This window comes from Artibeus jamaicensis, unplaced genomic scaffold (genome assembly GCF_021234435.1).
Source record: "Artibeus jamaicensis isolate MK-2021 breed Jamaican fruit bat unplaced genomic scaffold, CSHL_Jam_final scaffold_847, whole genome shotgun sequence".
Classification (NCBI taxonomy): Eukaryota; Metazoa; Chordata; class Mammalia; order Chiroptera; family Phyllostomidae; genus Artibeus; species Artibeus jamaicensis.
In genome coordinates, this window is record NW_026522057.1 from 30,921,945 (window position 1) to 31,026,284 (window position 104,340).

General features: G+C 65.2%; 3 protein-coding genes across 6 annotated transcripts; 1 reads left to right on the forward strand and 2 right to left on the reverse strand.

The window, feature by feature from the left end:
* Positions 1-12,390: 12,390 nt before the first annotated feature.
* FAAP20 (FA core complex associated protein 20) lies at positions 12,391-16,999 on the forward strand. Its single transcript, XM_037147006.2, has 4 exons — positions 12,391-12,488; positions 12,716-12,854; positions 12,950-13,236; positions 16,297-16,999. Exons 1-4 carry the CDS (start codon positions 12,427-12,429, stop codon positions 16,367-16,369), a joined length of 561 nt encoding a protein of 186 aa, XP_037002901.2. The 5' UTR covers positions 12,391-12,426; the 3' UTR covers positions 16,370-16,999.
* Positions 17,000-18,484: 1,485 nt separating this feature from the next.
* Positions 18,485-79,116, reverse strand: PRKCZ (protein kinase C zeta). 4 transcript variants are annotated; one of them, XM_053660493.1, is made up of 18 exons: positions 78,458-79,116; positions 74,155-74,276; positions 73,391-73,480; positions 72,112-72,162; positions 39,690-39,775; positions 37,757-37,888; positions 37,044-37,125; positions 36,133-36,185; positions 33,329-33,517; positions 31,298-31,395; positions 22,919-23,005; positions 21,555-21,690; positions 21,314-21,401; positions 20,345-20,464; positions 19,772-19,851; positions 19,571-19,660; positions 18,984-19,099; positions 18,485-18,881 (listed from the first exon to the last, which is right to left on the reverse strand). In XM_053660493.1, the coding sequence occupies exons 1-18, from the start codon at positions 78,577-78,579 to the stop codon at positions 18,794-18,796; spliced, it is 1,830 nt and encodes a 609-aa protein (XP_053516468.1). In that variant the 5' UTR covers positions 78,580-79,116; the 3' UTR covers positions 18,485-18,793. The 4 variants fall into 4 exon arrangements, with proteins under 4 accessions (XP_053516468.1, XP_037002828.1, XP_037002830.1 ...); XM_037146933.2 differs by lacking the exon at positions 78,458-79,116 and adding an exon at positions 77,999-78,167; XM_037146935.2 differs by lacking the exons at positions 39,690-39,775; positions 78,458-79,116 and having other exon boundaries at positions 74,155-74,243.
* Positions 79,117-88,994: 9,878 nt separating this feature from the next.
* On the reverse strand, positions 88,995-98,782 carry GABRD (gamma-aminobutyric acid type A receptor subunit delta). The gene is made up of 9 exons (XM_037146992.2): positions 98,650-98,782; positions 93,551-93,663; positions 93,281-93,348; positions 92,977-93,197; positions 91,495-91,577; positions 90,957-91,094; positions 90,195-90,350; positions 89,844-90,055; positions 88,995-89,562 (listed from the first exon to the last, which is right to left on the reverse strand). Exons 1-9 carry the CDS (start codon positions 98,715-98,717, stop codon positions 89,263-89,265), a joined length of 1,359 nt encoding a protein of 452 aa, XP_037002887.1. The 5' UTR covers positions 98,718-98,782; the 3' UTR covers positions 88,995-89,262.
* Between the last annotated feature and the right edge of the window lie 5,558 nt (positions 98,783-104,340).

Below are 104,340 nucleotides of genomic sequence, written 5' to 3' on the forward strand. Positions count from 1 at the left end.
GGACTGGTGCCCTTGGGAGGATCAGCAACCAGACCCCACTTTGGCCCGAGCAGAGGCCCCAGGGGGGGAGCCACCTTGGGGAGAGGACAGGGCTGCTTCTGGGGGTGGGCATCCCGTTCCGAGCAGCCGGGTGACCCTAGAGGACACTGTCAACATCCAGAAGGCACCATTGAAGGGACAGGCCAGTCTCGTGTGTCGGGCCTCTCAAGGGGCGGGTGGGCAGCAGGACGGCCACCTCCTCGGCTGGAAGGAAGATCCCCAGGGGGTGGCTTTTCTCGGGAGTTGTGGGCAGGGCGGAGTCCCTCCCCAGCTGGGCTGGAGGTGGACGGCCCCACGGCCCGCTTCCTCTTTCTGCAGGAGAAGGCGAGGGGGGCTGTGGGGGAGCCTCCAGTGCCTCCTGCGCTGACCTCCCCCGGCCCAGCCCAGAGGAAGCCCCAGGGCTCCGGACTTCCAGACCTTCCCAGCCCGGAGCCCAGCACACTAGCCACACCCTGCTTGGGGACAAAGCTCCCAGGCAGCAGGGACAGGGAAACCTCGAGGCAGCGTGCAGCGGCAGAGCCTGAAACCCCGAGGCCCCTCCCGCGGACCGCCGCGCTGAGGCCGGGCCCCGCCAGGAACAAGCCCGAGCCTCCCTTTCTTTACAGAGACTCCGTTCTTGGAACTTACACCCTCTTGGGTTTGCTATTTTTACCCACCCTGAGCCTTCCGGTCTCCATGGCGACGCCTCCAAACAGCAGATTCCAGGCAGCGATGACGTCACCTTTCCTTTTCCTGCCGCCCAGGCCTGGAGGCACAGGCCCGCTGCCGGGGCCACCGCGGGCTCCCGCTCGCGCCCCCTCCCCGCCCTGCCGTCCGGCGCCGGGCCTCCGCGCAGCGCCCCCTTCCTGCACCCCCAGTGCGGCTGTGCGGCCGCGCGGAGCGGAGGGCCCAGGCCCAGGGGCTGCGGCGCAGCCGCCGCTGCCCCTGCTGCCTGGTGGGAGCTCCGCAGGCCTCGGCGGTGGGAGACCGAGCCGGAGGTGCTGCTGGGGCCGCTGGCCTGCTGGCTGGGAAGCCCTAGGCAGCGGTGCCCAGGCCACTGCCCTCGGCCCGAATGGGCCCAGGGTGGCTGTGAACGCCGCCCCACACGAAACTGTAAATTTACTTACAACCTTTTTTTTGCCCATCAGTATTCGTTAGTGTTTGTGTATTTAATGTGTGGCCCAAGACAACTCTTCTTCTCCCAGGGTGGCCCAGAGACGCCACAAGGTCGGACACTCCTGCCAACATCTGCGTCAAAGTGGTGACGGTGGCCGGGGCTCAGAGAGGTGGCAGTTGCCGGCAGGGCCTGGGGCCCGCCCCGACTCCCGTGGCGTCTGAGCCCTTGGTGGAGGCTGTGGGCCGGGCACGCCAGGGCTGCTGCCTTCCCGCTCTGCGTGGCCACGTCCAGGCGGCTGCAGCACGCCCGCCCTGCCTCCTTCCCACCGGGCCGCTGGACCGGGGGCCCTCCTCCAGGCCCGGGTCTCTCGAAGTTGGTCACCAGGCTGCGTCTCTGGCTGGGCCACGCTTTACTGTTCCGGCTTTCAGCCTAAGCCAAGGATGGGTCACTCAGGGCCGGAGGGCCACGGCCGACCGGGATACCATGGGAGGGCGGGCTGCCTGCACCCTGGGCCCCACCTCCTGGAGAAGCGCCCCACCCCTGGGTGCCTGCTCTGTGTGGACTCGGACCGGAGGCACAATGACTGAGGAGGCTTTGCGGAGCCTTGCAGGAGGGCGGCTGCCGCTTGGGGAGCTGGGACCTGCCCAGTCATGAGAGTCTGTGGAGGCCACCCTGCCTGTAGGTGCTGGGGTCCCCAAGGAGGGCCTGCCCCTCCCATCACCCCACGTGACCCCATAAACTGCTGCCCCACTCCCGCCGCCCTGGTCCGGAAACACAAATGGTCTCGGGTCGAAGGCCAGAGGGCAGGCAAGGTTGTGGAGCTCTGGGGGTGGGGGCCGGAGCCCCGCCGCGCAGGCCAGGCCCGGGGTTGGGGCCACAGGCCATCCTGCCGCAACCGGGAAGGGCAAAGCAGACGCCGAGCAGATGCCTCTCCTGCCGCGGTCTCTGCTCCCAGAAGGGGGTTGGGAGGCTCACATTCCTGCAGGGTTTCGGCGTGAAGTCCCAACTCGCCTCGCTCCGACACGGGCGGGCACACGCGCAGGCCTGGGCACGAGGCGGCAGGGGGGCGGCCCCCTCCCGAGCCCCACACGCAGGCCGGCGCTCACGGGAGGCTTGCCGGAGCCTGACGGCCTTCCCGCCCTCCCTGCTCCAGGAGCCTTGCTGTCTGGGCGCCAGGAGGGGCCCTGCCCCAGAGTGCAGGTGGCTCTAGCAGAGAGGTGGCCATGGCTCGTCACATACAACACCGACTTTGACAAAGTTCCAGCGGAAAGCAGGAAGAAGGCAGGAGGGGCACACGAGGCCTGGAACCTCACTGCCCCCCCCAGGCCGCCTCGTCCGCCTGCCCTTCTCCTGGGGTGTCCGTGCGGGGCCCAGGCCCAGGCCCCTGCCCCTTCCTCCTTGCCCTCCGGGTCTCAGCTCAGGGTTCCCGTGTGCCCTGCCCCAGCAGGGCTCCAGCCCGAGGGGCAGTGCCAAAGGTGGGACCCCGCCAGGTGAATGGAGTGGATCCCGCCCAGTCGCCCAGAGGCCGCCTGCGCTCAGGTGCTTGCAGATCCCAAACGCCAGCTGAGGCAGGGACGTGTCAGGAGAACAACTCCCTCCCCAGAGGGAGGCGGCAGGGAGCAGATGTCCAAGGGGCTCCCCACGAGGAGAAGGGCAAAAGGTGGGTGTCTTGGGCGGCAGGGTCCACGCAGACGGGTCATGCGAGGAAGCAAGGGGGCAGTGGCAGGAGCCTGTTTTTCACCCCTGGGGGCCTGGGGGAGACCTGGGCTACGCTGCTCTGAGCCCCAGGGACCCCAGTGTCACAGCCACACTGGCAGGCTGGAGTGAGGCGCCGCCTACAGGGCGGGGAGGAAAGTGCGGTGAACGGCCCCTGTGACTCCACTTCCGTGCTGAGGAAACTGAGGCAGAGCGAGGAATTGATTCGAAACAGATGAGGCTATAGTTCTGAACGTTTTGTTCCCGGTCCCACCCCCAGCCTGGCAGAGGGCTGCAGTTGATACAGGGTGCAGCCAGGGGGGGCCCCCCAAAAAAAAGATTTGGAATGGTGCCCAGAATTCAAAGTGTATAGGAATAATGGAGAGACATGTAAGATGTCCTCACTCCCCCCCCCCACAGGTGTGAGTTGGGGGGAAGGGACAGTTTTGTACAGCCACAGCCTTGCAGCTAATCCATGGCATTGTCTTTTAACATATCTATAGCCTTTGGCGGTCACTTGGATGTGTTAAATGGCTGTGGCCAGGCTTGGAGCTAGGGGGGGGATGAAGTCACTTCCCCCAAGATGTAACTGGGGGCAGGTCCCCCAAGTTACAGCACCTGCGTAGGGGCTAGGAGAAGATTGGCTCAAGGACATGGGATGATTACTGCCCAGACTAACGATGGCAGCCCAGTAAACTTGTATTAATACAGAAATACTGGCAAGTGTAACTGATCTTGGGAGGAGTCGGAAATAGGGGTACAGAGGAAGATGGGTGCTAGGATTTAAAAGCCAGACACAGCAGCCATTGAGAGAGAGAGCCACGCAGTTTCAGCAGAGTGAGGACCCCCTCTTGGTGAGGTGAAAGAGGGAGCCACGTGGTTTTGGCAGGGTGTGGACCCCCTCTTTCCCAGGTGAAAGGGAAGAACGAACCACGCAGCTTTGCCAGAATGGAGATCCCTGCAGCCAGGTGAAGAAGAAAGCCACATGCTTTTGGTGGAGTGCGGACTCCTGCAGCTTTGGTAGAAGAGGCCCACGTGGCTTTGGGGTGCCCCCTTTGGCCGCGGGGCCTGAAAAGCAACAGAGACTTTGACTGGAACTGGGTACAAAGGACTCTTGCCAGTGGACCATGAGAGGGTACCACAGTACTTTGGATTAACTCGAGATCCTGCACAGTGACACAGCTGACAGTGCCAGCGGCCTGCAATACAGACGTGTGCCCTTTTCCTGATTTACGGTACCCGGAGTTGGGACAGTGGGAGAAGGGAGCGCTATGTGGGTGTAGGTGTATACATAAAGGACTTTGATATTTTAGTGGTGGCATTAGGCCTGAATAGCATTAAATAAACATTTTGTTTCCTTTTCACAAATCTCTGGCATTAAGAGATGTCTTTCCAATTGGCGGCGGACAGAAGGGCCCAGTAGATTCTAGTATTTTGTTTTCGGGAGGGGCCCCTGTTGTATAGCAGTTTTGGGCATCCCTAGGTGAGCCAAATATTGTATTGCCCCTCCCTCGGACCTCTTGCTGTTCGGTAACACAGTGACAGCCAACGGCCCCTGGGCAGCCCCTCCCTGCCTGCCGGGGGACCTGCGGCCCCCTGTCCTGCCCACTCTGGCCGAAGTGCAGGGGTTAGGTAAACGGGAGACTTCCAAGGGCGAGGCCAGCGGCTGGCAGGGCCGGGCGGGCGAGAGGGCTGGCTTGTCACCCAGACCCACCCCAGCAGCCCACAGACACCACAGGGAGGGCTCCCTCGGCCCTGGCCTGGCGTGGCCTCCACGCCGCGCCCTCCACAGGCCGCCCGCCTCCGGGCCACGCGCTGCCCAGCGGGCTCCCGTCCCCGTGAGTAATATTTAACTTGGAAGGGCTGGCGGACAACTGCAGGGCCGGGCTGACAACAGGTTTGGATTGCGATCTGCTGGACAGGACAGGGGGGAGGGGACGGGATGGAGGGAGGGAGAGGGCAGAGTGGAGAGGAAGAAAGGAGGTGGGGGGCCCGGGGGGCAGCCACTCCAGGGGACTGCGGGGCCCGGACCCCGACAAGCCATGGGACCAGCCGCTCCCACGAGCTGGAGCTTTGAGGCTGGAGGGCTGGAGGTCTGACCTGGGAGTGAGGCCACGGGGCTGCAGCCTCGGTGTCCTCTGTGGGACCTCCCTGGTCAGGAGAGGTCTCGGGCTCCAGCTCAGCAGCAGGGACACAAGACACACACGCGTACACACCCGCACATGCCACGTGAATGTGCGCACACAAACACACCACATGGCACATCCGCATACATGCACAAACACACCAACACATCACATGAACGTGCCTTCGTGCACACACAAACATGAACATGTGGGCACGTGTGAATGCGTCTTCACACACATCACACCCCACATGCAACACGTGAGCGCATTGTGTGTGCACACGCTACATGCACAAGCACCCTCAGGCACCACATGAACACAACCCCACATACACACCACACACACATACCCCATGAAGGAACACACCACACACATCACAGAACGCCCCACACACATATCACACGCACGCGCACAAACACACGTCATGGGAATGCGCCCACACACGCGTGCACACATCCCACACCGTTGTGGACAGAATGGCCGCCTGTAGGTCAGAGGCTCCAACACGAGGACGGAACCACCCAGAAGCAGGAGCAGAGGCGAAGCCCTACTGTGGGGCCAGGGCAGGGCTGTCCCCAAACAAGGTTCCAGCCACCAGGCTGACCACCGGCGCCCGTTGGCCGGCCCCTGCCACGAGGGCGAGCTTACCAGGCGGCCTGGTCCTTGAGGGTCCTGAGAGTGCTGGGCGGCAGGGACCAGGGCGGAGGGGGTGCACCCTGGCGCCTGTGCCCACCACAGCCCGGGCGGCTCCTGGGGCCCCAGGCTCTGGTCCTCAGAGGAGGGAATTGTGACAAGCGTCTGGGGCCCTCTCTGTCCCCATGGCTGCGGGGCCAGCCTGAAGCCCAGGGCCAACTGAGGCCCCAGCAGCACCTGACTGTGTGGTGGATGGGCACTTGGCTCCCTGTGCCAGTCGCCCGATGCTCTCATCCCACGGGGAAGACAAGCGGCTGGTTGCAGAGCCCCAGCCGCCCCAGAGCTGGTCCCAGCAGGGGGGCAGCTCCCACAAAGGAGGTGCTGGCTGAGGAGATGCGGGAGCAGCCGATCAGGGCGGCTCCTGTCAGGGTCCCTGGAGCCAGGCACTGGCAGGACAAGCACCACCCAGGCCTGGGGACCCCGCAGGGAGACCAGTGGCACGCCTCCCTGCAGGGCTGGATGCAGGGCAACAGGCTGGAGCCCAGGACATCTGCCTGGCGGGCGAGCCCCGCGCAGGTGTGGGGGAAGGGAGCTGGGAGTCTAGGGGGGCTGCTTGGGCCTGAAGGGGTGGGCGGTCAGTGCCAGGCTGTGAGAGGGGGGGTGCAGGGTCCAACCCCGCCTGCTGTGGCCCCAGGACTGCCCGGCTCAGCTGTGTTGGGCCTTGGAGGTGCGGCCAGTGATGGGCCCGACTGGCGTTGTGCAATGGGAGTTCGGCCCGGGCCGCGGAGGAAGGAGGTGCTGGCGGGGAGACGCACCGTGGGGCTGTCCGGGGCTCCATGGTAGGGCCCCTGGTGGGCCCTCCCCAGCTCCACCTGGGGGCTCCATGCCGTCAGCAGGGTGGGGGACCTGGGAAGTGGCAGCCGGGGAGGTGCCCGTTGCCCGCGGAGGGCCGTGCTCTGGAGAATGGCCCCCGAGTCGCGTGTTTCTGTGGCCCAGTCCCCAAGGCCTCCACTGCCCCCGCCCAGCGCCCCTCCGCTCCCTCACCTCTGCGGTTTCTCCGACTTCCCGTGACTCCTCCTCCACAGCCCGTCTCCTCCGAGGGGCCAGATGGCTTGAAGGTGCCTGAGAGGAGAGGCCAGCTCTGTCCCCAGGCTGCTGACCCTGCCAGACCCACCCCCTCCCGCCAGCGGGGCAGCGAGACCTGCGAGAGGCCTGTCCATGCTGGAGGGGCCTCGGGTACCCGCCTGGGGCTGTTGCCAGCCCGGCACCCACCTTGGGGCCCCGGGCCGGGGCGATGGGAGCAGGCGGGGCCTGGTGGCCAGTGCGAGGCTCCTGCCTCCTGAGTGGTCCTGGGTGCGAGGCCAAGGGGGTGCCCAGGCAGAGAGCAGCCCCTGGATCGGATGGCAGTCTTACAGAGACCCTCTCCCGGGGGTGTCCCTCGCGAGTCCCAGGCTGATGTCCCTGGGTCCTCGGGGGCCCAGGGAGATTCAGAGGCAGATCCTAAGGGTTCTCATCCTCAGGGGACACCTGTTTAAAAATCCTGGCTCAAAGATACATTTATCGATTTAGGGAGAGAGGAAGGCCAGGCGGTGAGAGAGAAACATCAATGTGGGGAGCAGAGTAACCCAGGCCTGGACCAGCGCTGGAACCTGTGACCTTGCGGTTTGCGGGACGAGGCTCCAGCCAGCGGAGCCCACCGGCCAGGGCAGGAGGAAGCTTTTTCCTTCTCATGGTCTCACTGCGAGGAGACAGCACTAAAACCTCCAGCAGGGGCGCCGATCTCTGGGCGTCTCTGCGCCGCCCCGGGGACGAGGAGGTGCCTTGGGGCGCAGGTCAGACACCTGTGGGACAGGTGATCACGGAGCAGAACCATGGTGTTCTGAGTGGTTTTCGGTTCCGTGTTGGGCTGTGTTCCTGGCCATCCTGGGCCACGTGCGTGGGTTGGACACCCTGCTGTGTGGCTTGAGCACACACTTTAGACAACAATGGATGTCAGCCGTTACCCCATGAAACCCGGCAGAAATCCCGCAGAGCAGAGGCAGGGGACCCGACCCCGGGAGCCTGGCCCCTGGGACAGGGTGGGAGGCAGCGGCCCCTCCCCCACTGGTCCCCTCCCCCCTGCCCCACAGGCCTTCCCTCCCACTGCCAGGGAGGGCGAATAACGTCAGCTGACCCCTGACCCGGGCTCTGTGTCAGGCTGGGCGCTGGGCGGGGCTGTGGCTGCTGTGCCCTTGTGAGGAGGGGGGGAGGGGACCAGGGGAGAGGGGCGGGGGAGGAGGCCCTGAGGGTCAGCCACCACTGAGGTCCAGGGGCTCCTCTGGAGGACCCCCTGCCCTGTGGGCTACTCCGGGTGCACACCAGCTCTCCCAGGACAAGGACAGCCCCACACGCACACTGAGGAGGCCCCCAGGGCAGGACACAAGAGTTTTCCCCACCAGACCCCCCTCACCTAGAACTGGGGGCGACCCCAAGGACTCAAGGTGGGGCGACAGAAGGTGTCCAGAAGGTGCAGGAACAGGGGCATCTCAGGAGACCCTGCCCCCAGAGTTGGTGGCACAGTTGCTCCCCTGGGGCTGAGACTTGGAGGGGCCCCCAGCCTGCAGATGTGTGGGTGTGAGGCTGAGCTTGCCCTCCGGGGCCCACTTTTCAGCCACACCCCCCCTGCTGGGGAGATGGTCAGCCAGACACAGGCCGGAGACGCGGGTTCCACACTCCCAGGTGCCCCTGCCCTGGCCGCCCACGGTCTCCAAGCTGCACTTGGGGCGCCGGCTCGGAGAAGCCCGGGGCCCCCATGAAGTGTCCTGAGGCTGCGCACCGGAGGCCGCTGACGGGGCGGGGTCCAAACTCAAGGTGTCGGCAGGGCCGAGCTCCCTCCCGGAGGTCAGGGCAGGCTCCCTCCTGCCCCGTTCAGCGTCTGGTGGCCGCAGGCGCCCCTCGGCTTGTGGCCTCATCACCCCAATCTCTGCCCTTGTCCAGCAGCCCTCTTCAGACGAGGACCCCCACATACTGGAGTTAGGGCCCCCAACCCAGCTCGGCCTCAGCTTAAGTGATTCCACCTGCACAGACCCCGTTTCCAAATGAGGTTGTTCTCACAGGTTCCCAGGGAATGTGGGTTTCGGGGGACTCAACGTCCCTTCAGGACACTGCCGGAGCTGGTCTCCCTCTCGCTCAGGACTGGTTGACGGGACCCCTGGGCCACCCCCCCAACCCAGGGCTGGGGGTCATTGTGGAGGGCAGAGTGCAGGCTTGGCCTCCTGGGAACTCAGGCGGCCCCCAGCCCTGCAATCCCACTTGTGGGCAGGAAAACCCAGGGGGGGCGATGGGCGGAGGGAGGGGCTGGAGAGGTTTCTTGGCTTGGCAGGGGGTGGGGTGGATGGGGGGTGCCAGAGCAGAGCCCCAGGGTCTTCAGAAGCCTCCATTTGGGGGGAGGAGGCCAGCGAGGGCAGCACCTGAGCTGGGGACATGGGGACAGGACCGTGTGTCTGAGGGAGGGAGGGCAGCTGCCTCTCCCGCCAGCCCCCTCCCAGCTGCCCCTGCATTTCTGGGCTCCTGGGGCTGTGGCTGGAGGCTGTGCCGGCCCTTGGCTTTAACCTGCTGACCCTTGGCAGTCCCGGCCATCAAGGCCCCCCCATCTGCAGGGTGAGAAGGTGTCCCCCATTCCTGCACCGCTGGGTGGACGCCCCATGGGGCTCCACTGCCCTCCGACCTTCCTATGCTTCCCAGCACTGACTCAAGCCAGCCCGTCTGCTCAGCGCACTGGCGACCACAAGTGCAGCCGCCGGGCTCCGGGCAGGCTGGCCGGCTGGGCACACACAGTCCAACATGGAAGGCCGGGCTCCGGGAAGGAGGCGGCCCAGCCTCGGGGCCATCCCCGCTCGGCAGTCGGCAGGGCAGGGCGCCCTGCGTGGGGGCCTTGCCGCCTGCCACCTCTGAGCTGACAGCACGTGCCTGCTGGGGTTTCTGTTGAAAACTGGAAGGGGCTGGTCCTGCCGCCTGATGGTGGAACCGACCCCCCAAAATCAAAGAAGGGCGTGGGGCAGCAAAGTGGGGTCTAGATCACTCCTGCCAGCCCCGAGGGGGCCCTGCTGCATCAGAGGCAAAGCTGTGCCCCACCTGCACAGGAGCCAGGAGACCACTCCTGCCCCGGCCCTGAGGATGTCAGGAGCCCAGACACCAGCCCCTTTGCAGGGGCAGGTGCCTGGGAGGGGAGGGGCCCGACCGGCTGGCTGCCCCACCACCCCGACTCTGGGCCCGGAGCCTTGTGGGCGGGGAGCTGGCTCATCACCCCTGGATGGTGGACAAGGCCAGAGCACACAGTGAGGGCCTGGCGCTGGGCGGGCGGTTCCGAGGCCAGAGAGGGGGGCCCAACGCCCCTGACCCCACAAATGCTGCCGGGCAGGGTTGGGGGGCCTCCTGGGAAATGCTGACATGTTCTGGGTAAACACGGAGTTTGTCTTGTAAGAACTTGATTCTGCAGCGCCGATCTCAGCCCCAGTCCGAGATTATTTTCCAGCAAAGCTCTGTTGCCCGTCACTGCAGCCCATGGCTCAGCAAACTCGAGCCTCTTGATCAAGTTCAATGTCTGAAGTCCCTGCGGCCCCACCAGGGCCCCACATCTCACTGAGGACAGAGGGAGGAGGCGGGGCACAGGGGCCCCCTCCAGAAGGTCCCCGGAGGCCTGGGGCGGGGTGGCAGCTGTCGGAAAGCATTGGCGGAGGGGATGGGGGGCTTCCTGACGTGCTCTGGCACCTGCTGCGCCTGGCTCAGGGGCCCAGCTCTGCTCTGCAAGGAAGAGTCCCAGACGGCAAGGCCCCAGGCCGGTGGGGGTGCGAGGCCTCAGTGGCCGGATGAAACCGGAGGAGAAGCCCCTGGATGACTCCCAGGTTGCTCTGGCCTGGCCTCCCCAGAGTGCCAGGCCTTCGGGGCTGCTGTTCCACCAGCTGGTACAGGCCTGGCCTGGGGGCCCCTCCCTTGATAGCCAAGGAAAATGAGGCCCTTTGGGGTGGCCAAGGCCAAAGGAGATGGGGTGCCCCCTCCTGTGCCAAAGGCTTCAGTCAGGTGCACCCTGGGGCACTTGCCCTCCCACCAGGCCAGCGTCCTGGGTCCATCTGGGGCCTCTCACTCCTTCGGGGAACGGGCCATGGGCGTCTGCAGAGGAAGGGCCATGGAGGGTGGGAGTGGCCCCGAGAGGCTGGGGTGCTGAGGCCCCCAGTGTCTGCGCCTGGCCCTGCTCAGGAGCAGCAGCTCCTCACCCAGCTGTCCCCACAGCTCCCCAGCGTGGCTCAAGAGCTGGGCACGCACTGGCCATCGGAGGCCTGGTAGGGCCTTGCTCGGCTTTGGGCTGGCCTGGCGCCACTCCTCCTGGAAGTCCCATGCCTGGCTTGCAGACCAGTGGTGACACTTCCAGGAAAGGCTCTGAAGCTGGGGCCAGCCAGGACCTGGTCAGGGAACCCCAGACACAGCTGTTTGGGAGTCCTCTGTCAGCTGGTGCCTGCCGAGTGCCAGAGCTGGGAGCCCCCACACCCGGGGGCTGGCCAGGCACAGGCCACCTCGTCTAGCACCCGAGAGCTCCTGCCACAGCAGCCCTGCTGGTCCGTGCCCGGCAGGGGTGGAGGGGTGGGCTCCGTGGGCGAGGGCCCTGTGCCATTTCCCTGGGGTCTGCAGCACCTAGGTCATCCCTGGCACAGGCAGGCGGTGAGCGCCCTGCCCCACCCTGCAGTCTGCACGGGCTGCCGGCTAGAGGCCGGCCTGTGACCTGGGAGCATGACTGCTAGCTTGGGGGGCTTGCACTCAGGGCTGGGGGCCCTGGGCTGAGGGTGCTGAAACTTGGGACGTGGGGGAGGCGGGACTGGACGGGGTTGAGGGCGCTGGGCAGCCCAGGGGTAGGCCCTGCACAAGTGGGGTCCAGAGCAGAGCCCAAAGCTGGGAACAGCAGAAACGGAGCGTCCCAGCGCCCCCAGTGACATCTGTTTGTGTCCACGTAGAGAGGCTGCCCGCCACCAGCCCCCTGCACCACCTGGCCCCATGGAGCCACCTCAGGGCCACCCCAAGGCCCAACGGGCAGGGGCTCTCCCAGTCCAGAGCCGCAGAGGCTGCCTAGGCCTCTGCTGCCACCCAGTGGCCGCTGCGAGTCACCCAGATAGGGATCGAGGAGAAGACCCTCGCAGGACCTGCACCCCCGGCACCGCCCGGCCCGGGACCTAGGCTGGCCCCCTGGACTTCGTCGCCTCCCTTCTCTTTCCCTTCATTAAGGAAACCGAGTTCCGCCCTGTTGAAGAGACACGGTGACGGTCCTGAGAAGGACCGCCAGAGTCTGCCGAGTGGGAATGAGGCTTGGGCCGTGCCAGCCAGACAGTTGGGGGTGGCGGGGCCGGAGGTGATGGGCTCTAACTGGGGTGACCGGGTGGGAGGCCTTCCTCCGGGGCCTCTGCAGACCCCGGGCCTGCGGTAACCGCGGCGGGAGGGGCCCCCCACCCCCTCCGCTGGAAAATGTCTTCTCCGTGGTGGAGGAAAGAATGTTGGCCTCAGTCTCCCCAGAGGTTGGAGTCAGGACACCATCTGCTCTGATGACGTCACGACAGTCGGAGGCCTCTTCGAGGCCTGAGGAACAGCCTTGGGGACCCCGGAGACGGGTTCCCACGCGCAAAGCGGTAAGGTCGGATCGGGTTGGGGTCCGGGTTCTGGTAGTCTCGCCAGTTCGCCGGATCGGGGCGGGGCCAGCTTCGGGGGCCGGACCAGCGTCTGGGTGGGGCGGGGCCGGTGTCCGTCGGGGGCGGAGCCAGTGTCGGGGGTCGGAACTGGGCGCTCACTTCCGCCGGACGCGCGGGCTCCAGGCAGATGCAGGGGGCGCGGGGTTCTCGTCTTCGTCTGAGTCGCCGGCAGCCGTCCGCTAAGAGCGGGTGAGGCTGGGGTCTGGGAGGTGGCCGGGGTGGGTGGCCCAGTGTCCCACGGGCGAGCTGTGGCCGGCGTCCCTCCCCACGCGCTTCCCGCTGGACCCCTCCAGGCTGCGTTCTTAACACGCCCCCTCCGGTCCTGCCCTCCTCGGCCGGTGTCCCCATCCCCCCATCTCCCTCGACTGCTCCCCCGCGGATCTTCCCCCGGCTGATATCTACCCTCGCTGCCCCAGGCCTCCGAGCCCCCGCCCGGGGTCCCTGCAGGACGGCGACAGTGAGCGCGCGCAGTTGTGGGCCGGGCTGCTGCGCGCTGTGAGCGTGGACTTGGACGAGGACGCGGTGTTGCCGTCGCTGCCCGCTTTCCCAGGCCAGGTGGGTGGCCAGGCGTGCGTCGGGACGGCTGGCGGGGGGACGGGGAGCCTCCGGGCCAGGGCGCCGCTGACGCCACCCGACCGCCCATTTCGCAGGAGCCCAGCCGCTGTCCCGAGCGCACCGCGTCTCCTGAGGTCTTCACCGTGGGATCCAAAACCTTTTCGTGGACGCCCTTCCCGCCTGCCCCGAGGGGAGAGGGCCCAGGCCGCTCCTACCGGGTGCTGCGCGGGACCGGCGGGTGCCCAGAATCCCCTGCCCCGTCCCCGAAAGCATGCGCTGCGCCGGAGCCCGGCGGAGTCCTAGGCTCCGGGGAGCAGCCGGCGGTGGACGCGGCGCGGGCCCTGCAGAGCTGCCCCATGTGCCAGATCGACTTCGCTCCCGGGTGAGTGCCTCTGCCCTGGGCCGCTCCCTTCTGTTCCCGGTGGGGGACCCCGGCCAGTTTCGGAAGGCTGAGAGGTGCCTAAGCTCGCCTTTGGCCTTTCAAACTGCACGCGTCCAGAGTTGGCAAAGCCGCTGACTAGGAGGTTAGTCCGAGGGCACGGTCTGTGGGTTTGGGGGTCCACCTGCTGGCTGGTGGGCCGGCCCAGAGCCCTGACAGGCTGCTTCCTGACCAAGGCCCGCACACTGTGCAGCTGGAGGTCGGAGAGCCTCCTCCCTCCCTCCGAGCCCAGTTGCCCTGCCCTGGGTCTTGGGGGGCTGAGGCCTCCTCCAGGGCAGGACCAAACCTCCGGTCACTGGGAAGGCTCCCTGGGGCTTAGCTCCACCAGCAGGTTCCCAGGGTGGGCTGGAAGTTTTAAAACTGAAGGCTTTTGTGAATACAGGTGTTTTCTATCTTTAAAACTCCAGTGTATATTTGTACCTCTTAAGTAGGGGATGGAATCCAGCTGCACTGAGAAGTTACACTCTCAGCTTGTGGGCTGTGTGTCACCCAGCAGGCACACAGCCCTGGGGCTCACAGGGCCAGCGTGGTGGGGGGCACCTGGTTCAGGTTCGGTAAATGGACAGCAGGACTTGGAACTGGGCCTGCTCCGATTTCCTGTGATCTGGACACCTGTGCTTATGAGCCCCGTCCCTGGACTTCCCAGAAGCAAACACACCCCTGGAGGGTGCAGGGAGGGGGCTCCGGCATCAGCAGCCGGTGACAATGCCTTCGAGCCAGCGACCCACACATTCGGAACGCAACCTGTGCAGGACTGTGCCCAGACACCGCGTCTCGTTCGGAACCCAGTTGGAGTCAGGATGGGGATCCCTCCTGTGTTGCGTCCGAGGACGCCCCCAGCACCTGCTCCTGCCACCCAGGCTGGTGTGGGCAAGGTGGCGGCTGTCCTTGGTGGGGGGCCTGCTCCTGGGGAACCCCCTGCTGGCCTGGCTCCGCAGGAGGAGCCCTGGGAGGGCCCTGGGGGAGTCTGCAAGGCGCGTCCAGACCTGGCCTCTCTCCTCTGGCCTCCAGTCCAGGCAGGTTTGGGGTCGTCGTTAGCGGCACCTGGTGCTGACCCCAGTGCCCACCGAAGGGAAGGGAGTGAAGTTGTCAGGGCTCACACTGGTCAGTAGAGGCCCTGGGGCAGCGTGGCGGCCCAGACTCAGGGGAGGGGTGGCCCCCCCACCCCAGCCTTTGTCTTCGCATCGCTTAAGGAAGGCTCCTGAAGATGGGGACAGGAGGGACAGAGGCCCGGGTCTGGTGGGAGGGGCTTCAGTGGACTTGGCAGAGTGCCAGCACTGTTCCACTGTGTGTGTCAGCGTCCTCGGATCCGGGTCCCCTGCGTCTCAGTCTCCGAGAGTCCGGAGTGCTTCTAGCTTGTTCTTCCATCTGATTGTGAAGGAGACAGCGAGCTTGGGCCAGAACACACCCCTGGGGAGACGACAGGAGCCCCCGCCTGGGAAACAAGCCCCTCCCCACCACACATCAGTGCCCTGGGGCAAGGAGACAGGCCGCTGCAGCAGAGTGTGCAGGCGGCACTGGGACACGGGAACTGCGCTGCTGGGGCCGGCCTAGGACCAGTGCCAGGAGTGTCTCTGGGAGCTGTGGCCTCCCTTCTGGCCGAGGGAGGGACCGGGTACAGTAGGACCGGCTTGTCCCGTCTCCACCCAGCCTCTGTGTTTCCCGGGCCCCTCAGAAAGCCTTTCTCCTGTGGTGTGATGGACTTAGCCGTGAGTGAAGTGCTGTCCCCGTAGGGTCCCCCTGCTGCTAAATTCAGGTATTTCGTGGGTGTTCTGATGCCTGTGTCACGCAGGGGGTCAGGCAGGTCAGCCCCACAGGCCAGTTGACGGAAGAGCCCCAGTTGTGGGTCCCCCAACATGTGGGACTGTAGCTGCTCAAGGCCCCTCAGGCTGTGGGGCGCGCGCTGCTCTTCCCGTTCTCGCTCAGGAGCCACTGGAGGTGCTGCTTGAGTCCCCTTGTCCCCCAAGGACATTCACGCCCGGGCACCAGGTGTCACAGGTGGCTGCGAGGCAGGGGTGTCGTGTTTCCTGCTGAAGAAGGATCGGCGAAGACAGTTCTGTTCCTGGGGCAGGGGCAGGGTGGGGGGTCTGCGGGCTGCACCCAAGGGCGGCCTGCAGACAGGGTGACCTCAATCCAGGCCTGAGGCTCTCTGGTGGCCTTGGAGGCAGCACGTGGCAGGGGCTGGTTCTAAGGATAGGCTGAGTGGCTCTGGGGACTTCAGGACCCATGGGCTGGGGTCTGTTGGTACTGAGAAGGCCACCAGACGTGGCGTGGGCCCCAGCGAGCAGCAGGGCGCTTGGTGCAGAGCCAGGCATGGCCAGGGTCCACTGCCGTCCGTCCTGGTGGTGCTGGGCCCGCGCATGGCCGTCAGGGGAGGTTGCTGTAGGTTTGGCACTGACACCTGGTGGCTCTAGGGACAGGTCTCTTTGCTCTGGCCAGTGAACTCGGCTGGTCATGGCTCTGGAGGTGCCTTAGTTAGGGGTCCCCTGTTGGCAAGACCATCCGGGCTGACCAGCAAACTAAGTCCTTGGCCATGGCTGTGGGTGTCCCCGGGGCTCTTCAGGGCTCCTGGAGCCTCGCCAGCCCCAGGACGGACCCCAGGTGGCCTCTGTGTCCTGCCGTGGGGAGGGCCCCGGGGGCCTGTGGGGACAGTCGCCAGCAGACCAGCTCTCCGGCTTGGCTTTGAGCAGTTTCCCCAGGAGCCGTGTCAGGTCAAGCCGAGTGGTTGCCGGGCCCTGGGGCTCATTCAGACCAGGCCACCCCCGGCCTCAGACACAGAAGCCCGAGTACACGTGTCCTACTCAGCCTCCCCGTGTCCTGTGTCCGGGGCCCCCATGCAGAGCCTCTGACCGAGAGCAGGACCTGGGAGGGTCTTTCCTGGTGGGTGCGGCTGCTCCCCCCAGACCTCCGCTCCAGTGGACCAGCCCTGGAGGTCATCGGCAGGGCCAGGTGCCCTTCCGTGTGGCGGCACTGCCCTCCCCGACTGACTGTCTCTCCTCACAGGCTGGCCCAGCTGGACATCGACGGCCACCTCGCACAGTGCTTGGCGGGCAGCACGGAGGACGAGATGTGGTGAGCTGCCCACGGTGTCCCTGCCAGGACCACTGCCCAGCACCCGACAGACGAGGGAGCCAAAGTGGTGTGCTGAGCTCTGGCACTGGCCTGTGGGGGCCACGGCCTTGGCTCCCTTTCTCCCTTGGCCTCTGCTCAGCAGGGACCTGCTGGCGTCAGAACAGTGGTCAGCAGACGCACTTGGGCCGGTGTGCGGTCGGCTTCACCAGCTGAGCTGGGTCTCGGAACCCAGGCGCCCGTGTTCAGGGGTCAGGCTGACTCCATCCAGCACACAGTGCATGTCAGTCCTCTGGGGCACTGGTTGTATTTGCAGCCACTGTCACCTGCAGGGGACCGGGAGGGGACAGGTGGAGCAGACGCTGAGGCAGGGAGGCTCCTTTGCATCCCTTGTCACGGATGTGTGTCGTCAGATGCCTCGTCCAGGCCCCTGGGACAGGCACCGCCAGGATGTAAGTGGGGACCCTGGGTGACACTGATGTGCCCGTTGTGCCACATGCTCCCTCTGTGGGGGCACTGGCAGTGGGGGCAGCTGTGCCTGGTGGTGAGCGGACAGAAATCCCTGTACCTGCCCCTCAGTTTGCTGTGAACCTAAGACTCAATAAAACCTGTTACTTAAAAATGGCTTCAAAAAGGAAGCACCCACTTTTAAAGTAACCGTAAGCGTGTTCACAAAGGTCTTTAACTGCTGTGCTGGCACAGAGCGGCCGTGGCCGTGGGAGCATCGTCCACAGGGGGCCGGGGCCACGGCCACGGCTCTGCCAATGGGGTGAAGCCTCAGAATCTCCAGTTGCACACTCAGGTGCACATGTCCTCCACCTTCTTCACTTGGACAAACAGGTGTGTATGTAGAGCTCCCGTCACCATTAGCAGTGTCATGCACACCTGCTGTGCACAAGCGGCCAGACCACCAACACCTGGTGTGGCAACCAGGTCTCAGCCTGGACGCACCTGGGCCTGAGCTGCAGACCACGGAGCTGATGACCCACCAGGGCCAAGGGCGTACCCAGCGGCTCCCAGCACGTGGGGTTGCTCCCTGGGTGACACTGGTGTGTCCTGGCTCTTTGCTGAGCAGTCATGGGGATGGCCCGGGGCCACAGACCAGGCTCTGCTGCCGGACCCCCTCAGCCGTGGGGTGCTAGGTGGCTCTCAGACCCCAAATTCCTGGTCTGGGTCTTTGGAGGTGGGTCCTTCTGGTGGCACGTGGGTCTGGCCGTCTGAAGCCTCTTGTGGTCCATAAAAGCTGCTCTGTCACCCCAGGGTGGGGGGCGGGGCAGGGACCCCAGGGATGGTGTCGGAGAGCCTGGCGCACCTGTCCCAGCACCTGGGGCCCTGAGGAGCCCGAGCCTGTGCTGGGCGTGGGTTGCGCCGAGGCCCTCAGAGCTGGACACTGCGGCAGCAGCTCCTTTGCTTCCGCTGTTCTCACCGTGACCTCTTGCCCCAAATTGCCAGCTGCGCAGGAGGGAATAGCCCCGCCCACCACTGACGCTGTGGGCGTGGCTGCGCTGGGGATGGACGGATGCTTGAATGCTTGGATGCTTGGATGCTCAGGGCCTTGGTGTCTGAGGAGCCCCAGCTCACGTGTTAGGGACTTAAAGACACAGGTGACTTGCCTCTTTCCAGAAGTCCTTCATTTCGGCTCTTCAGGCTGTCCCTCTACCGAGGGGGTGACCTGGCGGCATGTGCGCCCGCTCAGACGTCGCCAGTGAGCTGTCCGGGCAGCGGCGCACTACCTGGGCATCTTGGGTGCCATTTCACCACGAGGCTCAGCCCCCACACACGGGTCTGACGTCTTCTGATTCTGAGCTTCGCCCTGACCGACCCACACACCCCCAACCGGCGCCGCTCAGCGTTTTCAGGGACGCATTCTGAGTCCCTGAGTCGCAGTTTCCCATGTTTGGGTCTGCCGGTGCTCCGGGGACGCGGTGTGGGTGGACTCCCCGCTGCTTCCACGCTCAGTGTGAAAACCCCTGTTAAGCATCGACAAAGGAACTCCCCAGGACTTAGAGAATGTTCCGAATTTGTAAAAGCTCTTCGTCCCAGGCACTCAGACGCCCGTCCCCAGCCCACTCTGCCGCGACCCCAGCAGGCGCCCCGAGAAAAAAGGCAGCCAGGGCGCGTCTACACCATCGGTACGCTTTATTCCCCGGACATTACAGGTGAGTCCCCCGGTGCAGCGGGTCAGTTCCGCTTTATCTGTGGGAAGTGTGCACCTTCGGAACCGCGGGCCGTGTCTCCCTCGGACGCGGTCGCTGCGGGGCCTCCGCGACGCAGGCACAAAGAGCAAAGTCCTCCGGCTCGAAGCTGCTGTGCGGGCTGCTGGGAGACTTCTGCCCCGAGAGGCGCCCCGGCTACGCGGGCAGTCTCAGCGCAGCGCCCGCCCCGACGCGCGGGGTCGGGGGAGAGGACGGGTGGCCTCACGCGGGCCGCCTCACACGGCCTCCTCGGTGGACAGCAGCAGCGGGTTGATGTACTCGAACCCCGCGAACTCGGACTGGTCGATCCTCTTCAGGGCGTCCCTGTGGGCACAGGCAGAGAGCACGGTCCAGGTTCGCCCTCCGGCCGCCCCCACACCCGGCTCTGGTCCAGTGCCCCGCCGGCCCCGCCCCCGCGGAGCTCACTCGTCATCTGGCGTCAGCTGCACTGGCTCGCTGGTGAACTGCGTGTCGAAGTTGTCCAGGCCGTAGTCATCCGTGATCTGCGGCTGGAAGGGCGGCAGCGCCTGCTTCTTCTCCAGCTGGGGGCACGCGAGACGCCATGTAGGTGTCCAGCACCCCCTCAGCGGGCCCACGGAGGCCAAGGAGGCGCCGGGCCCAGACGCCAGCCCAAAACAGAGGCAGCCTAGCTGATGCCAAGACAACCCCAACTTGTGCCCCGTGTGTCCGTGGGGGCCCAGTGGCCAGGAGCAGCAACTGGATGGCAGGAAGGCCCCGGGAGCGGCTGGGGACTGTCAGGAGCGGGCACAGGCCCCCGCCCACGCGGCCCAGCCCGCGCCAGGTGTGGGAGCCCGCAGAAGGAGCCACCCTTCCCGGGACGGCCCCACTTGTGAGTTCGCGCAGAACCGTGGTGGGGCGGGTTCCCCACGGGACACAGCGACCTCAGGGTCACCAAGCAGCACTGTCCCCAGGGAATGAGCTGGTCCTGCCTCCCCATCCTGCCCCATATGACCTTCAAATCCGCCCACAAGGGCGGCCCGCGGGGGCGTTACCAGGTCCCAGTCTATGCTGCGGAAGAACGCGTGAGACTTGATGTCGGAAAACCCAGTCTGCGGCCGGCAGCCGAGCCTCTCTTTGGGGTCCTAGGGGTCAGAGTTCAGATGAGCACGCGCCAGCCAGAGTGGAGAAGGCTCACCCGCCGCCGCGCTTGACCTGCGCTCGACCTGCGGGGAGGCTGGGGGCTGTGAGCGTACCTTGTTCAGAAATCCTTTCAAGACGTGGGAGGCTTTGACGGAGAGGAAGCGGGGGATGCGGATGGGCTTCTCCAGGATCACTGCAAAGGTGGGGTCCACGTGAGACACTGCATTCTCGCCGCGGCGCCGTGTCCACGGTGCTGCAGTGAGGGAGCCCTGGGGGCAGGGCTCAGACGGGTTTGCTGCCCAGGACCCCAGGTGGCCAGCCTGCGCCAACCACGCCCCCCGCCCCGCCCGGTGAACACGGCACCCCTGCACATGGCCGCCAGGGGGCGCCGTGGGGCCAGCCGCGTCCTGGAGGCAGGGCCAGTGCTCTGGGTGGCCGGGAACCCCAACAGGCTGAAGGGGCAACGCCCTGGCCAAGCCACCCCCGCCCCTGCCGTCCACCCCCGCCAGGCCTCCAGGATGCACCTGGCCCTGGGCGGGAGGGTTTGTGCTACATCAGGACAAGTTCTTCCCTGGTGACAGGAAAGACTGGTGCCCCCTGCCCTCGGCTGGCCTGACCCAGTCTGTGGGGGCACCGCCAGGTCCAGGGGCAGGGACTGGTGGGAGACCCTCCGGCCGCAGCGTCACCTTGGAACAGGTAGTCCTCAGTGTTCATGTCCGGGTTGTCGGTGATGATGTCGAAGGGGGAGCGCCCGGCCATCATCTCGAACATGAGCACGCCCAACGCCCACCAGTCCACACTGAAGCCTGGGGACGGGGGGGGGGGGGGCACACTTGTCACACCACCGGGCCAGGCGGCCTGTCCCTGCCTCCCTTGCACTGGCCGCTCTCTGTCCTCTGCCCTGGTGGGCTAAGGGCTCCTCTAACGACTCCAAAGCCGTTCTGCACTGCGGACATGGCCCCTGGACATGGCTCCGCGCCGGGACGTTCGATGCTGCGTGCGGCCCCAGCAACTGGGACCACGGCCCATCTGCAGGGTGGCCGCCAGCCCTCCTGGCTGGGGAACCCCTTCCTCTGAGACGCCCCACGTTCTCTCCTGTGCTTGTGGTCTGGGTTTCACGGTCAAATACGCTGGTATGTCAGGAACATGCCAGGGGAGCTTCGCCCACAGGCAGCCAGCTGTCCCCAAAGTCTCGTCCTCTCCTGTGGTCCAGCAACCTGTCCTCCTCTGGCCCCCGGTGCCCGAGCACCTGACAGGGCGGGTCCCGCCCAGCCCTCATTTTAACGGCCAGGGGACTGCTGAGAGGAGTCTGACGTCTCCTGGAGACATCGGCATGCCCACGCCCAGAGCACGCTGCTTCCCAGGCCGAGGAAGTGGGGGCAGAGTGCACAGCGGTGTCCGCCGGGTGGCTGGTCACGGAGCACGGCAGCACTGCCGACTCGGACCCTGGTCTGTCCTGTGTCCTCTACCAGGGACGCCCGGGACAACGGGGGGCCCGCACGGGCTGCACGAAGGGTGGGGGCACAGGTGTGTGCAGGGCCTGCGGCTCTGGCGTGACCGGTCAGCGAACCCCTCTCCTCGGCTGCCCCCACTCTGCCCTGTGACCTCCGCGGCCTCCTGGCCTGGCCCTGCCCCGCCCGGCGGCCCGTGCTCACCATACTCCTCCCCACGCAGGATTTCTGGGGCGATGTAATTCGGAGTTCCGCAGAAAGTGCTCGTGGTGTCCCCAGGGCCCAGGCCTTCCTGTGGGGACAGAGTCGGTTACCGGGAGGGAGGCCAACTCTGCTGGGACCGTGCCGGAGGGACCGTGTGCCTCGGGTCGGCGTCTCTGCCCTGAGCCACTGGGGGGGCGGGGCCAGCCGGGGCACGGGGACCAAGAGCCGGGGGGCTGCTCGCCTTGCACATGCCGTAGTCTGTGAGCTTGATGTGGCCGTCGGCGTCCAGGAGGACGTTGTCCAGCTTCAGGTCCCGGTAGATGATCCCCCGCTCGTGCAGGAAGTTGAGAGCGATGCAGATCTCGGCGGCATAGAACCTGAGGGCGCCCTGGTGTCAGTGGGCCCGGCCAGGGGCCTGCTCTCCCCTCGCAGGGCCCTGCGCCCCTGGCTGACCAGAGCTTGGGGCCCACGGATCCGGGGGAAGGGCTCAGCCTGCCAGCTGCCTGGAACACGCCGATCGAAGCCACAGGGAGACACGGGCCACGACCAAACGCACACGCACACACCACCAAACACATACAGACCCAAACCTGAACCCCAAGTGGGACGAGGACACAGAGACTGGGCCCTGTGCACCGTTGGCGGGAGTGTGAACGGGCGCAGCTGCCGTGGGGGACGACGCAGGGAGTCCTCTAAACAGAACTGCCCCACGCCCCAGCCGTCCCACTGCTGGACACGTCCCCTGAGCAGCTGAAAGCAGGGGTGAAGCGATGGGTATGCCCCCGCGCGCACGGCAGCACTGCTCACAATCGCCAAGAGCGTGACAACAGCCCAGTGTCCATGGAGGACGGACACACGTGAGGTGGTCCAGCCACACGGGAACATCGCTCAGCCTTAGAAGGAAGTAGCCGTGACACGTGTTACAACGTGGACGGACCGGGAGGACGTCACGCCGCGTGACACCTACCAGACACGGAAGGACAGAGACTACGTGACTCCACTCTCGGGACGTCCCTGGAGGACTCGGACCCACAGACACAGAGCGGACAGTGGGGCGGGGGCGGGGTGGAGAGCGTGTCGTGGGGCCAGGGGTGTGGTTCGGGGGGATGGAAGGTTCTGGAGGGGGTGGTGACGGCTGCATGACAGTGGCAGTGTCCCCCGTGCCCTTGAAAATGGCTAACGTGCCAAATGCCACGTGACGGGCGTTTCTCAACCAGAAACAGTGACTGATTTATCGACTGCCACTGCCAAGAGGATCCAGGGCGACTCAGAGCGGCCTGGGAGCCTTTCTAGCGGGAAGCGCGGGGGGAAAACAGTGGAAAACAGGAAGGCGGTTGGGGGGGCGGCGCGGCAGCGAACGCCCAAGGCCACAGGCAGCCACACAGCCACACACGGGCTTTCCTCCTCTCGTCCCCAGGGGGCCCTGCGTGAGAACCTGTCCCCGTTCTGGGAACAGAACAGGGGAGAGCACAGCAGGACCCACTCCCATGGAAAAGGTCCCCCGGCCACTCCTGGGACCCTCCCGAGTCGGTGACCGTGGGTGGCTCTGGACCACACCGCTCGCAGGGGACGGCAGGGCACCCCCTCCCCGGGGCCCACACCCACCTGGCGTGCTCCTCCGGCAGCTTCCGCTGCCTCTGCATATGGAACATGAGGTCCCCGCCGTTGACGTATTCTATGACCAGGAACAGCCTGGTGGGACAGAGTAGGGGTGTGGGTTGAGACCGTGGGCGTCGGCTGGACCCACCCACAGGCGGGAGCCCCTGACTGGGGACCCGCCCAGGGGTCACCCTCCCTGGTGACAGACTGTCCCGCCCCCAGCCTGTCCTCTCTCCCTGTCACGTCGACTCTCCTGAGTGGAGGAAGAAGGTGGAGGCCCGGGTCACCTGACCTGCGCCCGGGGGTCAGCAGAGGAAGCCGCCTAGAGCGAAGCGGACCGGGAGGAGGCAGGGCCATGCCCCAGCCATCGAGGTGTCACTCGAGACCACTGTCACCCAGTTCTGACCCTGACACCCTGGCACAACTCAGGAACCGCACCTTTCCGCCCCCGCCCCACCCGCCAGCTGTCTGCCTCAGGGCAGCAAAGGGGAAGGAGGGCAGGGCCCTGGCCAGAGGCCCCCGGTGGGTGGGCAGCAGGGGCCTCGCCAGGACCAGAGGTCTGGCCAGCAACGGGGACCAGCTGTGCACTTGAGAAAACACCAGGTGCGCGGGCCAGGTGACGGGTGAAAGGCCCGAGAACCACCGCTGTGGCTGCTGAGTCTGGGGGGACCCCAGGGAGGGGAGAGTGGGCGGGAGGAGGAGCAAAGGCAGGGTCCTAGTGCCAGAGGGCGGTGGCCAGGAGGGGCCAAGGGGGCCGGTGGGCGGGGCTGCCGCGGGCAGGCACAGCGCAGAGCCCCAGGGGTGGGGGTCGGGGGTCGGCGCCGACCAGCCCACGGGGAGTCGGGGCATCGGCGAGGCACCGCCACGTCTCCAGGCGGTTTAGCTCCTGGTCTCTTTCCAGACAAGCTCGTCCCCACATTTAACAAGGCTCCACTTTCAACATAAAACCCACACAGTTTCCCAGAAGCACCTGGGTGAGGGCGGCTCTCAGAGCCTTAGGTCACCAGATCTGTCAGGGGGGTTGGGTGGGAGGCGACCCCGTGTCTCAGCCCGCCGGGCCTGTCCGCACCCAGGGTCTGTCCCCACCTCCAGAGGACACGCTGGGAGCACCTCCGACCACCCTGGCCCGGCCACAGCCTGTCCCTGCACATCCCTGTGGCCTGGCTGCCTTCACGCTGCAGGTGAGAGGCCAAACCTGTGCCACCTGGCCCCGCACAGGCACGAGGACGGGGGGGGGGGGGGGGGGGGGGGTGGCAGTGTGGCCTCGGCATCAGGCGCTGTCCTAAGCACAACCTGTGTGTAAACCCGTTGACTGGGAAGGGACCCAAGACCTGAACGTTAGTCCCAGGATTTTTGTTTTTAAAGCATTTATTCAAATTCAAAACATGTGGCAGATGTTTCCCAGTCAGGAGTCCTGTGCCTGGGGAGCCTGCCCCCCGAGAGAGGCCTCACCCCAACATGGAGCACCCGCATGTCAGCGACCACGGCAACTCGGGCAACGCCACTTCCGGGGAAAATGAACAGATGGTGGAATCCGGGAAGGACACCGCCGCGCCAGCGAGACCCGCGCAAACGGTGACACAGGCAACACGGGACACTGAGGCCGGGAGCCCCCCAGGGACACACAGCGTCTTCTGGGAGGGGCCGGCGTCGACCCAGGGGCCCTGCGCTCGCATCCCCACCTCCGGGGCGGCCGCCCCCGGTGCTGCCCAAGGGCTTCCATCAACGTGGTGTAGAAAGCTCCAGAGAACAAAGGAAGGAAAGTTTAAAAAGCCAGCAAAGAGAGGACTTCCGCCAAGATGGAGGCGTAGGTGGGAACACTTTGCGTCCTCGCACAACCAAACCTAAAAACAACAAAGTTTCAACAGCAATAAACGCAACCAAACCACAGAAAATCGACTGTACAGAGTCCGAAATCAACGAACTGCTCAGCTAAACCGGTGAGAGGGGCGAAGCCAGCAGCGGAGCGGGTCGGGCAGGGAAGGTCCACGACCGGGCGGTGCAGGGGCAGCCGAGGGCGCGGATCCCAGGTGCGGGCTGGCTACGGGCGGACACAGGGAAGAGGCGCGGCTGGCTGTCTGCGGTTGGTCGAGCATTTGCGTGCAGATAAGCCAGTGAAGAAGCGAGCATTGAGACTGTGCAGTGCAGGGCGGCAGGCTCGCACATTTCCGCTCAGATAAACAGGCAGGGGCGAGCAGAGAGGACCGCCACCGTCCCTCTCTGATCCCGCCCTCACATACAGCGTCACAAACCAGTGACCTGGGTGGCCCCACCCTGGTAAACAACTAAGGCTCCGCTCCTCATACATAACAGGCACAAACAGATCAAAACATGGCTCAAGAACAACTCAGAGCCCCAGAGCCGATAAATCTAAGCGATGAAGAAATAGCCAACCTTTCAGATGCACAGTTGAAAACACTCGTGATCAGGATGCTCACAGAACTGGTTGATTTTAGTCACAAATTAGAGGACAAATGAAGGCTAAACTAATTGAAATGAAGGGAAATGCACAGGAAACCAATAGTAATGGAAAGGAAACTGGGACTCAAATCAAGGGAGTGGACCAGAAGGAAGGAAAAAATGACCAAACAAGAAACAAGAAACAAATGAAGAAACAAGAATTCAAAAAAATGAGGAGAGGCTTAGGAACCTCCAGGACATCTTTAAACACTCCAACATCCGAATTATAGGGGTACCAGAAGGGGGAAAGAAACAGCCACCAGTGGAAAACTTATTTGAACAAATAATAAGAGAATTTCCCCAATCTGGCAAAGGAAATAGACTTCCAGGAAATCCAGGAAGCTCAGAGAGTTCCAAGGAAGTTGGACCCAAGGAGGAACACACCAAGGCACATCATCATTACATTAGCCAAGATTAAGATGAAGGTGAGAATCCTGGAAGCAGCAAGAGATTAAGGGGACAGTCACCTACAAAGGACTTCCCATCAGACTGTCAGCAGATTTCTCAAAAGAGACCTTACAGGCAAGAAGGGGCTGGAAAGAGGTATTCCAAGTCATGAAATCCAAAGACCTACAACCAAGATTGCTCTATCCAGCAAAGCTTTCATTTAGAATGGAAGGGCAGATAAAGTGCTTCTCAGATAAGATCAAATTCAAGGAGTTCATCATCACCAAGCCCTTATTATATGAAATGTTAAAGGGACTTATCTAAGAAAAAGTTAAAAAAAACATGAACAGTGAAAGGACAACAAACTCACAGTTATTAACAACCACACCTAAAACAAAAGCAAACTAAGAGGACAGCTAGATCAGGAGCAGAGCCACAGAAATGGAGATCACATGGAGGGTTAGCAACAGGGGAGTGGGAGGAGGAGAAGGGGGGAGAAGGTACAGAAAATAAGTAGCATAGACAGTAGATAGAAAATAGATAGGGGGGGCAAGAATAGTAGAGGAAATATAGAATCTAAAGAACTTGAGACACGTGTTCATGAACTAAAAGGGGGATTGGTGGGGGAGGGGGGTGCAGGGTGGAGGGGAATGGAGGGGGGAAATAGAACAAATGTAATGGCATAATCAATAAAATAAAAATATATATTTAAAAAAAAACAGCAAAGACTGCTTAAGGCAGTAGAGGTGGGAGCGGGTATATGGGGGATAGTCATGGAAAAAATGACCAAAAAAAAACCCCTTAAAGAAAAAGTTGCACAAGAACGAACCACAGGCGGACCGAACGCCCTCAGTGAAAATCCCTGAGTACGACGCACCCACATGGGCAGAGCCGCGCACCCGGGGCCGGCTCAGCGTCCCCGCCAAGACGTGGGCTGTGGACAGCGCCGCGGGGGGGGGGGGGGGGGGGGTGCCTCCTGACCGGCACCTCCTCCACTGGGAGACCATTCAGAGCGCCTGACGCTCTTGCTGTGAGACAAGCGACCACTCTCAGCCGGTCACTGCCCACCCCCAGCCTGCCTGTTGCCCCCACCCGGCTGCGGGGCCTGCAGGCGGCATCCGCCGGGGGGACGCAGGAGGATGCAGGTGTGGGCACAAGCAGGGCCGGCGCCTCCCTGGCCTGCAGCCCCAGGAGACAGGCCCCTTTCCCTGGATGGAAGTGGTGCAGTGCTCACAGGTAGAGGCCCTGGTACCGGCGCCCCCCTCCCCCCTCAGCACCCCTCCAGCCCCTACGGTGGTGAAGGCCGGAGCTGTCCGTCCGTCTGCCTCTCGGCCTGTCGGAAACCGGAGGTGGTCTGGCTCTGCTGTCCTGACGCCCAGGTGCACAGCGGCCAGCGCGATGCTCACTGCGCACAGGCTGAAGGTCTGAGCAGGGAACAGGTTTATCCGCTGTGTCCGGCGTCATCCCAGGTGAGGCAGGGATGGCTGCGTCCCCGCACAGGGTCACATGTGGACAGGGGCACCCCTGGGAGGAGGGCGCGTACACAGAATGTCCTTCGTTCCTGCCGCAAACCAAAGGAACCTGCTGGAGAGTCACCGCAGAGAGGACGCCTGAGCCAGGGGGCCAGGTTCTGCGATGGGGACAAAGAGCTGGCTGACAGCAGAGCCGAGAGGGACATGCTCCGGACACGTGTCAAGGCCCTGGCAGGCGGGGGCCAGGGGCTGCCTGACATCACAGGCCTGTCCATGGTCTCGGCAGGAATCTAAACGGTTTGTCCCAACAAGAGCCCAGGTTCTTCTTCTCTCCGGAGTGAGGCAGTTTGAATCTGAACCCCCGAACGACAGAAAGCCGCGAGGCCCCGGCAGGACTGCGCACTCGACCCGGCACGTGGGCCCCGGCGACGTCCTGGGCCCTCCGCCCACTCCCACCGTGTTGGGTCTTACAGAGAAGCTCGTACTTGTGGGGCTTCTGATGGCGTTCACTCTGTGTTCTTGTTTCTTCCTGACGTCACTTAGCAGGTGGCCAAAGCACGGTTCCCGTCCGGTCCTGACAGAAGCAGCCCCGGGCTCCGGGTGGGCCCGACCGCCGACCCAGAGGGGCCCTGTGCCCGGCAGAGCGTCCCAGTGGCACAAGGTGGCGGCACCGTGGCCTCATCTCCACGCAGTTGTCCCAGGTCACCGTGCCCTCGAGCGGCTCCTCCGGCCCCAGTACCAGGTCCTGGCTGGTCCAGTCCTGCCGCAGCCGCCAGCTCCAGCGCAGGAAGCAGCAACGGGGGCTCAGGGTGTGGAGGCCGCGTCCCAAGGGTCCCTCACTGGCCAGGGCTTTGTCACTCCTAACAGCTGGCATCTACTGCCCTTGATGCGGAAAGAAAACCACTCCTGGCACCCTGGCAGAGCCACCATTACCCACATGGGACAGCCGAGTCTCTGTGACGCCCTCGTGGGCAGGCGGCGGCCCGAGGGGACCTGCCCCGGACCTGGGCAGCCAGGGCCGTGCTTTCCCCACTTCAGATGATCCAGATGGAAGGGGGCAAAATCAGGGCTTAGAGCCGCCACCGCACTGCCAGGTGCCACTGCACACCTGCTCTCCACACCGGCTCTCCCTGCTCACAGTCACGGTGGCCACAGCCGCCCTGCGTTCAGAAGGTGCGGTGACACATGCTCCCAAGGACGGCAGCACCTGCCGGCCAGGGTCCTGAGTGATGGCCACCGGGGTCCTGGCACCTTCACCTGGTCCCCGCCCCGCAGCCACAGTGGCCCCGTCAGCTCCTCCGTGGCCTCTGCAGACTGGCACACGGGCACATAGCCTCCCCGTGTCCGGCTGAGGCCGAGGGGCACAGAGAACGGCGACGGGCTGCGTGGCCATGGGCCGCAGAGCTCTGCCACAGACCACGGCCGCCAGGCGCCAAGCCAGAACACACGCTGCCTGCGGAGGGGAGGGGCTCGGCGCCGCCTCACCGTGTCTCAGAGGCGGTCTGTCACTGCCGATCCACAGTGACGCTGACGTGACTCACGTGGCCCCACAGTGCACTCGGTCAGACGTGGGGACTGGCAGGGGGCGGCTGTGTGGCTGTGATGTCGGTCTCCCGTCACGCGGGACCCAGTCTGTGCTGCAACACCGCCGGGCACCCCTGGACTGGGGGGCAGAGGTGCCCACTTCTCCCCTTTTGGAGCCCCTTGCGGTCGCCGGCGGGCGGGGGGCTTCGCTGCCTGTCACCAGGTCTCTACTAGGGGCTGCAGCCCCAGGGTAACAGGGCCCTGGTGTGTCACACACAGTGGCAGCTGCGTGGCCCCAGCAAACCCTCGGTGACTCTGGGGGCAAAGGAAAAGCCCTCCCGATGCCTGCAGGGACCCTCAGCCGCCCACCACAGCTCGGCACCACCCCTGCCCCCCCCCCTCACCCCCCCCACCATCTGCATGGGCGCCCGGGCAGCTGTGCCAGCTGACAGCCACCTGGCGTCGGCCCAAGGGAGCTGTTGGTGGCCGTCACATCGGGGCTTGGAGAGGGATTGTGAAGATGGGGGCCACCCGACGGGCCTCCCAGCAGCTGGTCACCCTGCTGTCACAGTCCCGGAGCAGGGAGCTGGGGTGACCAGGGCAAGGTGGCCCAGGCGGGAAGAGGAGGGGCTGCAAACAGAGCCCGTGTGGCCGGTCAGGAGGAGCTGCACACGGGCCGGGGCGGGGCCCGGCTCCCGCGTTGCCCCAGCGCACAGCCCCCCGCTGCACGCGGGTCTCGGCCCAGGTGCAAGCAGACTGTGACCTTGACTCTGAGCCAGTTGGTGCGTCTTCACCAACCCGTTCACAGGCGGGTCAGTGCGTCCTGACAGATGTCGCTTTACGTCTGTACAGAGCACACCAGGCGTCACCTCGAGAAACTGGCCGACCCCAGCCCCGCCCACACGCTGTCAGGAGCCGGCTGGCCCACGAGGGACCTGCACTCTCATGGCACACGGACCAGGGCAGCGAAGAGGGCAGCCTGGACAGCCCTGCCCGGCTCGCCCAGGGTCGGTGACCGCTCAGAGGTCGCCCACCGAGTGACTGCGGGCACACGTCAGTTCTCCTGGGCCGGGCCTCCCCACTGTGGCCGCTGAAGGCGAGTTTTCCAGGTGTCGGCCTGAAGCAGCAGCACGGAAGTGGGGCCCCACGGAGTCAGCTCACAGATGGAGGTTTCAATGACTGAGACGTGCCCAGGGCCAGGTGACTCAGCGGGGACCCGGGGCCAGAGAACAGGAAGCGCTGTCTGTGCTCGGGCGGGGGCCAGGGAGGTAGTCGTGCTGGGTGTCCCTTTTACCTCCCAAAACTCAGCACAAACCAGAAGGAATGCTTTGCACGGTCCCGTGAGGAGGGGTGGGCTCACGGTGGGCTGCCCTCCCCAGGCAGGTCGCCATCCCGGGCACTGTGGTCATGGCTCAACCAGGGCCCGAGACAGCGTGACGTGTGCAGCCAGGAAGCCTGTCGCCTACCCAGGGAGCCCCAGAGCAGAGCGGGGCGAGCGGAGGACAGGGCCGTCCGCCAGGTGGTACGGCCGCATCACATAAAGTGGGGAGCAGGGCAGAGCCGGCCACACTGCCCTGGCCCCGGACCCCAGAAGCACCTGGGGAGTAAGCGGAGGGGCTCCGGAACCGGAGACAGACACACGGATCTACACTCTCTACACAGGTCTTAGGGAGCACATGGGGGGACGGGCAGCCTGGGGACCAGGGACCAGGCGACACAGCAGGCTGGCGGGGGGTCTGAGACCCATTCAGGAGGCAGAATCATGAGACCCCGGGAGGGGCCCCCGCAGCCTGGCGGGGGAAGGCCGGTGCGTCCCAGGAGCTTTGGATACGCAGACGGCTGGCCAGCACCGGGGCGGAGGGGGCTGAAGGTCAGGTGAGCCGAGGGTGGGCGAGGCGGTGGGCACGCTGCTGGTGCGACCCCAGCTGAGCACCCAGCATCAGGGTGCAGGCCACGGGAGGCCCCCCCGAGTGGCCGGCCCGCAGCGGGGCCTTCGAGGGGCGAGCAGTTGGTCTCCTGCGTGGAGCCGAGAACCTCGTCCCTGAGCCCGGCGACCAGCTGCATCCTGTGTATCCTAGTAAAGCCTCCAGGACCCCAACCCGGGACACAGCCGACAGCTTTGCAACCAACGAGCTGGGTGAGTGCCAGTCGACTGGCCCGAGACTGAACGGCGTGTGTGTTCGGTGCCCCAGACCAGGCGTCTCCAGCACTTTCCAGAGCGGCGGGGCTCTCGGGCGGAGCCGGAAGCAGTCACTGGTCTGCTCCCCGAGTCAGCGGGGCCCAGCAGGACCCACCTCCCACTCATGGGGTCGTCCTGACCTGACCCAGCGCCGGACCCAGCGGGACGCTTTTGATGAAGATTTTGTGATTAAATCGTTTAGGTTCCCAAATGTGAAATTTACTTAACATGACCCCAGTCGACGACCAGGAAGCTAGTCGGACGAACCAAACCCCCACACTTGACACTGGGGGAGGCCTACAGTTCCCACCAGCCCAGCTCCCACGCAGTCCAGACCCCCGGACGCAGAGCCCGATGCCCTACCTGCTGGCCGTCTGGAAGCAGGAGTGCAGGCCGACCAGGAAGGGGCTGCTGGACGCCTGCTCGAACACGTGCTTCTCCGTCTGCACCCAGTCGATGTCCTGCAACAGAGGCTGGGAGGTCACCGGGGCCTCTCGCCCCCACTGGGGCGACAGCGCAGAGGCAACACCCACTCAGGGACACGTCTCCACCACCCGGCCCTCGCCGGCCGTCACCACCACTGTCACTGGTGGCCTGTGAGTGGCTGGCTTCGTGCCCACTGAAGACCCCCTGGGATCTGAGGGTGGAGTCCCACAGGCACCTTCCCAGTCCCGTTCCCTCCACAGGGCTGCCCCCGATCCATGCCAGAACCGGGGTGCGGCTCCTCCTGCCCCTCCGTCTGCCAGGAGACCCCAAGGGCGGAACGGCTTCCGTCCCATCTGTGCGTGCGGAGGACCCCGGGCCCTCCTGTCCCCCGCTCTAGCCACGCCCGTGCAATGGCTGCTGGGTAATTCTACTCAGTGCCTCCCCCGCCAGGCCGGCCTCCGACCGGCACTCCTGACACCTGCTCTGCGAGGGCAGCCAGGCACCCGGACCTCCAGGCGGAAGACCCTGCTGGGGGCTGGGATGCCTCCTCCCCTCCCAGGCAGGTCCCTCACTGACACGGCCGCCTCCCGCCCTCCAGGCTGAGACACAGCTCCCGTCTGCCTGAGGGCCGCCACCCAGCCACTGCTGCGGTGGCCCAGGCTCCGAGCCACAGGACACTGCTGTCTCTCTCACGTGCCCGGAGCCCACTCCCCAACTCGGGGGCCGTGCCCTTCTCTGGGGACCACCTGGAAGCCCACCTCCGCATCCTGCCCCCAGTGGACAGCATGAGGTCCCCGAGATGAACCGAAGCACTAACTGCCCTAATGCCTTTCCTCTCCGGGGCCCCTGCAGACCGGGCGCCACACACCGCACTTGCTGTGTGGCTGGCTGCTGTGCCGGGAAGGGGTCTGCGCCCACCAGCAGGGCCTCGGGCCAGCAGCGGGGCCAGGGCTCAAACACGGGCACCCCCACCGCATACATGCACTGGTGGGCAGGGCCCCACTCTGCCCCTGGGCCGCAGCGGCTGGACCACGCAGCACCGCGGCTCCCTGGGCACAGCCCTTTCTCCGCTCCTGAGAGACAGCACACGGACCCAGGGAGCCCCTGGCAAGGTGCTCAGCATCTCTAATCACTGTGGCGATGCAGCTGAAGCCACAGGGAGCAGCCACTTCACAGCCACCAGAGCGGCGCTAATCCAAGCCCAGAAAACGGCAGGCACTGGACAGGGCACCTGGGACCTGGGACCCAGGCGAGGACGCAGAGGGCGCAGCTGCTGCCGCCGAAGGAGGTCTGCGGCTCCTCGGAGAGCTGACAGCGGAGCTGCCTGACGGCCCAGTGATCCCACTCCTGCCGGGAGACCCCCCAGACTGGACACAGGGACGCGTTCAGACAGACAGACGCCTGCACACACGTGTCCACAGGCTCTCTGCTCCCAGCAAACAGCCCAACCCAAATGCCCGACCACGCTGCCCACCTTGCTCAGCCGCGAACTGGGGCGAGGCCCGACCCAGGCTACTCTGTGGGGGGCCCTCGAACACGACGCTCAGTGCACAGCCGGACCCTCAAGGCCGCACAGCGTGTGTGTGTGTGTGTGTGTGTGTGTGTGTGTGTGAGACTCTGTGTGTGAGACTCTGTGTGTGTGTGTGACTGTGTGTGTGAGAGACATCGGAACAGGCAAACCCTCCCAGACAGAAGGCAGAGCTGGGGTTGCCGGGGGCCCGGCCTGGGGGGCGCAGCTCCTTCTGGGGGTTGAGATCGTCCTGGCCCCAGAGAGAGGACGTACCAGCCAGACATGGGGACGTGCGGGACGCCACGGCTGTGTGGGCTTCAGCAAGGTCAGCACGGCGCCCTGTGCACCTCACGCCGACCGGAACTGAGCCCGTGAAGCCAGAGCCAAGACCCACGCGAGAACGGTGGCCCCCCCCCGTCCCCCCCGCCCCTCCCCCGGTGCCCCCCGCGGCCCCCCACCTCATCGTCATGCACCAGCTCCTTCTTCACCACCTTCATGGCGTAGATCTGGTCGTTCTTCTTCAGCCGCACCAGGAGGACCTTGGCGTAGCTCCCGCGCCCGATGACCCTGATGAGGTCGAAGTCCTGCAGCCCCAGCCCCTGAGAGATTGTGATCCCGTCCATCCCGTCGATGACTGGCTTGAGGTCCTGAGGGGGAGCGGAGAGGGGGCGGGGAGACGCCTGGACTGGGGCGATGCGGCACCCCGACCATCTCCAGGACGACTGCACAGCCCAGGCCTCAGGGCCACAATCCACTGGCAAGTCACAACTCTGTGACCTAAAGACCCCCCCACCACACCTGGGACGTAAAGCCAAGAAGGAAGGACCGTGCAGCTTTTAGGAAAAGGTTTTATTCATTTATATGTAGAGAGAGAAGATGGGGGGAAGAAAGAGAGGAAGAGAAACACTGATTGGCTGCACCTGGCACACCCCGGACCGGGGACCTGGCCCGGAACCTGGGTGCCCCCCAACTGGGAACCCAACTGGATAGCGCCTAACCCACCGAGCCACACAAGCCGGGGCTGCGCAGCTTTTGATGGAAGGAGCTTGAAATGAAAAACCAATTTATTTCTGCAGACCGTGGCCCGCTGTGAGTGACACAGGATGCTTGGGGACAGCGTCACTGGGACGGCTGAGGAGGTGACCACAGGCTCACACGCCCCAGGTCCTCCCAGGGCCGACACAGCAGACACTGAAGACGGACGGGATGAAGGAGAAAGGCAACCTGACTCAGAACGCAACCGGCTTCCTTCCTGCAGACTGTCACCTGGCAAGGACCCTGGTGGGGGACGTGGGCGGCACCTGAGTGGCCCTGACTCACTGCAGGCAGAGTCACCAGGGTGAAGATCGACACGTGACACCTGCGAGCACTTTGCAAAAGCTGTGGCAGGTGCAGCAGGAGCTGCCGCCTGAGCTCTTGGGGACGGAGGTGCAGAACGCCAGCTGTGCGGGAACACGCTTGCCCACGGGCACCGCGTGACTGTGCCTGTGCCCCCAGAGCCTCCGCAGACAGACCCCCTCTGAGGGAGCCGGGAAGGACAGGGAGGGGCTGCAAGGGCCCTCCAGTCAGAAGGACGACGGCCCCGGGCACTGATTATAAAGAGAGCTGTGCACTGGGTCTTCCAGTCTTGGCCCCGGAATTTCCTAAGAGCCGGGAGATGTCTTTTGTTATGCTAATAAGCTGACTTTAGAAAAGCCCCCAAATTACCTAAGATGGGGGCCGGTTGCCAGGGAAACACACCACGCACTGCACTCGGAGGGTTGGAAGTTCAGCCTCACCCCAGATCTCCAGGGGGGAGAGGGGCTGGGGACGAGCCCCAGCTGAGTCAGCCCTGCCTGCGTGAAGCGGCCCCCACAAAACCCCCAGAGCACAGGTCCCCGAGACCCCCCGGGGTGACAAACACCCGGATATTCGGGCAGGGCGTGGGGCCTCCTCTGCAGGCCTGGTCCTCTCACGACAAACCTGTCACCTCCCAAAGGAGCCACTCCCACCACTAATCAAGCCCAAAAGAGGAGGTCATGGCAACCCTCACCCTGGGGTCGGTTGCCCAGAAGCCCAGGTGACGAGCTGGACCCGTGGTGGCACTGGGAGGGGGCCGCCTCCCAGCATGGAGCCCTCGATGGGGCCGGTGCCGTCTGCAGGTGGACGGTCGGAACTGGGCTAGTGTGTGCGGAACCTGGCCCGGGTCTGCAGAGAACTGGGGGACTGCTTGGTGGTGTGGCGGACGCGCAGCGGAAACAATAAAGGATAAATAACCTGACGAGATAAACAACTCGACGAAAGTGACAGCTCCAACACCAGCCTGGACCTTCCGTCTGGGGGAAGAGGGTGCTGGGGAGGCCACACCCACAGGGGGAGGCACCACCCAGGCCGGGACCCAAAGGGCCACAGTGTCGGGAGCCTCTGGGGCCTCTGAAAGGACGCACCCCAAGCGAGACCTGGCTGTGGCGCCGCAAGAGCCGGTGAGGCTGGCGCCAGGCCCTGGTGCCCCCCCAGACCGACTCCCCCCCCCCCACACACATCCTCAGAGACTGAGGCTCTGGCCCTGAGGGAGAGACGCCGTGGACTCCGAGGCCCCGTGGCCCCACGAGGGAGCACCTGCCACCAGCTGCAAAGCAGTCCCGGGGCCGAGCGAACCAGCCGGCCAGGGAATCTGCTGAACATCTGGGCCCATCCCGTCCCCGGGCCCACAGACTGCACCTGCCACAGGCGTGCCTGAGGCCACCAGAAGGCCAGTGAGCCCCCACCCCGGTCCCCCCAACCTCAGGGGCCAGCCTTCCCCACTGCTCAAAGTGCCTGAGGCAGGGTCTTGGGTGGGGGTCACCTGTGCTGGCCACGCCCCCTGCCTCCGGTGAGCCCCCCACGGTGCCGTTTATCCCCGTGGAAGGGAGTGATCACACCCAAACCACACGGCAGAGAGCTGAGGCCAGAGAGGCGCCCGAACCAGGCCGGCTGCTGGGCCCCGGCAGCCTCGGCCCACAGGCCCTGCCCGCACGGCCACGGGAGTTACTCGCCGAGCACCACACCCTCACCCCGACTCGGCAGCGGCTCACGCTCTGCCGCATCCGCACACTGTGCCCCGAGCCATTGGGGACGGCCTCTGTTGCGGACTTCCACGCTGCCCGCCACTGCGCACCGCCTGGGCACCCTAGAGGCCGTGCCCCCGTCTCCCACGGGCGCCAGCCCGACAGTGCAGGCCGTACAACGACCCCGTCGCCCCAGATGCGAGCCCAGGAGCCCCCACGCCGTCCTGCACACTCACCTCAGAATCATCCTTAACGGTGCCATGTTTCCGGGAGGAAGGGATGTAGGGAACTGAGGAGGAGAAAGGGGAAGGGGGTCGGGAGCAGACCCCGACAGGGACGGGGGCAGCGCCTGCCCAGCCAGGCCCGAGGAAATGCAGCTTCCCGGGCCCCACCCGCCCTGCACTGGAGCCCGGGTCGCCCATGGACCCGTCGTCTGGAAGAAACTGCTCATGGGGGAGGTCAGCGTCTACCCACCCGAGCTCTGTTCTCAGAGCGAAGGGGTGGAGAGATGGACGGAGGGGCCGTGGTTGGAATGGGAGGTGAGAAGGTGAACGGGGAGCTGGTGGGTGTGAACGGTGGACGGGCGGGTGGGTGACTGCTGGGCGTCTCCTCTGTGAGGAGCTGTGGGGGCCCGGGTCTCAATCCCTCCTCCGAGGGCCCCCGGGAGGGACGCACGTTCACCAGGTCAGGGCCGGGCTCCTGCCACCGTCCAAAGGCCAGGACCTTCAGGGCTGGCCCTCGGTCACAAGGGTGTCAAAATCTCTCCCCGAGTGCTTCTTAGCATTAAAAAGAACCTATGCCCATCAGAAAAAATCCCACAAGACCCCAAGGGCCAGGCCCCGGCCTGCTGTTTGCACTGTGCCCACCTGCACCCCCTCCCTCCGGGGGCTGCAGCCTGTGGCCCATCTGGGGCGGGCCTGGCCTGGCTGCTGCACGGAGCACCTCCCGAGTGTGCCGTCCACCTGGAGGGGAGACCCAGCCCCCCTCCCACGGCAGCAGCCCCGGAGGAGGCCACTGCCCCGCCCGCCTCGGGTCAGGGCTGAGGGGAAGCCCTGCAGAGCTGTCCCCACGGCCACGCGTGCTGGCCCTGGGAGAGGAGGCCCGTCCAGGGCGGACTCGGGGCCCGCGGGAGGGAGGGGGCCCTCACCGCCATCGGTCTCCTCGGAAGGGAGGTCTGCGTCGTCGTCCTTGTCGTCAGCTGCGGGTTCTTGGGAAGGCATGACAGAATCCTGCAGAGACACGGCGCCGCCGAGTGACCGGCAGGGGCTGCGGCGCGGCCTCCGGAGACTCGGGAGCCTGAAAACCGCCCGCCCGGTCGCTCACGCCGTCACACGCACCCTAGTGCACATCACTCAGACTGTCACCTCGCTGCGCTGAGACCCCTGTGACCCCACAGGCAGGCGCCCACCTCTCCAGCAGGTGCTGCGAAAGGAGCCTGCTCACCCCACCCGGTCACTGCCCCAGCCCCACCCCGCCACACCAGCAGGCAGCAGCCAGGAGGGATTCTGAACCCGCCTCCCGGCTCTGGGGTCACTCTGCTGACGTCACAATGGAGGCAGCTCCCTCTCCCCAGCCACCTGGGCCCCAGCGTGGGTGTCCCTCAGCCTGACTAACTGGGCCCTGGGGCGTGTGCGCCTCTGTAGTCCTTGGCAGCCCCGAGCAAAAGGAGCCCCTGCACGGGGACCCTGCCCCCCACCCTGTACGTCCAGCAACATCAGGCGAGACCTGGACTGGGCGGCGCCCCCCGCACCCCCGCTGGAGGGCGGGACGCTGGGTGCCACGGTCACAGGCTGCGGGGGGTGACAGGCAGCGCGCCGGGCCGGCCCCCCACGGGGAGAGGGTCCTCGGGGCCCCACTCACCATGCGCCCCTCGCAGGTCCGTGGGACGAGGGCGTGGCAGCGCTTATGCACCAGCAGTCGGCAGTTGACGCACCTGTAGCCCTGCCTCGCGAGGCCCCATATCCTCTCGCTGCAGTGGCCGCAGTGCGCTCTCTGTGGGCGACAGGGCGGCGTTGGGGGCCCTCGAAGCGCTGCCGGGCCAGGTGCCCCGCCGCATCACTGGTCACACCCGGGCACCAGGCCCCCCCGGGCTCAGCAGCCCCTCCTCGGGTCCACCCTAAGCTGGGGGGACCTGCAGCCCCAAGGGGGGTGAGGGGCAAAGCGAAGGGCCATTGGGCGGGGGGGGGCACGAGGCCCCTCCAGCGGCAGCACCCCACCTGCAGGGAGGAGGGGTGGCCGTGCTCCCGCAGGGGCCTGCCTTGCGGGGGGGCCTGGCTGCGCAGGGCGCGGGGGACCCCCTGACCCTCCTGCTAACGTGCCGCGTACGCGTCGGAGGGGCAGTGGGCTCTGCCGGGCACTCCGACTGGTGGTGAACCACCACGGGGCAGCGTGCACCGCCTCGGCGTGCGCTCCGGCGCTCCTGGAGACCTAAGCCGTCTGTGTTCGTTCCTCACGGCCCCAAACCAGGGTGGGCCCGGCACCAGCCCAGGCGGTTCCACACCCCCGAGTGCGTGAGGACGGAGACCAGCCGATTCGTGGGTGCTGGGCACCCTCCCCCACCCAAGGCACCCGGGGGCCCGACCTGGGCTGCCCTCCGGCCGGGACTCGTTCGCAGGCCGTTTTCAACAAACGTCTCTCTTTGGAAAGAGACGTCTGCCTCCACCTGCTTCTGGAGAGGAATGAGGAGGGCGCACCTGGACCAGCAGGCGGACTGAGCTCAGGTACAAACGGGTCCAGCCTGACGCCTCGCGGTGCTAGGGCCCTCCCCGATCCACCCGCTCCCGGGACGAGGGACGGCACCGAGAGGCCCAAGCCTCCTCAGGACGAGGACGGGGACAGGGCCACAGTGGGCGCCCTGCCAAGACCTCACTTCTCCATGGAGAGAAGAACCCTTTGCCCACCGATGCCGGGGCAGGGCTGGTCGGGGGGATGCGCCCTGCAGTCAGACCGAGGGGTTTTTCCTCCTGAAACCTGCTGGTGGGAAAGGCTGGCCACCGCACCGCTGGCCCTGGCCCGCCTCGCTAGGTGAGCTGCCCTGGGACCCACGGTGCCTGCCGACGGCGTTTCCCCGAGAGCCAGCGGGGCCCGGCTCCAGGGGCCTCTCCCTGACACCCCGAGGGGGTGACGTGAGAGCGGAAACCAGACGGAAAGAAGAGTGAGCGTGAGCGGCAGGGTCACGGGCTGGGTGGGGGGCTGACGCGCGCCAAGGCCCCCAAATTCCCATCCACCCAGAGTCTCAAAACGCGGCTTTATTTGGGGAAGTGTATCTCTGTGGGCGCAGTTCGTTCGAACGTGGTCAGACTGGGCTGCAGGGCCCGAACCGTGTTGGTGGGTCCTGACGGGACCAGACACACAGAGAAGGGGGTGGGGGTGGGGGCCGGGGCTGCACGTCCAGCCTCCAGGCTCTCGAGAGTGAATTTCTGTTTTCACGCCCCTGGTGTGGGGGTGCTTTTCCCGCCGGCCCCAGGCACACACACACCGTGCACCCCCGTGTCCTCGGTGGAACCCAGCCCACCTCAGGGCGCGAGGTGCCGGAGACACAGGCCGTGTTCCTCACGCGGTGCCACCCGGAAGAGGCCCGACGGGGGTCGCGGGGTGACGGGGAGCAGGTGAGCCTCCCCCTGCCAGCTCGGCCTCTCCCATGGGGGCTGAGCAGAGGCCTGCCCCTCTCACTGTCCTTTCAAAGCAGCTCTCGGCACAGGGCACAGGGCACACACTCTGCACACGGCACACACTCAGCACACAGCATCCGGCAGCGACAGCCGTGAGCCGGCACCCCAGGGGCAGCGCTCACCCTGTTAAAGCGCTTGGCTTGGAAGAGATGGCCGTTGGCTCGGTACAGCTTCCTCCATCTTCTGGCGCCGCGGCGGTAGATGGATTCTGGAGCAGAGACGAGAAAGCCGTGAACAGCCAGCGCAGCCCGGCCCACCCTCGAGGTGCCTTCCGGGCAGGCGGCTGGGGCCTTGGGAGGCAGGTACTCCCGGCTGCCTCCCCCACGAGGTCCTCACGTCACAGCCCCAGTGGGGAGCCCAAAGGGGGAGCCCAGTTTGCAGCCAGGACGGCTGTGAGGACAGCGGCCCTGCCCACCGGGGCCCGCACGTCCTCCACCGAGCTGTGCACCCCGTCCCTCCGGGCACAGACACCAGGTGCCACTGCACCGGGGACACGGTGCACACGCGCCGTCACGCCTCACCGTTCCCCGAGGGGCGGCGGCTGCCGCGCGAGTCCAGCGCCAGGCTGACTGCAGCCCCCTGCCCGCCCGTCCCAGCCCCTCCCTGGCAGGAGGGCCCCGCCCAGCAGATCCTGGGGCAGGAGGAAAGCAAACAAAGGGAAGGCTTGTGTCGGGTCCCCGTCACCAAACGACGCCTTCCCGACACGCACACGGCTGTCCCTGCTAACGTCTGCAGGGGTGACCGTCCCCACAGAGCGATGGGGGACACGGAGCCGGTGACGAGAGGGGAGTGGAGCTGGCCTGATGGGACACCCCCTGGCACAAGACGTGTCGAAGCCTAGACAAACACCCACTGGACGTCCTTTGGATTCAATGGAAGCCACCGGGGGTGTGTGTGTGGGGGAGGCACCAGGGCGCCCACCTTGGGCTGCAGGACGGCGGGGAGCACAAGTGCCAGGCAACGGGCACAACAGCGACCCCCGGTGGCCACGACAGGACCTGGGGCCCTGCTGTGAGGGCTGAGTGTCTGCGCCCCCCACACCCACAACAGTGGAGCCGGGCCCACGTGGGGCTGCCTTTGGAGAGGGGCCCCCGAAGGAGTAATGAGGGTTCGGTGGGACAGCGAGGACCGGCCCTGATGGGACTGTGTCCTCCTCACAGCAGGAGACGTCACGCCCCCCACCGCCTAGGACACAGCAGGGGCGGTGCCTGCTCATCGGAAGAAACCGGACCCCTGGGCCGCAGGCTGCCCGCCTCCAGCATGAGAAGTGGGGGTCCTTCACTCCGCCAGAGTCCAGGACGCTGTGCCGGGCAGGCTGGCTGAGGCGCCCGTCTGTCCCCCCAGAAATGGGGACTTCGACACGAGAGGAGGAGCCACCACAAATGGAAGAAGGAAGCGCGGGCGCCAACAACACGAGGGGCAGGCGCTCGGTCAGAGCTGCCGCCGTTCCCTCCTGGAGGCTGGAGTCTCCGTGTCAGACTCGCGGCCACCGCGTCTCGGCCCCCGTGTCCGGCACCTGGGGTGTCCCTTAGTCATGGCCCCAAAGCGCAGGGTGGGGACACCGGCAGCTCGGATGTGCCCAAGAGCAGCCGTGAAGTGCTTCCTGTGGGTGGAAGGAGCAAGTTCTCGACCGAGTAAGGGGAGAAAGTCCTGTGTCGGGGCTGCTGAGACCCACGACAGGAGGGCGTCCGCTGCCCGTGCGCCGGTGGAGCAGGAAAGAGAAACCGGGCCCGTCTGCTGCCGCCCCTCGGGCTGCAGGAGCTCCGGCCACGGCGCGTGACGAGGGCCTCGTCAGGGCGGAAGAGGCGTTCGGTCTGTGGGTGGAAGACAGACGGAAAATGTGTTCCCCGGCAGGCACCGGGCTCCGCGAGGACCTCGGCGGGGACCCAGACCCAGGGACCCCAGTCACGCTGCGTGGCCACACGGGACTGCCGTGACCGCTCGCGCTCAGTGCTGGTTACTGTTCCGCTCCTCCCGGGCCTGCCGTGTGCGTGCCCTTCGCCTCGGGTGTGCAGGCGCTGGAGAGACCGTGTCTGCAGGGTCGGCGCCACCCAGGGCTCAGGCATCCACAGGGGTCCAGAAACATTACCCTGTGGGCCAGGGGGACGGTGACCCCGGGTCCCCATGGACCAGACCCCGGACGCTTGTCACAGCCCATGGAATGACGCTGACGTGATCACCGCCTCCGTCCCCCTCCAGTCCCATGCCCTCAACTCGTCCCCGCCACCCGGACCCCACACTGCTGGGCCACCACGGCCGCCCAGGCTGCTCTGGGCCGGGACAGCTTCTCGGAGGTCCCCAGCTTTGACAACCGGGGCAGTTTGCAGGGTGTGGGTCTGGGGTGCGCTGACTAGCCCCCTCTGGCCGTGCCTGCTGCTCCTCTAGGGTCGCACCCCCCCTTCGGAATCTGCTCAGTACCTTTCGGGCAAAACCCACATCCCCAAATGATGGCAGCTGCCCAAACCCCCAAACGGTGGGTCAGGTGCCAGTCGGACTCCTGGCTAGAAGAGCACCCCCCGCCCGGTGCAGGACCACCCTGGACACAGCCGACGGGCCCCTGCCTCCCGAACCCGAGCTCCAGGAGACCACAGACCCCCCCCACGGGCGGGGCCCCAGGCCTGCGAGCTGTCTGCCCAACAGCCGTCACTGGCCCAGCATCCAGGCTTCTGCTGGGAAAGCCCCAGCCACACGCCCCACCAGAAGTGACAGCCACGGCGAGGAGAGGAGGGACAGTGCGTGGAGCGCTTCCGAGGGGCGGACACCCTGGGGACGGCCCGGCCAGGCGGTGTCCACCCTTCTGCCGGACTGATGACCTCTGGGCAAGACCAGCGAATGAGGGAGCGGGAAGGTCCCAAGGACTGGGACAAGGGGCAGCTCAGCCCCAGCCCCGGGGGCTCGGCCATGCCCCGCACATGCCCTGCAGGGTCCTCCTTGGCCCTGAGTGTCACTGGGGAGCGGGGCTGCTCCAGGACCAGTGCCCACTGTCCCCAACCAGACTCTCCGTGTGGGGCTGACAGCGGCCTGGCGGCTGTGACAGCCGTGGGCGCCGGCTTCCCTCTCGGCCTCCGCTCCGCGGCCCACAAATGCGGCGCTCGGCTCGGCTGAAACTCTATAATTAGGACGCGGCAGGGAATTTTAACCAGCCGTTTCCATGGCGATCTGGCATCGTGATGGCTCTGACAAGGCGAAGAAAATACATTTAAAACGCTGAGCCGAGAGCAACAGGCTGCAAGCAGACCGCGCGTCTCCCAGATTCGGGGACACGTGGCTGTGTCGTTTCCTGGACGGCGGTCAAGGCCCCTCGTCCACCGGCAATGGGCCCCTGCCGGCGACCCGCCCAGCCCAGCCCTGCTGCACCTGGGGCCATGGCACACAGGGACAGTGCCACCCACGCAGGGCCACAGAGCCAGCGAGGAGCCCTCAGACCACGGCGGCAGGAGTGGCGCCGCAGCAGCACGGGGCCGGCACGTCCCCAGGCCAGCCTCCTGCCAGGGTACAACGTCCCCCGGATTCTGGGTCCGGGGAGGGCAGGGCCGCCCGTCTTTCCCACCAGGTGCCCGCAGGAAGCGGTGTGACGCCAGCTCGTTCCAGGCAAACGCAGCCAAAACCAGCAGTGACAAGGCCGCGTTTCTGGGGCCACAAGGTCCCAGCTGCCCCATCACGGAGGCTGCCTGCGGGGACCTGGGCGTGGGGCACAGAGGAGGGGGCCACCCCCGGGCTCCCCCAGCAGCCCCCTCACCCGCCGACACCATCGGGAAAATCGATCCTACCAGATGTTTTCAGAGGGAGGGGCTGCTGGTAACAGTTCGACTTCCTAATAATTCTCACCAGAGAAACTACCTTATCACAAGGTGAATTAGCTGACTGCCGTTCCACAAAGATTCCGTGGAGAAACGTATCCCGACTTCCTAGTACTTGGTTGTAGATCAGTCTGCACTGACCGCAGCCCCTCCCTGCGTGGAGGCTTCCGGTCACGGCCTCTCGGAGACACACACACACACACACACACACACACGGAAGTGCTCCGGCTACCCACACCCAGATGGGACCACGTGTCCCAGACCCCACGCTGGGGGACACGCCGTGGCACCAGGTGCACACGGCCAGGCTCCAGCGTCTGGGCATCACCGACCAGGCGCAGGAGTCGGGACCAGGGGAGAAGCCGGGGGAGGGACGTGTCCCGGGGCTGCCACAGGCCCTCAGTGTCCATAGAATCCTTAGACACCAAACAGAAAAAAAAGGTCTAGAAGCTGTAAGGACCCAAGGTGACCCAGACGAAGGACAGTCTCAACTCAGGCTGCCGCAACGGAACCCGGCACAAACAACAGGTCACCCACCCCATTCCCAGTGCTGTGGGCCAAGGCTGAGGTCGGGGTCGGGGGTCAGGGGCCAGGTCCTGGCAGCAGGCGGCACCTTCTTGCCGTCCTCATGGCAGAGAGCTGTCTGGGGTCTCGCTCCACAGAGACGCTCATCCCCTCCTGAGGCCTCCACCCTCTGCACCCCCAAAGGCCCCACCTCACAATACATCCCACTGGGGGTTACGGCGTCAATGTAGGATTTGGGGGGCACAAACATTTGGTCGACAACACTCCATTCAGCTCCGTCCCCCAGATCCGTGTCCAGCTCACATATAAAACACGGCCACGCACCCTGTCGGCCCCCGACACCCTGGCTCTGGATTGTCACCAAAAGAGCACCCAAACTGAGAGGGTGAGACGCGAGGTGTGTGCGCCCGGAGGCACGCCCCCAGCCTGGACTCGTGGACGTGGGTGAGGGACGCGGTGTGGGCACCGCCCCGTCCCGGAAGGGAGGGAAGCTCAGGTCCCCATGAGCCCACGGCCCGGCGAGGGGAGCCCGCCCCTCGTTCCCCAGGAGAGGGAACATGGGGGGTGGACCCGAAATCCAGGGCACTGCTGCGCCCTGGGCTGCACGAAGTGCTTAGGGCACGAGGCCAGGAGACCCAGGGGCAGCTGCTCGAGGCACAACGCAGAGACGGCCGGAGCAGCGCAGCGGGGCCCCTGCAGGGGACTGGGGTCCCGGGGAGCCCCGGGTGCTTCCGGCACAGGCGGCAGTGATAGGGGATGAGAAACAGACCGGCCTTCCTCGACCGAGGCGACGGACCACCTGCCACCTGCCAGAACCAAGTCAGGACTTTCCACCAGGAAAATCACAGCTCGGGTCCTGCAGTTTTCAAACACAGTATCTGACGTTCAGTCAAAAACTGCCCGGCGGCCGAGAAACAGGTGCACGTGGCCCATGGAGGGGCTCAGAGGTCCCGCGTGTTTTACAGGGCAGATCGGTGAGAGGACATCACCGGGGTGGGGGTGGGGGGGCTGGACGGACAAAAAGAACCGAAGTCTAAACCTCCCAGAGTCATGGAAATCCTAAGTGTGAAAAGTACGATGATTGAAATTAATGATTCAAGAGGCAGGTTTGAGTGCAGATGACAGCAGACAAGAGGCGGCGGTGGGAGGGGCCCAGAGGAGACAGAACAGCGGGAAGGGCTGAAGGGCTGCCGAGAGAGGCGGCCGTGGACCAGGGCGACGCAGCACGAACGAGGCGCTGCCGGAGAAGGCGCCCGCGGACCCCGTGCCGAGACACAGCCGTCGCACCCCAGAGCCAGGCAGCGCGGAGACCCCATCGGCTGTGAGATTCCACGGGTGTGCCCAGGCAGGAGGACACGGGGCGCCGACGGGGCTCCGGGGGCGCCCCCTGCATGGACGCCGCTCTGTGGTGCTGAGGGCGCCAGGAGTGGCATTCACACTCGTGGGGGGGCAGCAGGGAAACCGCTGGGGGGTCCACCGTCAGTGCTGGCAGGTTGTGGCCGTACCGGGAGTCAGCGAAGCGGTGATCGAAGGTGCATTCCAGAGTATGTCATAAAATTCCTCAGGAAGCCAGAACACTTTAAAATGTACATATTTTAAAGTGCCGCTTAACAAAGCTAACAAAAGGGGCACAGAATAGTCACACTTGACTAAAACCGCAGGACGGATGGAGGGGTCAGTTCTGGAACAAGGCGGCGGCACATCTCGGCTGCAGCACAGACACGTGAACAGACCACATGCTGCAGCCAAGAGACACAGTTGCCTGGCCGATGAGGTTGGAGTGGCGTCCCGTAACCGAAAGGTTACGGGTTCAAGCCCCAGTCTGGGTGCTTACAGGAGGCAACGGATGGATGCTTCTCTCTCTCCTCTTCCTCTCTAAGAGCAATGAAAAGATGTCCTGGGGCGAGGATTAAAAAAAGGGCTGTCATCCTGGATTAAAACAACTTCCGCTTACAAGAGCCATTTCCAAAACAAGACACCGAAAACCTGGAAGTGACAGGATGGGAAGAACACGCCCCCCAACACTAAGCACCCTCAAACTGGGCAGTTGTGTTCCCGTCAGACCGGGGGGTTAAATGCTGGCCACATTTTCCATCTCAAAGAGCAACATTTCGTGATGACGGGAGTGTCTGCTCGAAAGAAAGAGGGAGTGACTGTTCATTTGTATCACCCGATGTAAATTAATATAAAAGAAAACACATGAAGAAAAACTAACACAATCGAAAGATAAGTTATTAGCAGCAATATCTATAGATATTAAAAATGTTTACTTTTTAAAAAGATTTTATTATTTATTTACTTAGAGTGAGGGGAAGGGAGGTAAAAAAGAAAAGGGGAGAAACATCAGTGTGTAGTTGCTTCTCTCACGCCCCCCACTGGGGACCTGGCTCACAACCCGGGCCTGTGCCCTGACTGGGAATTGAACCAGCAACCCTTTGGTTTGAAGGCTGGTTTGCTGAACCCGCCCGTGCTCATGGCAACGGAGACCAACAGGACAGCAACGCCGAGCGCCACCTCCTGGGGGACAAGGGTGCCGTGGAGGTGCGTGGAAAACCACGGTGGTGGCCCCTGGCGCTGGCACGGGGACAGGGACCTTGGCCCTGCCTCACACCACACCCCGCTCACTCACAGCCAGGCTGTGAGTGCGCCCCGGGCGAGGGGGAAACTTCTTCGACAGGACAAAGCTCTGGCTGCGTGTCCCGCTCTGCCCATCAGGAGTGAAAAGGAAGTGGCCGGGGGAGGGAAGACGCGGGTGCCGCAGCCACGGCACCGTCCGGAGGGTGGGAAGAGCCGCCGGCCGGGAAGAAGGCGAACAGCCCAGCCACGCGGCTGTGACCGGCCTGACACCGGGCCCGAGGCCCGGCCGCACCTCTCGGAAGCAGCTCCTACGTGGCCGTGGGTCAGCACAGCCACTCCCACCCGCCTGGGCGCGGGAAGGGTGGAGGAGGGGACAGAGGGCTCACGGCTGGTGGGACGCTTCCTGTCAGTTATTAAAAAGGTGGGACAGAGGACTTGGGACAGAGGGACCCAGATCAGAGGGTCACCTGAACCAATGGAAGCCGTGGTGTCTAGACTGGGGCTTAACTTGCTCTTTTCTTTTTTTCTTAAATTTTACTTATTTTCTTAATTTTTAATTTTTTTCCCATCGCGTTTCTTCTTTGCTTGCTCCCCATGACGAGCCCCGGGGCCCACACTTGGTGCTGTGTGACCACCCTCTCGCGATGCTTTTAGAAACCACTTCTAAACCGAATGAGCGCCGCACCCTCACTGCCATTTGAGAAGTGAGGGGCTCCTTGTGCCGGCTGCACCCCAAGGGCGGCTGCACGGTGGGTGCCTTCCGCTGGTGGCTCCCGAGCCCTCGGGCGGGTGGCGGGTCACTCAACCACCTCCCTCTCCCCCCTTCAACACCCCTTGGGGCCCCTTCGCTCTGCTCCGCACCTGTGACCCTGACCTTCCTCTGCAGCCACACCGCAGACCTGCTGCCCCTCGGAACCACCCCCCACGGAAACTGGGCCCCAACCCGGCCCTCCGCCCCGGTGCCAGCCCCCTCCAGGGCAGTTGTGGGACCACTGACAGCCGGGAGCGCCCTTCCCTGACATGCCACCAAGGAGAAGCCCACACCTGCAGGACGCCTCGACCACAGTGACCACGGTGACCACAGTGACGCCAGGGCGCGAGGCTCGGCCGGCAGCGGGTGCGAGGGGGCTCCCGGCTGCTGGGACAGGAGGCCGCCCCGCCCGGTGCCCCACGCGGGGCTTTTCCACTTGGGTGGGATTTGGGAACCTCCAGAGGGACAGACGGCAGGACAGGAGGCTGGACACACACAGGTGCCAAATGTCTGAAAATCCTGAGAAACAAGGTTTGGGGAGGGGGGACTCAGAGGGGTCCGGCAAGTGTGGGCTCTGCCCCAGGCAGGGCTGGGGCCAGCGGTGTGTGGGGGGCTCGGGGCTGAAGGTGAGCGTCCCGGGGTGCAGGCCGGGGGGCAGCCTGGAGGGAGCAGACCCGAACCCGGCAACCAGGGCAGGGGGCCCGGCCGGGCGGTCCTGTCCTGCCCCGTCCTGCCCTGACTTGGGCTGTCCCGCCCTGTCCCCCCGTCCCCCCCCCAAGTTCTCCAGACCCCTGGTGGCACTGGCTGCCCCAGACGCCCACTCTGCCACCCTGGCTCCCACCCCCACCTCTACTCTGGGCTCCCCTGTGGACTGAGCCTGGCCCCCCGGGTGCTCCCCCCAGAGCCTTCTCAGTCCTTTTTCCCACGACACCCACTGTTATGGGCTGAACCTGTGGCCCCCTGAATTCAGGTTGAAGCCTTGTCCCCCGCACAGTGGTGTTAGGAAGTGTTTTTGGGTGATTCAGGTGCAGCGAGGTCTCAACGGCGCCCACCCCCACTGAAACCAGAGCCTTAGGAGAGAGAACAGGAACGTGGGGCTGCACCCCAGGAAGAGGACGCACCCTGATCTCGGCCCCCCGGACCCTGGGAGTCGCGGGAGCAACTCCCCGCCCTTGGCAGGGCTCTGCTGCGGGCAGAGCTGACGGGGGTGCCTCCTGGGCCACAATGATCTTGGAGGCCCCTGCCTGCACCCTGCACCCCACTCACACCTCCTGGTGGCTCTGCAGTCAATCAGCCATCTCTGCCCGACCGACTGCTCCGGGGCACTGAGGCCCACCTTTCAGTCTGACCCCACCGACCCCCTCCTCACAGCAGGTCACCGCAGGCTCCCAGCCCACTGCCCGCATCAGTGGTCTGTGCACAGCACGGCAAGGCGCTGACAGGCCCCCCCACCACCCAGGGCAGACCCGCTGGGACCTGCCCACAGCCCACACCTGGTGCCCTTGGGGAGTGCAGGGCAGGGGGCAGGTGGTCTCACGATGTGCTAGAGTGACAGGTGTGGCCCATTGAGGACAAGACCCAGGTGGCCGTGCCTGAGCTTCTGAGGCACCCCTCTGGGACCTGCCAGGTACTTCAAGTCCCCCACCTTCACCCCCTCCCTCGAGGCTCTGCCGGTGACCAAGGCCACTGAGGGGCTGGCGGGACCCCAGTGCTGGGCCAGAGACTCTGCGTGTTGCCACAGGTGTGTGACCCAGCAGCAGTGGGATCCCAAGGAGGCACCTGACTGAGGGTGGGGTGGAGCTCCCTCCCCCAAGGAAGCCAGCAGGGCAGGGCCGGCCAGGGATGGAGAACAGGTGGGCAGCCGGCAGGGGGCGGGGGAGGCGGGGGCAGGGCTGGGGGGACCAGAAGGGCAGCAGCGGGAGATCCTGTGTGCTGGAACATTCCACCCCTCGATCGGTCACACACGTGATAAAATGACAGGGAACTGTACACGCTTGGTGGCCACTTGCTGAGGTTGACACTGTGCCCGGTTATGCCACAGCACAGCCACTGGGGGCGGGGGGCGGGGGGCGCCCGGCTCTGCTATCCCGGCAACTGCCAGCAGCCGGTAAGGGTCTCACTCCCACCGACTCAAAATAACCCTTGTTTTAGTAGGATCGAGACGGTCAGGGAAACTGGAACAGTCACGACCTACGTGGCGACGTGGAAAACCACGGGTGCTTTCTGTGTGTTTGGCCGAGACGGGGCTGCTGCGGACACTGGCCTCCCGGAGCCCCTGTGGGGACACTGACGGCTGACGCGCTGCCTGGGACCTGGGGCCGGGGGCGCAGCTGGGGCCGGGGTGGCGGGGCCGCACCACCCAATTCCCGACCCGTGTCGATGCTCTGAATTCTCACAGTGAAAAATTTCTCTAAAAGAACCTGGTTTCCACTGTTCGGCTTTCACGCCCACCCGGCTCTCTGACCTCAGAACCGAGCCAAACGCAAGTGAGACAGAGGAACAGGACCAGGACCAACGCAGGGGCCTCTGCCCCTTAGACCACTGATGGCCTGGGCTGCGCTGGTGACCGCGGAGGGTCCCCAGCTCGGGACTCCTCCTGGTCTCCCCGGGGAAGCCAGGACCACCCTGGAGGAAGGAGTATCGTTCATGGCTGCTTAATGTCTCAAAGAAATCTCCCCGAGGCAACACCCGGACGAACCCAGGGGCCTGGCCGCCCTCAGCCACGTGACTGCCAACCCCAAACCCATCTGCTGGGACAGTCCGTCAAAAGGACCTGACTGGGCCCTGGCTGGCGGGGCTCAGTGGGCCGAGTGTCAGCCTGCGAACCAAAGGGTCGCCGGCTCGATTCCCATCAGGGCACAGGCCTGGGCTGCGGGCAGGTCCCCAGCAGAGGGTACGGGAGAGGCAACCACACACTGATGTTTCTTTCCCTTTCTTTCTCCTTCCCTTCCCCTCTTTCTAAAGATAAAAAAATCTTAAAAAAAAACAAAACCAGACCTAAGTGGGCCCCAGAGGCTCTGACGGCCACACTTATCCGCCCCCAGGGGCACCAGGGGGAGACCCCGCTGTGAGCGCTCCCCCCCCCCCCGGCCAGGTCTGCAAACCCCACTCACAGGGCGTCTGACCTGCAGCCCAGGGTGGCCGGGAGGGCGGCCCGACACCAAATCCTGACTCTACTTTAAACGTCATGAAACTCCCTTCGTTTTGCCGTCATTAGTGTATTTAATGCACAGCCCAAGAAAACTCTTCTTCCCATGCGGCCCAGAGACGCCACAGGGTGGACACCCACAGTCCTCATCCCCGGTCGGCGCTGGCCTGAAGTGCTGTCCACTCTCCCGGGCAGCCTGAGCGCCAGAGCCGGTCAGCAGGGCCGCCCGCCCCCACCTGGCCCAGCTCAGCGGCTCCTGGGCCCCTCGGTGAGGCAGGGAGGGAGCTGTATTTTTAGACTTCTTTCTGTAAAGTTGAAAAAATACATGACATTTCCAGGCATCTGTGGCTGCCTCGAACAAAACACAGCAAAAAAATCTGCCTTGCAGCAGGCCTCGAAAAGCCCGCACCAGACCCTGAGGAAAAGTGCAAATTAAAAGAGAAATCTGGGTCACGCAGAGGGACGGGCGCAGGGAAGGCCCGGCGCTGGATCCGTGGCGCGGACCGGCCGTCCCCCACCACAGAGGGGCTCTCCCGCGTCCGGGCGAGCGGGATCGAGGACCAGAGGGAGAGGACACGGGACCGTTTCCCGAAACCCCCACCCACGTCCCTCGTCACGAAGACCCTCAGTCGGCGACGTGGTCACCGGGACAGGTGATGCAGGCACTACGCACATTAGGTCGCGGCCAGTGTCCACTGTGCACCGTCAGTCTGCGGCTCTGCCACACGCCCAGTCCGTGTCTGCCACGCGTGGCTGCTCTGCGTGTTACCGTGTGCCTGCTCTGCACCCACTGTCTGTGTCGACGGCGTGTCCAGCCCACTCCTACGATGCACCTACTACGCACCTGCTGTGTTTCGGACGCCGCCCCAGACCGGCAGGCGCCGCGTCCCCTCCAGGGAGGCAGCACCCGCACCTGCTTCTCACGGGCAGGGCCGCCCGCTGGCGCGGCTGCGGCAACGTCGGGCGCCAGGCCGGTTCTGTATTCCCAAAGCCGGTCTGACCCTTAACTCCGAGCTCACCACGAGGGGGACGGTAGGAAACACACTCACACACGCGTGCGCGTCCCACGGGCCTGGCCGAGGCTCTCCCTTCCCTGGGCCCCAGTCTTCGGGGGCCGTCGTGCCCACCCCAGCCTGCAAGGGAGTCACCGCCACCACCCATTTCACAGGAAGGGGCACGGGGACGTGGGAAGCTGAAGCCTGTTGTCCTGGGCCCCACGGCCCAGGGGCGTGCAGAGGGAACCGAGGGACGAGTGACGCAACGAGTGTGCCAGTGACCGACACCAGGCAGAGTGAGAAAAAGCAAACCGGCACCAGAGCCTCCGGACAGGAGGTCGTCCAGCAGTTCTGGACCCGGCCCACAGGGGGCGGGGCGCTGCCAGTGTGTGCACAGGGACCCCCGGGGCCCACGGAAGGGGCGGGGGCGCTCACCAGCCTCCCCCACGAGAGGATTAGCCGGGTGCGTGGTCCTCAGATTTCATAGATCACACCTGAGATTCAAAACATCTTTAGTTAAGTAAGCACTGAAGACAGGTCCTGGTTCTCTCTTGAATGAAGCCTCCGGAAGGAATGTACGGGGGGCCCTCATCCTCATCCCTGAATCCAGACTCGGGGCTGACGTGGTGCTACGTGGCCGTCAGGTGGGACACACCGTGAGGCACCTGTGGGGGTCGGGGCCCCCCGGAGCACCACTTTAACGCCCTTTTCGAACTAAAGGGATAGATACGGCGGCATCATCCCACCGGTTTCAGGGCGTCAGACATCAGGGAGTGACAGGCACTTGCAGGAGCCCTCAGCCTCCAGGAAGTGAGATGGCACCTGGAGGGGCCCCTTGTGCCCCTGGGAAGTGAAAGGCCCCCTGGCCAGGGTGGAGAACACCCTGGCCACCCCGGGCCAGCTGCCCCCGGGGTCAGTGAACAGAGAGGCGCCGTCCCCCCTCCCTTCTGACGGCCTCCCTGGGAGGCCCCGCGTCCCCCCCAAGTGCTGTCCGAGCTCCTGAGCTGGGGGGAGGCCTGTGCGTCCCCCGGCCTCGCGCTCTCTGCCTGCTGCCCCGGGAGGGGGTCCGGCTCACAAACTGCTCACGAGCCCCCCGTCACCCACGGCCTTGTCCCTGGGGCGACACAAGAAGCCAGCATCGGGCGAGGCTGTCCTCGGAGAGGACGGGGTGGCACGTAGACCCGGAGGCACAGCCTGGCAGCGACACCCAGGCCTGAAGATCAGGGAGGCGGCCGGGAGGAGCGGGCAGCTGGTCAGGGCCGGGGGCGGGGACAGAGAGGCGGCTGGTGACACTCGGGCGAGCAGGGTGACAAAGCGACGCGACAGCACAGAAGCTGCTGCCTCAGTGGAGCCCTCGGCTTCGGCAGACGGTCGCTGGACGTGCAGCGGATTCTGGAACGATCTCAGCAAAGCTACCTCCGCAACTGCAAAGCAGTGCTAAGCCCAGCAGAACACAGCCGGGTGGGCTGGGAGCCGGGCACGCCGCGGGCGAGGGTTCCCCTCATCTGCCTTCGGGCCGAGTGTGAGTCCACTGGCCGCCGAAAGGTGTGTATGGTTCTTTCCACAAAACGGAAGACAGGTTTCTCATTTCCACCGATCACTTTACTGATGTGGACATTCTGTGTGCCTGGGCCCTCCCACGTGGGGTTAAGGTGGGTTGTTCTCAGCTGACGTCTCCATTGGGTCGCTGTCGAGTTCGGCTGGTCCGCCCGGCCGGGGGGCACCGCCCGGCGAGGAGTCTCCCGCGCGAGACCTCGCACCCACCTGACGCGTGCACTCAGGCGCCACGCCTTCCCCACGCGCGGCACGACCGTGTTCTGCGTCTCGGCTGTGTTTACTCTTCTTGGAATAAGAAAGGCTCATGTGCCAAGAACGTTGCATATTTTCTTCCATCTTCCACATTAGAAGAGCTACACAAAAATTCACTGATTTTGGTAATTTTTTAAATGCACGCTGATGTGACAGCTGTCAGGACACAGTCGAACAAAACTGCTTCAAATGAAGTTAAAGGCAAGTAAGCGCTGGCACAGCCTGGCACGGAAAAAAACAAACGCACTTTTCGGCCAACCCGACGTGAAGCACCAGGGAGACGCCAGGTGCTCCAGGGGAGACCCTCGGAGAAGAGGGGACACTTCACACAGGGGTCTGCACCCCGGCCGGTGGGCAGGCCCCGAGTCCAGCCTTTCCCACCACAAGGCGCCCTCAGCCCATTTCAGGGCTTTGAAAACGTATTTCGAGATACTTGTGCTCCTTGCGTGGAAACCAATTTAGCAGGGACACTCGACATTCAGCCTAATGGGACCAGGACACAGGCCGCACCCAGGTTTCAGGGTCGCTGAGTGAGGTCAAAGGCTCACTGAACGCACAGCTAACGGACAGCCGAGGCCCCGGGTGCCCCCCGCCCCTGGCAGCGCCTTCCACAGCCACCTCCTCGTGTCTGGGCCTCACCGCACAGGCCGCCCCTCCTGGGCCCTGGGACAGACACCCCTGCCCCGCCAGACTTTCCATCTCGGCTGCAACGTTAATGAGGACCTGGAACTTCGAAGGGCCTGCCTGTCTGTGGGCGTCTGCTCAGGGACCGGGGCCCCGCTCCGTCACGGCCCGACACCCAGCGGCCACCACTAGGGCACGCGGAATGTAGGAACGAACCGCAGGGCTCCAGGGAGGGGAACTTTCCAGAAAAACCTCAGAATGTGACACAGCAGCCCCTCTACAGCATCCTCGGGCTGCGACGTGGCATTAGTTTCCTAATTTACCGTCCCACGAACTGAGGGGCGGGGGGTGGGGGGCGGTCATGCCCGCCCTGTGACAGGGACAAGGCAGCTCACAGGTCACCCGGAGCCACGTGGGTGGCCTCTCCCGCAGCCCGTGGCACAGCGCAGGCGCAGGTGCCGTGTCATTTGGCTCCAGGCAGCAATCGCCTGTGGTTTGGTCAGTTGGTGAGCACAGTGGTCTGGATCAGGAGTCGCCCTGGAGGCCCGAGGACAGCTGTGGCTCCTGTCACCGGCCCGAGCGCCAGTGGTCTGGGGTCTGCTCAGACAGCTCGGAGTTGAAAAACCCAACTCAGCAGTGAACCGGCCAGGAGCAGGGGCCGGTTTCCCGCTGAGTCACCCGCCGACCACCTCTCCACCACAGCCCACCCGTCTTCTCAGAAACGTGCACTGAGGCAGGCTCCTGGTCATAGCCTCCAGGGGCTGGCACGCCCACCCCGCAGGGGACACCTGCCCCCTCGCACCGGGAGCCAGGCCGGGCTGCAGCCCACGCTGACGGCACCCGCACACTGGCGCTTTCCCAGGCGGGGTTCTCTTCATGTGCAGCTTCCCCCCAGTTTGGAGAACCGGCCTGAAGGCCCGCACACCCCAGCCCTGCGTCTCCCAGAGAGCCGCTCCCTGGACCCCCGACCCCTGGGGCAGGGGAGAGGCCTGAGCAGCCTGGCCTCTCACTGGGGACCCCGGCTCCTGGGGACAGAGCGGGCCACCTGCTACACCCCTGCCGCCTCCACCGGCCCAGGAAACCGAAGGACGGCCCGGCCTGACCAGCACCTGCGGTTTCACCCACAGGCTGTGGCTGGGTCCCACCCCTCCCAGAACGAGCGGGAGCCAGGCCCGTGGGGCACAGACTTTCTCAGACCACCATCTCCTGGGGGGACAGCCTGTGCTGTTGGCTCTGCCACCTGCCCACCCCCGGGCAGCAGCAGCCCCGGGCCCTGGACATCTCCCCCCTCCACACAATGGGTTGGGGTGGGCCCGGGACCCAGGAGCAGGCGTGGGCGTCACAGTGGAGAGCGGACCTTTGTTGAGATAGACAGGGGCAGCAACCACGGACATCAGGGGGCGGAGCCCTCGCCCCCGCCCCCCCCGCTGCGGGTCCCTGGGGGCCTCCCCAGCCACTAGGAGGGGCTTACTGACACCACACACAGCCAGGCCTGGGGTCCCCACCCCTCGCTGCACATGGTGTTCTGTCCCTCAGCCGGGACGCCACTGGGTGACGTCAAAGGACACGCTCGGTGACAAGCACTGTTGGCACCGCCTTTGTCGTGATGCCTCGCACACACCGTCCTGCTGGGATGGGGGCTGACCCGCCTTTCTGACCGCCCTCCCGGCTGAACGTGAGAGGGCTCCCCCAGCGAACAAGCCGCCCTGCGGGTCTCGGCTCCTGGGTCTGCGCCCTCCCAGGAGCACCACTGGGGGGACGCTCGGGCAGGGGGTTCAGCAGAGACTGAGGTCCCAGCGGCCTGTCCTGTGACGGCCCCCCACGCCACCCCTGCTGGAGGAAAACCTACAGCTTGACAACCAGGCCCTGCCCCCCAGACACTCCGCCCTTTAACGCTTGAAGATAATTAAACGTAAACGTTCCCTTTGAACAGAAACAGCCAGATCCATGAATAAATTATGCTCGTTTTGTTAGCTCGCATGAAGCTCACAGCTCCGCCCTCAATCACCCAAAGGCTCAAGTGCACCTGACCCCGGGTCACTTTAGCACCCAAAGCTCAGAAGTGAGGAGGTTCCACTTAGGCTTGGCTTTGGCTGGAGGGCCCGTGGGTGCCCCCCAGAAGGTAGGGGCGCTGAGCATCGGGCATGAGGTGCTCTGTCCCCAAGGGGGACTGGTGGCCTCCCCTCCGCACGCTGAACTGGGGCTTCTCTTGTGTCCCCATGAGGCTGGAGCCTGCAGGGGCCCTGTTCCTGTGGTTCTGACTCCTTCTGTCCTCATGGGGACGTGCCCCCCACAGGAAAACATGGGGGTGCTGCTAGAGCAACCAGGCAAACTGGGGGAGGCTGGACACAGGTGAGCGAGAAAGCGCTGGGCGCCTGCTGCTGGCTGACCGGCAGGTCAGGTGTCCGGGCAAGGACATGACCTTGTGACAGCCGCTGCTGGGCACAGAGGGACTGACCCCGCCTGCGTGACAGGGCGGCCCTCACAGGCCCCGAGTGCCCCCACCCGACACAACAGGGCCTCTTCCTGGTTGGTGAGATTTCATAAAAATCAGCCAATCGCAGCCTGGGCCAGCACCAAAGGAGGCAGTGGGCGCCCACACTCGTAGGGAGACGGTGACCCAGGGAGGTCGGGCCATCCGCACCTTGTGCGGTGTGTCATTCACACCAACCAGGACGACTGGACAACCAGAAAGCGGGGGACCGGCCCCGTGCCACAGACAACGCGCTCGTGGCCAAGGAGCCCACAGGAAGCTCAGCGTCGTGGATCGCCACGGAAACGCGCCCGAAACCACTGGGCGGCGCCACCTCGCACCCCCAGGACGGCAACGTGTTTGCTTTCATTTCTGTTTGGAAAACGCCAGTGCCGGCGCAGAGGGGGCGGGACCCTTAGCACCCTGTCGGAAACGTACACATGGAGCGAACAGCGCAACCCAGCAACCCTACTTCTGGGTGGGCCCCCAGAACGAAGCAGGGGCCCACGGAGAGGTGCGCCCTGAGTTCGGAGCAGTGTTACGCCAGCCAGAGGTGGCAAGCAGCCAGGCGTCCGTCAGCGGAGGACGGGGAGGTGCAGCCAGGCCACAGGCAGCGAGCGGGTGCCTCCCGGCCTGAGCGAGGAAGGAAGCTCCACCAGATGCTCCACCGAGGCTGCGCCGGGGCCGTGCTGCTGAGTGACAGGAGCGGCCAGACCCGGCGGGACGTGTGCTGTGCGACCTCTCAGGTGAGGTCCGGGAGGAGTCGGACCCACGGGGGCAGGAAGCAGACGGTGGACCCAGGGGCTGTGGGTGGGGGTGAGTGTTTCATGGCCACAGAGCTTCCCTTTGGGAAGATGGGAAGCACCAGACACTGGACACGGGGCCCCGGCACACGGTGCTCTGGCCGCGCCCCGGTGACGCGCGCACCGTCCAGCACGAACCCCGAATTGGAAGGTGGGTTCAGGGCTGTGTGGTGCCCGTGTCCGAGTAGACAAGTGCCCCGCACCCACTCCAGAACTTCTTAGGTGGCAACAATATATTTCTTACTTACTCCTATTCCTTGACACAGTCCCTGTCTTTCTGGGACTCTGCACGAGGGACACAGACAGAGTCCAGGACGTCCTCCCAGGACGGGCGTCTGTGGGCACTGGCGAGGGGCACGTTGGCGCTGGGGCGGGAGGACCCGCCACCCAGGACAGGACGCCGAGCCCTCAGCGCGGGACCCGGGGGCGGTGCTGGGCCTGAGACGGACGCCCCTTCACATTAGTCCGTGAGCACGAGGGGCCGCTCTGCACAAAGGGCAGCCCACACTCTTCCCACACGTTTCCTGCGAGTTCCGGTCGGCGGCACATGCGGCTTTCCCAGCCAGAAACGCCGCCTCAAATGCAGCGTGCGACGCCCTTCCTTTCTGCTGCTGCCTTCACCCGTCACTGGCTACTGTCCCCCTCCCCAGCCACCAATGACAAGTGACGCTGCAGCTGTGAGGCTTCTGGGCACCAAGCAGCATGCAGGGCCCCCGGGGGCTGCAGGCTGCCCCGCCCTGCCGAGCCCTGCCGAGCCCTGCCTGACCGTCTGGGCCCTGGGACCTCTGGAGGCACCTGGTGCAAGGTGCCGGGTGTCCACCCCTTGTCCCTGAAGGACGTCCAGTAAATGCCCAGTGAGGACACACTGAGATCAAAGCAGATACCCCCCCAGCAGAGACCAGACAGGGTAAGGGGGTCGCATGCCCATGAGCTGGGAGAGGGCGAGTGGGGGAGGGGCGGCGCCTTCGTGCAGACAGTCCAGGGGAGGAGGCGGGAGGGTGGGGGGAGGAGGGGTCCAGGCAGAGGCAGGGCTGGGCCCTGCAAGACAGAGAGACATGGGGGACCAGTGGGGGAGGGGCAGGCGTAGAGGAGGGGCCACGAGGAGGGGGCGTGTGGCCCAGAGTCAGCGGGTGAGGGAGGCGGAGCCTGGGTCCAGGAGGTGAGGGGCCCTTGCACTCCGCCCAGACGGGGGAGGGGCCAGCAGAGCCCGGCCACCCCGAGCCACCCCCACCATGGGCAGCACACAGGGCGGCTGGAAAAAGCCACCATTCAGACTCCAACTCCCGGGGACAAAGATGCCTTCACACCATGTGTCCAGCACGTGCCAGTCACCACACAGCCTGTCCCTCCGCCTGTCCCCCTGGAGGCCAGCCCTCCGGCCGCAGGCGCCTCGGCATGGGGCAGGCCGGGCTCCCCGAGTGATTCCAAGACACAGACCCGGGCCCTCAGCCAGCCGCTCCGGCCACACTCTCCCGCCACAGACAGAAGGTGGCAGGACCTCCCTGACCAGAGTGCTGGTGTCGGGACGGAGCCACCTGAGTCCCCCGTCGGTGCGTGTCCCAGTGAGTGTCGTCAGTGGGGCCGCGTGACACTCCTCTAGCGACACAATGCCGACCCTCTCCGGGGGGTGTGACGGGCCACAGTGGTTTCTGCAAACATAGGGCTTCCGGAGGGTCCCCCTGAGCAGAGGTGTCACCTGGGTGGCCCAGGAGCCGCGGGAGCCACCTGGCATCGCAGGGCACCGTCTGTCCCAGAGCCTGGCCCTCACAGCGACCGCTCAGCCACCGCCACCCAGGGCCCTCCTGAGTGCGCCCGCCGGTGCCTGGCGCCTCACCTCGCCAGTGGGCCCGCTCCCGGCAGACCACACGCTCACACCCATCGTCCCCAGTGTCCTGTGTTTAGACGCACAAGTGCAAGTGCCACCGTCACCCACGGGACTCAGGGCTGGGACAGGCCGTGCGGCATGGTGGCCCGGGAGCCGTGGGCTGCACCACAGAGCCCAGGTGGGCGAGCTGCAGGCCGTGCCATTGGGGTGACGCCTGTGCCCCTGTGGTGTCTGCACAGGGACAAAGTCACCTGATGACAAACCTCTCAGAATGTGCCGTGTGAGGAGGCGTCTTACCGATCTGCTGAGACACTCTGTGTGACAGTCACCAGTCGCCCGCCTCCCAGGCATGGGGCAGAGCAGTTTTTCTGAATAAAATCACGGCTAATAAAGGAGAACCGTGTGACCTAAACGTGTAAGAGGGCGTCCGCGGGCACAGGTCCGCGGCGGGGCTCCTGGCAGCTGGTGCTTCTGGGTGACGAGCTGTGTTTTACTCGTTCCCATGACAACAAGGCGTCGTGTGCGTCTCAGGCATCATCTCTGAAACCCACCGCGTGAGGGGAGCCCACTGACGCCGGTGCCCGCGGCGCAGCCCGGGCAGCGAGCGGGAGGTCCGGGCGCGGCGGCCGGTTCCCAGCACACGTCAGGTCGGTTGCCGCACAAGGGCGCTTAGGGTGTTCTCAGGACCGAGCTGAAAGAAACCGGGACTCCTCCCAAATCTCAAAAACAACCCTAAAAATGTACGTGTTCTCACAACATTACTTCGTGAGGCTGAAAAACTTCGTCCGAACGGCCAAAACAGCAAGTTCGGACGACTCTACCACAGGGAAGACTCAGGAAGTCACCTCCGAGCTTTCTCTACACCAGGTGTCGCGTGACACTGTCACGGGAGCCGGCCAGGTGTTCGCAGCTACAAAACACTCAGGACGGAGCATCACGGGGTCAGCTGCAATGTCGTTCCCCCGGGTTTTGAGATGCCCTAGGTCTTCGAAAACTTATCATTTATTCTAGTTTGTATTCTCATTGTTCGTACCCACATCGACGCTTTCGAAAACTAGAAGAGTGTGAGAAAGTAGCAAAGCGCAGCTCCAGGCGCCCCTGGCACAACTGGAAGGCAGGCACGCCCACAAGCAGGACGTGACATGCGGCCGTGGGGGGCGGGGGGACCCGGGAGCGAGCGGACCGGGTGCCCGAGGGGCAGAGGCTGCACGAACGGGCGTGTTTCTGTGTCTCCGATTTTGAGTTACGTAAATACCTTACGCAACCCACAGCGAAGTAAAATTCAAAAGGACGAGGAAACTTCCCTGAAACTGAACGCAAGCTAAGTCGCCCAGGGGCTGCCGAGCTGTCCGGTGGCCTCCTCACGGACAGCACCCCCGTCGGCTCCTGGACCCCCCTCCCCCGCCCACCGCACCTGCACAGGCCGCGGCCTGAGGACAGCGGAGCCTGGGGGGACCCCCGTCCCTGCGCGGCGGCTCTGACCCTGCTCCGTCCACATGGCAGTGACGGCCCTTGAGCACAGAGACAGGCCGGGCACCCAGATGGGGAGGAAGATGACGAAGGTGGGGGGACTGGGGGGCACCCAGGGCCCCGGTTCCGAGTTCTTTCTCCCCCAAAAGGAAGTGACTCCTGGGACAGACACCTGTTCCAGGGCATCCGGGGTGCACACGTGGTCCAGGGGGCCCCTGTGCCACAAAGTGGGGGACACTCGGGAGGACGGGAGATGCCTAGAGCGTGTGGGGCACGACACAGACGGTGTGTCACAGGACTGACGCCGGAACCTAAGTGACTGAAGGCGCACAGGGCGGTGGGGGCGGGTTGCGGAGGCTCCGCCTGCCGAGGAGGGGGCAGCCCGAGCCTCAGCGTCAGCGAGGACGGAGACAGGTTTTAGCAAACTGGGTCTCAGAGCCTCAGCCCTGCCGGGGTTCCATGTTTCGGACGCAGGGGGAAAGGGCCCACTGGCCTGGGAAAGGGGGTGACGCAAACGGCCACGGCCGCCTTGGCACAGCCGTGACCGGGCACAGCCCTCTGGGGCTGCAGGGCCACCGGGCAGGGGCGCCAGGCAGCAGCGGCCTGGGCCCTCGCGGGACTGCGGCCAGAGCGAGGTCTGCGCTGGCACCGGCTGCAAGAGCCTCCGCATAACAAAGCGCTTTGAAAAAACACAATGAACAAAGTGCTCTGGGCGAAGGGCAGGCGGAAGGCTGGGCCTTTGGCCCCGTCGCCAGTCGGCGTGGGGACGAGGTGGGACCCAGGACCGTCTCTGGGACCCGAGTAAGGGAGCCGACGCTCCTCGAAGCCCCGCCCGGTGCCAGCACAGACGCTCCTGGGGTCCCACCACTTGGGATTTCTGTGCGAGGGTCACCCACTTCGGCCGGGCATGGGCGCACCCCGCCCGCAGGCCGGCACCCACCGTGCTCCCTGCTCCCTTCACAGGAGGGCACGGGGCGCCCAGGGTGCCCTTGGCAGGGGGCGTGCGGCCATCGTTTCAGAGTCACTGCTCTGCTGAGACACTCTGGGTGACAGTCACCCGTCACCCACCTCCCGGCACTAAGCAGAGGGTTAAATGCTCCGGGACTATTTTTTGTCAGAACAAAACGCCATGTGACGAAGCACAGTTTAGTGACTCAAAACCTCAGGGTGCGCCTGACACGGTGGCCGACCTGTGAGCCGTTCCTGCCCCTGTGGCCACACTGAGCACCGCCCCCCCCCCCGCCCCCGTGCCAGGGCCGGCCCTGAGCTGGCTCAGACAGCCCGGGAAGGGCCTCGGGCATCGCCCCACAGCCTCACCCCCCGGCAGAGGACATGCGGGGGGGCGGGCAGACTCACGTCGTCAGGTCGGGGTGCAGGGAGCCCACCTGCATCCTAACTCCGGGCCGGGTCATCCCGGTCTCCACGTGGTGACAGCAACCACGACCCGCTCGTCCACACCCACGTCCCCGGCTCAGACAGCAGGCAGGTGGGCTGCACCCTGTGAGGTCTAGAGACCCCAGGGTCCCAGAGACCCCTGCAGGGGAGCCAGGGGCCAGCCACTCCACGTGGCGGGCGGCAGGGCCTCCTGACTCACCGTGCTCAGTGAGCCAAGGTGGTAAAGCTGGAGCCCAGAAACGTCTGATGTGGTTTCCGGTGCCACAGGTCGTGACGGGAGCACCATCAGCCGTGGCCGTGGCTGAGCACATGGGGACCCTGTCCTGTGCACCAGAAGGTCGCGGGTTTGATACCCGGTCAGGGCACACGCCTGGGCTGTGGGTTCAGCCCCTGGTCGCAGCATGTGTGAGGGGCAATCAGTGGATGTTTCTCTCTCTCCCTTCCTTCCTTCCTTCCTCTCTCTGAGCATGTCAGTGAGCACGTCCTACGGTGAGGGTTTAGAAAAATAAAGAGGACTGCTTGGCGGGTTTTAGAGAAACCCCAAAGAGGAGCGCTCGCATTTACCTGTAAGGGCGGCGAAAATGCTCCGAGCTCTTCCAGGTGCTGGACAGCCCGTGGCCACGGGGGCCAAACCGGCACCGTTGACAACGGCAACGGGCCGGGAGGGACCGGGCTGCCGGCCGCTGACGGGCACTGCAGAGGCGCCACCACCCCTCACTCAGCGCCGCCGTGTTTCAAACCGGGGACGGACCCCGCACCCTCCTGGTGTGCAGACCAGGGAGCCGCTCGGCCAGAGCGACGGGTTCAAACTTTAAATGAACCAATGAGCGAATAAATATTTCTCATTCCCGACTTGAAACACAGACAACGCTGGCAGGTAAAGCCCACCACGGCGCTTCGACATCGCTGTCACGGGCTGACAACGGCTCACGGCCGCCGTGGGCGAGGGCTGGCCCGGCCGCGGGAGGGGCGCCCCTGGTCCCCGCCACCACGTGGGACCTGCCCACGCCGCCCCCCCCACGTCTCTGTCCCCCAGGGAGCCGGACCCCTGTGCTGCCAGGCTCACCTGGGGAGGAGTGGTTAACGCCGGTCCCCACGGTGTGACAACAAGGATGGACCTTTGAGTCCAACCCACCAAGACACAGAGAGGGGACGGGAGCCTGGGACAGCGCCATCCGGGGAGCGGACAGCACCCCTTCACACGTGTCTCCTCAGTCTGCTGCCCGAAAGCTGCCTGCCGCCCGGCTCAGGTGCTTGGTGCCGAGTGTCCCAGTGTCCCCTCAGAACCAGGGGCCTGCCCCCCGGGGAAGGGCGTCATCTCCTGAGCAGCGGTGACAGGCTGAGCGGAACCTGGTGTCCGTGTCACCTTGTTCTCCAACAGAGGAGCCGTCTCCAGGGACAGTGGAGGGGCAGGTGCCAGCTCTGAGCTCCCCCGAGCGTCTGTGCCCAGTGCCACCTCCGGGGACATCAAGGCCCAGGGTCTCGTTTCTTCCCCTAGAGAGCCGGGCGGGGGACGCTCCCAGCACCGCCGCCCACATCACGGCACCCGCCCCCGGATGGACGGTCAGCGAGTCCCCCGAGCGCCCACCCACCTCCCTCGCCAGGTGGACACGGCTCCACCACGCTTCCTCCCTCCCGTCTGAGGCAGCCGCCCGGGTGCACACTCTGCCCAGCCCACCCGGCCCGCCGCTCGGCAGCCCCAAGTCCCCGTGTGACTGGGCCTTGGACACCACGCCACCCAGGTCCCTCTGCTGCACAGTGGGGAGAGGCGCCAGCCGCCCACCGGGTCTTGGGCTGCCTGCCTGGACGTCACGGCCCACAGAACACGGATGCACTCGGTGGGGGAAGGCCCCGCTGCCCGTCGCCCCCTCCCACTGACAAGGCAGCTCGGTGGGCCCCAGACAGCGCCGTGGCCAAGGTCAGAGGGGATGCCTCGTCTGGTATGAGAGTGGACAGGTCTGTGCCCGCAGAGCCACACGGCCAGTGGCCCCCCAACACCGCCTGGGTGGGGGGTGAGGAGGGCAGCAGGGGCAACCGAGGAGACCGGAGAGAGGGCGGCCCTGAGCTGACCACAGGGTCGGCGTCCGGGGTCGTCGACAACGGGCCCCACACTGCCACCGGGCGCCGATCGCCGGGGGCTCCTGAGCTCTGCCGCCCCTTCAACTTCCTGTAAAATGTGAGCTTTAAACCGCTCCCCCACACACACACACACACACGCACCTCCGGGCCCCCAGCCCCGCCCACGTGAGGGCGGGGAGCCGACGGCAGACCAGCCTCTGGCCTCCTGCCTGGACGCGGGGCCACCACCACCGGGGCAGGCTGGCCGGGCCCTGCATGACGGAGCCTCAGCAGGCAGAGCAGGGACACGGCCACACCGGGTCCTGGTCCTCCCCCGGCCAGAGGGGGGACAGCGAACACGACAGGGCGGGCAGCACTGTGTCGGGCGTCGGACGTCGGGCGGGGGTGACCAGCCACCGGGAGACGGAGCAGGGCCAGACCCCGAAGGCTCCGGGGACCAGGAGTTGGGTGCCCACAGCACAGGCTGTGCCCCTGAGGAGGAGACCCCGTCCTCACCCCGGCAGCCGGTGGAGTGGACACTCAGCCGGGGGGACCCCCGGCCAGGACCCACACGGTGCCCGGCAGACTCCCAGTGCCCCCCTGTCCGTGTGGACAGATGTCCCACGGTCACTGCGGCTGAGGGAAGCCTCGCGGCCAAAACCAACGGAGAGGAGGGACCTTGCTGGGGACAGCGGCGTGAGGACCCGGGAAGACACCGGAGGGCAAGCGCACGCCCCACGGGCCCCTCGTCACACGTCTGCGCCTCGCTGAGTCCCGGCTGCAGGGTGGGCGGCACCACCTGTCACCTGCTTGGTCCTCCTCCGTGGCGCTCACTCCACCCACACGGCTGGGAACCACAGGGTGGCGTGTGCCGGGACCAGGTCACGGGCTGGCAACCCCGGCTGCGGGGGGGGGGGGGGTCAGGGGCCCATCGTGCGCCGGAGCGGAGCCAGCGGCTCACACCCCGTGGGCTCGGTGAGGGGCGCACACGGGTGTGCTCGGCAGCGCACAGAGTTGCCTTCCCCGCAGGGCCTCTCGGCACGACTCAGCCTCCACCACGAGGTGTGACCGACCGTAGCCGTGGAAGCAGGAGCAAGGCCCCACTGTCAAAGGGACCGTGGGGACTCTGGGAAGTTAAAGACAAGAGACAGACAGCAAACTTAACAGGTGGTACGGACGGAGAACAAAGTGGGCAGAGACGGGACACAGACACGAAGCCCAGAGACCGGCCGGCCGGACGCCGCAGAGAATCACGGAGAATCACGCCGAGGAAGCCACGGAGCGGACGTCCCCACCCCGGAGGGAGCCGGACAGGAGGCCGAGCGCTGGGCGCTGTCAGGAGGAGAAAGGCGTGGAACTCGAAACGCCTTCCGAGTGCCCTGCCCGCAGCCCCGTCCCACTACACGGTCGCCCAGCCTGTGGCCAGGCCACGGTGTGTCCAGGCCGGGTCTCGGAACACTCACTCCCGTGCGCCTCTCCTGGATGTCCTGGCAAAAGTCTCAGCTGGAGATCAAACCGACAGAGGGACGGATGGACGCAGGAACCAGGAACGGAGGGAGCAGGCTGAGGAGAGGTCCAGGGGACCCCAGGGGCCAGCACAGGGAGGGGCCGGGTCACGGGGACGGATGTGTGGCTGGCGTGGGGGGGCCGCCCACCTGGGGGTAAGGTTACAGGCAAATCTAAGACAGGACTTCCAGGAAGCCCTGAGAGAGAAAACCAGGGTACCACGGTACTGCAAACGCTCAGCAGACACCAGTGAACGGTGACCCGGCCCGGTCAGGGGACACAGGGAGGGCTGGCCGAGCAACATGTTCCGGATTCCAGAGGCGAGGGGACCAAGGAACACCCCAAATGGAAATATCTAGAAACAGCAGCACAAACGTGTTACTCGGAAATCTGGAAATAAACACCAAGAACCTGCTGTCACAAGGAGCAAGCCCCTGGGGGGCGGGTAGTAGGGACACCTGTTCTCCTTTACAACCACAAGGGACGCAACACCTCACGAGACAGACACGCCAAACTCCACGTTGTGTTCAGAACACAGAACTGACACGCAACTGGAACCGCACACACGAGGGCCTGCGGGGGCACAGCACAGCGGCGAGCAGGGGTGGGCACTGAGCGCCCACTCCCCGGCGAGGCCCTCGCCACGCGCCCACGGCCGGCTCCGTCCTGCTGCAGGCCGAGCCTTTGAAACCTCCCACGGCGGCAACGTTGTGAAGAGAAAACTTGAAGACGACCCCAGACCCGTCGTCCCACCCGCCAGACAAGACAGCAGAACAGACGAGCCGGCTGCCTCCGCTCCCCGGCACCGAGGTCACAGGCCACGGGGCAGCGCCCGCGACCCAAGCGCCCACCACGGACTTGCCGCCCTGGCCGGAGAGAGCATCGTCCTGATGCGCCAAGGCTGCGAGTTCAATCCTCGGTCAGTGTGGGCACCGGTGCATGGAAGGACAAACCGACGTTTCTGTCTCTCCCTACGAACCAGTTTTTAAGGATTAAAGCACAGCCGTAGAGTGAGGCAAACGCGCCGTGAGTCATTTCTGCGTGGCACAAAACACGAAAACAGAAGAGAGGACTCGCCATGAGCCCGCATCTCGCCTCTCCCGACTCCGAGCCTCCTGCGGGGACCGCAGGCCCGGGGGGTCGGAACTGGCGGCCTCGGAGACACGGGAGGGAGGAGGAGCCACCAGTGAGGTGCCCTGACCCAGTGTTCAGGGTGGTGCCGTGACGTCATCACCCAGAGCGATGTCGGGGTAACTGGCGCAGGGGGGGCGGACTTGGACGAAGCTTCCCCTCCCTCCACTAAAGCAGCCAAAGTCTCAGGAGGCCTGCTCTGCCCGAGCCCTGGGGTGGAGGTGGGGGTGGGGGGCGGCACACGCAAAGACCCTGCGGCAGTGGCGGCGGCGAAGCAGACCTGCTGGCCGGGCCTCCGACACGTCTCGCCCACAAAGCCCCCAGCGGAGGTTTTCTCTGTCCCCCGGGGGTGGACATGGGGACGCCAGACCCGGAACGAAGGCTCCCCCAGGCCGTCCGGGGGTGTCCCTCCATCCAGGGCTGCCCTGCTCGGCATGTCCACACTCTCGGTCACTGAAGGAGACACCCGCTGCCCACGTCTGTGGATCCTCAGCAGAGGTCGGGCCTGAGCCGAGGCACCGCTGACCTGAGACCCGAGCATGGGCCACAGACCACGGTGATGGGGTCCTCAGATCAACCCTGGGTGACGGAGGCCGACGGTGGGATCCGCTGGCGGGCCCTAGCGGGGCTGACCGGGTCTCTCTGGGGCCCCACGGGGGCCGCCCGGCAGCCCAGTGGGGGAACCGGGACGGGCAGTGCAGGCTCACAGCCGGGCAAACCGCACACACGACCCCTCGCGTTACTGCCGGCGGCTCAGAACTTTGTGAAGGCGCCTGGCTGCTGGCGGACAGCTGGGACAGGACCACAGCACGTCCACACGCATCAAACCAGACCTGGGGACAGGTGACAGGCAGCCACAGTCCTGTCTGCCAGCATCAACACAGACAGGGGGCGCTTCTTTCAGGGAGGTGCCGCTCCAGCCTGTCCCCCGTTCACAGCTCTGAGTCCCCCCGTCCTGGCTCCGGACCGGGCAGCAGGTCCGTGCTCTGGGGGTCGGCAGCAGCCCTGCACGGCCAGTGTGTGGCGGCCCGCGAGGAGAGAGGCCGAGCTGTCCCGAGGAAACCATGACACAGCTAATCTCTGCCCACCCGCCGCACGCGTGTGGGCTGCCACTGTGCCCCCCCCCCCAGCCCCGACTCGCCCGCGTTTCATAACTCAAGGGTCCACAACAAGCCAGCATCCCTGCGACCGGCAGGCCCTTCTGCAGCCGGGGGAGGGCGCGCCCGGTCCCCGCACCCCCTGGCCTCCCCAGCACCCGCCCTGTGCACAAGCTCGGCCCCATCACCCCAGCCCCCACGCCCCCGGCCCCCGTGAGCCTGTGGGGGCTCCCGGCTGCTGCTGCTGTTTCCACAGGAGCACCTTGCAAAACGGATGTCGGAAACGCACCCCCGCCCCCCCCCGCCCCAATGCGGCCCCCGCAGCTCATCTACCTCCGACCATCTCAGCAGCGCGGGCGCCCCCACGCACATCGCCTGCGAGGACCCTGCAGCCAGCGCACGTCAACACTGCCCGCGCCGTGCCGTGTCGTCAGCGCAGACTGGAGCCAGGACCGGCCGGGGCGGCGGGAGCCGGAGCCAGGGGAGGGCCGGGCCGGGGGAGCAGGTGCCGCCTCCCCGGGCTCCGCGCCGCACGCTGCGGCCGGGACCTGCCGCCTGCAGAGCCAGGCGCCCACATGCCCCGGCCCACGGCGGACGCAGGGCCGCCCCAGGCCCCGAGGGGCTCAGATGAGGGTGCGGTTATTCCCTGACCCGCGGCCGCACGGAGGGCCCTGGGCCAGACCCCGTCTGGGGGCACACGCTGCCTTCACAGCCCCTGCATCAGTGGCTGCTCTGTGTGCCATCCGTCAGCCTCGGGAACCAGGCCCCCACGTTCTCCCCCCCACCCGCACGCCCGCATCGCGTCTGCTGGAGCATCCGTGCGGCGGCCTCGAGGCCGGGCCGCAGCTCGGCCGAGAGCGCACGGCCTGCCCTGGCGGCCGAGCAGCACTCACCCTTCCTCCTCCGCCGCGGCCGCCGCACGGGCGCCTTTATGCTCTATGGGGCAGTGGGCGTGAAGGCAGGCATCTTCCTGCCCTTTCAAGCCCCGGGCCGCCCTCCGTCCCCTCGACCCCGCAGCAGGCGGGTGGGCTCCCAGGCCCCGCGGCTACTGAAAGGCGGGCTGGTCCCCCACCTCTCGAGTCCTGCCTCCTCAGGTCTCCAGGCCCGGTGGTACCGGCTCCCCCGGGGAGCTGGAGCCGGCAGCTGAGGCACCAACGAAAACACGGCCTGGATGCGGAGGAGCTGACGTCACGTGAAAACAAGCCTCTCTGCCCGAGCCGGTCCCGGGAGCCGGGGCGGCCGGGAGCGCAGCATGCCCTCCAAGGGCGACGCGCCCAGCTGGCCCGCACCCTCCTGCCGGGTGCAGGGACCCAGTGGCCACCCAGGTGCAAGTGACCTCTGACCCCCATCCACAAAGGGACTGAGCCGGGTGACCGGGCGGTGGGAGCAGGGGGTGGGGAGCAGGGGGAGGGGGGAGGCCGGGGGTCCGGTCAAAGGCTGGATGACCATGGGGCGGGTGCCTCCTGAGGTTGTCACTGCTCTGGGGGGCACCAGGAAGGGCAGCTGGGGGGCCCGCCACACACAAGGCGGAAGAGCAGGGTAGCTGAGGGACTGAGTACAACTGCACACCCAGCGGCCCCAGGTGGGGGGGCCCCCGGGGGCCTCAGCAGCGTGTTTCCCCGGGGGGCTGGGCCCCCCCACAAAGGGCCTCACGCGCTGCCTGTTTTGGCAGCCAGAGCAGACCCTCAGCCAGGACAGCCAGCCTGACCCTCCTCCTCCCTGGCTGGGTCCCCCAAACCCACCCTCAGTCCTCCCACGGCACCGGAGGACTGAGGTGCCCAGGCCCGTCTTCCTTAGATCCAAAATGCAGGGAAGTCCGGGGACCTCCAGCCGAGCAGAGCCGAGCAGCAGGCTTCGGCCTGGGGGCGCAGCCTCGAGGGGACACTGTCACCCCTCACGGCCCTGACGACACCTGCTGCCACTGCGGGGCGGTCTGCAGGCAAGCTCCCCGCTGGAACCCTCCAGAACCTCCTCCACCCTGCGCCCTGCAGGGGCCCAGGCACCAGGCTCTCAGGTCTGCAACCCCGCCCTCAGCACAGACTCCGGCCACGGCCTGGGTTCGAAGCCTGGCTCCTCTGACACCTGCCATGTGCCCCGAAGTCACCGTGGAGCTCGCTCGTGAGCGGCTGGCCCCGCGACCGCGGTCCACAATCACCCGAGTGTAAAGGCAACCCCTGGGGTCAGGTGCCCACGCGTCCTTTACTGGAAACGCACGCTGATGGGCCTCCCTGCCCACGGGCAGCCGCCCCCGTGGGTTTGATCAGCTGAATAAAATCAAAACAGTGGCACTTCAAGACACTCGAAAATGACGTGACCTGCTGACCCGCCGTCCACACTCCGTGGTGGCCACTCCTGTGCCGCAGGGATGCCAAATGGCCGCGACAGACCACTGTCCACAGAGCCCCGTGCGCACGGCCCCGGCTGTCCCAGGAGACCAGCGACGACCCCGACCGGGTCTGCAGAGCCCGGACGAGCTGAGGTTCCCCGAGCACACGAGGCATCCGGGAAAGACGGACGCAGTGGCTGCCGTGTGAGTGGCCGCATGGGATGGGCATGTCACCCCCAATCCGCCCAAAGCATGCAGTTTGCAGGACCCAAGAAAACCCGGGCTGACCCGGGGGGCTGCTGACTTTATTGGAAGCCGACTATCGGTGGAAAACTACCTTTTCCGGTTAGTTGCAAATGATTTGAGACAAAGCTGAACGGAGCCAGGTGTTTAATGGACCTATAGACAACCCCGTGGTGCCGGGAGCTGCAGGTGCGGGTTGTTCCAGAAGCGCCTGGGGCAGCTCCTGGCGGCCCCACCCCCGAGGACAAGCCGCTGTCCAGGGGCCGAAGGGCGCTGGGCAGGGAGCGACAGTGGTGTCTCCCCCGGAGAGGGGGCCTGACTGGGGCGCCCCACGTACAGAGGATCTAGGGTGGGGTCGAGGCATCGGCAACACGCAGCTGTGGGGCCCACCCGCAGGGGGGCCGCAGACGCGCCACCAGACCCACAATCCACCCCACAGTCTGGCCCGGAGCGCGCTCCTGCCCACAGCACCCACTGCGCAGCCCCAGTCCCCAGTGGTCCCACGTCCAAATGTCAAACGGGGGCCCGCACCCCCAAGTCAGGCCTCACATGAACACACCCTCACTGTGTAACCCAGGACAACACCCCGCTCATGGCCGCCTCCCCACGTTGCTGGAAGGCTCTCCCATGACAGCCGGTGCCCTCGAAGCCACCGAGGGCCTCCCAAGGGCCCGCCTCTGTGCCCAAGGAGGGACGCTGGCAAGGCTCTGCCTTCTTTCTCCCCATCCCCCCACGGGGACAGGGCCACGGGGGAGTCACCCCACTTCCACCTCCCGCAGAGACCCGAGCCCTCAGCATCCTGGGGCCCCCACCCCCAGCAGAGCAGAGGCTGAGCCGACCCCAACGACCCTCCCCCTCATGAGACCAGCGTGCAGGTGACCCAGGACCGGGTGGCGACCCCACAGGGAAGAGCCAGGCGGGCGCCGGGGTGGCCGCGGAAGGGCAGACCCCAGACACCAGGGCCAGGGCGGAGCTGACTCCTCAGACGCTGGGCAGTGTGGTGGCCCAGGCCATGCAGGCTGCTGGCCACCTCTGTGGACAGGTCAGGAGAGACCGCCTGTCTCCACCATCGAGAGACACCTAGGTGTCAACTACCAGGACGCCCCCTTGAGAACCCAGCGGAGGAGACCTCGCCTCCCAGCAGGAACACCCACCACGTTTTATTTGTTCGTACACCACAAACCGCTGAGGCGGACGGCACCTTTCAGGACACACGTCCCTTTCTGTGGGACGTGCGTAGCCCCAGGTGGGTGGGGGAGGACAAGGACCCTGAAACCCCCGTGCAAGCCGCCCACCCCGCCAGGCCCGCTCTGGCTGCCTGGGGCTCCAGCAGGAAGGACCCTGGGTCACAGCGCCCCCCCAGCCTCGCCCCCCGCTGCACGCCCACCTCAGACCCCTGCCATGGCCTGAATCCCTGCAGCTCCCAAGTCCCACTCACAGAAACACGACACATCATACTCGTCTCCTGCGGTTCCTGGGCGGGTGTGCCCGGGACGGCCGCCCTGGCTGGGGTGCTTCCCGGAAGCCCTCCCCATCCCTGGCTTCCCAGCCTCCAGATCTCAAACTGCCCCCCCCCCCACTGCCTCACCCTCGCCCTCTGACCCTTGTGCACCTTGCTGGTCATTTGCCCCCACCCGCACAGTCGGTGGGGCTCCTGCGGGCCCCTCCCAGCCAGCACGTGACTCACCCTGTGCTCCCCAACAGGGTCCTGCCCTCCTGGGGAAGATGAAGGCCTTTTGGGGGCTTCCTGGCACCGGCCCTCCCCAGTGGCCCGGCTCGTGCACCAGGACAGACACACAAAACGAGGCCGGGACACACCCCAGTGAAAACCCCAGAGGAGGCCCCCCATCCAGTCACTCCCCTTAGTCCTCCTGGGATAAGCAGTCCCACACCACAGACCACCAAAACTGCCACCCTCTCCTGGCCGGCAAGCGCGCCAGGGTCCACGCCGCAGCGAGGGCAGGAAGCAGAGGGAGGCGGGTACTCACTGTCTTCTCCGGGGCAGGGCATGCCGGGCTGCTCGGGGCTGCTGGGGAACACTGTGTGGGGAGAGAGAGCCTGCGTCAGCCCCACGGCGCCGTTCTCTGGAGGTGGCGGGCCAGGCATGAGAGCAGAGCCCGCGCGGACCACGGCCACCTGCTTGGGAGACGCTCAGGAAGGCCGAGAGTTCGGAGCCTCGGCACGTGGGCATCCGCCCGAGTCCCTCCTACAGGACACAAAGGCTCAGCGAGGCCAGGAGCGTCGTAGGAGGGACGCGGGTGGCCGAGCGCCGGCGTCCTGAATCTCTGCAACACGGAGCGGGAGGCCCTCTGTCACTCCGGACCCGGTGGTGCAAGCTCGCCTCCGTGTCTCTGCTCCCAGGGGCTCACGGGCAAGCACTGTCAGTTGCGCCCAGGGCTCCCGTGTGAGTTATGGAAACAGGAGCTCAGGTAGCGCCCAAACAACAGTAAAAGTCTTTTCCCTCTTCTGGAACACAGTGGGTTTAAAGCTCCACGGCTGAGAATGTTGAAGGCGCCGCGAGTGTGCTCGCCCCACAGGGACACGGTGGAGGACTCGAGCTTTCAGACCTAAGCCAGGCCTCTGTGTGGAGCTTCAGAACCAGGAGGTTTCAACCAGCCACTAGCCCAGCGCTGGAGTAGGTGACTGACTGGCACAGAGCGGCGGCCAGTCTTGCACTCTGGCCCACCACGTGGCTGCTCAGCCACAGCTGCCAGAGCCACACCTTGGGGCCTGGACACCCTGCAGGACCCTGAGAGAGTGGGGGCACGATGTGAACCCCCAACTTAAAGACCACACTGGGACGACAGCGACATTTCAACTCTCACCCCAGCTCTGGGCCCAACAGGCTGAGGAGGACTGTGAGCCCGGGACGCTGCAGGGAGGAGCATCTGGTCTGTCCCCGAACAGTTCAGGGGGACCTCCCTGCTCTGCCCGCTCTCGTGCACCCAGACCCTTGTCGCTCCGGGAGAGCTGGAGGCAGCTGAGCCAGCCCAATGCACCCAGGACATGGACCCCAGGACACACTGCCAGGGCCCAGAGGCCGAGCAGGCGCCTCCCGGATTCTGCCAGGAAGAGCAGTTTCTACCTGGGCTAATAACGTGTAAGAAAAAGCCCAAAGCACATTACACTCAGCATCCTTAACTCTCTGCTGCCCTAAGACCCTGAACTGTGGTTGTCTGTGTGGCTCCCAGTCCCCCAGCCAGTCCAGCAAACAGAGGGCAGCTGTGGGGAGCCCTGCCGCCCCCCCCCCCCCACTGCGGCACTGACCGTGAAAGACGAGCCCATCGTCCCTGTGCTGACAGGACAGGCGGAAGGCCTCCTCCAACTCCATCTGGGAGGACACAGTGCAGGGGTCACCTAGGGGGCGAGACCCATCGCTGAGGCCACCGCAGGCCTAAGGCAGAGGGGCCCACATGACACGCTGCCACCCCAGGGCCCCACATCGGAAGCAGTCCACCCCAAAAGGGAGGCTGAGTTCACCCACAGCCTGAGACAGCTGAGCCCAGAGCTTCGGTCTGCGAGCTCCTGGGCTTGGGCGAGATCCAGAATGTTCTTAGGCCAGTCCGAGCCCAAAGGGAAAGGCTCCTGGCATCCACTGCTAGACAGGGGGGCACAGACATGCACAGAGCCTGCGGCCGAGTGGCCCTGTCCCAGCAGGGAGGAGCTCCCTGCACCCTCGGCTGACGGCTGCAGCCACAGTCATGGGAAAAGGGGTCCCTCCTGGGATGTGTATCTGACTGAGGCAGACAGAGTGACAGAGAGGGGGATGGGACGGAAGTCACCTGCCCGCTTTCCTCGAGAAAATGCAGAGAGCTCATCCCCCCAAACCACCCACAGGTGAAGCCCCTGGTCTGGGGAAGGACGGACAGTCCTCCTGCCCACGCCCACCCAGCCCCGCCCCCAAGGGCGGCCTGCCTCTTCCCAGCACAGACGCCCGCCCCACTGGGAAGCTGCGCTGCCCCGCAGAGGGCGGGGCCTGCCTCCAACGCACAGAGGGAGGCGCGCCCCCTGCTGGCCGCGACCCAGGCTACCTTCGCTGTCCACCCACTTGAGGGTGAGCGGCTGCCCCCGGTGCAGGCTGCACATCTCCCTCACTTCCGCGCAGAGCTCCTCGAAGGTGGTCGCCGCGTCCAGGCTGGTGATCAGCATGTCCCTGGGCAAAGAGGGTGCGGACAGGTCGCCACGGCACGTGTGTGAATCAACTTACATGCGGGTTACCAACTGACCAAATTATTGATGAAATAACTGAGATTTTCCCAGAACCACGGGCGCAGATTTTGTTAAATTAGCACCCGGAAGGCCCTTGCGCGGAGGCGCCCCCTACTGGAATCCGGGAAAGCAGCAGCTCAGGCACCAGGGTCACCAGCAGTTCTGCCCAAACGTCACCAGGTGGATCAAGCCATAGTCTTCATTAACCTGTCTGCACACCTGGACCATGCAGACGAGTGAATCACGTCCAAGGACGAAGGCCTGGGGCGGGCTGGGGGACTGGGGGGAAAACTGTGGGGGGAGGGAAGGCAGGGGCATCATGGAATGATGTAATGACCCAAGGACGCTCTGGAGGAGCCATTCACCTGCCTCCTTGCACTTTTGTTTGAAAAGGAAGTCACACAGAATGCCACTGCCTTTTATCTTTTTACCCAAAAGCGGAATGCTGACGCTGGAAATGCCCCCAGTGGGGCACTTCCCACGCTGCCCAGGCCCCGAAACAGGCGCTGGCCCAGTCCCTTCACCATCATCGCTGAACTGAGAGGGGCGTACATCCTGGGAGCACAGGCTGGGGCTTCGAGGAAAACGCACCCACGCCTGCCACCCGACAGCGAAGGGCCTGGAGCAGACTCTGCAACCTCCCGCCCGCAGGAGGGCAGTGCCCACCTGGCGGCACAGGTGTCAGCACCGCCGGCCTCCGACCTCCTCAGTCGCCAGTTTATAGAGTCACCGACCACAGGACGGCAAGGTGAGGGCCACCAGGGCCCAGGACCTGCCCACCGGGACCGGCCCACTGGCCTCGCTCACCCTGAGGGCCGCTGGCTGCCCGCTCCTCCCGCGGGTCATCTGCTCAAAGACCCTGGCCACCTGCCCCAGGAGCCCAAGCACAGCAGGGCTAACCCGGCCCTTCGCCACCACGGCCTGTGGCAGCTCAGCAGACGGGAAAGGAAGGCACAGGAGGGGCACGTGCTCACGCGTGAGGGCTCCAGAGGCAAAGATCCCACCACCGCCAGCTCCACCCCCCTGGGTCACCCTGACCTGGTACCTGGCACACGTGTCATCTGACCCCGTGTCCCCGGTCCCCCTGCCCCCACAAACTCTGGAAGTCGGGGTCTGCCGTCCCTTCATCTTTGACCTCTCCTTGCCCCAGGACCCTCCCCCCATGTACTGCCTCTAAGTGGAAGCTATTTCCCCCAGGAAACACTGTGGGAGCCCCCAATGGCAGGCTGGACCACCAAGGGCTCTGACTCTCCCAGCCCAGTGAGGCATGACGTCAGCAAGCCCAGGAGGGGCCATCCCTCCCCCTCCCTCCCCCCCCCCCCGTGCGAGACCCCTGACCACTACCCCAGCCCTTACCCCAATCACCCCAATCCTGAATCGAGCAGACCTCCTGAGCAAGAAGAGTCCTGGGCAGGGTGACCAGGAGTCAGCGCCCAGCAGCCTGGGAGCTGCCCCTCTCCTGACACCCAGGTCTCCTGGGCGCAGGACCAGCGCTGGGCTTTGCACACAGCAGGCCCCGGACAACACAGACTCCGGAACAGGAGGCTGAGCTGCGCAGAGGAACAGCCAGCAGCCAACTCCACAGCCTCACAGAAGCAGCTGTCTGAGGCTCAGCAGGGTCCCCCAAACCACCCGAGCACCCTGGAAAACGCAGGTGCCACCAGACCCCACACGGACTCTGGGCACACCCTCTGAAGGCCCCAGTGGGGGAGGGAGACCATGACATCAAGCCTTTGGGGGCCCTCTGGGGATGAGAAGGGGTGACCAGAAGAAACCATTACCAGTAGGAGTAGCCAAAGAGACCCCCCTTTTCAACAGCGTCTTCCATGTGTCCGACCCTCAGCCCCTGGCCCAACTGCATAAAACCGGCCTCCCTCCAGGAGGTACCAGCACCCTATCATCCAGAGCCAGTAATGTCACCTGGGCCCACGGGGTCTGGGTAAGTGGGTGCTGCTCTAGGTGGGCATCTTCCAGACCAGTGTCAGGGCCACGCTAAGGACCAGGTGTCCCACCCCAGTCCCCTGGGAGAGGCAGGGGCAAGACATGAAGAGCAGGTAGAGAAGGAGAAAAGGCAGCCCAGGGCGGAAAAGAGGGTTGCCGGAGGGGGAGGGGGCGGGAAGGAAGAGGAGGAAGAGGAGGAAGAGGGGAAGGAAGAGGGGGAAGAGGGCGCAGAGGTGGGGAAGGGAAGGAAGGGAAAAGAGTGGGGGCGTGGCCTCATCGGAGGGGGAAACCAGACTCAGCAGCTCAGGTTACTCCTGGTAACCAAAGAGCTCTCCGGGGGCCAAAGCCGGGGGGTCCCCTGAGCTTTCCCCACAACCCACCTCCATCCTGGCGCCCAGGCTGAGGGCCTGCAGGGGCCTCTTTAACCTGTCTGCTGCAGAGCCCGGTTCCCACTCACCCCAGGGGGCTCTGGGTGTGGAGGTCCTACCTCTAAGGGTTATCTCTGATTCTGACAAAGTCTCTGGTTACTCCGTTCCAAGATTCCACAGCTGTTCCAGTTTACCCAGCGGCAAGCCCAAGGGCCCCGCCCTGGGGGGAGCTGGAGACCCAGGACCCAGCTGACGGCTCCCGGGCTCTGAGCCGCAGCCTCCCGACCCCTTCAGGTGGGCTCGCCAGCGCTTCCCCCAAATCCTTCCCTTCGGTTCTGCCAACAACTGCCCCCCACCTGGCTGAAGATGGCGGAGGGGTAGGAGAGGCTTGACCAGAGACCCCCAACAAGAAACACTCAGGTCAAGAGCCCGAAGTCCCTCCTTGGGCGTGAGGACCCGCCCGGGAGTGCCCCTCGGGCAGATCCCGAATACTGGGGGTGCCACTCTAGCCAGACCGATAGGCTCACCCGCAATATCCCATCGGCGTCCCGCTCCCCCCACCCCCACCGGGCCGTGGCGACCTGGACAGCAGCTAGGTCCGATTTCCGGACTCCTGGAGACCAACGCCGTGGTAGGAAAAAGCAGCAAAGGTGCCTAGTCCTGCGAAAGCGCCGTCTACAATGCGCTCGGGGCGCCGCCCCCTCCGTCCCCACCGGGATTCCCGCGGCCAAGCGCGTCACGCTCCCCGCCCGGGTCGCCCGCTCGCCCTCTTTCGCCGGGAGGCAGATTGAGTCGAAGGCGCAGAACACGGCCGCGGGGCGGATCGGTGCCCCAAAGGTCTGGTCTCGGGGGATCGACGCCCAGCGCTCCCCACGCTTAGCCGCGGGCGGCTCAGCCCCGGGCCTTCGCCTTGGTCATTAAGCTTTTCTCAGACTGAGAACTCTAGCCGGGGACGCTGGGAAAACTCAGCAAACCCCGATCTCTAAAGGTGCACCCGCAGTTTACACCATCTGACCCAAAGTTTAGTCTTCACAGTTGGTGGCCTTCACGGTCCAGCTAACTTCCCAGTGAAAATGTCCACACTGTGCCCAGGACTGAAGAGCGCTCCGCGGAGTCACCCCGGCATCCCGCGCGCAGGAACGCCCGCCGGTTGGGGGGCGATCCGGAGCCGCCTCTCGGCGCTGGTGCGTCAGGACCTCCCGGGACGCCCGGGGCCCGAATGCGCCTCGCTGTCCCCTGGCTCCCGCGCTGCAACCAAGACCGCGCGGCTCTTGGACGCTCGCGGCAGCGCCGACACGGTCCCCGACGGGTGGCGGGGTGTGGCTGCCCGCGCCCCGACCCGTCCCGCCCCGCTCACCCGCTGTAGTGCGCCTTGAGGCGGACCCGGCCGCTGATCCCGTCCATCTTGGGGCCCGTCCTGCTGGGCATGGCGCGCTCCGGACGCCGTCAGCGCCGCGCCCCAGGCACTCGGGCCATGGAAAGAGGCCCCCAGCGGCCCGGCGCCAGGTGGGGCGGGCGGCAGAACGCGGAAGGGAGCGCGCAGCGCTGGGGTCCAGAGGCGCCTGCCAACTCCGCCGAACTTGGGCGGCGCGCCGGACGGGGCGGGGGCACGGAGTCTGGCGTCTGGCCCGCCGGGGCGGGGGGGGGGGGGTCCGAACATGGCCGACCCAGCCCGCGGCCAATCGGCGGGGCGGGCGGTCCCCCGGCGGAGGCGGTGGCACCTGCGGCCAATGAGGGCGAGGCGGGGCCTGCCACCTGGGCCAATCCCTGGGGGACCCCACGGCCGCGGCCCAATGGCGCGGCGCGGGGACACTACCTGTCGGGCGGGGCGCGGCCCACCTGCGGCCAATAGGAACGCGCGCCGTCTGGCTCTGCCCGGCAACCTCCGGCTGTGTCGGCGGCCGGGGATTCGGGGACTGCTCGTCTGCCAGGGGCCATTCTGTGCAGTTCGCTCCGGGGCCAGCGATTCCTAGGTGGGGTCCCCGCGCTGCAGTGGCCCAGGGACTTAGAAATGCCAGCTCTCGGGCCTGGATGCACTGAATCGGAAGTCCAGCCGTCTGTGCTAACAAGAAGCGAGCGATTCCAGGGAGAGCTCTGATCTAGGCGAGAGCGGGCAGGGGTCGCTGAGGCCAGGGGGTGGGCGGTGGACAGAGGGAGCTCGGCCTCTCCTCAGTGCGGTCAGGAACTCAGATCCACGGTCTCCCAACGCGCTACGACGGCGTGTTAGCAGTTTCCAGCTGCGGAGACAGAGGCTGCGTGGAGCAGAGAGGCGGGCCAATGTCCGGACGGACGGAGAGGGTTCAGGCTCCGGACTCTGCTGGTTGTCTGGCCCAGCCGCCCTCCTCCCGTGTGGGATCCAAGACCCCACTGCGGGCAAGGCTTGTCCACCCTCGCCGGCCAGCCGCCTCTACTCCTGGACAAGGAGCCTGACTGCGTTTGCCCAGGTCGCTGGTGACATTCATTTCTGAATCCGCAACCGTCCTTCTTGGCATTTGATCTGGACAGTCGCCTTTGAACCACTCCAGGGACGGGCATCCTCTGCCCCCGCCCGGCGAACGTGGGATTGAGTGTCCGAGGAACCCGCCCCTTCCTGGCTGCATCTACAGGACCCACATCTGCCGTTAGTAGGACCTCATCTGGGCGCCCCGCCCCCGCCCCGGGCCTGCAGTCGCCTCACCCCTGCCACACCTGCCGAACCCCTAGCTCCCCCAGGCGATCCCCTGGCGCCACCCGCCCCTTCCTCGCCCCACCCTGTTGGCAACCTCTGACCCCCGATTCCACGCCCCGCCAAGGCTTCACCCCTCCTCACCTGGCCACGCCTCAGCTGGACAATTTTAAGGACTGCTCGTTCACTGACTCTTTCGTTCCACGGATGCTTCGGGCCTCTCTTCACCTCCTCTGTGCCAGGCACTGCAGGAACCCCGGGGAACGGAATGGACCCGCCTCTGCGGTCCTAGAACCCTTGTCCTTCCCAGAGACAGCCACAGAGAAACCTGCTGACAGCCCACTTCTCACCTACTTAATGTGCTGGGGGGGGGTCATCTCTCCCTTCTTAAAAAAAAAGCACCCCTCCCCCTGGGCCACTTGCGGCTCCTCTTCACTCCAAAACCCCTTCCAGGAGCCTCTGCATTCCTGCCTGCACTTCATCTCTCCTGCCGCTTTCTGAGTCCCCATCCCCACCCACCAGACTCCTGTGTCTCTAATGCTGGGGTGGCCCCGGCCGGGTATCTCCGTGGGTTGGAGCGTTGTCCAGATAAAATGAGGTTGCTGGTTCAGTCCCGGTCAGGGCACAACCAAGAAGCAACCATCAGCCGCGTGAACAAGTGGGACAGCAAACCAACCGTCCTCCCCCTGACTGTGTCTCTGTCTCTCTCCCTTCCTCTCTAATATCAATAAATACTTTCTTTTTTTTTTAAGATTTTATTTATTTATCTTTAGAGGGGAAGGGGGGAAGGAGAGAGGTAGAGAAGCATCAATGTATGGTTGCCTTCGTGCATCCCCTGCTGGGAACTGGCCTGCAGGGAACCGGCCTGCAACCCAGGCATGTGCCCTGACTGGGAATCGAACCGCGATTGTCTGGTTCGCAGGCCCGCGCTCAATCCACTGAGCTACACCAGCCAGGGCCAAATACTTTCTCTTAACGGACCCTTGCTGGGCACCCTCGGAAACCCTCACCCTAGAACGTTGCTCTCTCCCAGCCTCCTCCACCCCCAGCCCCTTGTGGCTTCCTCCAGGCAGGTGTTGGCTCTGAAGGCCCCCCCAAGCTCAGACTGTGTGTCCTGGGCCTGGTCCCCCACCACACACACCTCTCGGCCCGACCGCCCCCCCAACCTTCCACCTTCAGCCTGCTCCCGGATTCCAACCGCATCCTGCAACCTCCCTGGGGACCCCCTGGTCCAGACCCCACCCTCTGCACAGGGATTTTCACCCCAGCTTCCAATTTCCTTAAAACAACGAGTCACTCTGTCCAGTGTTCAAAACCCCCAACGATTCCCATCATCCTTTGGAAAGACCCACGGGGCCCCGGACCCCATTTCTTCTGCCTTTCCCTCCCACCGTCCGCAGCCTGGATCCCTGCGCTCTGGCCACCAGGCCAGCTCCTGCTTTGGGCTTCTGCAGGTGCTGCAGGTGCTGCTCTCTCCAGGAGCCCCTTCGCCCAGACCCACACTGCCTTCAGGTCCCACCTGCTCACCCACCCCCACCCCGTGGGTGACTCCTCAACGCTCTGCACAGGCACACAGGGCTCCTCGGCCGTAGGTGGGCTGTGGGGGCAAACTGGATTCCAGGGTCTGCCGTGGAGGGTGCCTTTCTAACCGGGGAGCCCTTGCTGAGGCTGAAGCCACTGGCCTCCAGTGTTTCCCGGGCACTAGCCAGGGCTGCAGCCGCCACGTGGGGGCCTCCCTCCTGGAGGCTGGGTCACAGAAGCCCCCCAGTCCCAGAGGAGGGCAGCTGCCTGGCTTGGGGTGAGGCTCTGCTCTCTGTGGAGGTTAGAGAGGGGGAGGGGAGTGTCCTAGGAGGGGGTCCTGAGAGAGGTTCGACCCCTGGGTCTGGGACCACATGCAGCCCCTGGTTGGGGTGCGGTGCCCAGAAAAGCCACCCCTCCCAGCAGCCTCCCATCCCCCCACCCCCAGGAGGATGGAGGCCTGGGCTTCTGCATTCTCCCACCAACTCGAGCTGCAGCCAGCCCATCCAGGCCCTCAGACCAGTCTTGAGGGCAGCGGGCGTGGTCCGGAGGGACGAACGGGCAGGCCCATCCAGCCTCAGCCGGTGCACTGCCTGCTCTGCACCCCAGGGACTGGGCAGGGTGTTTGTTCCAAAACTTTCCGTCCAGCTCCCCATCCGGACATGGTGGGGGCTGGGACCTGATGTGCCCCCCTGCCCCCAGTCCCCGGGCACCTGGCACACAGTGGAATGAATGAGTGACTGAGTGCATGCACAGTAAAGCCCCCTTTCCGGTGCCGGGACCTGGCCAGCCTCCTAGGACTTTGGCCCGTCCCATGGGTCGCTGGGCAGGGCGGCACCTCTGCTCTGCAGTCAGCGGCAGGAAGCCACAGTGTGAGGGCTCCCCGCGCCCCTGGGGGCGGAGCCAAGCAAGGGGGTGACCTTTGGACCACAGCTGAGGGCGGGGCCTCCTCGCTCCGCGGCAGTTTCTGCCCGCCCACATTCCCCCCCCCCAGACCTCCCGCAGGTCCACAATCATCGACTCCTGCTCCTTCCTAATGGAAAACTCACGCGCTGTGTTAAATGGATCATAAAAGTGACACAGGCTTTTGGTAAAACCTCAACAACACGGGAGGGCACAGCAGCATGGCACCCCTCCTGCCCCGCCCCCTCTCCCGACGTGGGGGGGGGCATGCGAGAGGAAGACCAAGGTCCCTCCCCCAGGTGGCAACTGGCTCCACTTGCTGGTTCGCCGGGCTGCGTGGGGATGTGTGGGCGGTACCGGCTGAGGACACGGTGGGGGGGGGGGGGGGAGGTGTGTGTGCCAAGCCCCGAGTGTACAACGCAGGCAGGAACGCCAACCTTCCAGCTCACCCTAGCGAGCCTCCCTCAGGCCCCTCCCAGCCCCCACCGCCATTCACATCTCCCACCCACCTGTTCCAAGTCTTCACCTTTTACAGCAAATGGTCCCTGTTTAAAATCACGGGGAAGGCTTCTGTGAACGGATACAGTGCGTGCGCATGTCTGTGCGTGCGTACATGCGCCTGCGCATCTGAAAGGACATTTTTTAAATTGACTTATCTTTAGGGGGTAAGGGAAGGAGAGGAGAGAAACATCAATGTACGGTTGCCTCTCATGGGTGCCCTGCTGGGAACTGGCCTGCAACCCAGGCATGTGCCCTGACTGGGAATCCAACTGTGATCGTCTGATTCGCAGGCCCACGCTCAATCCACTGAGCTACGCCAGCCAGGGCTTAGGACATTTCTTCATTGTTTTTAAAGAGAGAGGAAGGGAGGGAGACAAACATCGATGGGCTGCCTTATTCAGTTGCCTTCTTCCACGTGCCCGGACTGGGCATCAAACCCGCAACTCTCCTCCGGCATGTGCCCTGACCAGAACTGAACCCACAACCTTTTGGTCTATGGGACCATGCTCCAACCAACGGAGCACTGGCCAGGGTGTTATTTTTTTTTTTGATAAATGTTCTATATGGTGATACTTTTAAACAACTTTAGGATCCTTGGGGTGAAGGGAAGGCCAAGCAGACCTGTGTTCCATAAGACTCGTCAAGGCCAAGCCTCCCGGGGGTCCCGTCCCCCCTAGGGGTCCTTCCCCAGAACCCCAGGCCGGTGCTGCCACCCTCACTGGCACCCACGGGCTGCATCCGTGCCCGGAATGAGCTGGCTGTGCGACCTGGCACCTCGTGCAGCTGGGCGTGTTGGTCATCCTGGTGGGTTTGAGGCTGACCCGGTGGGGTGGCAAGGACTCAGCAGGTCACAGGAAGAGCCCGGGACACCTGCTGACAGGTGTTTGGCCCACGCAGCTGTGGGAGGGATGGGGCAGCTGGAGTTTTGTTTCTTTGTCCCGGGATTTGTAGAAGCCAGTTCAAAGTGACAACCTTCATTTCACCTGCTCGCCCATTCATTCAACGGATGTTCACTGGGGGCCAACTGGGGGCCCCAGGTTGTGCCAAGGGGCAGTGGGGAGCCGGCCAGACACCACTGATCCCTCAGGGGCCCTGCACACCTGTGGGGGGACAGGCCACTGCCTCTGAGTCACACTGACATGGCAGCTGGAGAGACCAGGTCTGACCAGGTCCCAGCAGAGGCCCCCGTGGGACCTGAGGGTGGGCTGTGGAGTGGGAGGGCAGGGCAGGCAGAAGGCCCCGCGGGCCGAGGGAGCAGGATGACCCGCAGAGGCAGGACTGGTGAGGCGGCAGGGGCGGGGGCAGCCGAGGGGGCAGACCCGGCACCTCACTCCTTAAGTGTGTGTGCGGCGGGGGAGGCTCTGGGAGGACGGCCCCCTCTCCGCCTCTGTGCACCCCTGGCCAGGAGAGCGACAGGGGCGTGTGCGTCTCTGCAGGCTTCTGGGCCTGGCGCGTGTCTGTTTCTTTGTGTGCACGCGTCTGGGAGCACCTGTGCGCGTCCACGTGCCACTCACTAACGATCGCCTCCTGGCTCCAAATCCACCACTTACAGCCTGTGATTACAGACCGATTCCTCCACGTTGAGGGTCTGTGAGGCCGGGGTTTGGATCTGATAACGCCCGGCTGTGGGTTAGGGTTAGGGATCCTGCCCACCGGCGGCGCAGTGTTACGTGTTCCCAGTAGAGGGCGCAGGAGGGACACAGCAGGAGGAAGGGGCTCCACTTGCTGGTTCGCCGGGCTGCGTGGGGATGTGTGGGCGGTACCGGCTGAGGACACGGTGGGGGTGGGGGGGAGGTGTGTGTGCCAAGCCCCGAGTGTACAACGCAGGCAGGAACGCCAACCTTCCAGCTCACCCTAGCGAGCCTCCCTCAGGCCCCTCCCAGCCCCCACCCTCATTCACATCTCCCACCCACCTGTTCCAAGTCTTCACCTTTTACAGCAAATGGTCCCTGTTTAAAATCACGGGGAAGGCTTTGTGAACGGATACAGTGCGTGCGCATATCTGTGCGTGCGTACATGTCCGTGCGCATCTGCAAGCGTTCCCGTGCGCACCAGGGCACGTGCTGGGGGGCAGGGCAGCGTGGAGGGGTGGGGTTGCTGGGTCCAGGGGCTGCAGAAGGGAGGGGAAGCTGGACTAGGGGACGCAGGGGCTGCAAGGACGCCGACGGCAAGACGGGACAGAGCTGGACGCTGCTGTGCCCAGCCTTGTCCTGCGGCTCTTCTCACACACCCACCGCAGACTCCTCAGTCCATTGTCCCATTGTACCCTGAGGCACAGGCACCCCCGGTCCCCCACCATCGTGACCCTACACACTATCGTGACCCCACCCCCGAGGTCCCCTTGATATCAGGCCTCAGCTCTGGGACCTTTGCTACTTCTCAAGCTCGTGGTATCACGGCCCCACTCTCTGGAAGAGAACACCGAGGGTCAGGGTGGCCCAGTGCTTTGTCCAGGGTCACAAGGCCAGCAAAGCCAGGGCTGGGACACCACGTGACAGCTGGCCAAGGCCGGGCCAATGGGGTCGCACGGCTCATCTCTCCTGGGTGGACGTGCCCCACAGTGACGCCCAGCTCCTTGGAAGGCATCAAGACATGCCCGTCTGAGCACCGTGGAGAGTGACGGCGGCAGAGGCAGGGAGGGGGGTGGGCCCCATTGCCCCATCCCCTAGACTGCCTGGGAGTCTAACAGAACCCAAAGCGGCTGCGCGGCTGAGGAGGCGGCACCCAAACCCTCTGTCGCCATGGCAATGGGCTGCTATTTCAGCTGCGTGAAGACAGACAGGACTGCGGTTCACTCAAAGCGTCACAGGGACACGAGGTGGCCGAGCCAGGTCCGTCCTCCACTGGGGACCCACCTGTGCCGGCTGAGCCGCCCTCCCCAGTCTCTTTGTCTTCTGCCCGAGGACTGAGAGGCAGGGCAGGGGGGCGGGCACAGGCAAGGTAGCGCTTGTAAATGTCTCCAGGGTCAGGGCTACAGTCCTCAGGGTGAAGAACAGCGAGGACTCAGGCTGTGACCCGTCCTGACCAAGCCAGGAGGCCTCACACCACACTTCGGGAGGTGTGGCTGGGGCCATCATCCAGAAAGCAAGGTGACAGAACACACCCAGGGCCTTCAGATGTTCCTGTCACTAGGTCTCATCCTTCCACTTCCGGGACGCCGTGTTAAGGGAAGGATGAGAAGAGCAAGCACCTGTGTCTTGCACGAGTCCGCCCTGCTCGGTGCCAGGTTGCAGGTGGGAGGCGACACCGGGGCTGGCTGCGGAGTGGAGGCAAAGTCCACCTCGGGCTCTGTGCGACCTTTGCGATCTAGCATTGCACACACCAGCGCATGTGCACACGCAGACACCCTCGCCCGGTGTCCCCAGCAAACCAGCCCACGGCCCAGCGGGGCCCTGTCCAGCAGGGGGCTTCAGACCGCAAGGCCTCACAGCCCGGCTATGCCGCCCCGCACCTCTCTCTCGGGAAAGCACCCAGCTGCCCCTGGGGGGTGGGAGGAAGGTCTCCTGGGACCTCGTCACCCAAGGTCAGGAGCCTCCTGTGGGCAGAGTCCAGGTTGCCACTCCCAAAGGACAGACAGCCACGTCTGGAGAAAGTACCCAGCCCTCACTGGCCGCCGCCACACCCTCCCCAGGCAGGGCCGCTGGAGCTGACAAACTGTGTCCAGGTTCAGGAGGGGACCTCACTTCTTTTCATAAGTCTTGCCCGATGCGGGGCAAGTGTGGTGGCTGCAGCTGGGACCCACACTGCGCCGTCAAGGGCGCCACAGAAGGTATCCAGGCACTGGGGAGGTGTTCTTGCTGCTGCTGTGATCACCTCGAGGAAGCAGTGATGTCCTGAGCAGATAGGACCCATGTGGGGGGACCCCCCCCGAGTGGGGCCACAGCCCCTGCGAGGCCCCTGCCACACACGGCCCCCGCCTGCAGCATGCTACACGGCGTGGCAGGTGCCCAATCAGCGTGTCCGTGGGCAGCCCCCGGAGAGGGGAAGCAGGTGATGGATGCCCCAGACCCTCACCCCTCAGAGGGACAGTTCAGGGGAGCCTTCCACATGCTTCTCAGGAGCCCTCAGTGGGATGGGGACCTGGGCGCCCCCGGCCAGGAAAGCACCCCTTTGGCTCTTCCTCCTTCCTCCACTCTCCCTATGCCCGTGCCCCTGCATCCGGCAAGTCACTGCTGGGCTGGGTTGAAAAGTGGCCCCCAAAAGTCACATCTACCCCAAACCTCAGAACGTGACCTCAGTTGGAAATGAGACCTACGCAGCTGTAATTAAGATGGGGTCACACTGGACCGAGGGGCCCTACCCCTGAGGACAGGTGGGGAGGACATGCAGAGGACCAGGCCGTGCAACTCGGAGCACAGAGATGGAGGATGAGCCCTCAAGCCAAGGAATGCCGGTGGCAGCAGGAGCTGGGGGTGCTGCCCGGGCCCGCCCCCCTCCGAAGGGACCACACTGCCCACACCGAGAGCTTGGACTCTGGCCTCCAGACCTGGGAGGCCATAGCTTTGTCTTGTGGTAAGCCTGCCGGTCTGCAGCTCTTTGTTAAGGCAGCCCAGCACCCCGATACCACCCCCAAATGATCTCTCTGCACCTAAGCCCCTGTTTCGGGCTCTGCCACTGAGGGCGCCCACCTGGCGCGCCCAGGTGTGGTGAGTGTCCCTCACGTGCAGAGGAGGGCACTGCTTGTCCTGTGAGAGAGGAGTTTGGGGCGCTGTTCCCTGACCCTCCAGCCCCGGGGGAGAACTGCCCCTGCTCTCAGGGAGAAACTACGTCTCCGGTGATGACAGGCATTCCTGTGGCCACCAGGGGCCACAGACATGGAAGCCATGAGACCCCAAAGACGAACCTGCTGGGACAGGCGTGTGGGGAGTCCAGCCACCTCCCCGCCATGGCCGGACCCCCGGCGCCCGAGAGCAGGAAGTGCCCGGGCCCCCTTCCCAGGCCAGCTCTGCTCAGCTGCCAGCCTGACTCCTCCCCGGCCCTCCGCCGGCTCCTGTCATTGCCACCAGAATAGAACGCAGCGCTTCAAAGGCAGTTTTCCCGTCCCTTTTCCTGCCCTGTAAATACGCGGCAGAAATAGCAGCCTGCAGGCTGGAGGCAGTGATTGCTGGTGGCGGAATCAGGCGAAGGCTCCTGCCCGGGTGGGCCTCGCTGTGTGGGTGCCACAGGCGGCACCAAGCTGGCTTTAAATAGCTCCTCGTGGGCCCCGACCGCAGGAGGAGGGCAGCCTGCAAGCCCAGGGCAGGCGGGAGGGGGACGCCGGGAGGGGCAGGGTCCTGCAGCCGTTTGCCTGGCTCCCTGGCCTCTGAGTCCAGGTGAGCCCAGCAGCTCTGCCTACTGGGAGCCCCCCTACAGGTCCCCCGGAGGCCTGGCAGCGGCTTAGGGCAGGACCTTGGGTGCCAAAATGAGGACGGTATCAGCAGTTTTGGCCCAGCCTGGTAGCTTCAGTGTGCCATCCCCTCACCTGCACTGGGGAGCCCCCAGCAAGGAAGGGAGCAATGACCCTGCCCAGGGTGACACAGATGGGAGGGTGCCAAGCTGGGGCCGGGGCGTCAAAGTCCACTGCTCCTGCCCAGCCTGTCTTTGTTCGTCCGTCCATAGAGCTGGCTTGGCCTGGCCTGCCACCCCCTGCTGTCCGGAGGTGGCCAGGAGCCCTGGCTGACCCAGATTCAGCTGTGCTGATCCCAGGCCACCTGTCCTCTGCTTGCTCCCAGCTCCCTGTCACACTGAAGCCCAGAGAACCTGCCCACCCGCCTCTCTCACCCCCGAGATGACCCTGCAGCCCAGTCCCTCACGGCCAGGTCCAGAGGGGCCGCAGGGTGCAAGGGGGGTCTTCAGGAGGCTCGGGCCTTGAGCAGGAGCAGGGCTGGGTGGGGGGAAGGTGGTGAGCCCTGCTCTGTGGTTTGGGCAGGCGGGGAATGCCCTCCTCTGCCTGTGGGTCGGTCCTTTGGGGGCCAGCGGGCCCTGGGCCCCTATCCGGAGTGCCTGAGCCCAGGGGCCACTCTGCCAGCCGAGCCCTGCCCGTGGATGAACACCCTCAGGATAGTGCGGACTCCGGGGCAGGCGGCCCAGCAGGGCACCCTTTCTGACTCACACCAGGTCTCCAACATGTGCCCCTCAAGGTGGCTTAAGGTGGGTCCCCTGGGAGGGGCACCATGGGGCCAGTGGGCCTGTGGCCCACACCCCAGCCCCGGCGGCAGCTGGCAGCCTGTGCAGCTGCCCCTCTGATCACGCTCCTGCCCCGTCCGAGGCAGCACAGCGGAGGAATCGCAGCCCCGGTGCCCGTCAGTCAGATCTCCAGTGGCCGTGGTTGCTGAGCTGTGACCTTGTCGCCTTCATGCACAGGGGCTGGGGTGTTTGTGGGGACTCAAGGGTCTCTGCTCTCATCACCACCTCCGAGGTGGCACCGCCTCCCCACCGACCTCTGCCCCTCCCATGGGTGCCCCGGATGTGGCCACAGGGCTCAGCCTCTGGGGTGCAGCCGCCAAGCCCCCTCTGTCCTCGTGTCCGGCGAATGGAAGGCTGGAGGCGTGCTCTCCAGCCCCAGGGAGAGGAGGCCGAAGCCCCACTGTGGTGCCAGAGAGCGTCACGCCGGCCAAAGGCTTTGCTTTATTTCATGCTGGAGCCAAAGACCTATGACCCTTTGTTTCCACCTTGTCACTGGCCTGAAGAGCACCGTCCACACCCAGCCTTGCCCCCCCCCCCACGGCCAGGCTCAGTCCCACAGAGCGGGGCCCTGGAGCCGGCTTGCTCTTCCAGCCCCGAATGCGCACAGGCCCCCAGGGGGGCACCCGCCGGCCCAGTCTCCGGGCAGGCGGCTCTGCTGCTGGAAGGGAGGAGCTGGGCACCCTCGGGGGAGGCGGCAGGAGGCCCAGGCGGCGACCCAGGGAGGGAGGGGACGGAGCCGCCGCCTAGGGGGCCAAGGCTGTGCTGTTCCATGTGCCCATTCTTGTCCCCACTTCAAACCTCTCGGAGCAGGCCGATCCCGCCCCAGCGTCCTCTCCCCCGGGAAGTTCCGGGCTGCAGCGGGCGCGGCCTCACATGGTGTAGGCGGCCCAGTAGATGACGTTGACCGCCGCGAAGGCCGCGGGGAACACGGCGCGGGCGTACATGTCGATGGTGTCCGCGTCGATGGGCTTGAACAGTGCGCGGAGGCCTCCCCGGGCCCCCGAGCGGGCTCCCCGCTGCTTCCCAGTCTCCCCCGTCTCCACCTCCACCGACCTGTAGGAGCCTAGCAGGTTCCCGGGCGTGCGGCTGGGCCGGTGGGATGCCGCCAGCTCCTGGGAGACGCCGGCCGCCGAGAGGGAGAAGAGGACGATGGCGCTTCTCACGTCCATCTGCCGGGAGGGCGGGGGCGGGGCTGAGGGCCCCTGGCCCAGGCCACCGGGGCTGCCACTCGGGACCCCTTCCCGGGACCCCCGGACCCCCGCCCCAGGCAAGCATGCCAGAGCCGGGGAGTGGGGGTGCAAGTGCCGTCCCCGGAGCAGGCGGCAGAGGGTCCTGGGCTTGGGCCCAGGAAACAGTGGCCGCCTCCCCGCTCTGCTGGGTGAGTGTGTGGGGGCGGCGGTGCTGTGCTTGGTCCTGAGCTCGAGACCCACCCTGCCCCGCCCGTCCTCACCTCGGCCCTCTGCTCCATGACCTTGACCTTGGCCTTTTGCTTCTTCCGGTAGTCAGCATTGAAGTGGGCGAAGGCGTACTCCACCAGCGCGGCAAACACGAACACGTAGCAGATCCAGAAGTACACGTCCAGCGCTTTGATGGCCGACGCCCGGGGGAGGGAGGAGCGGGCGCTGACCATCAGGGTGGTCATGGTGAGCACTGTGGTGATGCCTGCGGGAGTCGCCGGGCTGACCTCGGTGCCTCGCTGGACCCACCGGGGACAGCCCGGGCCCCTCTGACCAGGCCTGGCCCCGCTGGCCCTGGCCCCCGGCCTCCCACCAGCTGCCCGGAGGAGAGGTCAGGCCGGTACCTAGAGACACCCTGGCGGGCACGGCGGCCTGGCTGATCCAGAAGGAGACCCAGGACATGGCGACCAGGAGCACGGAGGGCATGTAGGACTGGATGATGTAGACGCCCCGGTTCCTCCGCAGCTGGAAGTACAGGCTGAGCCGCGGGAACTGGCCGGCTGGGGACGAGACCCTGTCAGGGCCCAGCATCGTCCCTGCACCTGCCCCGCCACACACCCTGGTCCCCGGGGTGCAGACACTCTCACAGGGAAGGAGGACCCTAGACTCCTGCCTCTGCCACCTCCCCACACAGCCTGGCGGGTCAGGGGTCTCCCCAGCCCTGGGCCTGGCCGTCAGAGAGGGGCTGGCCCCACCGCAGGGCCACCCAGAGGGAGGCACGGAGGAAGAGTCCGCCGCCGTCCCCGAGCTGGCCAAGAGGGGCCCGTCCCTCCTGGCCTTCTGCCATGCACAGCCAGGTTCCAGGAAAGAGCAAGACCGGGCTCCCAGGCCCTGGTGGCTGTGCCAGAGGGGCCAGGACACAAGGCAGCCCCTGAAGCTTGGCCCCTGAGCCCCTGCAGTGTTGAGGAGCACCCCGCATCCTCAGGTTGCCCCCAAGTCCAGCGTGCTGCCAGCCCCTGGGAAGCGACAAAGGGCTGAGGAATAGGCGGACAAAAGCTGACCCACATCCACCCTGTGCAGCCCGGGCCCCAGCTGCGCCCTCAGAGGCCTCGGGGCCGGCCCGCGCTCAGCCACGCGCTCGGAGAGGCCACGAGAGGCCGCATCACCTGACTTGAAGTTCATCAGCTCCGTGGTGAAGCGGTAGTGGGTGATGGTGAACTGGGCCAGCTGCAGCTTGTCCAGCCCGTGAATCTGCTCCTGGTTTTCCGACCAGTAGTAGATGATGTCCTCGGACGAGTAGCCATCTGTGGGAGAGCCCAGCGCCCTCAGCCCCCTGCAGCCCCCGAGGGAGCCCCCTGCTCCCACTGGGAGTCCAGCACAGCGGCAACGCCCAGAGTGAGGAGACCTGGGGCAGGTGGACTGAGCCAGGAGCGGCAGGAGCACAGGTCACCTTGGCCGGGTGACCCGTAGGGGCTGCCACAGTGGCCCGGCTGTCCCGGGCGGGGTACAGAGCCCAGGGAGGCAGGCAGGCTGCTCCGGCCTCATAGCCCCTCTGTTCCTGCCCAGGCTTCTCATGCCATGGACGCCCCATCCCAGCTGCCTCCCTGCGGCCGAGCCAGGCCAGCACCCTGGGCCCTGATGGTCTGAGGCCCCCGCCTGCCCACAGCCACACCTGAGGCGCCCTGCCCGCCAGGGGGCACTCACAGCTCTCCAGGTGCAGCGTGCACTCCTGCTCGTCCAGGGGGTACTTGGCCAGGTCCATGTCACAGGCCACCGTGGAGGTGATTCTGTGCGGGAGGTCACCAGGCATGAGCCGACAGGCTGAGAGGCCCCAGCGCCGCCCGGAGGGGCATCTCTGGGAGCCCCGGCCTCGGTGTGGTTTGGTGCCCACCACTGTGATGGTGAGGAGCCAGCTTCTGGGTGGAAACTGAGAACTGACCACTTTCCAGACACTTGTGGTTCGTCCTTCAGGAATGAAGGACTGGATTCCATTCGCTTTCTTCACCCTGCAAAATGCCGGCCTCGGTGGCGAGGGCCGGGCCTCGGGGATTGGTCCAGCCAGGTGCCCAGCGCACCCGCTGGACGGCCCTGCCGACTGACAGCGGGCAATGGACCTGCTGCCAAGAGTTCTGGCCCCACAAGGGAATGTGGACTCCTGCGTGAGCCGCCTGATTTCCGAGACATTGGCCGTTGATTCCATCTTCACGAGGCGTGTGTCAGAGAGCATGTGTTCAAACACACGCACACACATGTTCATAGCAGTGTAACTGCCAGAAGGTGGACACAGCCCCTCGCCCGTGGGTGGATGAGTGGATGCGGGCACTGGGGTCCCGTGGGCGGGGCGTCAGCCAAAAAGGAATGAGATGCCAATCAAAGGCAGAACGTGCGCGAACCCCAGAGACAGTTCGCCAGGTGAGAGCAGGCAGGCGCCAAAGGTCACATGGGCGTGACTCGTTTTCTACAAAGTGTGCAGACGAGGCAGATGCACGGAGACAGGGCAGGCTGGTGGCTTTGGGGGGCGGGGAGCCACCACCGGGCCCCTTCTGGGGTCTGGACCTGAACACAGACAATGTTTGCACAGGGCTGGGGGTGTGCTAACTGTGGCTGCACTGTTCGTGTTTAAATGGTTCAGCCCCGGCGGGTGTGGCTCAGTGGATTGAGCACGGGCCTGCGAAGCAAAGGATCGCCGGTTCGATTCCCAGTCAGGGCACATGCCTGGGTTGCAGGCCAGGTCCCCAGTAGGGGGCACATGAGAGGCAACTGCACACTGATGTTTCTCTCCCACTCTTTCTCCTAACCCTCTCTCTAAAAATAAATAAATAAAATATTTAAAAATAAATGGTTCATTTTACAGACGACAGTGGGTGGAGGGACAGGGGGCAGGGGGACTGAGTGAGGAGGGAAGAGGACTCATGGGCGTGGACAACAGTGTGGGGACAGCTGGCGGGAGGGGGCGTCAGGGCGCTGAGTGCTGATGGGAATAACGCCGTGAAGACCGAACCAAACGCAAACAGTTCATTTCGTGTTGGGTGGATTGCACCCGATTTTTAAGAAACACTCTGTGCTGGCCAAAGGCGGCATCCGCCAGCTCCCTCCTGGGCGGTCACCCCGGCCACGGCCACGGCCTGACCGGCTGCTGGTTGTTGGTGGGTGTGGCAGCCCCCCCCAGCAGTGGCGTGGGCTCACCGGATGCTGTACAGGATCACGCCGTCCGGCTGCAGCCGGATGAGTTTGTTCTCCACGGTCACGTCGTGGAACCAGGCGGACTTGGCATTCACGATGAAGGTGTCCGGGAGCCAGAGCTTGTCCACAAAGCGGCTGTCCAGGCCCAGGGTCTCGTTGGTGTGGTTGTAGGACAGCCTGCTGTCGCGCCAGCTCTGGTGCACGAACACCGTCATGGTGTACTCCTGGGGGGACAGCGGCCCCCCAACATCAGCCACTCTGCCCTGAGTGCACAGCCGCGGGCGGGGAGGAGGCTGACGACACCTACCATGTTCACCTCGGATATGTGGTCGATGCTGGCCACCTCGATGGCCAGTGCCACGTTCACGGGGGGGCCTGCGAGGAGGGGGCAGGGCTGAGGCCAGACCCCAGCACCCCAGGTGGGGGGCGAGAACAGCTGGGAAGTCCACAGTGAGGCCCAGAGGGCCCACCTCCCCAGCTGGGTTCCCGGGGGCTGGCACCCCAGATACGACACGGCTTCAGGGGAGCCAGCCCAGAGCCAGGATCACGCGCCCGAGCCCCGCTGCCTCCCGCTCACCTCCGATGCCGGGCCGGAAGTTTCGGGCGTAGCCCTCGATCAGGCCGTCCAGGTTGGGGAGCCAGGAGATCTCCAGGTTGGAGCCAACGTAATCCCCGATGTCATTCATTGCTCTGGGGGAGCGAGGCCCACGGGTCACAGGGGCGGCCCCTGGGACGGAACCTGGGTCCCTACCTGAGGTGGCTGCTCTGTGCTCGGCGCCTGGGCCAGCGGAGACAGGGAGGACACCCCTGAGAGCCCCTCCTGGCAGGAATCACACGGGAAACGGGGCGCCCAGGGAGGCCCAGGGCCCAGGACTGCTCCATTCTTCCCCCAGCCTTTGCGGAGCGTCTGCTTCGCCAGCTGGGCCTGGATGGAAGCTGCCAGGGCCCGGCGGAACCCCCAGCCTGGCCTGTGCCCTCCAACTCCCTCCACGAATGACCTGTGGGGGCGGCCAGCCCAGAGCCCCCCTCCCCGCCCCCCGCAGGACAGGCCAAAGTGACCTGGACAAGGGTTCACAGCAGCCTTGCAGCCTCTGAGGCGAAAGTCCCCTGCAGGACGTGACTCCGGAGAAAAGGTGCTTGACCTGGAGGCTGAGACCCTGCCTACAGGCCCAGGCCCGGCCCCCGCTGACTCGCCACGTGTTTCTGGAGCCCAGTCTGACTCCAGGGGAGTGGGGACCTTTGCTCCTGGTTGTAGGACGATCCCACTACATCCTGGCAGGGCCACAGCAGGTGTCTCCTGTGTGGCAGACACCTTGAGTCCACACACACGCTGGCCAGCGGACGCACCCAGCTCCCCAGAAGCAACATCTGCCCACCCTCCCTCTGTTCACTGAACCTGGGGTGAGCAGTGGCCCCCCAATCCCCCGTCCACCCAGAACCTCGGAACGGCGCCCCCTTTGGAAACAGGGTCTCTGTGGCTGAGATGTGGTCACACCGGATACGGGTGGGCCCCAAGCCCCCTAGTACGGGGACTCGGGAGGCAGAATGGTGCCACCACAGGCCCCGGGGGCCGGAGGCACCAGCAGCTGGGAGAGGCTTGGAGTGGATTTTCCTCCCGGCCTCAGAAGGAAGCAACCTGCCCGCACTGTGGCATTGAACCTGGAGCCTCCAGCAGTGGCAGAGACCAAACATCCATGGTTCCAAGCCCCTGAGTTTCTGGCCACTGGTCACAGCAGCCCCAGCTCGCTCACCCCCCTCCTCCAGCCCACGGGGAGGGGCTCCACAGTGGGGGAGGCAGGGCGCTTTCCCTAAACCACAGGCTGGGGATGACCAGGGCCATTGAAGAGTAACACTCCTGTTGTTCTCTGAATCGCCTCCATTCCGACAGGTCACTTTGGGCCCCAAGCCTGGCCCAAGCTCACAGGGGACACGTGAGGGGCTAAGATCCAGATCTGGGGTGGCCGGGAACCCTGACTTCTAGGCTCCCTGTGCCTGTGAACAGACCATCCAGAGCCAGCCCTGACCGCGGGCCCAGGCGCCCACTCCAGACCCTTCCTTCCGCTGTGGTGAGAAGACCAATGTCCCTTCTGGGTCCCCACGGCTCGGTGGCCAACCCTCTCTCCCAAGGGTGGGGGCCACACCCCAGGCTCCCCTGGCCTCCCGCTTCCCGGAGACTATCTCCTTGTCATCTGTGTCCTGGCGCCCCGCTCCAGCTCCACTGTGACAGTCCGCACAGCCAAGCTGAGGCCCGGTCCCCGTGTCCAGCCACCGCGCTCAGCCCCTTGCCCAGGGCTCCACGTGGGCCCACTGCAGCCCACACCTGTTCTCCCCAACCTCAGCTTCCCCTGCTCCTTCAGAGCCAACCAGGGCCTCTGCTGAGCCTCTGTCCCTGTCCCCACCCCTTCCAGGCCCCCGCCTCCATGTGGACAAGCTCACACCGTCTCACCCTGGCCTCCACACCCCGGGCTCAGGACAGAGCTCCAGTTTCAACACCAGGCTTCTGGTGGGAGAATGCACGGTGCCCTGGGGGAGGGAGGAGCGAATGCCAAGACGCTGGGCTGGGCGCACCTGAGTCGGAGAGCGGCCTGGGGGCCCCCCTGGGGACCTCGCGTCTCTGGAGTTGCAGTGGGTGGGGGCTGGAGTTGGGGCTGAGTCTGCAGCCCAGCTTCCCGGTGCAGCCCAGCCTGGACAGGAAGCCCCCACCCTGTGCTCTCAGGGAGCCCAGAGCCCCCGAGGCTGTCTGGGTTCAGGAAGCCCCAGCAGATGGGGCACCAAAGCCCCTGGTCCATTTCCCATGTGGCCTTTGGAAGAAGGTTGACTCGGAGCAGAGAGCTTCTCAGCTGATGACACTGAAGACCCCCAATCTACCCCTAGGACCACCTTGGTAATGGCCCCACCCAGGGTGGGGTGGGCTGGCTCTATAAGACGGGTAAGAAGTCCCGGCCCCAAGCAGAGCCCCATCAAACAGGCAAATGGAGGTCACCCTGAAGGTCGGCGGAAAGGGATCTAAAATAGGCTTTATTTTTGGACTGGCCCAGCTGCCATCCAGCGGCAGCAGCAGCCCGGAACGAGGTCGTCAGGAGACACTGTCCTTCCCGGGCCTCAGGCTAGTGGCGCAGGCGGGGCCACACCCTCCTCCTTCCCCTGCCCCCCCCCCCCGTCCCACGCTCACTGCGGGGCATGAGGGCAAGGCCAGGGTCAGCCCCCATGTGAAGCTGGCCTGGAAGTGGCAGGACACCCGCCAGAGTTTGCTCAGCCTCTGCCACCTCTGGGAGCGAGAAGGGGACAGGCTCCTCCTGAGGTCACTTTTCAGCCGGGACGGGGTCTGACCGTCTCCCAGCTGTGGAGGGACAGGCAGGGCCGAGGAGGGCACGCTGCCAGTCTGGATTCTAGGGCACGTTTGGGGGTGGGGTCCAGTTTGGGCAGCTCAGCCTGGAGCGAGAACAAGGCGGCTCTGACCAGCGGCTCCGGAGAGGGCTTCTGGCCCAGGGCGGCCGGGACCCTGCGGTAGCCCAGGGCGGGGTTCCTTCAGCCTCGTGAGCAGAGGCGCAGACGCAAGCCCCTGGCCCCAACTCCTGGGGAGCAGTGGCCTCCGGGAAGTGACAGGCAGCTCCCGCCCTGCACTCTGGGTGTCGGCAGACACCCCCCCCACCCCTGGGAGAGCAAACCTGCCCCTGTCACTTGTCTGTGCTCCAGAGGACTAAGGGGGGGGGGACGAGACAGGGTGGGGAGGAAGGTGGGCTCCCTAAGCAAAGCCTTGGGGCCCTGCTGCCCCCGAGGGGCGCTGCTGTGCACACACCAGCCCACGGAGCCCCGACAGCTCTGTTTTTAGAGCAACACCAGCCACGCTGGCACCTCAGTTACCAAGGCAAAGAGGAGCCCGCCGTGGGCTCAGGGAGCTGGCAAGGCGGGCGCTGCGGGCGAGGCCTCTCCAGGGAGACGGAGGTGCTGGCAGCTGGGGAGGGCCTCCCCCTCGGCATGTGGCTGGTAAGCTCGGTGCCCACACGCCAGGGCCTGGGCCGGCTCGGGGCTTTGACCCGGCCACCGACACTGTCCCGCACGTGGCTTCTCATCCCACCGAGCTTCCCCCATCAGCACCCCTGCGCAGCGGCGGCTGGGTCGGGCACCTCCCGTTAGTCCCACAGGTGACATCCCTCACCCGACACCCAGGAGCCAGATGGGGGTTGAAGTTCAGAATGTTCCAGATTTCAGAAGGTGGCATGGTGCCCGTGCAGTCTCGGGGGGCCTGGGGGACATCCCAGCAGGACATGCATGAACATGGCCCCGAAACAGGACGGAAAAAGACAGACAAACCTCTGCTCCGAGCGGGACAGGCTTTCCTGCCAAGTGAGTTTTGGGGTCGGACTGGGGCTAAGACATGGGGGCTCAGATCTCATTGCCATGGCCCAGGGTTGGGTCACCAGCTGATTGGGGCGTCCAGTGCGTGCAACTCCGGCCGCCTCAACCTACCACTTCCTGGTTCCGTTAGGCAGGGAAGGAGGAAGGCAGAGGCCCGTGGGGCTCCAGGAGAAAGAGAGTCCTCCTGAGGACCGGGCACATCACGCTGCGGGGACCACAGGGACAGTGGCACCCAGGACTTGCTGGCTCCGCCTCCGCCCCACCAGCAAGGGGCTCTGGCCACATCCTTGCTCCCTCAAGTACTGCTGCCAGAGCGCTTACAGCCAGGACCAGCTGGGGGTCAGCCACTTCCGCTTCTGAAGCCTTTGACATCCATTGGCTGACCTTGACATCGGACATGGGGGGCATCTGTTGTCGCTATGGTTGCTCTGCAGAGCCCTTGCACCCAAGCGGCCCCCATAACACCCAGGGAAGGGGGCCCGGCGAGGAGCAGAGCGAGCCAGGACTGTGCTGGTCTCTGAAAGCAGGAGGGGCGGGCAGCGTCGGCCCAGGGAGCCCTTCTCTGGGAGATAGGGCCCCTCCCGCCTGACCGTCAGGAAGAAATCCCAACGTTTCCAGCTGCCAGGGGCACCTGGTTGGCTCCCACCTGCGTCTCCTGGAGCTGGAGCTCGGGGGGTGCCCTTTGAAAGGAGCCCCCGCATCCCGGCCCGCACTTCACTTTCACAGCACGCAGCCCGGAGGACGCGCCCTCGCGCCCACCCAGACCTGCCCCGGGACACGGAGGTGCCCTCGCAGCTCTGCTCCCACGGAGGGGGGGAGCCTCCTCCCGTTCTCACATCCTTTCCTCCTGCCGCGCAGCGCGCAGCGCGCAGCCCGCGCCGAGAAGGGCGCTCGCCAGCCGGGTGCCGGCCAAGTGCCGCCCGGGTTCCTCGGGGCAAAATTGAGAGCAGCTCCCACCCTCCTCCCGCCCCGCAGCGTCGGTTCAGCACCCGGACGGCGGACAGCACCCGGGGGCGGCCGCAGCCGGGGTGCGGAGAGGAGCGCGGCTCCGGGAGACGGCGCGGGGGCAGTGCTGGGGGAAAGGTGGACAGACGAGGGGGCGAGGGCAGGGGCAGTACGCGGCAAACTTGGGGCGGGGGACAGACACGAGGGGAACCAGGGATGGGGACCGACGTGGGAGAATGGGGGGCGGACACGGGGAAACGGGAGCGGGACTTGGGGGCGGACACGGGGGCAACCGGGCGGGCAGACGCGGGGTGAGCCGCGGTTCGCGCCCGGCTCCATCCCCGCAGCCCGGTCCCCGCGCCGGCGGCTCACCTGGTGCCGCGGGGCTGCTGCGCGCAGAGCAGGAGGAGCGGGGGCAGCAGCCTGGCCAGCGCGTCCATGGCCCCCGGCCGCTCGGGCTGCACCGGCGCGGCGCCAGGGTCCCGCGGGCCTCGGGCGCTCGCGAAGTTGCTTCTCCGGCTGCCGCGGCGGTGGCACTAGCGAGCGGGAGAGGGAGGGCGCTCGCGCGAGCGCGGGCGCGAGGGCGGGGAGCGCGGAGCTGGGAGCCGCCCCGCCCCGAACGCGGCCACCACCGCACCTGCCGCCCCGGCCGCCCCCGGGCCACGAGCACCGCCCCCTCCGGCTCTAGCGGCTCCGCCCGGCCGAGCCCCCTCCCCAGTCTGGCGCAGCTCGTCCCACCGCTGCGGGTTTGGCGGGAGCTGACGGGGAATCTCCGCGCGCCTGCCAGGGAGGCGACCTGCGCACGACCCCGCTGACGCTACCTCTGGCTCCAGGATTAAGCGCCTTCGGGCGGACAGGCACCTGGTCCTGAGGCAGAGTTAGCGGGGGCCTGTTTGTGGGGCTCACGGCCAGGGAGGCTGGTAGGGGCAGCTCCGGGAGGTGCCGGCATCCCTTCGGCCTTCGCCTTCCCCTCGGAGGACCCTTCCAAAACCCCCACGCAGAGCCGGAGCTCCAGCCCCCGGAGCAACTCTGCCCACATCGGCTGGAGCGCTGGTGAGAGAAAAACGGGTGGGTGGGCCGCTGTCCCAGTGGCCTGGGTTGCGTGGTCACAAGCCCGCTCTGGTCACGGGACAGGTGCATCCGGATCCATCACACAAACCCACAGCACCCCCCCCCAGGGCGTGCAGGCATCTGGGCTCCAGCTGCAACGGCATCCACCCCCCACATCCCCCAAACTACCGGGAAAGTCAAGGCCCCGCACGTTTCCGATTTCAGCTCTTTTGGACCTAAAATTCCTCAGCAGTTTCCCAAAAAAAGCTGATCACTAACTTGAGGCATTTATCACTTCTGCACTTGATACCAGCTGTCTGCAGAAAGTGAGTTTCTCATGGATGCACCTGAAAGGGGCAGCCTTGTCCTGGGGGCGATCACGCCCCGGCCAGAGCAGGAGCAGGGAGCCCGTGGGGAGAAGGGTGGGTGGGGCTGTGCTGCTGGGAGTTTGCACCCCGGTCCCGAATGCCAAGACCCGAAGGAGGGCAGGTCCCAGCTCCCTGCCCCGAAGCCAGGAGTGGGCTCCAGGAAAGCCAGACGGGTCTCAGGGAAAATGCCTCCCTCCAACAGTCCAGCCCCTGATGAAGTGGGTCCTTCCGGCTCGGCCTGGCGGCCTGGTTCCCGCCTGTCCATCTGCCCAGCTCACTGAGAGACCTACGGAGTCCAGGCCCGGAAGGAAAGACGAAAACCAGTGCCCGCGGCAGGGCCTGGCTCAGAGCGAGTGCTGGGAGTGGCCATGAGGGTTATCTTATTGTCATGGTTACATGTGATCCTCCCCCGAGAAGGCGTTCTCACTGATTTTTAGAGAAAGGAAGGGGGGAGAGAGGGGTGGACACACATCCACGTGAGAGAGAAACATTGAGTGGCTGCTTCCCAAACATGTTCCGGCCTGGGGTCAAACCCGCAAGGCTTTGGTGTACAGGATGGTGCTCCAACCAACTGAGCCGCCCAGCCGGGGTCACCAGGATTCTTTTTATTACCCACCCCTCCCCCCAGAACAGAGACCCTGTCTGCCTGCTTCTTCCCAGTGTTGCCTGTGTCCAGGCCTCTGGCGCATGGTATGCTGGGTGCTTCGTACATGCAGGAAAACACACGGGTTCGAGGTCTCCAAAGCCCACAGGGCGGCGTAGGCGGCAGCCCCCTGCCGGCCCAGCCACGAGGACCACTCCTGCCGCCATCCGGTTCCACGCCCCAGGCCCAGACGGGAGGCCGGGGCTCCAAGCTGGGCCAGGTGTCCACTCAGAGGCTCTCGGCACCAGGACCCTCTCAGCAGCGAAAGGAGTGTGACTGTGGATGCAGCTGTGGTGCCTGGAGGGAAGCTTGGCATCAGATCCCCGACTCCTCCTCCGGCCCTGGAGGCGAACACTCTAGAACCTGAGCGCAGGAAGAGGCCGCCTGCAGACCCCTCAGCCCCGGGGTCCAGCAGCAGCCCTCTCTTCCTGGAGCACCAGGGAGGCACCTTCAGCCCAAGGGCGCGACCCCTCCCCCAGCTGTGTGAGTTTCATTCCTTCTTCCAGGTTTTTACAATCAGTCTGTGGCTCTTCGGAGGGGAGCAGCCCCACCAGAGACCAGGAGGCCCAGAGCTCCTGTTCTGCCTCACCGAGCGGCCCTGGATGGCCGTCCGTCTGTCTGTCCACAGCTGCCGCTCAGTTCGCTGGCAGAGTGCGGTGCGCATCCCAGCTCCGCACCTAACACGCCTGGTGTTTCCTGGCTTCGTTGATACATTTGCAAAAGGAGGACATGAGGGGGGCCTGCCAGGCATCACACGTCCCGAGGCTGCTGGCCATCGGAGAATGCGTTTCCTTGGCGATGATAACAGGTCATTTTCCCTGAGGACGTCCATCTAACCTGCCAGTGCTGGGACCGCCTCCTTTCTCCGGCAAGCACTGTCATCAGACATTCCCTACACTCTCCCCGCTCCTGGTGCTCGTGGGGGAAGGAGAGGCCCAGCCTCCACATGCGACTTTGGGGAAACCTGAGAAATCAATGACAAGCAGCGAGTCTGTGGTGGAAGGCTCCCTGTGTTGGACACCTGGACGACGCCCCTTGTCCTGACACTCGGGAGGGTGCAGAGCAGTGATGACAGACAAGCCCTGGCGTCCTCGAGGGCCAGTAAGAGCCCCACGTAAACTGTGCCGTGTTCAGCCTCGTGTTCCGGCCCGTGACCCGGCGCCTGCCTGCCTGCCATGCTGGTTGGTGTGCGCCTGCCATGCGCGCAGCCCCTGCAGCAGACAGGAGCCTTCCCTCTGATTTGACCTGGCGTGTGTCTGACTAGGTGACACTGTGGCTTGTCCCAAATTACCAGCCGAAGGTGGCTTCTCCGCCAGGCAGGACCCATGCGGAGAGCCCTTGGGCTCCTGGCTCAAGACTGGCTGCTGGCTTGTTCCACGCGGGCAGGTGTCCTGCTCCCCCATATGCCACCGAGCAGGCGTCTCGCACGCGGCCCCGGGAGGGAGGGAAACTGCAGTCACCAGGACACAGGCCCAGTGGACAGCAACGCCCTGGGTGGCATCCAGAAAACCACAGACCAGGGTCTGCTGGTCTGCTCGGTTCCGGAGACCATTGGCCCTTGGCCTCTCCTTGTTGTCTCTCTGGGTTAGCGCTTTGCCCGGGGCTCAAAGTGCGTGGGAAGGGATGGGCAGAGGGCTGGCCGTGGTCCATCCAGGCAGCAGGATGAGCCCCGGGCGGCAGGGTGAGTCACAGGGAGCTGGGGGGGGAGGCCGAGCGCGAGCTAAATTTAAAACCCTGGCCTGCTCGGTGGGTGAGGTTGCTTTATTATTTTCCCAGGGAAATGCACCAAATAGAGACGGTGGCAGTGAGACAGAAAAGAATTTTTCTTGAGCTTAGAGTGTAATTATTAATCCCGTGATTTTCAGATGGAATCCATTCACTCGGGCGGCGGAAGAAACTTGGCAGAAAGGATCAGATGGGAAGCACTTCCAGGAGCCTGAGACGGGCAGGCGGGCTCTGTAAACAAAGGAGGCAGTTCACCAGGACACCGGCTGGGTTCTGTTGCTGTTTTTAGTAATCAGGCCCCGAGAGCCCATCCACTTGGCCACTTGGAGAATTTTTTCTGCACGAGTTAACTAGATGTCCAAGTACCGTTGCTCATGTTTATTGGGGTGAAGTCAGCATTCTGTCCTCATATCTTATGTTTTTTCAAGGGGCCATTGGAATCACTTCACGTGATAGAAAATGTTACACACAGATCGACAATTCCTGACGAAAAGGCTGTCAGTCAAGCGACGAAAACATTCTCCTTTAGCTACAGCTGCTGAGTGGCACCCGCACATTCTTGCCGAGGCTGCCTGCCGGGCGGTCCTGCCGCCGCCGGGGAGGACGCCGGGTGCCCTGGCCTCCCTCTGGTCCTGATGCTGACCCTCGATGCAGCGTGTCAGAGAGAAGAGCAGGCTTGCTGTCATGTTTAAATACCTTCATTGAAATTCTTCAAGAATGGCCCCTACCCAGACCAGATCAATATTCCCTTAAGAGATAGTTATGTAATTCTTCACCCTACTGTGTGCCAAATATCGATCCAGGCGCTGGGCGTGAGTAAGATAGCAAAGGTCCCCGACTAGGTGAGAACTGGGGCATCACTGAGTAAACAAAGGAAAGACGCCGTTTCGAATGTAGCCCACGCTGTGAAGGAACAGAAGATAAAAAGTCAGGAGCGACGGTGTCGGGGGCACCTAGACAGGGCGTCCGTGAAGCTGACACGTGAGCTGCACCTCTCCCCACTGGGGAAACACCAGCCACATCAGGAGCTGGCTGTGCTCCAGGCAGAGAAGGGAGGTGCAAAGGCCCGGGGGCAGGAGGGAGCTGCAAGTTCAAGCAGAAGCGCCTGATGTGGCCCCTGAGGGTTGTGGTGCAGGGAGGGAATCAGACAGGGACCAGATCCTATGCCCCCAGGGTTGTGGCCTGGAGTCTAGGCTTTATTTTACTTTATTTTTATTTATTTAAATATTTTGTTTATTTATTTTTAGAAAGGGGAAGGGAGGGAGAAAGAGAGAGAAACATCAGTGTGTGGTTGCCTCTCACATGCCCCCAACAGGGGATTCAGCCCACAACTCAGGCCTGTGTCCTGACTGGGGATCGAACTGGCGACCCTTTGGCTCGCAGGCCGGCACTCAGCCCACTGAGCCACCCCAACCAGGGCTATTTTACTTTATTTTTAATCGGCTATGTTGAGATGTAATTTATATGCAACGAAGCCCACCCATTGTGTGTCTGCAGTTTGCTGGGCTCTGCTCTGTGTGTGTGGGGGGGCTGTAGAGCCACCATCACGGCCCGGCGTTGCCCATCTCCGCCCCTTCCTGCCCCTGGGCCGCCCTCCCGGTGCCCCAGCCCTGTCCCCAGGAACCAGTGTCCGCCCTCTGCCACTCTGGGCTTCCTTGTTGGAAGTCTCGCATAAACAGAATCACGCAGGATGAAGGTGATGCCAACGGCCTTCGGAAATGGCATCGTGCCGCCCCTTCCCGGGCCTGGGCGCCTGTCCCAGGGACTGGTCCCAACCAGACGCTGCAACTTGTCCCGAATGACCAGCCAGGCAGCCAGGACCCTGAAAAGGGACCCTGTTGCCTTTCGGGGACCTCCACAGTGTCTTCCCATATGAGGGATGGGCACGCGTCTCCTGGGAAGGGGTGAGCCGCCTCAAGTCTCCGCAGCTGCAGGAAAGGGTGGGGAGCCCCAACCCTCACGGGCATCCACCCGGGTATCCCCACCTCCAGGGGCTCCCAGCCAGGACCCTGCCCTTGGCGCAGCGACCTCCCCTCCACTGACGTTCAGTTGTCCCCACGGCGCAGCGTGTCTATCTCGCCCTGCTTCTAGCTCGTCCTTCTCCTCCCTGGAACAGGTGAGGGTGTCTGCGCGAACCACCAACAAGCGCTGGCCTCCACACTCAGGACCCACCACTGTACCTGCCTCCAGATTTTCAGGATCCCTGGGGACGGGGGGTGTCGGTGCCACTGACCAGACAGGTCACAGTGTCATGCTGGCACACAGCCCCTTCGTCCT

Excerpts from the sequence above, each read along its gene's own strand:
- FAAP20 (XM_037147006.2), top strand. The coding sequence starts at position 12,427 with ATGCAGGGGGCGCGGGGTTCTCGTCTTCGTCTGAGTCGCCGGCAGCCG. Across the intron at positions 12,489-12,715 it reads CAGCCGTCCGCTAAGAGCGG|GCCTCCGAGCCCCCGCCCGG; the intron begins GTGAGGCTGGGG and ends TCGCTGCCCCAG. Across the intron at positions 12,855-12,949 it reads TGCCCGCTTTCCCAGGCCAG|GAGCCCAGCCGCTGTCCCGA; the intron begins GTGGGTGGCCAG and ends CCCATTTCGCAG.
- PRKCZ (XM_053660493.1), bottom strand. The coding sequence starts at position 78,579 with ATGGCCCCTGGCAGACGAGCAGTCCCCGAATCCCCGGCCGCCGACACA. Across the intron at positions 33,518-36,132 it reads CCGTTAAGGATGATTCTGAG|GACCTCAAGCCAGTCATCGA; the intron begins GTGAGTGTGCAG and ends GCTCCCCCTCAG. Across the intron at positions 31,396-33,328 it reads AGCTGGTGCATGACGATGAG|GACATCGACTGGGTGCAGAC; the intron begins GTGGGGGGCCGC and ends CCTCTGTTGCAG.
- GABRD (XM_037146992.2), bottom strand. The coding sequence starts at position 98,717 with ATGGACGCGCTGGCCAGGCTGCTGCCCCCGCTCCTCCTGCTCTGCGCG. Across the intron at positions 91,095-91,494 it reads CACGCTGCACCTGGAGAGCT|ATGGCTACTCGTCCGAGGAC; the intron begins GTGAGTGCCCCC and ends GCTCTCCCACAG. Across the intron at positions 89,563-89,843 it reads TCATGGAGCAGAGGGCCGAG|ATGGACGTGAGAAGCGCCAT; the intron begins GTGAGGACGGGC and ends CCCTCCCGGCAG.